Here is a 144,179-nt window from a genome sequence, read left to right on the forward strand (position 1 = left end):
ATTTTTAATAGAGACCAGGTTTCATTATGTTGCCCAGGCTGGTCTTGTACTCCTGACCTCATGATCCGCTTGTCTCGGCCTCCCAAAGTGCTGGGATTACAGGCGTGAGCCACTGTGCCTGGCCTGGTTGTTTTATATTGCCTGAAGAACTAAAGAAAAAACAAGTCTGACCAATTACAGCCAAATGTTAAGACATTTGCCATGAAACTTCCCTTATGCAAAACAAAACATAAAATCCTTAAATTTTTAGAACTTTGAGATCACTAAATTTTTGCTAGGGTATCCCTATCAGTAATCTTTAATGATGTGTCTCATTTTTCCCAGGTTGACAGGTTGAGATAGTCAACACTGTACTTGGTGATGGGCTGTTGCCCACATAACTTGTACAATGGTATTATGAAAAAATGCACAGGTGCTGGAGAACAGATGGAGGTCTCTGACAAACCAGCCAGGGGAGCAAAATTATAAGCTCTTGCTTTTGTTCAATTTGTACCGCTTTCTAGATATCCATCAGAACTTCCTCAAGTTCCTCTCAGAATTAATATCACCTTTCTTTAAATGATCCAATGAATATGCCAGTGTTATGCATAGAGATTAGCAAATACTAGACACTTTACAAATGTTTGTATCTGATACAATTGCATTTTGTACACTTTTAATAAGCCTCTTAAGACATTCTGCGTGATGTTAGCATTGGTGGAAGATTTGTCTCTGCTAGGAAGTTGTCAACTTGTTCAGGGTGGGACTTGATTTTGTTTTCACACAACTCCTCCATTCTACATTATTATGTCTCATATTCAGGCTGTCTTGCATGGGCTTATTTATGGCTTTTTCCTCCTCCACTAGACTATGAGTTCCAGGAGGACTAAACTGTGTCATCTTTATTTTTATGTTCCTCACAGTACCTAACACTGCTTGGTATATAATGAGTCTTTAAAAACTATGTGTTGAATTTGAACGTTATCTCCTCTGGGTAATTTTATTTTCAAAACATTCACTTTTGAATAGGACTTGTTTTATCGCAGCATTTTATTTTGCAGATTAAGGAAACTGAATTAAACTAGAAGACATGAAAAACTTTAAAGTGCTGCTTCAAACTTCATTAGAGATTTAACAGGAACAGTACAGTATAGTAGAATACATACTTGTCACTTGATACCTAGTCATTTTCAGATTGTATTTTCTCTGAGAGGGTCACACACCAACCTCATCAGGCTTTTTTTTTTTAAATCCATATTCATTGTGATAAGAACACGTAACATGAGATCTACCATATTAACACATTTTAAAACATACAATACATATTGTTAATTATCAGTACAAAGTTAGACAGCAGATTGCTAGAGCTTATTCATCTTGCTTATCTGAAACCTTATGCCTATTGATTAGTAATTCACCATTTCCTCCTTCCTTGGGGGCTTTTTAAAAAATGAGATAAAGAAGCCTTAAAGACTATATATATTTAAAAACCACAGATTCTTTATATGCAAATTTTGGCAGGAACAACTTAAATTTACATACAAGAGAAAAGAACCGCTAGGAAGCTAAGCCAGACATTTCAATCAGTCAGATAACTGAGCTTTTTGAATTCTCAAAGAGAACTGTTTATTCATTAATTGGTTGCATATGGCTGATATCTGAGGCAGGAAACTTATCAGGAAAAGGTGATACGAGAGTGCAGGAAGTTTTAAAAATTACGTGTTTCCTATTCTTTGACCCTCATTCCTAAAAAGTACCAATGTTGAGTTCTAGAAAGATTTAAAAAATTTCCCACTTGTTACATAAAATAGGCTCACATGTATAGAGTATGTTTTTTAAGAAATTTGGAACATGTGCTTTCAACAGATTCAGTCTACAGCACTCGATTTCTAGAGTGGCTCAATCAAGGCTGTCTTAATTTCATTTCAGAATTGAACATTGATTTGTTTGATTATTCTATGAAGACAATAATTTGACATCATTGGGATGATCAAAATTAGCCCTGAAAGTTGGGAAGTTTGGGACTGAAACTGAAATGGGAGAGTTCCCTGACCCCCCTCGCAGGATGTCAGGTGTGTCTCATCTGTTTGGCTGCTATGTGCTCAAACCACTTACAGGAGGAGGAGCACTTAGATGGGCAGTTGCAGGAGCCAGGGCAAGTGATTTTGGGCTCCAGCCCCACAGTAACCTCTAAGGGTGGGTGTTTGTGACTCTGGAAGCCCCAATATGGTGTCACAGTGCTTTTTTCACTCTGTCTTCTGCAGACAGCTTAGGTGTTAACCAGCTCAGTGCCCTCTTGGTACCTAGGTCCTTGTCCAGTGTCCAGGAAGAATCAGGTCACACGGACAAATTAAAGGATGATAAATGCAGGGGATTTTATTGCCAGATGGAGGTGACTGTCAGTGGGAAGGATGGGGAGCTGGAAAGGAGATGGAGTGGAAAAATGATCGTCCCCTGGAGTTCAGCCATCCCACGGCTCATCTCCTCTCTGACCACCCCCAGCCGAACTCCTCTTGACATTCAGACACTCCTTCTCCTCTCTCCTTCTGTGCCACACTGCTGTTCTGCTCCTCTGCTCTTCTGCTCGTAGAACCTGGGGTTTGGGGTTTATATGGGTACAGGATATGGGAGTGTGGTGGGCCAAAAGGCAACATTTGCTTGCGAATACAGGAATGCCTATTCACATTTAGGGGTGTGGGTTTCCAGGTTTGAGGGTGGGGCCTTTGCTGGGGAACCACCCTCTTCTATCCATTATTTCCCTGTCTCCTGTCTGTATCAAAACCTTGTTGTTCATTGTCTCTGTAATCCAAAAATCAGCTAGTTTTCCAAAGGTCAGAAAAGGCCCAGCATAGAACATCCTCAGCAATGGATTCATTTAATCTCTTATTGGAGATTTTTGGTGTTTGAATGTAACCAAAATGCAAGTTAGTTTCTCACTGCAAGTAGAGTCCAATTAACAAGACAGAGGTCTTGTGCAAAAAATATGAATTTATTCTGAAGCTAACTTGGAGGAAGGGGCACAAAGTGTCCTGCCTTTAAATGTGCCACTTCATCTTTGGAGCAGAAAGTGGATATTTTTATAAGGTAAGAGGGGAAATTGAGCCAGGGCAGGGGACCCCTCTACTAGCTTGGTGCCTTATCTACAGAACAGTTGAGTTGACACCTTCTATGGAAGAAATAATTTGTAAAAGTGGCCAACTCGGCATGCTTTTGACATGCCCTCCTGGTGCATGAAAGTCCCAAGACAATCCTGGAGAGTGGAAATTTGAAGGCAACCCCCTGGAGGTGAGAGTTCTGTGGTGGGTATGCTTTGGTCTGCAAAGCAACTGTCAACTCTCAAGGAGAGACCTGTCTTGGAGCAAAGAGTTAGAACTTGCATTGCAGGAAATGTCTGGTAAGGGAGATGAGAAAGAGTATATTTGCATTTTTAAAGGGCTAAGTAGGAAGTGGGGAACCAGAAAACAAGAAGAGAAGAGAAAGCAAATAATAATAATAATTAAACCACCTATTAGAAAAATGAGGGATACTCAGTTACATGAATAGGTTAAAATGTATGCAGTTTTCCCAAGAGCCATGAATAAAATTACAATTAGCAGCCAACAGTTAGCAGATATCTTCCCTGAAGAATTCATCTAGGGAAAATCTAGTTTTGAGATCCTATGGATATAGACCAACTCTGTCTTTGAAAAGGTACTTCTGTAATATCAAAGTTAGACCTCATTCTATTCTGCTGGTGGATCTGTCAAACATAATTTCTCATCTAAATTGAGAAACTTGAGAGCGAAGGGTGCCCTGTAAATAGACACACAAAAATCACAGTCATATCCCAATGCTGTCTCAAGGCATATATGGCCATCACACCAATAGAAATTCTCATATTATACATGGTTCTATTACCACCTGTGTGAACCCAAAGTATCTGAGACAGGTGTCCAACAATTTACAAAGTTTATTTTGCCAAGGTTAAGGAGGTGTCTGTGACACAGCCTCAGGAGATTCTGATGACATGTGCCCAAGGTGGTCATGGCATAGCTTGGTTTTATACATTGTAGGGAGACAAGAGACATCAATCAATATGTGAAGATGTACTTTGATTTGGTCCAAAAAGGCAGGACAACTTGAAGCTGGGTTGGAGGGGTTGCTTCCAGGTCATACGTAGATAAGAGACAAAGGTTGTATTCTTTTGGGCTTTGATTAGCCTTTCGCTAAAGACAAAATTTACATGTGAGAAAGGTGTAGAGTAATAGTCACTTATGTCTTAGTCTGGCTCAGTGAATCTGCATTTTTACATAAACAATAGGGCAGAGGAAGCAATGATACACATTTGTCTCAGGCGAGCACAGGGATGACTTTGAGTTCTGTCCTTTGTCCCGCACCTGTGAAGATAAGCTAACAATTGACATCACAAGGGTGAAGTCCAGCAGAACTGTTTCAGGGTAAAGATCTTGAGGCCACAAGGAATTTCCTTGTGGGTTAATTGTGAGGGAGGTATGTAGCTTTTCAAATCTTTGTACCTATCTTATTTAGAATAAAATGGGAGGCAGGTTTGCCTGATGCAATTCCCAGCTTGACTTTCCCTTTGGCTTAGTGATTTTGGGGCCCTGAGATTTATTGTCCTTTCATACCCGAATCCTTCTTTACTTCTTTTCTCTCTTCCTCCCTGCTTTCTTCTTCTTCTTCCTCTTCCTCCTTCTTCTCTTTTTCCTCTCTCTATCTCTCTCCTTTTGCTTCTTTCTTGTCTAGAGTCTAGACTAGATACCATACTGGGAAGTTTTCAAAAAAGAAACTGTCTTTTTTTTTATTTGAAGAAACAGTAGAATACTGTCTTTTACTTATTCCACATACAACTATGTTATAGGAATAAAGGAAAATATACAATTATTTTAAGTATTTTCCTTCCATTTCCACTTTCATTGCATCCCTGAACTCCTTCTCCCTTTTGCTCTGGGTCACAGTCATTTTTTTGTGTCTATAAGACCCTCAATATGCTGGGTATAGCAGAAGAGAGACTGCAAGAATCCGAGAGGTTCTGATCATCAACATAAGAAATGGCAAAAAAGGACTTAGAGTAGAGATTGGAAGAGTTTAGTCTGACAGGGGAAAGGGAAGTAAGAAGAAAGTGAGGAGTTCCATTAAATTTGCAAATAGAAAGGTTTAAGAGATGTGGGTAGTTACTTTTGAAAGTGAAACTTTGAGGGAGTTTGGAAAGTTTTACTCTCTGACATGCAAATTAATTCTAATACATCTTTAGGTGAACCGCAATAAGTGCCAGCAATATTCTCATTGTTTTATGAAGCTGGGGTTCTACATTTTTTTTGACTGTAAGAAGTAGCACTAGTTTTACTAGATATACCTACTAAGCACATATCAAATAACAGGCACTCAATTTGGAGAAGTAATGTTGAATAAAGCATATGTAACAGATGATGCTTGTGGAATGAATGAACAATGAATGCATAAATCAGTGATCTTACTTGAAAAGTCAGAAAGTTTTTCTCCTCTGAACAGTCTGAGGGCAAGTGGCATACCTCAGCCCTTTATCCCTAAATATTGTAATGTGTATTTTTGTCAGAGTAAAAAAATCACAGTTTTAATTACTCTTTTAAACAATTTGATGGCTTTCTAGAGCGAATATGGGGAGATTCAGAACTGGGTGGTTGCTATTGTTTTCCTGAGAGTTGTTTATTAATAATGTATTTTCTCATACAGATATAACCAGAACAATACACTGGGCATATGCCTATGTGCCCCTTCCTTACCTCTCCGGAAATCACAATTTGCAAGAGATCAAGCTCTCACGTTCATCATATTGTTTCAAATGTGCTAGTAGTATGAGCAGACCATGAAAATAGTTCACAAAAATTTTTTCCTCGTGTAACATTAATAATAATAGTGGTTCCCTTCAAATCTCAACTCCTTCTAGCAGAAATATGCTCTCATTAAGCTATTCTCCACAAGTTAATTACCTCCTGTATCCAGTTCCTCACAACTGCCACTCACTCCCATTAGCACCCCCTATTGTGTTCTCATGGGCCTGGGAATTCTCTTCTCTACCCTCTTCCCCTCTCCTATACATGGGTCACTAGGGTATTGCCTGAACATTGTTCTCCCTACATTTCTCATGTATTAACTTTAGTCACATTTTTGCAGTTTCTATTTTCCTACTTTCCAACATTGTGTTAATTATGCCTTCACTTTCTTTTTTATCTCAGTTCTGATTTTGACTCTTGTTCATTCTCTTTTATTTTTCCTTGCTTATGCAGTTTTCAAGAAGGGTGTTTAATATTAAATCTCTGAGGACACCAATGTATTGTTTACTGGCTCTTCTGAGAAGTTTTTCCAAATCTTAGAGGACTCCATTGGTGGTTCAGGAAAACAGGAGGAGGCCTGGAAGGATTGAAGTTTGTGTGAGCTTCCAAAGGTACCTTACGGGAGAATTTGCGAACTCATTACTGGCAGGTCAAATCTAAGCTGCAAGACTGACATTTCTTCTTTTTTCTTTAAAAAAAATTGGCCCACACAGTAACTTAAACAATTTTCAATTCGTTTCCAGCATTTAACATAGAGATTTTGGCTTCTCTTTAAAATATGTATCTGTAATCCTGCAGGGTAGCAATAAGTTGCAGCTGAGAAACTCCCGACCTCTTTAGATGGGGTATATAATTCGGAGTTTGCCACAGTCTCCATCAGACCCATTTAAATCATTTCTATTCCCTTCCTGACCCCTGTAGTCGTTGAGTTTTTCACATTTGTATTAAAGTCTTAGGAGCAGCCTGTTTCGAGAGGTGGAGAACAGGGCCCTATCAAGGCGATAATTGCCCTCCAAGGACACAAAGAACCCGGAGTATTTCCACTGCGCTCCTTTGCCTTGTTCCCTACTGTTTGGTGATATTTTGTTGAAAATGACTGACTGACTGAAATATCAAGAATCATGGTGATACCATAATTTTATAAACCTCTGAAAACTCAGCAGACTTAGTGTGGAATTTGCAATCCTTTCAGCCCTCGACATTAAGAGTTGTGAGGGAGGAAGCAGTGCTCTGGCTTAGGCACAGTATTCTCGCATGAGGCCAGGGCCAGACTCAAACACTTGGCTTTACAATCTGGATTAAAACTCTTCTTGAACTCTGGTTGCATTTGAGGAATGTCACAACTCCTTGTTAGGTGCCCTCTGCCTCCTCACTTCCCCCATTGTAGCTCCAGGATAATCTCATACTCCTCTATCCCGTGCACTTCACTTCACGCAGACCTCCAGGCTGCCTTCAGATTTTCAGCATCTATGTAAAATGCTTGGAAGCAGCCTGTTTGGGGAGGTGGAGAACAGGGTTATGTCAAGGTAAAATTTATCCTAGGCCGGGCGCGGTGGCTCACGCCTGTAATCCCAGCACTTTGGGAGGCCGAGGCGGGCGGATCACGAGGTCAGGAGATCGAGACCATCCTGGCTAACACGGTGAAACCCCGTCTCTACTAAAAATACAAAAAATTAGCCGGGCGAGGTGGCGGGCGCCTGTAGTCCCAGCTACTCGGGAGGCTGAGGCAGGAGAATGGCGTGAACCCCAGGGGGCGGAGCCTGCAGTGAGCCGAGATTGCGCCACTGCACTCCAGCCTGGGCGACAGCGAGACTCCGTCTCAAAAAAAAAAAAAAAAAAAAAAAAAAAAAAAAAAAATTTATCCTAAAAGGACATAGACCTCAGAGCAGGTTCTTCCAGGACATCAGTCTCTTCCCTCCCTCAGATACTGGCATTTGCTGTCTCTGCTTTCATTTTTTAGCTCATCTCTTGAATTGTTCTTCTCATCTTTTAGGTCTCAGCTTAAATGTGTGGTCCTCAAAAAGATATGCTCTGCTTATCTTATTCAAAATAGGCCCACTCGTTTACTCTTCATCAAATCACCTTATTTTCATCATAGCAGTTATCATGATCTTTTATTATATTCTTTGTTTTTCTTCCTCAGACAGGAATATAAACTGACGACAGTGACCTTGTCTGCCCACTTACTCATCTATTTCTACCACCTAAGCAGTGTCTGGCTCATAGCGGTCATTTGACAAAGATAATAGAATAAATAAATGAGGACTGGCTGGGCATGGTGGCTTACACCTATAATCCCATCATTTGGGGATGCTAAGATGGAAGTATTGCTTAAGGTCAGGAGTTTGAGACCAGCCTGGGAAACATAGTGAGATGCCGCTCTCTACAAAAATAAAATAATTAACTGAGCATGGTGGCATGTGCCTATAGTCCTAGCTACTTGGGAGAAATGCTTGAACCCAGGAGTTTAAGGGTGCAATGAGGTATGGTCATGCCACTGCAGTCCAGCCTGGGTGACAGAACAAGACCCTGCCTCTTAACAGCAACAACAACGACGACAACAAAAAGTGGACCACACGTTGAATCCCTTTTGTGCCTTTGATATTTCTGCTTCCAATAATATAGTTTCTAGAGACAAATGATACTATTGGAGTATATTAATTATTTTCACCATACATATAAATTAAGAGTGCCAAAGCATCAAAGAAGACTATAATTTACTCTAATCAAATACTGATATACTTTTCTTAAAATATGAATCAACAGTGCCATCTATTCCAATTTCTAGTAACCTTCTCCCTTGAATCCTTTTGGAGGTGTTAATAAGTTTAAAAACAGGAGAGTACACCCCTCATGCTAAAAAAAGACCCAAAAAACTAGGTATTGATGGAACATATCTCAAAATAATAAGAGCTATTTATGACAAACCCACAGCAAATATACTGAATGGGCAAAAGCTGGAAGCATTCTCTTTGAAAACTGGCACAACACAAGGATGCCCTCTGTCACCACTCCTATTCAACATAGTACTGGAAGTTCTGGCCAGGGCAGTCAGGCAAGAGAAAGAAATAAAGGTTATTCAAATAGGAAGAGAGGAAGTCAAATTGTCTCTGTTTGCAGATGACATGATTTTATATTTAGAAAACCCCATCATCTCAGCCCAAAATCTCCTTAAGCTGATAAGCAACTTCAGCAAAGTCTCAGGATACAAAATCAACCTACAGAAATCACAAGCATTCCTATACATCAATAATAGACAAACAGAGAGCCAAATCATGAGCAAACTCCCATTCACAATTGCTACAAAGAGAATAAAATACCAAGGAATACAACTTACAAGGGATGTGAAGGACCTCTTCAAGAAGAACTACAAACCACTGCTCAAGGAAATGAGGGAGGACACAAACAAATGTAAAAACATTCCATGCTCATGGATAGGAAGAAGCAATATTGTGAAAATGGCCATACTGCCCAAAGTAATTTATAGATTCAATGCCATCCCCATCAAGCTACCATTGACTTTCTTCACAGAATTGGAAAAAAAATACTTTAAATTTCATATGGAACCAAAAGAGAGCCTGTATAGCCAAGACAATCCTAAGCAAAAAGAACAAAGCTGGAGGCATCACACTACCTGACTTCAAACTATACTACAAGGCTACAGTAACAAAAAAACCGTGGTACTTGTACTAAAACATCTATATATATATTAATGGAACAGAACAGAGGCCTCAGAAATAACATCACACATCTACAACCACCTGATCTTTAATAAACCTGACAAAAAACAAGCAATGGGGAAAGGATTTCCTATTTAATAAATGGTGTTGGGAAAAACTGGCTAGCTATATGCAGAAAACTGAAACTGGACCCCTTCCTTACACCTTAAACAAAAATTAACTCAAGATGGATTAAAGACTCAAACATAAGACCTAAAACCATAAAAACCCTAGAAGAAAACCTAGGCAATATTCAGGACATAGGCATGGGCAAAGACTTCATGACTAAAACACCAAAAGCAATGGCAACAAAAGCAAAAATTGACAAATGGGATGTAATTAAACTAAAGAGCTTCTGCACAGCAAAACAAACTATCATCAGAGTGAACAGGCAACCTACAAAATGGGAGAAAATTTTTGCAATCTATCCATCTGATAAAGGTCTAATATCTAGAATCTACAAGGAATTTAAACAAATTTACAAGAAAAACAAACAACCCCATCAAAAAGTAGGTGAAGGATATGAACAGACACTTCTCAAAAGAAGACATTTATGTGCCCAACAAACATATGAACAAAAACTCATCATTACTGGTCATTAGAAAAATGCAAATCAAAACCACAAAGAGATACAATCTCACACCAGTTAGAATGGTGATCATTAAAAAGTCAGGAAACAACAGATGCTGGAGAGGATGTGGAGAAATAGGAATGCTTTTACACTGTTGGTGGGAGTATAAATTAGTTCAACCATTGTTGAAGACTGTGGTGATTCCTCAAGGATCTAAAATTAGAAATACCACTTGACCCAGCAATCCCATTACTGGGTATATACCCAAAGGATTATAAATCATTTTACTCTAAAGACACATGCACATGTATGTTTAGTTTATTGCAGCACTATTCACAGTAACAAAGACTTGGAACTAATCCAAATGCCCATCAATGTTAGACTGGATAAAGAAAATGTGGCACATATACACCATGGGATACTACGCAGCCATAAAAAGAATGAGTTCATGTCGTTTTCAGGGACATGGATGAAGCTGGAAACCATCATTCTCAGCAAACTAACACAGGAACAGAAAACCAAACACTGCATGTTCTCACTCGTAAGTGGGAGTTGAACAATGAGAATATATAGGGGCACAGAAAGGGGAACATCACACACTGGGACCTGTCAGAGGGTGGGGGCAAGGGGAGGGATAGCATTAGGAGAAATACCTAATGTAGATGATGGGTTGATGGGTGCAGCAAACTACCATGGCAGATGTACACCCATGTATCAAACCTGAACATTCTGCACATGTATCCTAGAGCTGAAAGTATAATTAAATAAAATAAAAAAAGAAAGAAGCTGGCTAAAACCCACAGAAACCAAGATGGTGATGAGAGTGACCTTTGGTCGTCCTCACTGCTACAGTCCTACCAATGCCATGACAGTTTACAAATGCCATTGCAATGTCAGGAAGTTACCCTATATGGTCTAAAAAGGGGAGGCATGAATAATCCACCCCTTGTTAGCATATAATCAAGAAATAACCATAAAAATGGGCAACCAACAGCTCTGTCTATGGAGTAGCCATTCTTTATTCCTTTACTTTCTTAATAAACTTGGTTTCACTTAAAATAAATAAATAAATAAATAAATAAATAAATAAATATTGCCATCTTCCAAAGTTTTTATCCCACTGAAAACACTTGAGAAAAAACTGTAAGAGTTTGGGATATTTTCATTTCAAAAATTTATCATTGGTTTTAAGTTTCTTCAAGGCATGTTTTCCCCTATTGTTTCTGCCTGAATTTGAATATTCCAGAATTCCTTAGAGAATTATATAGTTAGGAAAATCCATCAGTACTCTAAACTTAAAAACAAAGTTGAAAAAATAATATATGCTGGCCATATATCCATATAAATGTATATATTTCAACTTATCTGTGATTTTTATTTCTTTGCCTTAATACTAGACATTGGTATAATTAAAAAAACAGGAGAGTAAACTTTTTGGATAAGGTTATGTCAAGGAGATTTAATTTGAAGCATATTTATTTGAGACATAAGAGACTGTGTTCATCACATGAACTGTATGATTATGAAATAGGTTTTAATATCAAACAAATTATTTTAATGCAATGTACTCTTTGTGATGATAATAGCCTTATTTCCTTGTTGTCATAGGCATTTTTCACTCTATGATTCTCAGTTATTTGTTTATTTAAATAAACTAGCCAATTTGACTTTCAGAGATTGTAGTGGCTCTTGGAATTTACATCGTTATATTTCTCCAAGCATAAAATCTGAAGTCATTCAATACCTGCTGGAGGTGTAGACATAGTCCAAATTTAAGTATAAATCCTAGCATAAGGCAAAAGAAATGTGGGAATCCATGTATATTAGGTCATTCTTGCATTGCTATAAAGAAATACCTGAGACTGAGTAATTTTTAAGAAGAGATTTAATTGGCTCAAGGTTCTGCAGGCTGTACATGAAGCATAGTGCTGGCATCTGTTTCTGGGGAGGCCTCAGGAAGCTTACAATCATGATGGAAGGTGAAAGGGGAGCAGGCATCTCACATGGCAGTAGCAGGAGCAAGGGGTGGGGGAGATGCCACACACTTTTAAACAACCAGATCTTCTGTGAACTCAAAGCGACAACTCACTCATCACCAATGGGATAGTGACAAGCCATTCATGAGGGATCTGCCCCCATGATTCAAACATCTCCCACTGAGGCACCACCTTTCAATACTGAAGACTGCATTTCAACATGAGATTTGGAGAGGACACATATTCAAACCATATCGTCATGCCAGTTGCATATTCATTCAGTAGGCCCAGAGATTCCCAACCATAGTGATGAGCTTTGCTGCCCATGAGGCCATAGAGCACATCTGTAGTCAGTCAGGCTCTTACTGGCTGTTAGCCTTTTCTGACCCTCCATTTGTTGCTTTCCCCACCATTCTTCTAGATCTTGTCCTTTACTCTTGTTTATACTAATGTACAGCTTATTCTATCCCCCTTTGGACATGCACCATGTATATGAGAAAGATTGGTTCTAAACACATTGGTCCTTTCATTGTGTTTCCTGTGATTTTAGTCATGGCATCATGCTTTGGATTACTTTTACAAATAAGCCCGTATGAAAAATACAGATATCATTGCATTTATATGATTCACTTTGATTTTTGAGTCTCATTTAGAAATAGAGCATTGACATTTTTAGGTGTTCTTATTTTGATGATAGTTCTCTTGGTGAGTTACTCCATAGTTATCTCACCTCTTATTGAGATATCCTTCTCGTTTCTAATTTTCTTAGGCCCACAGAAATGTCATTAGTATCTTTATTTATACTCACAGCATTGTCCAGTACCAGTTCCACAGGGGATCTTATCTAAAATCTAGCCAAACACCAGTGATATCCTATCTCAAACTATCGATTTTCCCTCACTTCATTATGATTACCTTTGATTTCCAGTCTTAGCAAATCTCTATTCTCTGTGATAGTGCTGACTACCAAGCTGAGAGGGTTATTTCTGTGATTAAAATTTCATGGTTTCTTGCATCTGAATTCTTTGCTAGAGAGAACATTGAATATTCTCTGGAGGGAAAAAAAATAGAGCATAACAATTTTTTGTTGCAGAAATTTACCATTACAAATTCTAGGGAGTGCCCTTTCATTAGTTCTCTCCAGGAGAAATCAAATAATGGTAATAAGCTGCACAGCAAGGTTTTGACAATTTATGTTTATAATAATGAAATAATACATTTTGCATATACAGAATAATATTTTATCCAGATTTTTATTTCCAGGACCAAATAGAAAATAAAACATTTGAAACAATTAAAACAAGAATATTCTATGAAAAATTGAGTCCTACATTGTGCTATTTCTGGTCCCTCTATGGTTTATTGACCCTGCTAATATAATCATGTTTTTTTAGCCTTTAAAAAATAAGCCATTTTTTGTGCAATTAAGAATTTAGAGGGATATTATAAATTGAACTAATAATCCTCAATTTTCTGATCAAAGCAATAATAATTTCTTATAATCCTAATGTGTGGTTAATTCTATGTTATATACTCTAAAGAAATACATGGTCTTTGTTGCTGCAAGTTTCATAACTTTGACAAGAAAGCAAGTAAAAAGAGAAGTCATACACACACACACATATATATAAAATAAAGTTCTTATTTTATAGCATAAAAACAGCAAAATTAAAAATATTCTGTATGCTGGAATCCTATAGAGGCATTAATGGAGGGGTGTGAGATTTTGATTGGCCTTAGAGTATAGGAGTTAAGTTAATGGGTGGGTGAAGAAGGAAGAGCAGAGGACACAGTAGAGGAGAGGTTAGTATCCATCAAAAGATATGCCAGCTCCTTTCACCTAGGACTGCAGATCTTTGTCTAACCCTCAAATTTTGTTGGACAAACTCTTTGTGATATGTATAGAGTTCTCTTGAGCGCTGTAGGGTTTTAAGTTTCTTGTTTTTCTTAGAAATGGATGGGCTTGCTGAGGTGATTTATACCAAGTGAATTAGACCAAGTTCAGTGATGTTCAATTTTGCTCCATGTGTGGACACAGCCATAGCTCTGGAAGTTATTTAGATTTTGTGTCAATAATAGGAGGTTAACTGGTAAGGTCACTTTGTGATTCAGAATAGACAGACAAAATGTTCTGAACTGGATAATAAAATACAGCTGGACATGTGACCAAGATTGTTCTCGGGTACTGATATCTGAAACATTTTTTGTAATGTTGGAGAAAAGCAACAACATAATATGGTGAAATATGACACAGATAAGATTTAACATCTGATGTTGCCATTGTCTGCTTGTAGCACACATCTGACTTCAAGTAGCTGCAAACAAGAGGAGATTTTTGGAATTGAATAGAGATATTACAGATCCAGTGTCTTCTGGGTAGTCAGGAAACCAATATTTTAGGCTCTTGAATTTTGCTTTTTTTTTTTTAACCAAAATTTCAGGAGCTAAAGACCCTTCCTGGTATTGTAGTGCAGCTAAGAAAGAAAATAAAAAATAGGAAGAGAGAAAGAGGATAGAGCTAGAGATAGACAGAGATATAAAGACAGAGAGAAACAGGGAGAATAAGACCACAGGAAAGACAGAGACTGGATGATACATATGTATGGGCTGTCAGCTCCCTTCCTGAACCTAAACCTAATACTCAGTTCTATGAACTGAATTGAGTTCCCTCTCCCCTAAATTCATATGTTGAGGCCCTAACCCCCATTGTGATTATAGTTGGAGATAGGGCCTTTAAGGAGGTAATTGAGGTTAAATGAGGTCTCAAGTTGGAGCACAAATCCATTAGAACTGATGTCCTTTGTCTATAAGAAGAGGAAGAGACACCAGGAGTCTATTTCTCTGCACAAGCACAGAGGAAAGGCCACGTGAGGACACAGGGAGGAGGCAGCAGTCTGAAAGCCAAGAGGAAAGGCCCACCCCGAAACCGACCCTGCTGCTACCTTGCTCCTTGGACTTGTAGTCTCTAGAACTGTGAGAAAATAAATGTCTATTGTTTCAGCCATCCAGTTTGTGGTAAAGTATTTTGTCATGTCAGCCTAACCAGACTGATATACTCACTATGCCAGTAAAGGAACAGTGCAACTACCTCATCCTTGAATAGCCAAGCCATTTTCTCTGCCAAAAGGAGAATGAGGAGTACATCTTGGTTTGTGTCTAGGTGAGTTTGAGGGGACATCACACTGGAGTTGGCTCCAACTTTGCTAGCATAAAATAAATGTGTTAGATGATCCAGCAGCTCAGGAAGATCGTCAACTGCATCCCCATCTGAAATGAGTTACGGAGACTTTCCTTAACGTTAATTCTATTATGTGTCTAATATCAAAGACTGCAAGTCAGTTGGTGGTGGTTGGAATATATCAGTAGAGGTCCAAGCAGCAATACAGGATAGGTAGAAGCATTGCCTGTCGGGTGATGTGTAACTGTTTAGATTTGGCTGTGATCTAAGGGAAGCCCTCTAATCAGCCTGAAGCTTAACTGCTGGGAATGGGTGATGGGCAGGACGCTTGGAAGAGTGGGAAGGGCAGACTTCCCCTACTGCCAGGTCCTTGGATAAAATGCTCCATCAGCAGGATCCTTTGCTTTATCATCCCTCATTCCTGACCATATGATTTATTTGTGGCCAGCCTTCTAATCCTGCACTCAACTCCCCTACCACCCAGTCTACAGAAACTTGTAGTCTCATAGGAATTGAAGTGCCATGAAGTTCTTCCTCGATTTGACTATGTCCTCTCCATGCCTCAAAGAGCATAGCTTTTGAAATGAAAAGGCCAAGAAGAAACTCCTGTTTTCCTCTGTTATATTTCTCCCCTGAGAAAATAATTATGGAAAATCCAGCTGTTTTGACTATGGCAAGCAGAAGAAGAAAGGGATGGAGTTAACTCCAAGGAGGAAGAAAGAAAAAGGGATCATATTGGTAAATATCTAAAAATATTATTCTTTCATACTTGTTATGCCACCTGCTATACACATGCATGTAAATTGTTATAAGCTCCACTTTCTTGCTCCTTAAATAGGAATTTAGAGAACCAGTGTCCAATAGGTGCTACTACAGATATGTCACAGACTTAAACCATGGAGAAAGAAGTAATGTCATTAGATCAGTGGTTACATATTTTCAGGTGTTAGAGTCCTGTCTCATTTAATGAGAAAGAATGAGGGATGCTAGATGTTTTGCAATATTTAGGGCAGTCTGCACAAGAAAGAATTGTTCAGCATCCTGCATGACTTTTGTATCTTAATAATTAAAAATTTAAAAAAATTGTTCAAATAGACAAAAATTCTATTTGTGGTATACAGCATAGTGTTCAGATATATGCACATATTGTGAAATGGCTAAATCAAGCTAATTAACATGCATTATCTCACATACTTATCTTTTTTGTGGTTAGAACACAAAAATGACTCCAGTAATTTTCAAGTACAAAATATATTGTCATTAACTATAGTCACCGTAATGTACAATAGGTCTCTTGAATTTATTCCTCCCGTTTAAGTGAAAATTTGTGTCCTTTCACTAACATCTCCACCATTCCCCAAATCCCAGCCTCTGGTACACATCATTCTACTCTCTACTTCTATGAGTTTGGCTATTTTGTATTCCACATACAGGTGAGATCATGCGGTCTTTGTCTTTCAGTGCCTGGCTTGTTTCACTCAACATAATGTCCTTTACATTCATCCATGTTGTCACAAATGACAGGATTTACTTTTTTTTTTAAGGCTGGATAGTATTCCATTGTGAATATACGGCATTAAAAAAAATCTGTTTAATCATTGATGGCTACTTCAGTGGTTTCCATGTCTTTGCTATTGTGAATAATGCTACAATGAACATGGGAGTGCAGATATATCTTCAACATATCAATTCCAATTCTTTCATATATGTATACCAGAAGTGGGATTGCTGCATCACGTGGTAATTCTATTGTTAGTTTTTTGGGGGAACCTCCATACTGTTTTCCACAATGGTGGCACTAATTTACACTCTCACCGACAGGATACAAGAGTTGCTTTTTCTCCACATTTTTGTCAAAACTTCTCTTTAGTCTTTTTGATAATAGACGTTCTAACACGTGTTAAGTGATATCTCACTGTGGTTTTAATTTGCATTTCCCTGATTAGTGATGTTGAACATTTTTTTCATATATCTGTTGTCCATCTGCAAATCTTTTGACAAATGTCTATTTAGGACCTTTGCCCATTTTTAAATTGGTTTTTTGTTTTCTTGATATTGACTTACTGAATTCCTTATGTATTTTGGATATTAACCCTTTATCAGACGTACTGTTTGCAAATAGTTTCTCTCATTCAGTAGCTTGTGTCTTTACTCTGTTGATTATTTCCTTGGCTGCGCAGAAGCTTTTTAGTTTGATGTAATCCAATTTGACTATTTTTGCTTTTGTTGTCTGTGCTTTTGGGGCCGTATACAAAATTGTTGCCAAGACTAATGTCATAGAGCTTTCCCTCTATCTCTATATTTTCTTCTAGTAGTTTTACAGTTTCAGGTCTTAAGTCTTTAATTTATTTTGAGTTGACGTTTGTATATGCTGTGAGATAAGGCTCTAAATTGTCCCAAACTTTGGCTAAGGTATAAATGAGGCAGAGGTTTCGGGCAGAAGTTCAGTTAAGTAACAAACATCTGGCTGAAGTTTTTTTTGTTGCTACTTCCCTTGAGAAGCTCAGAGCATAGCCTTTGTTTGGTACCCTCCACACGCAGGTTAGCAGTTATCTAACAGCCTAACTCATATAACTTTTCATATCCAGAGTGAAAAAAATCACATTACGTAAAGTGATTTTGAAGTGTTTAGTCATTGCTTTCATGATATAGGTACAATTTATGAGAGTATGCACATGATTCATTTAGCCAAAATGGATTGCACAAATTGACTTTTACCAAAAACAACTTACAATAAAAGAATTGGTTAATGGAAGACTGTATGATACCTCAGCAGAAGAGTCTCCATTTATGGTGGAGGTACATACCACTTTATCCAAAGTTAAGTGAAATCAAGTAGCAGAAAATAAAAATTCATACTTTACACTGGAGAGTTTGTTTTTTAGATCTGCCCACAGGGCACAGGGGTGGTCCTTGGGGATGAAGTGACTCATGCTCCCAACCGTAACTAAAAGCTATTAATCTTTCTTCTTTTCCAGAAAACTGTTAACTATTTTAGAGAATTAAAGGACAATTCAACTTGTTGGATAATGCAATTTAATACAATAAAAGCTTCCCAGAAGCTTCCCACAGCTGTCACCCCAAGAGATCAAGAAAGCATGCTCCCTGCCGTATCGCAAAGAACCAAGCATCCTTTCCAGACTTCAGCAGCCCTGGGGAACTGAGAGCCCACCACCCTCCAGAGTCTACTGGGGTAAAAATCTGCTGCTTGGCATTCCTGCTATTCTCAGACCTATATTCATCCAACCACTCCCGAGTGTTTCTCATAATGCCCTGGGGCTCCTCTCCACTGATCTGGTTTCTTACTCCTCTTACACTTCCCTAAACCCTTTCACTGTGCTATTTGGTATTCCTGATCTATGATCAGGAAATTCTTACATAGTCTCAGCTTCTTCCACATATTTGCCTTAACCAGACCTCCTCCTGCAGCATTCTCAAGCAGAAGTTGCTCATTTACTCACCTCCAGGCCAGATCATGTGAACCATGCAGGCTATTAATGACTTGACCACTTGTCTCAAATGGTGTTCTCCCATCTACCTGACATTCTCACTTCCATGGGTGTGTCTTGTACCTTTTCTCATCCCCAACTGTTCCATTTTAAAATCCCCAATGCATTTCATTGAAAGGCCATAGCTGTCTATATTTCTTGTTGGCTTAAATAGCCTATTGGGATAATTGTTTTATTTTTATGCTGTAGCTCCTCAGCACCAGTCTTAACTCATGCAGCTTTCTCATAACTACTTCAGAATTGTACTCTTTATCCACAAAGACCTAATCCCTTCCCTTCTTTCCCCCTTATTCTTAGCAAATGATTTGGACTTTGATATTCATCTACTTGACATAGACATTTAGATGTCTCAGTCACTTCAAACACAGTATGTAGAAAAATACCTTTTGAACTCTTCTCCTCCATCAAAAGTGCCCCTCCTATCCCTTGAGCCCAGGAGTTCGAGGCTGGCTGCAGTGAGCTATGATCATGCTACTGCCCTCCAGCCAGGGTGACAGAGTGAGACCTTGTCTCTATAAATAGATAAATAAATAAATACCCCTCTTTCAGTGTTCTCTGTCTCTCTCTCACTCTTGCACACCTCTGATCTAGTCACTCAAAACTTTAAAACTGTAAACTTGAAATGTTCCTGTCTGCAGGCATCTCATTGCCCCTATTGGAAAGGCCATCTTCTTAGTAGTCATATGACTACATGGGCTGGCTCCTACCTATTTCTCTCCAGCCTCATCTTGTGCTACCTGCTCCTCACTCTGTGCGTGCATCTTTTTATTCCACTCATAGTCACCATCTTTCATTTCTTCTAATGCACTCAGCGTCTTTGCACGGGCAGTTTTCTCTGTTTACCACTATACCAGCAACTAGCTTACCCTTTTCATTCTTCCTGGCCCCGCTAAGATACCCTTTCCTCCAATGAAACCTCCACTGACCAAGCTCTCTACAAGACTAGGTTAAGTCCTCCTGTAATAGAATATAATAAAAAGTTGCATATCTCGATTAGAATGATTGATTATTACTATTTATTTCCTACCCTCAAAGTAAGCTTCATAGTACCAGGGTCTGGGACCATTGGATTCACCTATATAGGTTTTCAATAACATCCATGGAAAAAACAAACAGATGACTTTGAATCAGTCTGTTCACTGTATTTTACAAAGTGTAAGTGTGATGTCTTTATTGTGACTCACGGTGGTATGGTTTTCTCTCCTCATAGAAGATACAAATAAACGCAACCTCTCTATCATCTCAATTTAAAGCACTTTGCTCTTGGATCACTATCTCCTATCTTTCCAGCTCACTTCCTCTTTCTCTTCTATTCCAAAACTTTGTGCCAGTACCCCTGGAGCTGAGCATGACAGGAGAAAAACATAGAACAATACTGACTGTTCCCACTTTAAAGTCATTCCGTAAGCCTAAAAAGAGACCCTTAGTTCTGCCTAGCAGGAGGAGTGCCTTCCCCTTGGATGGTCACCGTCTCATTTTCCTGGAAGATTTTCCTACCCCCTCCTTTCTTATCCTTGGAATCCTTCCCTTGCGACCTTCCTTCACAACTGGCATTCTTCCTTCTCCACTAAGAACACTGAAGCATGCAGAAAGGGAGAAATTAGCATGGGAAAAGTAACATCGTGCTTGTGTGGTGTTGGGAATAACAGTAAATAAAGACAGTATAATGATATGAGAAAGGGGACAGAATTTCTGGAGCACTGTCTTTACATGGGTGAGCATAAAAGCACAATGTTATTTTTACCATCTTAATTTCTCTTAAAAATCTATAAAATAATATTCCGATACTATTATTTTCCAAAATGTGATTTTTAAAATGCAGTATGTCATAATTTATTTTGGCAAAGTCATATTGTTGAAAATATATACAGTGTATCTAATAGTATTTGCTATAAATATGTGGGGTTTTCTACTTGTTTATATTAACTAATATTTAATCCTATGTTATCTTTTTATACAGTGTACTTTTTTAGTGGTTTCTTGTTGTTTTCCTTCTTTTTGTGTTTTTTTCTTTTTGCTATCTAGACTACTTTGTTTTTAACCTCTATTAACTTAGTATATTCATTGTTTTCATTGTAGATATATGCTTGTAGGTAAATATAGTGTAACTATTATTTTTTAAAAATATTAGTGCCAATTAGCCACCCATGTATTATAATAAATTCAACCCCCTTTCTTTTCTTCCATCTCTTCACTCATTTCGTATCTGCTTTTTTGGTGAGGAAATCTCAAATTTTAGTTCATGTTATCATTTCATACTTTTTATATTATGTTTTCTTTTTCAAGATTTTTCTACTATATTTTGTAGTAAATTAGTATTTATTCAAACAATTTCTATTTCAGTAGTTTTATTTCGTAGAGACAGTTTCTTTATATGATGACTTTTCTATTATTAAAATCTTTGTTTTTTTATTCTTTTCTCATTTTGTTGAATTACTTCTTCAATTATCTTGCATTTAGCATATGGGTATGCTATACTCTGAACACTTGCACATTTAAAAATATATTTTCTTATTCTTATAGTTGAATGCAAATTTAGCATTGTGTAGAGTTCTTTTGTTATAACTGTTTTTTACAACACAATAACAACAAAAATAACATTGAAAAATTTCAGAATATATGACATTAAATACATTAGAAATTGATGTAATTAAGGACTGATTGCCAATTTCATGATAGAACCGTTACTAATAATTACAATTATATAATTACAATTAAAATGAAATTATCTAATCACTTACAACAGGCTAAACAAATAGAACACACCTGAAATTAATAGCAGACTATATTTATTCAGGCAACCATGTTTATATTTAAGAAAGATAGGCCAGATGTGGTGGCTCAGGCCTGTGATCTCTGCATTTTGGGAGGCCAACGCTGGGGGATTGCTTGAGCCCAGGAGTTTGAGGCCAGCCTGGGCAATATAGTAGGACCACATCTCTACAGTTTTTTTTTTTTTTTTAAATTAGTAAGGCATGATGGCACCTGCCTGAAGTCCCAGCTACTTGTGAGGTTGAGGCAGAAGTGAGTTGTGACTGTGTCACTGCACTCCAGCCTGAGCAACAGAACAAGACTCTGTCTCAAAAGAAAAAGAGAAAGTATATTTTATTGTGAATACCCTCCATAAAAGGAGAATTTTTTCAATGTATGAGTTGATAAGCCGTTCCTACAAAATTGTGCAAATTCAAAATAGGATTATAAGGATTAGAATGCTGTATGACATTGGTAATTATATCCTTGTTGGCTTATTTAGTAGTTTCTGATGGAAATATGGATGTACAAATAAATGACAGCTGTCAGTTCAGGTAAGACAGCTGAATATAAAAATTTATTTAAAAAGAGATTCTTAAATTTTATTGTTTTGAAAAGACAGCTGAAAACAGTATCAATAGTTTCTTAGAATGAGTCTTTAACAAATCAACATTCATTTGAAATAAAATCTGTGCTTATATTTAAGGCACTTACATAGGTTTGCATTTTAGTAGGGATGTAGAAAATACATGTTTTGGATTGAACAATGGTGAGGCTTCGTAAGGAGTAAAATAATTCCAAAATGTTCCAGACTTTACATTTTTTTTTTTTTTGAAACAGAGTTTCACTCCTGTTGCCCAAGCTGGAGTGCAATGGTGCAATCTCGGCTCACCGCAGCCTCTGCCTCCCGGATTCAAGCGATTCTCCTGCCTCAGCCTCTCAAATAGCTGGGATTACAAGCATGCGCCACCACGTCCGGCTAATTTTGTATTTTTAGTAGAGACAGGGTTTCTCCTTTTATATAACACTATGCATCTGAGATATGGCAGGCATTTTGTTTCCCAAAATATTTGTGAAAAAGGCAAATGTGTACCATGTAGGAAATGACATTGTTTGTTGAAAACTTATATCGAATTGTATATCATTGTATATGGCGGATTACATAAAACAATGTTGCAAAAATGAAGCTTGGCTGACTATTGGAATGGTTTGCTGAAATTGGCTTTCAGATTTGAATTTCATGTTTTCCTTGAAACTTCTATATCACACGTGAAGGGTTTGGAATTTTGCCATAAAAGTTCCAAAGTAAAAGTAATGTCATTCCCTTCTTTCTTTCCAAAAGTAGAAGCATTAAAGGGAAGCAAACACACTTAGGAGAGTAAGGAGAAGTTTTGCAAAATCAAAAACCAAAACCCAAACAACCCAAAAGGTAAACATAAAATTCTGATATTTCAAAGTTACAAGAATTATAAATAACAAAACAAAAATTTTAAAATTAAATATTTTGTGAGACTACTTATAAACAATGTTATGTAAAATAATAACACTCTTCCCAATCTCTACTCCACTGCCAGTCTTTATGTGTCAGCTTTTGACCAACAATGTTTCTATCACCACTCTTTCTTTCCTTTCCCCGTAGTTTATATCATTATAAAGACTGTAGTGGTAAATGAAAATGAACCAGGTAAATTTAAAAGGAAATATGAATATGGGGTAGATAGGAACAATCAGGGAATTAACATGGATGCAGTTTGTCTTTATCTTGGGTGAGTGAGATTTTAGAGATCAATGCCTGTTCATTTTTGCATTTATCATTTTAAGTAGTAAAATTACATTTCTGTCTCTCTCTCTTTTTTTTTTTTTTGATGGAGTCTTGCTCTGTCACCAGGCTGGAGTGCAGTGGCATGAACTCGGCTCACTGCAACCTCTGCCTCCCGGGTTCAAGCGATTCTCCTGCCTCAGCCTCCTGAGTAGCTAGGACTAGAGGTGCATGCCACCACACCAGCTAATTTTTGTATTTTTAGTAGAGGCAGGGTTTCACCATGTTGGCCAGGATGGTCTTGATCTCTTGACCTTGTGATCCACCTGCCTTGGCCTCTCAAAGTGCTGGGATTACAGGAGTGAACTACCGTGCCCGGCCCATTTTTTCTCTTTTTAACAGAATTAATTAACTACATTTGATTCACTGATCTAGTTTTGTAAACTGAGATGTGATACATAAAATATAACAAGGTAGATGTTAATTATATTAAAAATGGACCTCAGTTTTATAGAATTGTGTTCATCATAATGTTTGGTTTGTAGACGAATTATTTTCATTCATTAATGTAAAGAAAGTCCTCTTTTTGCTGGGCACGGTGGCTCACGCCCGTAATCCCAGCACTTTGGGAGGCTGAGGCAGGCGGATCACGAGGTCAGGAGATCGAGACCATCCTGGCTAACACGGTGAAACCCTGTCTCTACTAAAAATACAAAAAAAAAAAAAAAAAAATTTAGCCAGGCCTGGTGGTGGTGGGTGCCTGTAGTCCCAGCTACTCGGGAGGCTGAGTCAGGTGAATGGCATGAACCCGGGAGGCAGAGCTTGCAGTGAGCCAAGATCGTGCCACTGCACTCCAGCCTGGGCGACAGAGCAAGACTCTGTCTCAAAAAAAAAAAAAAAGAAAGTCCTCTTTTATTTTATGTACGCAGATAAGAGTGTGTATGTATGTATTTGTTAATATAAAGAGCAACCATGAACTCAAACCTTAATAATTAACTATACTGTGGCACACGCCTGTAATCCCAGCTAATTGGGAGACTGAGGCACAAAGAATCGTTTAAACTTGGGAGGCGGAGGTTGCAGTGAGGCCATCGTGGCACTGCACTCCAGCCTGGGTGACAAAGCGAGAATCTGTCTCAAAATAATAATAATAAAAATCTAGACCATTCTAGTTATTTGTATGAATATATTTATTCATCTTCATTCTATCATTCCAGCTACCATCTCCAAATAAACTCTGTCCTTAATTTTATGTCTATCATTTTCTTGTTCTGTTTTTGATAACAGCATTATTCAAATATAATTTTTATAGCAAACAATTTACATGTATATATATAATTTGTGTTGTATTAACATGGTTATACAACTATCACCACAATCAATTTTAGAGCATTTTTATCACCTCAAAAGTTAACGCTATATCCTTTGCAGTCATCCTCAATCTTCTCATCTACTGCAACCCCAGGCAACCACAAATTTACACCCTGTCTCAATGGATTTGCCTATTCTGTATATGGTATTTCATATAAATACAATCCTAAAAATATGTTGACTTTTGTAATCAGTTTCTTTCACTTAGCATAATATTTTCAAGCTTTGCATGTTGTGGCATGTCCCAGTATTTTATTCTAAATAATATATTCCATTGCATGAAAATACCATATTTGAGTTATCCATTCATTAGTTGTTGGGCATTTAGATTGTTTCCTTTTTTTTTTTTTTGACTATTATCAATAATGAAGGTATGAACATTCATGTACACCAGGAGTCCCCAACCCCCAGGGTACAGACTGGTACCAATTCATGACCTATTAGGAACCAGGGTGCACAGCAAGAGGTGAGTAGCAGGCAAATGAGCATTGCTGCCTGAGCTCCACCTCCTGTCAGATCAGTGGCAGCATTAGATTCTCACAGGAGCTCAAACCTTATTGTTAACTGCGCATGTGAGGGATCTAGGTTTCATCCTCCTAATGAGAGTCTAATGCCTGATGATTTGAGGTGAAACGGTTTCATCCTAAAACCATTCCCATCCCAGTCTGTGGAAAAATTGTTTTCCACGAAACCAGTCCCTGGTGCCAAAAAGATTAGGGAATGCTGATGTACACTTTATTTGGTGGACATATGTTTTTATTTCTCTAAGTTATATATTTAGGAGTGGAATTGCTGGTCATATGTAACTTTATGTGTAACATTCCTACCAACAATTTATGAGGTTTCAAATTTCCCCATATAGATGTCAATGCTTGTTATTATCTTTTTAATTATAGGCATTTTAGTGGTTGTGAAGTAGCTACTCATTGCGGTTTTGATTTCCCTGGTGACTAATAATGCTGAACATCTTTTCATGTACTTATTAGTCTTTTGTATCTTTTTTGGAGAAATGTCTCTTCAGATCTCTTACCCATTTTAAAATTGGATTCTTTGTCTTTTTATTATTGAATTACAGAGGTTCTTTGTATATCGAGACACAAGTCTCTAATAAGATATATGACTTACATATAATTTCTCCCGTTTGGTGGGATGTCTTTTCACTTTCTTGATGGTGTCCTTTGAAGCACAAATGATTTTAATTTTAATGAAGTCCAATTTATCTATTATTTCTTTGAAATTATCGCCAAATTCAAGGTCATGAAGATTTATGCTTATGTATCCTTCTAAGAGTTTTATCATTTTAGTTTTTACATTTAGGTCTTTGATTCACTTTGAATGAATTATTGTTTATGGTGTGAGGTAGGGGTCCAACTTCATTTATTTGGATGTGAATATCTAATTATCCTAGCATCATTTGTTGAAAAGATTATTGTTTCCCTATTTAATTGTTTGATGCCCATGTTAAAAAATGATTGATCATAAATGTGAAAGTTTTTTCCTGAATTCTCAATTTTCTTCCATTGATTTATATGCCTATTCTTGTTCTATTATCAGTCTTTATTCTCTTGCTCTTTCAAATTAGTTTATGTACAGTTTTTGTTTGCAGTGACACAATATTCTTTAGAGATTTTAAAAAAATTGTATAAAGGTATAACTATACATATTCTTTAGGGAGTGTTTTCAGTCAACATTTTCTAAGATTTATTAAGAGTTTAAATTAAGGCCAGGCATGGTGGCTCATGCCTGTAATCCCAGCACTTTGAAAGGCTGAGGTGGGCGGATAACTTGAGGTCAGGAGTTTGAGACCAGCCTGGTGAACATGGAGAAACCCCATCTCTACTAAAAATACAAAAAATTAGCCAGGTGTGGTGGTGGACACCTATAATCCCAGGTACTCGGGAGGCTGAGGCAAGTGAATTGCTTGAACCCAGAAGGTGGAGGTTGTGGTGAGCCAGAATCGCACCACTGCACTCCAGCCTGGGTGACAGAGTGAGACTCTGTTTAAAAAAAAGAAAAAAGAAAAAAAAGAGTTTAAATTAAGATTTATCCATGTTGTAGGTAGAAATAATTAAGTGATTCCACTATTGTTTAATATTTTGTTGTTAAATATACCACACTTTCTTTATCCATCACTCTTTTTATTGGCATGTGAGTCATTTCTTCTCTCCCCTCCTTGATTTTGTGCAGTTTTCCTATTAAAATTTGGTATGTATCTCCTAATCCACATGGTTGAAGTTTTCTCTGGGTATAGACTTGGGAGTGGAATTGCTCCTTCCCGTATATGTGAAAGTTTAATAGATACTTCCAAATTGTTTTCTTAATATCACTCTCCTAATAGAAATGTATTAGAAAGTCTATTGGTTTACCACCTTTTTGGAGTTAGTGTTGTGAGACTTTGTGACATTGTCAATTAATATTATGTATTGTTCTCATTATAACCCTGATTTGCATTTCCTTGATTCGTAATGAGATGGAGTACTTCTTTATGTGTTTGCTGCCCATAAGCATTCCCTCCTCTGTTAAAACCTTTCATGTTTTTTGCTTACTTTATACTGGGTTACTTAAGCTCTCCTTATTGATTTGTAAGATTTGTTTACATAACATGCTATGGACTCTTTATTAGTTATATGAGTTGTTAATATCTTATCCTCAATTTGTAGCTTGTTTTCATCCTTTTTTTGTTTTTAAATTTTTTTTAATTTTTAATTTTTTAGAGATGGGAGTCTCAATATGTTGCCCAGGCTGGAGTGCAGTGGCATGATCATAGCTCACTGCATCCTCAACTCCTGGGCTCAAGCAATCCTCTCCTTAGCCTCCTGAGTAGCTGGGACTACAGGCCTAAGCCACCACATCTGGCTGCTTTTTTACTCTAAATGTTTGTTTTGATGATGACAAGTTGTTTATTTAATGTAACAGTATTCATCACCTTTTTCAATGTAGAATACATTTTGTGTCTTTAGAAACCATTTCCTCTTTCTAACTTATTTATACTTTACAATAGAATTTTGAAAAATTTAACTTGACATTTGAATGCCACTCGAAGTTGAATTTAGTATGTAGACTGAAAAGAGGATCATGTTTATATTTTTCCCATCTTTAAAACCTGCAGTTATTAAATAGTTCCATTGTTTTCTCACAGCTTAATATGTCCCCTCTGTTATATATCTAATTTCCATATCTATGTGGCATGTTTTTACTCTGTTTGTCAATTTGCCTAACTTCATACTGTACCACACTGTTTTGCCTAACTTCATATGGTACCACACTGTTTTGATGACTATAGCTTCAGGATAAGACGATTTTTTTTTTCTTAGGTGAAATCTCAACTCCTCTTCTTCATTTTCAGCAGAATGTCTGCTCATAGACCTTTGCTTTTCCATATGCATTTAAGAATCAGCTTGTTAGTTTCCATTAAAACAAAAAACAAACAAACAGAAAACTTGTTGCAGTTTTGATTAAACTTGCTTTGAAACTCTGAGTTGTTTTGCAGTCCATTTGGAGGAAATTTAAATCTTTACTTTTGTGTGTTTCTATAATTGTCTTTGGTCAGTTCTAAGAAACTAGAAAGTTTTGGCCAGGTGTGCCTACTCCAAGGTCACAAAGATACCTTGCTTTTTCATCCAGAAGATTTATAAGCTTAAGATATCCATTTAAGTGTGATGTAGATGAAGTTAATTTTTATGTTTGATAAGAGGTAGGGGTCAAATTTTATTTTCTTATGGATTTCCAGTTGTTCCACTATCACTCTTTTTTCTTTTTTAATATCATGTAGGGTTTTTGAGTAAAAGTATGGGATGTTCAGAGATGCATTTTCTGGAGATGGAGCTGTATAGTGGAGAGTGAGTGGCCTTTAAGAGAATCTAGAGATTTGTAAACCAATTAGCAAAATTTATAAAATGCAGAAAATAGGTTTCATGGACTGAGCTATGGTAGTGGCAGTGGGAGAGATTTTTTTAAATTGAATATGATTAACAGGAGTCTATAGAACTTGAGCCTATTGACTAGGCTCCTTCTCTACTCTTCATTGCTTTTTTTTTTTTTTTTCAGGTCAGGGTCAATTTGGCATTTATTCCCTTCTTAGTTACTTCATCTGCACAAACACCCATCTTATGACTTTAAAAAATATCCCGTCTATGGGTTCTTCCTATTAATGATGGGAATGAAGTCAGTACAAAAACTAGTACCAACTATAGTTTTGCAGAATATTTTACATATTACAAGATGGCACATACATTAAGTGGTAGGTCAGGCAGAAATAACTAATCTCAATTTATAGATGAGTAGATTTAAGTGTTAATGAGGTTTATATAACTTTCATCTTAGTGATTTATCTAAAGAGGCAAATTACCTTTAATTCTTATTTTGTTTCATAGTTTGAAGGCAACTAAAAAGCAACAGGTCATAAAATGTGCATGTAGTTTGAGGGCCAAAGACCTAGATTTGAGGCCCAGCTCCATAGTCTACTACAAGACCTTGGGCTTTCATTTGATCTCTGTTAACCATGATTAGCTTATCTGTTAAATGGGTGTGATGAAATCCACATGCCTTGTGATAAGAATTAAGAAACAGTATATGTGAAAGTATTTTAAAATTGTATCAGTATGAGTTGTTATATTTCATGCCTTGTAGAGAATAAAAACCCTGATTTAGGAATGAGTTAGCCATATTTGCAAGGTTGTTGTGCTCTGCCGTTAACTACAGGTGTATCCACTTAATCAATCTGAGCCTCAATTCCTCCATCTTTAAAATGTTCACAGTAGGCCGGCGCAGTGGCTCACGCCTGTAATCCCAGCACTTTGGGAGGCCGAGGCGGGCAGATCACGAGGTCAGGAGATGGAGACCATCCCGGCTAACACTGTGAAACCCCATCTCTACTAAAAATACAAAAAATTAGCCAGGCGTGGTGGCGGGCACCTGTAGTCCCAGCTACCCGGGAGGCTGAGGCAGGAGAATGGCGTGAACCCGGTAGGCAGAGTTTGCAGTGAGCTGAGATCACACCACTGCACTCCAGCCTAGGCGATAGAGCGAGACTCCGTCTCAAAAAAAAAAAAAAAAAAAAGTCACAATAATACATCACAGACATTTTGTACACAGAGATTAGGAATATGAGAGGTAATGAGCACAGTGCTTGGTGCATAGCATGTATTCTGTATGTTTTAGGTGACATGTCCAATAAAAAACAATTTCTCCTTTAATTCTCAACTCTAGTTTTCAATTTTAACTTCTGGTTAACTTTGCACCTATTAGTGCTACTTATGCCTTGTTATTTACTAATTAGAGGTTGTTAGAGTTGTGTTCCTGGAAGCACCATTTACATAGACCACAAGCTGTTCTATTCCTCCTGGAGTTTGTGGCCTGTTTGTGCCTTGTGTTCTCGGTGTGATTTTTATCTATTAGCTCCTTCACTTTTTGGGTTGAGTTTCTGTTATTGACTCAGGTCTAGCTTCCCATTTAAAGTAAGTTTTTTACTCATGTATGTTCTAAAATTCATAAAAAATTTACTTGCTCATGAAAATGCACACAACCTAATCAGACTCACTAAATGCATTCCTAGTGGGAATGAATTCATTTCTGTTCACATAATTTATACTCATAGTTGGAACTTGGATGATTTTTTTTCACTTGGAGAAATTTTTTTTAATTCTAACTATAGCATGAAAATGGAAACTGCTTGTCAAGTGTCCTATTCGTGGTTTCTGTTTAGATTTTTGGTTTTATTCTCTGTGGACATTACCGGATACAACTTTACTCCATTCTCTGTCACTGTACAAGGGGATAGAATCAAAACTATTCAAATTTAGCACAACAAGGGATTTTTAAGCAACAGCATAAATAATGGGTTATCCATGAAAAGGATTTTTTTCTGCTTCTTTCAGACACACTGGTGGGTGACAGTCGAAATCATCCTGGAAATTGCCAGGATAAGAACTTGTGCTTTTCAGGGGAAGATAATTTTGTTTAAACTTTGCTTTACATTTCATCACACATATATTTCGATATGTACTTTTTATTTATATATATTGTATAAATGTCCTTTATAGATTATAACCTAATATTTTGACATCTGCTTTGAAGAATGATTAGTTTGAGATATGCGTATATGGAAAATTTATCTGCATTAAAAAAACAAAATAAAAACCTCTAAAAATAAATAAGGAAGAAAATCCTAATGGAAGAATGGGAAAAGACTTAATGAAATCCAAATTGCCAATCCTTATGTAAAATATGACCAATCCCTCTAGAAAAAAAGGAAATAGAAATTAAAACTTTTTTTCATGTTCAAATTGGCAGATTCAAATAATAATGGCAATTGTGGATGAGGGTACTTGGAAGCTCTCATATATTGTTAGTGGGAATATAAACTTTAAACCAGTGTGAATATGAACACTTCCTGGGGAGAAATTTGGGAATACTACTAAGAAAATTTTTTAAAGTGGCAATCTGGCTACTTTTTTAAAACGGCAACTTAGATTTCATTCAGGCTCTTCATACTGTTTGAATATAGGGATTTCAACAAGGCCAGACAGGTCAGGTCATTGAGTTTTTATCCTGCCTCATTCTGGGACGAGGCATATATATATATTTTTTTTGTTTGTTTCTTTTTTTGAGATGGAGTTTCACTCTTTGCTCTTGTTGCCCAGGCTGGAGTACAGTGGTGCAATCTCGGCTCACTGCAACCTCCGCCTCCTGGGTTCAAGTGATTCTCCTGCCTCAGCCTCCCAAGTAGTTGGGAATACAGGCGTCCACCACTATGCCTGGCTAATTTTTTGTAGTTTTAGTAGAGACGGGGTTTCACCATGTTGGCCAGGCTGGTCTTGAACTCCTGACCTCAGGTGATCCACCTGCCTCAGCCTCCCAAAGTGCTGGGATTACAGGCATGAGCTACCACGCCTGGCCTTACATATATATATATATATATTTTAAATAAACAATGACTCTAGGTACAGAACATCTGATTTGCAAACAGTTATGATTTTCTTTGTGAGTCAGTGCCTTGTTTACTGTCTAAAACTAGTAGCTATGCCTGTACTCTTGATGAAAATATTTTGAAAATTGGAGGCAAAGCACAAGAAGACAAATGACCCAGCAAAATATCTGATACACCCCAACTGCTGAATCACCTGCTAAGGTATTTCTAGGGGCTTGGAATTTTTTTGGGGGGGGGTAAAACAAATTTAGCTAATGTGTGTAAATGGCATTTGCCGCTTTTAACACTTGACTCATGCTTGTTTCATTGCTTCTTAAGGAAATAATCAAAAAATTTAAAGAATAATTTTGTGATAAAAATGGAATATATTACAGAAGACCTTTAACATATATTCAGTGCCTGAATTATTGGATTATTAATAAATATGTCATTCTGCACTACTAATGAGTGCCACAAATAATGTCTATTAAAGAAAACCTTAATAATATAAAGGTCACAAAATTAAATCTGGAAAAGATATTTTCTATAAACACAGACAAAAATAATTTATAATACTTTATTTCTTTTTCAAAGTACATATGAAACAGAGTAAAATTATATTTCAAATGCTTTCCATTTTCTTTTACAAAAGTAATCATAAACTGTATACTTCATAACAGCTTTGAGGTTTAATTGTTACATAATTCATCTGAACCTGACAAATATAGTCACACATTCTAAAGAAGACATTGTAAAAATACTGCATTGTGTAACATCTTTCAAACGTGGTTGCAAAAACATTTGTTCTAAGTAATACAATTGTATGCTGTCAAGTTTCACAAATGACTGTTTACCATGTACAAAAGCCAGAAACACGAATTTCAAAAGATTTTAAAATTTCTGTTCTATAATATGGAAATCAAAGATATTGATTTGAACAATGGCCAAGTATTAAATCACAAAATTCAGCTGAAAAATCACCTTATGAACAAAGACTAAAGGTACAAACAAATCAGATATAATGGATCCAAATAATTTGATGTTGTATGTGAAATGATGAATTTTAGTGGTTCCTGGCAGTTTAGAATAATTGGCAACATCTTGGACTCATCACATTTACAATGTGAGGCAGTTCTTTTCGACTTTGACTTCTTTTTCCTGAAATAAAGGTTTTGCTTCATTGTCCATAATTTCTCCATATTTTGCAGGTGAATCCAATCACTTCTTTCCGTTGGAAAGGTCAATAACAAGTTAATGTGAATGGCACCACTTGGGCTGGACTTTTTGTCTATAAAACAAACTATAAATGCAAATATTTTGTATATTAGAGTTGGTCTACCTGCTTCTTATTTATACAGTGATAAAATTTATGAAGTTATTCACACTGGAGATTACTATGTTCTTTAAGTGGAAAGCTTCAAGGGTATTTTTAAAGAAAAACAAAAATTATAATGAAACTCACAAAATGATCTATAAAAATATAAATAGAACAAATCATGCAATTTTTGTACAGAATAATTTAATGACCAGTTTGTACATAACCTAGGGATTATAGGTTGTTTTGGGTCCACCAACTTTATTCCATGGAAAAATCATAGCCGAATGTAATTCATATATTGATGCTCAGATTAGGACAATTAAAAAAAAACAATTTTGAAAGAGATGATGAAATAAACATCTGAAATGCATTAACCTTCCAACATTGAGATTTATTTCTCTTAACACTTTTGGCTTATATCTATAATATTCATTAATATCTAATAAATTATTTTTGAGGGAACAAAAACATGAAATTGAATAACTGAAATCCACCACACTGTGCAGTAAATAAGGGGATCTGTATACATATAACAGATTACTCTTACAGCAAAATTTCAGGAGAAAGTGGCTTATTTTTACCCTATGCCTGAAAAGATCAGGCATAACTTTGCTCTTTGGAGAGGGCTCTCATGGTACAGGTGAGTTTAGAAGAAATTATTGTCAGTTTGAGATAAAAATATTTCCATACAAATGTATCTATCAATAGCAAGTCATTTCTAGTGTCTCAGCATAGAATCATCCTAATAATTCCTCCTGGCAGGAATATGTTTAAATCATTTCAGGCATGAAAAATGCTACCCTTTCTCTTAAACGTTGTCTACTTATTTTTCAATCACCACTTCTAGTATTCAAAATGTTTGCATTCAGTAGACTGTTAAGTCACACTTCCACTTCAGCCTTTAATTTAGTGCTTGATTTTTCTAAGTCTCTGTAGCATGATGTTGTTGTGCCACCGAATCATACCCTGCTTTCTTATGATGAACAGGATGAAAGTGAAAATAACCTTTTACTTTGATGAGAAGACACTTGAACTGAGTATTAATTAACTGCCACTGTTCAAATACACATCTTTTTGGTTAACTGTTAATGGTAGATGACAACTAATTACTAATACATCTTTTATGAAATTACCGTTCACTTTAATTAACAGAATATTAAGTAATAAAACATAAAATTCTTACCTAAAAGGGTGTCACTGAATAATGTATTGGAAACAACTTTTAGTTTAATTAGCTGTTTCTCATATAAAATATAAACTCATTCTTTTCTTCGAAATAATGGGTCTTTACAGCAGGTTCAGATGAATCATATCCTGAGCCATGTCACTGAGTTAACGATTAAATGCTCTGTCATAGGTTTTTTGGGAACAATATTAAATCATATACATTTCTCTAAAAGTTAAAACACATGTCTTTTGATTTTGCATCTCAATATCATATTTCCATATGCTTTAACTTCTTTGCTCAACTGTCATTTAATTATTTTACTTTCATTCTTTGAATCATTTCTCATTGACACCAATACATTTTTAGCCTAAAGTTTATAAAAATTTAGATCAAGTAGTGTACCTCAAAACAACTAGAGTAGCTTCAAGAACAAGTGAAGAAAAGTCTGCATTTTCTTTTTATTTAGTAGAGGTCAAATGATGTTCTCAAATCCTGAACAACTCCAGGTGTTTTTTATTATCAGGCAATTAAATTACCTGGTAAGTATTACAACTAAGGTGGCAAAAAGAATCAGACGAAATTCTATAAAAATATACGTTCTTAAATAATTTCAAGTACTCTTTTTGAGGGGGTAAAGAAATTACCGCACGTTCAATGTTAAGATTTAGTGTTCCTTTATTTGTAATAGTCTTTGGCTCTTTTGGTAACTGATCCTCAAATAAGTTACATATTTTTTTATGGATAGTAAAAGTTGACCACAGGTTTGGAAGTTTGGCTTTTTCAATTTTCCAGTAATTAATCTTTAAATGAATTCTTTAGGAGATTGATAGCTCTTTATTGAGTTGCAAAATTTTAAAATAATAAACATTAGAGGAGAATAAACACAGTTGGGAATGTCAATTAAATATCACCACCAAATAGGTTCAAATATATTTGCTTTTATTTATCAAAAACCTGAGTCAGTATTGATCAGTTGTGATCTCCCTGCAGTAACTACAACGTGCACACACTTCCCAAAACTGCATAAGAAAGTGAGTGCTTGGCTCTGCTTTCCTGTCTTTATTCCCCTAGCACTAGTCCTCATGATATTTGTTGCTGAACTGTGAATATATTCAGTATGGAAATTTTTACATGTTAAATGAAGTATCAGAAACACAGGGTTGGCCTGACAAAAACAATTGTTGGGAAAAATATTATTAGGAAACCAGTGTGAAAAAAACAATGTTCTGAGTTTTATGAAAAGATATACTCCACAAACATGAGTGTTCTTTTCATATTCAATTCCCTCATCGCCCGATTGCCTGGTTAATCAGTTAAAAACAACAACAAATTCCTCCCCTAAAACTAAAAAGAATATCAATGTTATTATGCTAATGAATCAACCCTTACTCTTTTTTTTCCTAGACTGATATTTGGTAAGTCCCTGAAGAAGTCCCTGAAATTAGATGTTCATTATATACCTGAACTGCAGCTTCATAATGTGTCAGTACTGTCATTAAAATGTGATGTCCCACACAAATAAGGGGATTTGTAATATCAAATCTTATTTTAAATACTGAAACTGAAAATATTTCATCTTCAATTACAAGCAGAAAGATGGTAAGTTATGTGTATATGAATGTGTGGGCTGTGTAGAGTGAGGGTGTGTTGTATTAAAATTGTTAGGATTACATTTTAATAATATGAACTGTCATTTTTAACAATCATGCCTTATTAATCTGAGCATAAACCTACCTCCTGAATTACATGAAAGATGAGTTGTGGTGAATTTCCTCTCGCTGATCTCTTTCTCAGGATTAACACATATCCTTGCATGATGAGTTTATTCTAACTTCAAGGAAACATTTAAAAAATTCTTTTAAAACTTATTTTAATCTACAATTCCCATATTAGAGTCTTCTGATTGGCCAATGGTTCACATTTTTTCATCACAAGCATTGGCTTTTTCTCCTTAGGGAGTAAAGAAAAGCGAGTTTCTAAGAATCAACAAAAAGTCCTTAAAAATGTGTTTTTGGGTGAAAATAATTATACTCACTTAGGAAACGTAATTGCTAATTTACTTTAAGCTGCAGTTATATCTACTAATAAAACAACTGTCTCCAAAAATGTCATTCTATTAATAGTATAACTTTTTGTCTTCCTATTTGAAAAGTTTTATTTCCCAATAAAACAAATAATTTCAAAATGCAAGTGTCATCTTTCATTTTACCTATAGCAAATAATTCTTTTAGGCTCGACAAGGTAGCCAAATGTTTCCAAACAGCTTTCTTCTATTATTTTCAATGAGAAAATGTTAGCTAGGAGTACCTGTTTTCCTTAGGGTGGTATAAGCATTTTTGAAAAATCTGAGGCAGAACTGTGTTTGCCTTTAAAATGGTAATGTGCAAAATATTTACCTCTTAATTAACAGTAATGCCATCACTATAAGAGATGTCAACAAAATTTCAAGGCTTTTAAAACTTTTTTTTAATATTTAGAAATAATGGGATTTTACAAAAATAAAAATTTCATAACCGCTGATAAAATTTTCTCATCCAGGTAAATATGTTTTTATTTTCTTGCCTCTTTTTTTAAAAAAACCACCAATTTTGAAATAAGCTTGAAATATATACTATCTATACCACACATCTTAAAAGTAAGGTTGGGGTAATTCAGTATAGATACCTTCCAACAGGGCCTGAAAATGGGACAAAATATGTTGACCTGACTTAAAAGAAAGTTCTGTCTTGTAAAAACACTTGCATAGTTTTTACATGTAGTGGCCTGAACCTTGATCCTTATGAAGGCAAATGCCTTTCATGCAAGGACTGGAGGCCTGGGCCTTTAGAATTAATTTGTTTATTATTATTAAGCATTGAAGTTGTATTATTAATATTTATAGTATATTTCTATATGTTGCTGAAAATAAATCATCCTTTCTTTAAGAAAATACTGAATTCCAATGATGAGCTTCTGACTGGGTTTAAGAGTCACCATTACTGTGTACAATCTAAACGGTGATGAACACAGACAGTGTTGTTGTTCCTTTGGTGTCTGTTAGTATGGTCTATCAGAAATACAGGATCTATATGATAGCTTCAAGTCACAAAAAATACACGTCACAAAAAAATACATGTCACAGTACTTGAGAACCTTACAAACACTTAAAAATTAACTTCTGATTCTGTTCACTTAGAAATACTAATGCTACATTTGAGATGAAGATTATTAGAATTTTAAAAATATCAGTTGAACAGTGCAACAGATATTTGAGCTAATGTTACAGTAAAACAGTGTAAAATGGTAGCCACAATGGCTCAGCCTCCGTTTTTCAGCCAATAAGTATTACTTCTTAAATTTATATTCAAAATGATTCTTTAAATTTACAGCTTTGTCTATGTATTTTAAAGAACAAGCTTGAGAGACAAGTTTTGAGTTTAGCAGAGCCAAACCTCACCAAGAAAGTAATTTTCTGAGAATGAAAGAAAAGTATTATCAGATAAGTAACATTAATTTGATTGTGCAAGGATTTAATGTTGTGTAAGTTAAGTTCAAAATCTCCTTTTAAGTTTATACAGAACCACCTGCACAACTAGAAATGAACACAGTATAACAAAATCAAACCCATACATATATGACATGTGCTACTTTATACAATAGCAGCATAAACTATATTTAATTTTAGGTAAGTATGAACTGTTTAAAAAAACATTTCATATGCAAAGAATTACAACATAGTAAAACACTCTTTGTGCTAACAGGCATTTGATACGAAGGATAAAATGCCTTATGCAACTAAGGACTATATGTATTCAAGTAAAATGTATTGATGTTCAAAGTTAAAAAATCAACAATAAAAGCAAATAAAAAAGTGCACATCAAGTTTGTTCATTAGTACGGATATATTTCAAATGAGGAAACCAAACCTTCCACTTTTTTTCTGATTCAATGAGCACGTGATCCTAGATGCTTAATATCATGGTCTCATTTTGGAGGCATTATGGTGTGGAAGGTGGTTTAGGAGAAGGGCAGGATCCTTGACTATCAAAACTGGTCGCCCGGCCAGGTAACTGAAAGACAAAAATTTCATAATGTATGATCTAGTACAGAAATAGAACACAGTGGTTAGTTGTTGCTCCCTTTAAATAGTGAATATTCAACCATAATATGCGAATCTCTGAAGAAAGGAAATACATAACTCCCTTTGCCCTTCAGAACTTACCTTCTCTGCTACCATGAAGGGACATGGATGTCTCATAGAATGTAGGCAGAGCATGGTACACAGATGTACATGGAGCAGCCCTGTGTAGACAACTATTTATGACAGCAGAATAATTTCAAATTTTACAACAGGGTTTTAGCTCTTTTCTATAAAAAATAAATGGTTTACTTTAGTAAACCATTCATCTCGGCTCACTGCAACCTCTGCCTCCTGGGTTTAAGCGATTCTCTTGCCTCAGCCTCCCGAGTAGCTTGGATTACAGGCGCCCGCCACCACGCCCGGCTAATTTTTGTATTTTTAGTAGAGATCGGGTTTCACCATGTTGGCCAGGCTGGTTTACTTTAGTGAGGGAAGATTTCTAGGAAAGAGCAGTAAGAGGTTCTAAACACAAGAGACTGCATTCCACTTGCTTTAAGGCAGTTAATGAGATGAGAACTGCGTTTGGCAGATGGGAGCCCCAAGTGACAGAGATACTTTCTCACAATCCTTAAATGCCTGTATGTATTTACAAAGTTTAATTACAACAAAACAAATGATTATCTAGATAAAAGGAACCTGATTTTCTTTTTCTTTTTCTTTTTTTTTTTTTTTGAGATGGAGTCTCACTGTTGTTGCCCAGGCTGGAGTGTAGTGGTGAGATCTCAGCTCACTGCAACCTCCGCCTCCTGGGTTTAAGCAATTCTCCTGCCTCAGCCTCCCAAGTAGCTTGGATTACAGGCGCCTGCCACCAAGCCCGGCTAATTTTTGTATTTTTAGTAGAGACGGGGTTTCACCATGTTGGCCAGGCTGGTCTTGAACTCCTGACCTCAAGTGATCCACCCGCCTCAGCCTCCCAAAGTGCTGGGATTACAGTCGTGAGCCACCGCACCCGGTTGAGGAACCCGATTTTCTACATGATACTTTAGTCTTTGTTGTACCAATGGACACAACTCTCAAATAACTGTTCCCTTCTCATATTTATGCTTTCTGTGACAATAACATATATAATTATATACTTATTTTTCCTATAATGCACAATCCAGCTAGTTCTTAGGTCCCTAGTCCGTATATTCTGTTTGACTAGTGAATGTAGGAGCAGGGGTTAAAAGGAGCTATTTTGCTGGAGAATGTACATTTACACAATCTTGTTCTCAATAACTATCTGGGATCTTTTTCTGATGACTATATTGTAGCTTATCTTCCTGTATATTCAGTTACGACAAAAAAGTGTCTACACATTCTCAAACACAAACATGTGCCTATTACATAATTCCCCTTCATCAGAGAAAAGTAAAGCTGCTTACTAAGCACTAATAAATAATTAATATGCCTTGGGTCATAAAGCACCTTTCTCTCATTCCTTGAGAGTTCTTGCTCACATTATCTCACTTCTCCCTGCATCATCCCTGTGAAGCCGGTAGAGGCATGCAGTTCTATTTTTGTTAAATATGGAGAAGTGTAGTTGGAGACGTAGTGAACAGGCTGCTCAGAAGTAGACAGCCAGAGAAACAAAATTAGAATCCACCTCTCCATTCAGAGTGAGTTCCTGCCCAACATGGCTTTACTCTCCTTTTTAGATTTTTAGAATTAATGTTCACTTTTCATACTTAAGAAAAGATCAGAACCAGGAAAAGAATACTAATTATACAATAAGCAGTAAAGTGTACTTTAGACAACATCCACTGTTGAAACAAATAATAACTTTCCAAGCCGTGAGCTACTCAGAGAATACACGTCTATACTTATAAAGTTCTAGGGGAAAACACCAAGTGACTGGGTATCTGTGTGTGTGTGTGTGTGTGTGTGTGTGTGTGTGTTTGTAGATGCATTTGTGTGTGTGTGTGTCTGTCTTTTATGATTTATACTAAATTATGAAGTCAGATAAAGACTTGACGCATTCACATATAAACAGATATTGACGATGACAGTTCACCTGTGTGAGCATGCAATGCTCATTTGGTGTTCATCCTATTTCCCTTAACACGTCCTGAGTAACAAAGCCAAGGTCACTTTTTTTGTGACTAAACTGAGATTAGAACCTCGTCCCACTGATATTTAGTCAATGGGATACTGCACAGCCTCTCCCATTCAATCCAGTCCCTAGTGCCAGAACAAGAAGCACTAAGCACTTAATATTCATCATTTCTTTAGTTTTACTCTGAGTTTACCACTATTTCAGAGTCATAGCAGAAACACAGAGGGTAAAGTAACTTGCCCGAGGTTTCACAATAAGCAGTCACACAGCAGAGCCAGGCCTTGAACTCGACTAAACTGACACCCCAATATTTTAAAAACCTGTGGGCAGTTTTACTTCCTGACCAGAGCTGAGGGAGACATATCTTTCCCCTTACGCAGAAAAGTTATATTAGGTGACAGCACCTTTATTTAGGGATTGTGGAACACTTTAGGTAAGGTGGCTGTTTTTTACAGAAGAGAAGGACAAAAATGCAGTTTCCAGTTAGTAATAAACTTATTAGATTGCTCCAGCACTCACTGATGTAAGTTTTCAGGCTATGCAAAAAAAAAAAAAAAAAAAAAAAAAAAAAAAGAGACTTGCAAATGGCTTACTGTCCAAAAGAATATGAAGCCCAGAAAATGTAGTGTTTTTTAAAATCCAGGAAGGCACACAGAACTTTGAATATTAAATGTTAGACAATGTGGGACAAAAGCAAGAACAATCTTTTCTATTTTTTTTAACAAGGGTGAATACATAAAATATCAGATAAAGGTTAGCAAATAAATAATATTTAAGCAAAAGAGACAACAAAAAGAGCAGACGTAAGGAACTCACAAGCTTACCTCCAGCAATGGGTGCCAGTGCGTTATTGGTTTTCGATGATAGGCCAGCATTTCATTCCAGTGGTCTCGCCCAAGACCCTCAGCATCCAGTCCTGTTCTGCACACTCCTATGACCTCATTGTGTCCTACCCTATGATTTGTGGGATATTATATTTTCATTTCCAACATTCAAAGATAAAGGGGGTTTCACAAATCGTAGTAGAATTTTAAAAATATGATTAAAACATTAGATTCTGTAATTTTGCAGATTATGCTACTTCAGACCGAATGAAATCTCTTAAGTAAATCAACATTTACTAAACAGTATCAACATTCAAAAAATGAATGTGTATAAGAGGCACACACAAACCATTTCAGTGCTTTGTAGTTTAAGCACATTTCATCATAATAAAAATGGCATGAATGAGAAATACCAGTAGGTCTTTACCTATATGATGAGTGTCTTTCTTGGAAGCAGTCTTATTTAATACAAGTGATGTAAAACAAATCTTGTTCTTTCCACAAAGCTTAATGTTTTATAACGATGTTTAGATTTCTCACCAAGAAATACAGCAGTACCAATTTTCTTTAATTGACTCTAAATGATACCTCAGTGTGTTACCACTTGCATTACAATTAAATAGGGCAGGATTATGTTCAGTTGCATGGCATGTGATTTATTTTTGCATAACAGAAAACATACTGGACAACATTTGTATATTCTATTCAGGTCCTGCTTTCATAGCAATGAATCAAGATGATAATAATAACAGTTAATATTTTTGAGAGCTTATTATGTGCCAGTGTTCTAGGTAGTTTAAATGTACTGACCCAATTAATTCCCCCACCATGACCATGAATATCATTATTATCATTCTCTCATTTTATGAATAAACTAAATGCCCAGAAGATTAGGAGCTGGCCAGACTTTACACACTTAGTAAGAGGCAGAGACAGGAGCTGAATCAAAGGAGTTGTTGGCTCAAGAGCACTTGTGGTTAAGTTGCTTCTCAAGAATGGAATGTCATTGAAAGGAGTTTCAATTTTGACAGACATCTCCAAAGATACTTTTGAGATGATTTTAGAACAATTTCATTACTTTTTTTTCCATCATTGATGTAGATATGTATATGTAGTATTATTTTCTTTAATATGAAATTTCCCAAACAAGCATGTTTTTAGGTACAAAAATTTTGTCTTCCTGTGTATATCTTGTTAGCATCCATTTCCCTAAAATTGCCCCAGTGACAAATGCTCAGTTGTATCTACCTACACTTATTGCTGTGAGAAATCAATAGGGGTAATTGGCAAAGCAGAATAGGGCCCCTGATGAAAACATCTGCAACTTTTTTAGTTTGAAATTTCAATGGATTCAAGAGTTCGCTCTCTCTTTCTAAATAGTAGTCACAAGTTAAAATTTTTTAAAAATTATAAATTCATTTCTAGTAGACAGTGCTTGCAAATGTTATTTTTCAGTGTTTCCCCCCCTAGCTCTAAGCCAGAGGAGAGCACATTAATATCTCTCAGTTACAGGGTCCTGGTGATGATACTATAAAATGGACACTTAGCGTGTGTTTGTGCGTTTTAGAACAAAATAAATATACTAAGGTACTGTTTATGTGTTGATAATTTTGTAGGTTAAAAACACAAGTATTCATTTCCAAAGATTTTATAAATATAAAGGGCAAAATAATAAGAGGAAGTATATAGTAAGGCCCAAATAAGAGACATAAACCATTGATGGGACAAGAGTTCAGAGGAAGAAGAGGATTGGTCAGCAAAGCAAGACTTACAGAGGTGCTGACATAAGCCAGGCTGTGGGGTGTTGGTGGGACATGATACACAAAGCTGGAGGACAGTCCAGGCAACGGGGAGAGTGGGAGGGCAAAGGTAAGAGCTGCAGTGGGAAGGATCTTCAGAGCTGCATAGGGGAGGTTGCAATGTTTTCATGAAAGCAGGAGTGACTCAAAGAGTGTGATCTGGAAGAACTATCCATAAAGCAATGCTTTAAGATTGATGTGAAGGCATCAAAGCTGTATCCTTATGACTACTTATTCACTTTCCACTCTTACTCCTCGTTGTTCACAGTTCTGTATGATGCTTAAGTTTTACAAATGGGAAAAGTGATTCTCAAAGTGATTATGTAACATGTCCTCTCATGCAGCTAGTTAATGATAGAACTCGGGTAAGCATCATGATATTCATATTCCAGCCTAGTTGGTAAAACAAATTCTGTTGATTGTAATCTCTGTTGTTACTATAAAAAGACTCCACAATAGTGCTTTCTTGAATATGTTCTATACTACTTCTGGACCCATTCTTTCACCAGTCCCCGGTGAATTTTAATTTAAAGATGACTTCTTTTGGAAATGAAAATCCAGAACTATAACACAGAAAACAATGAATTTTCAAGGAATCATTATTCCCTCCTCCAATTTAAATTAAAACTGTTGTGGCAGTAAATGACCTGAAAAGCTGAGTTTGGCCTGCGCATGACTAGACATGGCTGCTCTTCAGTGAGAAGAGAGATACACATACCTATCGTAATCCATGACCGCAATGGAGAGGCTGACCTGGTCCACGTTCTCTGGAGGGATGTCAAAAATAATGGCCTCATTGTACACAGGGTTTAGAGTGTTTTTCTTTGTAGTTGTTTTCCTCTTTTTTAATCTTCGACCTTCACACATCAGGGACACTTTGACATAAGGATCTAGGAATAAGAAGATAACTTTATTAAAATAAAAGTAATAGTACAAAGCATAAATAAAACTGCAGTTTATTTTTACTAAATAAGACCTATAGTACTAAGGCCTATATTAAGACCTTTAGTATTACCAATTTTAAATTTGTCTCCAAAAAAAAGAGTAATTGTAGTAAGGTTAGTTTCTTTCAAAATGGTCTAGAGTAAGAAGATCAAAACTTGTGAAAGACTTAGCAACTCTGTACCTAGACAGATAGAGATGATCACAATAAGCAGAAATTAGAAAGCGAAAGCTATACTTGGAATTTTCTTCAATTACTGGAAAAGGACCTAAAATTAAAAATATCATTTGCTTGATAAGGAACTTGGATGGAAAAAAATGATACTTACAAGTGATTTATTGCATGCACAACAGTAAATGATAAAAGGGGGGATATTTGGTTTAAAGATGGCCACACAAAAAGAAGCCTCCTGATATGACATTGTCTACATCATGCCAATTACGGGGGAAAAATTTAGTTGGGCTACATTTTTACAGGCCAAAGGGATCAGATAATTGTTGACAAGTTCTGCTACAGCTGACTTGACATCTATCCTATTACCCTTACCATCTTAAATTGTAAAACTGCTATAGTATTATAGAACATTATATGATGGTTATACAAAATTTCCAACAAGCCTTACTTTTGCACCTTTTATTCAAAGCAGGCACGGTTTTGGGAGGTGATACTGACATTGGGTTGAGTACACTAGATAGTTAAACAATCAGTGTTTGCTATCAATTTTTTTTTCATTCTGACCATCCTCTAACTGTAGCACCAATATTTCTTTTTTCCTATTTCCATAGTATTACATTTTATTTCCATAGAATAAACCAAAATGATGGCAATATTAATTTATTTGAGCATGTGAATGCTTCTTAGACTCTTGAAATATGTATCTGTGTATTTCCAAAGTATTCCCATCAAGAAGCAAGGTATTCGTGGCTGGAAATAGGGTATGTAGAGGAAAACAAGATAACAGGGTCATGTTAATGTCTGTTTCCTATTTATTTTTAAATTTTTAAATAATATGAAGTATGTCCTAAGGAGAAGCTCATTTCTGTGATACAGCTTTGTGTTTGAGCCCACAGGCCTAGGCCTTCTAATGAACAGTGAGAATGAGAGGCATAGATTACCCTTTGTAATTCCCGTCACGTCTCTGACTACATTTCTCTGCTTGTGACAAGGATAATTTACTGGGTCTTTGGTTGATTCACAACCCTGTTGTGAGGATTAATGAGGAGGTGCTCTCAAAGCATGCGCTCCTCCGATGAAAAGTTTCATATAAATAAAATGTAATCTTGCACTTAATTATAACTTTGATGTTGTTTTCTTGTCTCAAAATTTGATCTCTTTTCATACATGGTAAAAAGGAGTAGAATAAACAATTTGCAGAGTACACTGTTTATCTTAAATTCTTCAACATTTACTGACCCAAGACTTTTTCACCAAAATTAATGTAGAATTTACTTGTTCTACTTTCACATACACACTATGTATCGCAAATTTTAAAAAATGAACATCATGACATAGCTCAAAAATCCATGATAGACAGATATACAATAAGTAGTGTCTCTCTCATTTGTCTTCATCCCTCTTCATCCCTTAGTTTTTGTATATCACTTCAGTATTTTTAATACAGATATTAGCAATATGAATACATATTCCAAATTTCCCCATTCTTACACAGAAGGGTGCATAATATTCATGTTAATTTTTTACCTCCTTTTTAAAATTCACTTGTACATCCTGGAGCTATTTCCACACCAGAACTTACAGTTCTCTTATGTTTTTTTTTGTGATGCAAATTTAGGTTTTGTTGTTGTTCTGCAAAACCACAAATTATAGATCTTCCCCAAATGTCATCCTTTATTTCCACCACTATTTCTTATTTCTGTTTACTACAACAAATACCTACCAGTCTCCCTACTGTTCCCTTATCATTTTTCTTCCACAGAGCTGTGCCAGTGTTTATGTATTAAATTCTAAGTAATTACCCAGAACTGCAGTGAATTAAATAAAGGGATGAAGAAGCATGATGTATCTTTATCTTTTTGTCAAAGTTAGCACAAGTAGAATTTCCTTCAAGAATTTCTTTCAGAATCTTCAAGAAGCATTAATTTATTTTATTATTTATTTCAGACCCTACAGATGCACAAATTTTTAGTTAGGTGGAAAAAATGCAAATGCAAATGGTAGTCGTGGAACATGGCTATTTCCCTGCAGATCAGGTGAGGGGAATAAATTCAGACTAAACATATCTTCACATGGCCTCACTCATCGCTTAAGCCTAAGAATCTTCCTTTATAAAAACTGACTAGCTGAAAGTAGGGGAGTAGATGGTAAATTATGTATTTTTGAGACAGTACTAAATTGGTAGTGGAAGAAACAGAAACAAGAACCCAAATTCAGATCTATTTGATAACACCTTTTAAAAATTTCATAATGATAACATATATAAAAGAGATGAATTGGAACATTTAAATTTGTAATCTTTTTTTTTCTTTTGTAGTACTCCCATTATAGGCAAATAATTCAGTAGTCATGTATCATTTTTAGATACATGAAATATTTCATTTGAGATTGTGCCCTTGGTCCTGTGGCCATTGTGTACATACCTGATGAGCCAGTAATATCCATCGCCTTCAGATTTCTGCACTTAATGACTGTCAATGTCATACGCCCAGCCGTCGGTAGGTAACAAAGGGAAAACATGATTTCACCCAGGTCTATACTTTCCTAGAAAGGCAATCGGCATGTTAGCAATTTCAAACATTGAAGGGTGAAAACCAAAAATAATCATTTTAGTAGAATACTGGAATGTCATTTTAAATTGTTTTATTGAGGATAATACAGATAACATTGCAAGAAAGCTATTCTGAATGCAGTAAGCAAAAAGAGTGTATCCCAGTTGCTTATTTGCTATCTCCACTTGTATTTACAACAAGAATCTCAAACAACATAGTCAAAACCAGACTACTGATTCCACCCATGCCCCATCATCTTCCAAAACTGATTCTTCTGTCAGTGTTTCCGCAATCAACAAACGGCATCATAATTCACCCAAAGGCTGAAGCCAAAAACCCAGTAGTGACTATTATTCTTTTATCCTCACCCTATGAGCAACCCATGGGCAAGTCCTGTCTACACTATCTACAAAATATATCCCAAATCAGTGACTTTCTTTTCAGCTCTACTACTGCCATTCAAGCCACCATCACCACTTGCCAGGATTACTTCACTAGCCTCTAAAACAAAATTCTCATTCCAGAAGTTAATCTTCACACAGCAAGGTGATCATTTATGAAATGCAAATCTCTTGCTTAAAACTGTTTAAGGGATCACAACTGTAGTGGAATAAAATCCAAACTCCTTACCCTGGCATGTAAGTGGAATAACTTCAAGTCCTGGTGTGCCTGGGACATTCCTGGTTTATACCTATTATTATGGTGTAATTATTAAAAACATCCCCGTCCACATTTGTTTTTTGAAACAGAGTCTCGCTCTGTTGCCCAGGCTGGAGTGCAGTGGTATGACCTCGGCTCACTGCAGCCTCCACCTCTGTTCAAGCAATTCTCCTGTCTCAGCCACCTGAGTAGCTGGGATTACAGGCATGCAACACCACACCTGGCTAATTTTTGTATTTTTAGTTTCGACTGTTGGCCAGTCTGCTCTCAAACTCTTGACCTCAAGTGATGTGCCCACCTCAGCCTTCCAATCTGTCCACATTTAAATATGTCTTTGTTTGGCTAATACATTAGAACGTCACACACATAAGGTTTATGTCATCTGGGCCCTACCTTTCTCTCTAACATTTTTTCATTCCTTTCCCCTCCAAGGTCTGATGCAGACACAAATGTCTTTCTGTGTGTGTGTGTGCATGTGTGTGTGTTACTCAAACAAATGAAGTTTGTTCCTGCTTTGGGGCCTCTGTGTGTTTTTTTTTCCCTTTGACTAGTACTTCTTTCTCTTAAATCTTTATATGGCTGACTTCTTACCATGCAGAACTCAACTCAAACAGCATCTCTGCAGTGGGGTCTTCTCCCATCATTCATTCTGAGACTGTACATCCTTCATATCCTATACTCACCTCACTCCCAGACCCTTCACATATTTTTGTAGTACTTATTGTCTGATATCATCTTTAAATTCTTTTTTGTTTGTTTCCCTGACTCCCAGATATAACACCCAGGAGAGCAGGGTTCTTGGCTGTCTTACTTTCTACAACGTACTGAAGTGCACGGTGCATAGCTGATACATACCAGTTCATATTTTTTGAAGAACTGAATACATTATTTAATTAATCTGGATAAAACTTGACCTGTTTTATTTCATTTTTATAAAGCAGAACTGTCCACAGTACCCTGATATAGATTTATATGTGGTCTTTGACTGCATAGATGGTGGACAAATGAAAATGAATGTGGACAATGGACAATTTAGGATGCTCCTTAAAGAGTTGTTTACAGGATTCAGTGAAGCCATGCCTGGTAAGAAATTTGTGGCAGGTTTACTTTTGGGGGAAATAACTCGCTGATTATGCACCCAGGTCCACAGAGCTGGGGTCTTAAACTTTTTTCATGATACACTATTAACATCTATTGGGCTTACTCATATAGCTCAGGTTCTGATTTACATGATTCTCATTTCTTTATTCATGGTCTAGAAGTCGTACAGACCAGTAATTCAGAGAAAAAACTAATTAAATTTGTGTTTGACCCCCAGTTTTCTACTTTCTAAAAGTGAGGTCCTGGGAAATTCAATTAAGTTTTTAATCTCCAAAATTTCATTTTCAAATTGAGAATAACGCTCACTTCACAAGGGTTGTAAGCATTAAAGGAGATAATGTAAATAAAGCATAAGGCACTTTATACAGGGTTTGGCATGTGATAAGGAATGATGTTTTGTTTACTACTGTATTGCTAGCACATACAGCAGTGTCTTAGATATATCAGGCATTCAGTAAGTACTGGATAAATGAAAAGCTTAATAATGGAAGTGATTAGTATTGCAAGACTATTAGTAAACAAAAACTATTTTGAAAGAAAGGTATATCCAACTGGATATCCTTTGGGCTAGTGGATTGCTGTAGACCAAAAATAGTGAGCAAGATCCCATAGAAGAGGGTTGAAGAAAAACAGAAAGAGCACAGCCTACTGCTGAAGAAGGAACACCCTTCTCTTCCTTCTAACATGTTTTTTTTTTTTTTTTTTGAGACAGGGACTCTCACTCTGTCACCCAGGCTGGAGGGCAGTAGTGCAACCATTGCTCATGGCAGGCTCAACCTCTCGGGCTCAGGTGATCCTCCCACCACAGCCTAGCTGGGATTATAGGCATGTACCACCAAGCCTGGTTAATTTTGGTATTTTTTGTAGAGACAGGGTTTCACCATGTTGGCCAGGCTGGTCTTGAACTCCTGGGCTTAAGCATCTACCTGCCTCGGTCTCCCAAAGTGCTGGGGTTACAGGCGGGTCCAATCTCACACACGCAATGTGGAGATGGGGAAATTAATAGCAGTAAGTTTAGTGAAGACAGCAAGTAAAAATAGCTACAAAGGTACAAAACTGCTAAAAAAAAGAAGCAAATATTCTAAAAAGAATAGCAAATTGGAATCTTTTTGTATTAGGGGTATTAAACAATAATAATGCCTCAGTAACTTAAACTCAACATTTTATTACAGACTTGAACAGTAAATAATATTTAAAGTAATGACCTTGAGTCATCAAGGTAAGGAAATATATCCTATATGTTCTGTTCAAGAAAATAGAGACATGTGCACTATCTTTCAGGATTATTTTTATCCAAAATGCTTAAAATGTTTAAAGTGGTATTATAATTTCAGCTTAAAATGAGTAAGGCTTTGAGTTTCTGAAAATTGCATGTAGTCTCATTTTTCTACAATTTTATATAAACATGAGTTTCCCATATCAACCTCTGAAAAATTCTTGTATTTTGGGGCAAATAACCATTTGAAAGCCTGTTATAAAGTCTAGGATGCAGTATTCCATAAAATTTATTTTGGGTAAGAAGATTTTTATTCCATTCTCATACACACTAATTTATTTCGCTGAACAATCACAATAATAATCTTCAGAGTTCCTACTTGGAAAAGGAGCATATGAAAAAAGGGTAACACTGAAGCTGGCTCAGAGGTTATAAATTTGATTTCTTCATGCTGGCTCCACCAGAATGTAGCTGGGTAGATAAAGACCATTTTTTGATGATTGGCTATAGTCAACCTCACAGACTGAGTCACAGTTATAAAGTTTTTTCCATGTAGTCTCTTTCCAAAATAAAAATAAAAGTCACTGGAAAGATAAATTGACATGCAAATATTTGCATTGCACATCCTGTTACAGGACTAATAGTAAAATCAAGCTGTAGCAATGGAGTGTAAGAGATGGAGAGAAGGCAGATTAAAGCCTCCATAACTAGAAGGTCTATTAACCAAGAGAAGTATTCCTGGAGGAAAGTAATCATTAGGTTGGGCTTAAAGAATTAACCAGATGGGACTTCACAGGGTGATGAGGAATAATGCTGTACGTGAGTACTATGATTATACTCAGAAATAAAATGGTCAGTACGCATTGAGAAATATGGAGTTTGGAAACATGTTAGAGGAGAGTTAGGCTTGATGTAGTTGTTTGATGTCTTCTATGGGCAAGGTGTTGGTGACATGAAAGGGTGGGAGCTTGGCAGAGTGGAAAGGGCGTAGGTTCCTGGGTCAAAAAAACTGGAGTTAAAAATACCAAATCTTCCACGTTCTATTCCCAAGCACATGGCAAAAATACTTGACCTCCCTGAGCTTGAGTTTAATTGCAAATAAAATGAAGACTATAATAAGTAACTCAAAAGGTAGATATCAAACATGTAAAGTGCCTGGTGTAAACAGGCACTCAAAAACAATAATGATGTTAATGAAAATAATATTTGAAAAAAAATTTCTTTATCTTGAGTAGGCTAGATTAGGATGAAAAAAGACATAAGAGAAAGAGGCCATTGAAGTAAAGTTGGTGTGGGAAGATGTTGGCTGAGGGAAAGTTTGAATTCAGTGATATATTAGGAAGTAAGAATCATTAACACGTATTGAAAAAAAAACTAAACAAATAATTGGTTGCTGTGGTGATAGCAGTCATTACATCAACTTAGCACCTTGAATGCAGCCTGTCTTCCACATTTCCTTGGTGGTAAGAAAACAGATGATTTTCTTCACACAGTTAAAAGTGAGATGTAGAACTAGATCAAATGAGCTTCTTCATCAAGTTACTAGTCCTTCATCCACCTGCCCACACAATAAGCTACAACAAAATACAGACCCAGAGTGGGTCTATTGGACTCAAACCACTGTAAAATGTATTTCTCCCTGACCTACACTTCTCATTCACCTGGAATTTAACCTTGAACAAGCTACTTAACCTCACTTGACCTCAGTTTCCTTGGTATAACATGAGGTGCTCAAAGAGATGAGCTAATTTATTTTCCAGCTCTAAAATTTTGTAATTTTAAGCACTGGTAAAAAATGAGAACTAAATAACATATATAGTTTAGGCATGTTGGAGAATGTCTGGTCAAGCCCTTTCAGGCTTTGTTTGCTATAGTCCTGGCGGAGCCTCCTTGAAAAGACCACAAACAATCGCTGATGTGAACAGATAAATTTATAGGTCAAGAACAAGTAGTCATAAAAAGTGGCTATCATTTAAACTTCCAGATAATATGCTAGAGGAGGAAGGATCCAATCCTCAAGGCTGAGCGTATCAGGCTTGATCTAGTTGGGGATTCATGAGGAAAGGCCATACGGGATAATAAATGTGCAATGTCATTTATACGATCTTCTGGCTCGCTAAAATTCTCAAGAGGATTATCTGATGTGTGGTGGACACGCAGGATATACAATATGAAGTCCCAACTATTTGACATGACACATGTGGCCCCTACTAATCTAGTCTCTACATTTTTTTTCTGCCTTCATCTTACAAATTTTTTATTATGCTCCCACAACCCAAAAACTCCACCCTCTATATATATATAAAATAAATAATTTGCAAGGTAGATAGCAAACATGTAAAGTGCCTGGTGTAAACATATATACATGTATGTACATATGTATGTGTATACACACACACACACATAATGTCTGGTCAATCTCTAAACTTTCATTCATTCATTAGCACGGTCATGTTTACTGAGTGCATAAAAAATGCCAAGCACTCTTCTAGTCATTGAAGAAACACTGACGACTAAGACACAATTTTTCTCCTCCTAGGGCTTATATGTGATTTTGGACAAGTTACTTAACCTTGAAGAACACCACACAATTAATTAGGGGACAAGCTTTAACGATAACACAGGTCTGCATAATGTTAAATTACGTTTTTTTTTGTTGTTGTTGTTGTTTTGTTTTTTTGAGACGGAGTCTCCCTCTGTTGCCCAGGCTGGAGTGCGGGCAAGATCTCAGCTCACTGCAACCTCTGCCTCCTGGGTTCAAGCAATTATCCTGCCTCAGCCTCCTGAGTAGCTGGGATTACAGGCACATGCCACCAAGCCTAGCAAATTTTTGTATTTTTAGTAGAGACGGGGTTTCGCCATGTTGGCCAGACTGGTCTTGAACTCCTGACTTCAGGTGATCTGCCCACCTTGGCCTCCCAAACTGCTAGGATTACAGGCGTGAGCCAACGCCTGGCTGCTTTTTATTTTATTTTATTTTTTTTTATCTTGTTTTGTAAATGTTTTCTAGAGAGATACTTGGATTTTAATTATGGGAAGAGCGATGAAAGATATTTGATTCTTTCCATGACGATCTAGGAGGGCATTAGAGGTGGGTGACAATGTAAATGATGAAAAATGAGTAAAGGCAAAGGGAATTAGAAACAGAGGGGTCAGCTTATAAGGAGGCTGTGAGGGGAGGCTTAGAGTGCTCAGTGATGACCAGAAGGTCAAACAGAAAGCACTGGCTCTGGCAATGCCAGAGTATGATTTGAATGGCAACACAGTGGCCTTATTCTAAATGGCCTCTCCTCAGGAGCACATAATCAAATCACCTCTGACTGTCTCTGCAGTCAGGATGAGATCCATTTTTATGGCTAATAACAATTATGTGGAGGGGTTGCAGTTATATTTAAAAGGGATAATATACAAAGACAATATATGTCAGAGTGCAGTTTGCAGCCTGACACACAGTAGGTGCCAGAAAACATACTACTTTTCTTTTTTGCTCAAAACCATGTTTCTGAGGTCAGTGATTATCATAAGGTGAATGTTCATACAAAAGCTTACTAAATGAGTAAATAAATAATAAGGTATCAGGCCAGGTCATGACTTCCGTTAGTTGCAGGAGAGGCATCTACTGTTTGAAGGAGTGAAAGCTACCAGCAACTAGAAAACAAGTGACGAAGACACTTTTTACGGGTGTTGTGGTTTGTGTGAATGAAATTTCCTAAAATTGTGCAAGTGCTTGCCCACGTAAGATGACCTTGAGAATACAATAAACCAGTCATAATAGTTTTGAGCCATTTAAAGATACATGCAAGGTTTGGAGAGCTACAGTTAGAGGATACTTATCTATTAGTTTTATTGGACCTTATTTCTCTATAGAGCTCTCTAGTCTTGTGTGATATGGGATTATGTTTGCTGTAATTCTATAGCACACTAAAATTTCAGAATCAAATGTATCCCTAAGGTCTGTAAATTGCTCTTTTTCCTTACATATCTGGTAATTTCCCCCAGCCAGACAGCACATGCAGTCTACTGACTCTAGATGGCAAATGGGAGGGAGGAAGAAGCAATTTGATGGAGTACAATCAGGAAATGTAATTAACATTGTAACCCTTTTCCAGTTTCTAGCCCACTTTCCCCTTTTCCTTCAAAGAAGCACAATTTTTGCACAACACGCCCTCCCTGCCTTTCCTCTTCCTCCCAGTGATTCTGATTCAATCAGGTTTCATTGTGTTCCATAGAGGTCAGGGAAGATACAGGAAAAGGAGGCTTCTATCACAAAACCTAGTGAGATTACTGGATTTTTTACATCATATTTTCATTATTCACTCTTTTCTGCCTTCTCTACTTGAAGATAAAGAAAATGCTCACCAGGTGCCTTTTAGCAGGACCTCCTTGTGTTTCTGCATGAAAGAAGGAATGAATTTTATACTAAGCACATAATCTTAAGCATTGTGCTTGGCCATGGCACTAAATCCAGGTGAAGCATAGCTGAGGTCAGGGCAGGAACGGGGCAAAGAACATGGCTGTGTTAGAGACAGGATAATTACAAAACCCCTCTGGGCATTAAGCGATTAACAGCAACCACCCAGAGCTACTATTGCCAGGACACTGTTTAAGAATGCCCACGTTTCTGCTCAATGGGAGATCCATTTTCAGTTCCCTTCCAAATGGGAAATAACTACTAGTTTGGTGCAAAAATAATTGTGGTTTTTGCCATTAAAAAAAAAAAAAAAAAAAAAAAAAAAAATTGCAAAAACCGCAATTACTTTTGCACCATCCTCATAGATGCCAGAATGGTTTAGCTCTTGTCCTATCCAACACAACCATGGACTTTAGCTATCAGGAGCCACAAAGTGACAGAGCTGAGGCCTTAAAACAATCCTTCCTTGATTTAACTAATCAAGTCTCAAAATTAGCTGTGTAATGAAGACAGTGAAGTAAGAGGGAATAGCCCAACATAGATACTGAGACAAGTGCAACTTGAGACACAAAAAAAGGATACAAATTTCATAACAACTCTTCTCTTCCTCATACTGGTTAAGAGATAATCATAAGCTTCTGGATGCAAAAAACCAGAGACTTATTCTCAAACTTCCATCATCATTTACAGATAGGGGCATGAAAACCTGTGTAATAAACTATATACAACTCTCCTTAGACTGTTTGATGCTTTTAAATATTTTTACAAAATTCTTAAAGGAGTCCCTGTAAGTATTGCTGTATATAGACACCCAGACTGGATGAACTTGGCTCCACTATTTTAGAGTCTATCTTAAATTGATTGACATTGTTCCACTTCTTGCTCTCAAAGTTTCTTCTCCACGTAATAGCCACAGATCTTATTGATTCTAAGGGAGTCTATGGCTCACTTCTCAACAAAAGCCATCAATAGCCTCAAATGTCACTCAGAATAAAACCCAAAGCTCTTTCCATGGCCTGAAGACTCTAGATGACCTGACTCTCGGCTATCTCTCTGATTTCATCTCCCATCACTCTCATCAGAGAGTTCTTATCTGAGCACTCTATCTAGGGTGGCCCCCACTCCACTACAACTGCCTAGTTCCTGCCCTGCCTCATGTTTCATATAGTACGTGCCTTCATTCATGTGCATATTGTATATTTCCTTCATTATTATCTGTCTTCTTTTCTAGAATGTTGGCCTTATAGAAAAGGAACACTTTATGTCCTAAGATGCTGGGAAGAGTGTCTGGTAAACAGGAGAATTAAATAAAAGTTTGCTGGGTTGATGGGTGTAAGATCCTTGCTCCTCCCTATATAAGTAGATTATACATTAGAACATTAGCAGTCTACTTGTTATGATAACAGTGTGTTTGGGCACAATTTTCTGTGTCCAGTTATCTACACTCTTCCGTAGACTGGTATTTGATAGGTGCCAGCTTCCTTTTACTTACCATGGGGTGTGAGATGATAGATATTGAAAAATCTAAAAGCACTGTAAAAGCATGAATAAAATGGGTATCCAGTCAGTAAGGTCTCTGGTTTACTGAATTAAATGTGCAGGACTTAATGCAATATGTATCATGGCATAGTCTTGTATAATATTGCCACATTTTGTTCATTTTTTAAGATTTAGGAAAAGAGTTAAGGCATCAGTATCTCTCATTCATTTTTTCAAAATATGAGGGTAATACATTTAAGAAATCTAAATATTAGGGCAAGAACTTTAGGACATGGAAGTAGCTGGGATATTAGCAGTCGAGTGGATAACAAGAAGGTGTTTTCTCTATGTGCAACATGCTAGCATGTCAGGGATAACTGACAATTAGAAACTTTAAATTTTACAAACATTTTACGTTTATTATCTAATTTTACTTTCAAAATATTCCTGTTGGGTTGATATTATTACAAATCTCTTTTTGTGGATGAAGAAATAATTTCAGAAATGTTAAGCAACTTATTCTAAGCGATACAGCTAAAGGTAACCATCCCAGGATTCTAATTAAAGGATACTCATTAGCATTTTAATTCCTGTACTTTCGTACTTTACTCTGTGGCTTTACCTAATAGAAATAGTGCTTACACAGGCACGGTGGCTCACGCCTGTAAACCCAGCACTTTGGGAGCCAAGGCGGGCAGACCATGAGGTCAGGAGATCAAGACCATCCTGGCTAACATGGTGAAACCCTGTCTCTACTAAAAACACAAAAAAATTAGCCGGGCGTGGTGGTGGGTGCCTGTAGTCCCAGGTACTCGGGAGGCTGAGGCAGGAGAACGGCGTGAAGCCAGGAGGTGGAGCTTGCAGTGAGCCGAGATCACGCCACTGCACTCCAGCCTGAGCGACAGAGCGAGACTCCGTCTCAAAACAAACAAACAAACAAAACAAAACATAAAAAGAAATAGTGCCTACAATTTTAGTGGCCAGAAAAACAAAATTGTTTTTGTGGTCTTAGATTTCAAAGCCAGCAGATAAGGTACTATATTTCTTTGAAAAAGTTTTTTAGAAATTAGAAAATCAGATACTTGATTTATAGCAAACTGCTTAATGCAGCCTGTTACAGAGGAGGAGAAGAATTATTCTGAACATTTGCATTTAAAAAGCATCTGCATATTCTTGTCACTATATGAGTGTGTTAATAACTAATAATAGTTATACTGGTTAAATGCAAGGAAGAAATAGAACAACTTTTAACAGTATCTTTGGAACCTCACTAAATTCCTAGAACTTACAATAGGCCCAGCTATGTTGCTGGAGCATTAGGGAGCTAAATAGCTTCTCTTTATCTCCTACAACCTTCAAGCATTAAAATACACCAGGACACAGCTGATAGAATAATAACCCAAATATGGATTTTTTGTTAATTCCATCCAAAAGAGAAAAATTGCCTGGACATTTTCTGAAATAACATTGACTCCAATTGATTTTTAAAACAAGGCAAAGAGAAGCATTGCTTAGTTCTCTATGCATATCAGTCACAGTTTTACAAGACAGATTTGACAGGATTATAAGTTTTAAAGGCCTTATGCATATGTTTTTGCCACAAGTATTATGTTACAAATTTCTGTAATTCAAATTATATTAGTTTCGGCAATTCCAATTCTGTAAGCCAATAGTTGGACTTCCGTGTTTCACAAGAAAATTCATTTCTTTTCCTTTCTCTTTAGTATATTTCAAATATGGTAAAACTCTAATATCATTCAGGGCGAACAGCTGAACTAGGAATGAAAGATTTAACACCTAGTTCTGGCTCTTCTACTAATCAGCTTTGTTAATTTTAATTATTTTCTTAACATCCTTGGGCTTCAGTTTTCTAAACTATAAAAAGAAAGGATTAAACTTGGACTCTTTACCAATTCTAAAATAATGATTATATGATCTAGACATGAGACTCTCAAAATCCTGCCCAGAATATGCCCATGAACTTTTAAGGTAGTATGAAAAGACTTCTGACCTATTACAAATCTTATGCACTTTCTCTGAGAACAAGATCTCAGGTCATGATTTAAGATATTGATTTTATTTATATACAATTATGTAATTTGGGTATTTGATTATTCAACCTGAAAGCAACAAATTGGAGCAGTAAAGAATGCAGGAAGCATGCAAACTTATAACAGAGATGAGATATTTTAAATATAAGAGAACATTGGACAGAAATGAAAATCTGCTAAGTTTATATAATTAATGGTCACAAAGATCACTACTGTTAATAAAAGAGTAATTTACATCAGAATACTCTAATTAAAAAGCAGAAACATCTGTGGCATTTTATAAGTATTTATATTTTAAATTTCTAAGGTAAGAAACTGGGAACATAAAAATATGTTTTGGAACCTATAAAATTAACACAGAGAGTTATTTTTTCCAGGCTACTCTTAATAAATGACCTATAATCTGTGTCTGAAATCTTAAGAGGCAGAAATTCTTACTTTTTCAATTGCAATGAAATGTGGAATTCCACTTTTTTTTTTTTTTTGAGATGGAGTCTCGCTCTGTCGCCAGGCTGGAGTGCAGTGGCGCGATCTTGGCTCACTGCAACCTCCACCTCCTGGGTTGAAGCAATTCTGCCTCAGCCTCCCAAATAGCTGGGACTAGTAGAGACGAGGTTTCACCATGTTGGCCAGGATGGTCTCAATCTCTTGACCTCGTGATCCACTCACCTCGGCCTCCCAAAGTGCTGGGATTACAGGCGTGAGCCACCGTGCTGGGCCCAGAATTCCACATTAAGGAGATCCTTTGAAGTTCTTTATGTAATAAAGTGTAGAGTGTTTTAGCAATGATCACGGCTCTTTCTAACTTTCTGTGGTTGAAGCCTTGTCTTATCATCAGCCTTTGAAGGACTAATTTGATTTCTCCTAAGGTAATGAGCACATAGATATACAGACACATACACAGCATGGTCCAGAAAGGTTATAGGAAATTAACCAGTTTGTAATTAGGAAACATTTTCTTTCTTTAGAGTATCAGTGAGGGGTCCAGCAGGAAACAGATGGCACACACAAATCAGAGTAATTCCAGAGGGCTTCGTGAAGGGCTATTCACAGAGATGTGAGCTGGGAGGAGGAACCACAAGAGACAGTTACCCTGGAGTGGTAACAGCAGAGGCTGTCATGACCACTAGGACTTAAACAGCAAGTGGGGACAGTTACCTGGATTCAGAAAGAAAGTGGTCAGAAAAAAGGCCTGCTTTGAGAAAAACTGTACCCTCAGATGAAGGGCATAGACAGCCTGAGGTTTTCTTGCAGGGGAAGAGAGCAATGGACAGAAATATATTTCCCAAGGTCATTCTTCCGCCCTTTCTGTCTTGCCTCAGGACAGAAAGTCTGAACCAAACCGACCAGCCTTTTGAGGCACCAAACAGGGTAGAGAACAGCACTCACTGAACCTAAAGACACACCTAGGAGATATACAGCATCTTCAGCTTCTGAGGTTTTATAAGATGCAGACTGGTGAGGGAACAGAGGGAACAAAGTGCCTAATGGAAAGGGAAGAGAGCCCTCTTCCCCTAGGAAGAAGCCCAAGGAGCCCCCTTCCTTGGGAGAAGTCTGACTCTCCCAAGGAAGAGAATATGAATCTGAGTTGAAAATAAAAAGATGAGTGAGGCTTCCCAGGCAGAAACAGGGACAATGGACATTTCAGGCAGAGGTATCAGTCAATAAGAAAGCTTGTGGGCCTGGAAACCTATTGCTTTGAGTGAGGTGAAATTGATGCAGAGAAGTCATACAGGAGAGTGGCGGAAATGAACAGGGAAAGTTAGAACTAACTGCCAGTTCATAAAGAATAGGTAGAGTCAGAAATCGGAAGGGATGGGAAGGATAGGCAGTGGAATAGGGTGTTCAGGAGGGTGATACCCAGAGTGGAAGTGGAGAGAAATGAAGATGCCAAAATCCTCAATGAATGTGTGAAAAATAATTGGGATACTGTCTCCAGGTAGGAGATGAGGTCCAGGCCAGACGGCATTATGAGTATACACATCATACATTATAAAAAGAAGCAATAGTATCAGGCCGGGCGCGGTGGCTCACACCTGTAATCCCAGCACTTTGGGAGGCTGAGGCGGGTGGATCATGAGGTCAGGAGATCGAGACCATCCTGGCTAACACAGTGAAACCCCATCTCTACTAAAAATACAAAAAATTAGCCGAGCGTGGTGGTGGGCGCCTGTAGTCACAGCTACTTGGGAGGCTGAGGCAGGAGAATGGCATGAACCTGGGAGGCGGAGGTTGCAACGAGCCGAGATCATGCCACTGCACTCCAGCTTGGGTGACAGACCGAAACTCTGTCTCAAAACAAACAAACAAACAAAAAGCAATAATATCTACTCACTGAATCACAGCACACAGTAACTAAAAAGAATTAAAGGAACTCTGAAAACTTTCTGACTTGAATAGAAAAATGTAACACTTAAAATTATCCCTTATGATACTACTACTATGATATAATTTTTAGCATCAAGGTCTTTATTCCTATTTAATATGATAGCTATCTAAACAATAACAAAAACCTACCATAAAATATATCCTATGGCATATATGGAACATTTACAAATATCTGACTGTGCTAATCACTTATGTTATTTAGTCCTAACAACAAACTATGGTTAGCCTTCTCATAATTCCCATTTTACAGATACTATAATTAACACTTAGAGAGATTTAGTAACTTGGTCAAGCCATACAGAGATAAGTGACACAGCAGGAGTATAAAGAAATGTGGGTTTGTTACAGAGACTTCAGTGCTTCATTAAGCACTTACAGGCTACATTGCCTCTAACTACAGACACAGAGAAAGAGATAGTCTCAAGGATATAGTGGGGAAGCTAGATGGGAGTTATAATCTTTACCAGTACAACCATGTAGGAATTTAAATGGGAAATTATGTAGATGTGATGAATTTAGGCAACAAATCATCCTTTTGCTTTTCAAACAACCCCAAATATTATGACTAAAATACGGTTGGGAGCTATTCCTTAAGTGGCTGATTGATACTCATTTTCAAATGACACCCTTCCAATGAGTCTATCACTGGAAGCACATATCGTACTGTGCTTACCCAGCAACTCTAGATTTATCTAAAAAGCATGGCATCAATGCTGAATTACATTTAAAACTGGTGGCACAAATTTAAGTTTCAGATTTTCATTAACTTTGACTTTTTTGTTTTGTAAAACAGAAGGCTGTAATCAATGTTACAGGAAGCTGCTCTTTAAACTGCTAATAAAAGGCTAATATAATAATTGTTGTGGGCTATTTTATAGCCGCTTACCTACAATCTTTCCCATGAAAGTAAAAGTAGTCAAAACACACTGATCAGACAACAAAACCTTGTTCTCTAAATGTGCATAGATGTGATCTAACCTGAAAATAACATAATAAATTATGATGATTTATTTAATATTATTCATGAGACAAAGCTCCTTTAAGTAGGCTGGCTGAGTTAGGCAGATGTTAAGGCCAAGAAAAATCATACTTTGGGAACTGAACTCTCATGGTCTTATGATAGTATATGAAGGACTCTACTATTTTTAAACTGAAGTTAAATTTAATTTTAAATTAACATAGATGCTTCCCATCAATTCTCGCAAAGTAAAAGACCTTACATACAGGTTCATGGAATTTACTTTCATCATTTGAGTTAATCTATCATCAGTTACTGGTGGCCCATAAGCAGACGTGTAATCTGTGACACACCAAGGCCAGGTTTATCGCAGAGATGAAACAGAAAACTAGGAATGTTCATAGAGGAGCAGATGTGGGTTCATTGTCCCAACCTGCAGGTCGATAGCTACAATACTGACTGTTACACCCCAGGAGACCTGGTAAGACAGACAGCCCCTGACCAGAAAGGTTTGCTCCCTACTGCCCCACTTTCCATCATACTCTTTTCCTTAAAATAAAACTGGAATTTTGCCACTCTTTAAAATGTTATTAGCTGACACATATTTCATAGTTAATGAACTTTAGAAGATAATTCATTGATAGCTAAATGGGAAAAATATATAGTATTATTCTGATCCTATGATTGATCCAGGATGATTGGGGGTAGAATTAAAAAGACACCTCTAGATTAAAAATAATTTTAAATATTAAAAAATTTTAGTAATGTGTAATAAAATATGTTATTTCAAACTGAAGCTCAGCAGGTGCATCCAATACTCTGAATTGCTGATACAATGAATACAACAGTTCCTTTGTACTTGTCCTGTCAAGGTGTACTCTTTCAAACAATACCTGACAGATGCTTAGTTAGAATATAATAGATTCATTTTATAACTGTAACCAGGTCAATGTGATATACACAAGCAACTTCCTTACTTGCAAGAATTTTAAAGTGTGTAGAACACAGTTGGTGCAAAAAAAAAAATTTCATTGAATAGGTAAGTAAATAAATACATATGCAAATGAAGGTAGTTATGTTAAAAAAAAAGGAAATCTTTTCCTTGTCTACCTATATTTTCAATGGCTTCTTGAGTATGCATAGGAAAACTACATTTAAATATTGAAAATACATTAGTCTTGGTCAGGTGTGGTGGCTCACGCCTGTAATCCCAACACTTTGGGAGACCGAGGCAGGCAGATCACTTGAGGTCAGGAGTTCGAGACCAGCCTGGCCAACACGGTGAAACCCCATCTCCACTAAAAATACAAAAATTAGCTGGGCATGGTAGCACATGCTGTAATACCAGCTAATTCAGGAGGCTGAGGCGGGAGAATTGCTAGAACCTGGGGAGGTGGAGGCTGCAGTGAGCCGAGACCACACCACTGAACTCCAGCCTGAGGGATAGAGTGAGATTCTGTCTCAAAAAAAAAAAAAATAGTCTTTATAGTGATTGACTAACAAAATTCAACATAATGTTATGCATAATAGCTTAAACATAAAATGTATATAAAGCCACATGCTGCAAATCATTCTTTTTCTATAGTCATTCATCCAGTTTCTACCATATATTCATTCTATCCAGTTGCCAATAGGTAACTTCTACTACTAAATTCCCGTGTGTCTTTACATAGACTTTTTTGTATATATAACTGAATATGAATATGTATTTCTCCTTTACATTTCAGAAATAGCAGCATAGGGTACACACTGTTTTTTAATATGATTATTCCCTATGCTGGAGATGTTTCTATGCTCGTATTAGAGGTGGTTGGCTTGCCAGATTTGTGATATATAGTAGGGTGATTGCTAAAGTGAAAACTAAATTTTTGCACAGAATGAAGATTCACCTTTATTGTTTCTTTTGTCAGTATCAAATTTCAAAACAATTGCTACTTCCTGAAAAATATTAATCCTTCATATATAATTTATTATTAATGAAATCATAAATACAAAATATATGCCTCTTGTTTCAACCTGATAACATTTTTCTTAATAAATTTAAAATGTTCCTGCTTGATTTCATGTATATATGGCTGCCATACCCTGAATATTAAAAAGAATTTGTCTACAAAAAGTAGCTAACATTAACAAAGTACACCTAAGCATATCCTTGTTTATTTGTAATCAATAGGGTACAACATCCCATTGTTTTTTCCTCTGGTAGTGGTAGATCTGTATTTATACATCTCTACACTTAATCTCATATGAAAATTTGCTATGTTAAATAACATTCAAAAAGCATTTATTCATTAACCACTAAGCACTCATACTATGTAAGGGATGCAAGAGATATACAAGATGATTTCTGCTTTCCAGAAGCTCAGAGTCTAGTGGCAGACATAAGACAAATACCTGCAGAATGTTTAAATAAGTGCAGCAGACAATGCTTCCATTAGCATATATTAGCTTCTTTCCATTCTCATTGCTACCAGCCTCAATAGGCTTTGTCCATCTCATCTTGTCTGTGGTGTTAGATTCCTACCTGAGCACTACATTTCACAATCTCCCACTCTGATCCATTGTACACGTGGGTTGCCATATGAGATAATGGCTTCAGTGATTTCACTCTTCTAATAAAAAACAAAACAAATAGAAACTCCTATGACATTAAATGTCCTCTTGATTATAGATTAAATATAACATTCTGGTTTGGGTTCCCTTTAGTCTCTTCATTTCATATTCACACTTTACTTTTCTGCCCTCTGAAAACATGCTACAGTCTTAATTTATTTCCTTTTCCTCATGCTGTTTTTTTCTTCAAGAATCATCCAACACTTTTCTTCAGAATTCTATCATCATGGAAAGGCAATGTGAAATATTTTCATATGGGATATAGTCTGTACCAAAATTGTGTGTGTAGACAAGACCACATTTGTGGAGGCTATCAGGAAACAATTATATAATAATTTACACTGAGGCATATACTTTATTTCTTTGTTATTTGTCTCCTTTGTTAAAGTCCTTGAGTAAAACTTGTATTTTACCAGTCTTTCTTTCAATTTTAGAACTAAACTTTGTTCACAGGAAGTTCTCAGTAAATATTTATGTAATCAAATTAAAGTTATTTGAATCAAATGCAGTAGAACAGAAAATTTTAGAGAATGAACTGTTCTAGGAAGATTTTTTTGGATAAGATCTTGCACAGGCCTTTGGACCTGTGGAAGAAAATATGACAGAGACCCTGTAATGAAAATTTGTAGGAATGAGACACTTAAGACCCTTAAAAACAACAATCACAAAAGCCGCTGGTCTGATTTTCCTAGAGTCTTATTTTCAACAATTATGAGATATAATTATATAATTAGCATGAAGAAGGAAAAAGAGAGCCATGACATTTACAACAATATGATAATAAAGCAAGTCTTAATGATTCTGAGAAGAATCATTAAAAATTAAAGATACACCAGCTAGTGCTTTTCAAACTGATAGCAAAATGGTATTCTTTTCCCCAGTAAATTTTGGTCTAAATTACATTGGAGATTTGCAATTATACAAAGGTACTCTTTAAAAATCTCATAAATGATTATTTCAAATAAAAACTTTAGTTATAAGAGTTCTTAAAATTATAAAGTTATAAGAATTATAAGAATATTTATATTTGTCATTATTGTCTCTTAATCTGATAGTCTTTTTTTTTTTTTTTTTGAGACAGAGTCTCACTCTGTTGCCCAGGCTGGTGTGTAGTGGTGCCATCTTGGTTCACTGTAGCCTCCACCTCCTAGTTCAAGTGATTCTCCTGCCTCAGCCTCCCAAATAGCTGGGACTACAGCTGCTTGCCACCATGCCCAGCTAATTTTTTATTTTTAGTAGAGACGGGGCTTCACTCACCATGTTAGCCAGGCTGGTCTCAAAATCCTGACCTCAGGTGATCCACCCCCCTCAGCCTCCCAGACTGCTGGGATTACAGGCATGAGCCACTGTGCCTGGCCAATAGTCTTTTAATCCAGTATTTATTTTATTTGTTACATAAACTCTTTTATGTCTGTGTCTGCATAGTTTGATTTGCCTCTGTAGGTTTCCGCAGGACTTAAACAAGTGAGAGCATATACTGCATTTCTTTTTATTTATTTCCTCTTATTCTCCATTTTTCTAGAAGACTCAATAATTTCTGCATGAAATTCTTAAAAATTAATGACGTGTGAATAGAAAAAGAAAGTTTCTTAATGAAATTTCCACATACATCATTTTTTTTTTATTTTTACTAATAAGAAGATGTAACATTGTTTAATGATTTTTCAAAGGCTGAACAGAAATTTTAATTAAATACTACTCTAACCATAATATTTGGCCACACAGTCTAGAAATTTAGGTTTCATTATTATGTTCCCAAACAAAAACCCAGAAGCAATATTCTGAATAATGTGTGGTTCAATGTTCTAGTTAAAGGAGAATGCCCTTTTATTAGAATAATCTAAGAATACATTTTATTTTCTGCCTACTTCTTTTTATATTCAGAATTCTGAAATGAGAATGTCTGCAGATGTGGCAGGTGGAATAAAGGTAGCCCCAAAGATAGGCATGTCCTAATTCCTGGAATCTGTGAATAATGTTACTTAAATGGCAAAAGGGGCTTTGTGGATGTGATTAAGATTATGGATTTTGAGATGGGGAGATTTTCCTAGATTACCCACTGGGGCCCAATATAAGGCAATGAATGCCTGTGGCCTCTAGAGTCAGGAAAATCCAAGAAAATGGGTCTCCCCAAGAGCCTCCAGAAAAGAATGCAGCCCTGTCAACCACATTCATTTTATTTAAGTTAGTAAAATCCATGTCAGATTTTTATTTTTATTTTTATTTTTTTTTGAGATGGAGTCTCGCTCTGTTGCCCAGGCTGGAGTGCAGTGGCTGCGATCTCAGCTCACTGCGACCTCCGCCTCCCGGGTTCAAGCAATTCTCCTGATTCAGCCTCCCAAGTAGCTGGGATTACAGGCATGTGACACCATGTCTGGTTAATTTTTTGTATTTTTAGTAGAGATGGGGTTTCACCATGCTGGCCAGGCTGGTCTTGAACTCTTGACCTCGTGATCCACCCACCTTGGCCTCCCAAAGTGTTGGGAATTACAGGCATGAGCCACCACACCTGGCCCCATGTTAGGTTTCTAACCAAACTGTAAAATGTTTGTGTAAGACTACATTTGTGGTAATTTCTAACCAAACTGTATTTCTAACCAAACTGTAAAAGATTTCTAACCAAACTGTAAAATGTTTGTGTAAGCTAAATTTGTGGTAATTTTTATAGCAGAAATAAAAACTAATATACAAGGCATATGGGAGAGTTGCAAATAAATTTAAGTAATTTATTAATATTTACCAAACAATGAATAAATATTATTAGCAATGAGAAACTAAAGTTTCCACAAGGAACTCCTACTTTTTTCTAAGTAGAACCAGTTTGGAAAACGTATGAATGTTTAAAAAAAAAAATCACAATCTCCTAGTCGATTATACTAATTTTTTAGATTTCATTGGCAGATTATTTACCTCTGAGCCTGAATATATGTACATAACATACTTTACTTTTTTATAGAAATGTGTTTGTTGCAACCCTAGTACTTAGAGCATGCCAAACATATATAGGTAAATATTTGTTGAATAAATAAAAAGTAATAATAAGACTGAGGAATCAAGAGAAATAATCTAACAATTAATTGCCATCTGCATTTGTAGAATTCTAGAAGGTGTTATTTTTAAAAACAATAAAAATTAGTATTCATCATGTTTTCCCCGTGGGAATATAGGTAATAAAATGAACACAAATGTGAAATCAAAAGAGCCCCACTGTGCATTTGAAATATAATCCCCTTTCAAAATTCCTTCTTTGTTCCTTAATAGATATTGCAATAGAGATTATGACACAAAAATCCAACAACCAAAAATGTTATAATGCTGGAATACAATATTGAACTGGCAGTATAAATTTTTAAATTAATTTATCCACATAATTTACAATGACAATATAATTATCCCACATACTGATTGTAATTAGTAAAACATTCATAAATGGAAAAACACAAGCTATTTTGAATAAAAAAATGCTTATATTTTAAATAATCCCTTGTCTCTGTTCAAAACTTCAACATTTTAAACTTGTAAGTTGCGATACAACTCAAACAAAAGACAGTAAATATGTAAAAACAACCTGATGGTAAAAAATTAAATGTCCCCATTTAAAAACTAATAAAGAAAACAATCTAACTTAAGAGATCACTTCTCTAATTCCACTTCTATAATTCTATACCGGACAAATAATCTTGAAAAAAAAAACAGATTTACAAAAAAAGAACATAATTTTTCATATAACAAAATTTATCCCTAACTTAAGTGTCTAACAGTAAGAAAATGGTTAAATGGATCATGTATTTCAACATCATGCACTAAAACAAATATAGAATGAAAGAAAATTGGCTTGAAAAAATTTAACTTAGTATGGTCTTAATATTTTAAAATATGCATAGCAAAAAGTTGGAAAGCAATATGCCAAAATATTAAATATAATTGGTAGCACTGTAGATTATTTTAATTTTATGCTATGTGTTTTTACTGTTTTTTAAATTTTCAGTACTAAAGTTGGTATTATTTTATAATCAGAAAAAGTATTTTGTAATGAAAAAGAAAAGTTTTAATGTAAACAATGATTACTTCTTGATCACTGATCATTTCATATATTGTAATTGTGTGTATTCCCTGAAAGCTTCTGAAATAATGGGTTGTTTCAGATCAAACCAAGGACTTTTCCAAATAGCATCAAAGTACATTTTAGGTTTGATCTGATGAATTATCTTAAATAATGAAGTCATTATTCTTAAAGAGTGAAATAATTTCTAAAATAATGAAAATAACAAAATTACCTTAAATAATGAAAGTCAATACTAACTGTGAGGAAACTTGGTGCTGCAGATAGGATATTTATATTACAGATGAATATTTTAAAGGAGAAATAGCCTACCAGTTCTGCTAATTTATAAGAGCTACGTTTTTTTATTCACACAATCACTAGGGTTACTAGTATATTCAGCATTAGGTGCCTGAATTATTATTAGTAGAAATGAAATTCTACCTTTGCAGGATCTTAGACATAAATTCCATAACTCTGCAAGGCTTATTCCGATAATTTGGGTAATAATTAGTCACATAGCATTGTAAGTCAAATAAAAAACAATATATTGGTGGAATTACTACTTACTGTGGTAGCACAGTGAATATCTTTCCATACTGTGGCTTCCCTGGAGAGATCAGAGACTTCAAACAAATTATCAAGAATCACTTCCCCAATCATGTCATGTCTAGAAAATCTGTCAAAATCATACACACTGAAATGTAGTTTTCGGTTGCTTAGTTGATCATATGCTACAGGAAATTGAAAAGTTTCATCAAATAGAGGATTTAAAGTCTTTCTGTGCACGCGGGTCTGAAATTTCTTTTTCCTATCTGGAAGAAGATACATCTTCACATAAGGGTCAGAAGTTCCTGTGAAGTCTTTAGCAGGGAGATCTAAAGCTTTGATAATTTTAACAACTAGAAGTTCATTTTCATAATCATACTGGAGGGTAAAGTTAAGTTTCCCACAGATTTTGACATCTTCGTTTTGGTTGCCCTCAGAGTCAACTGATTTCTGTTTGTAGAGTTCTGGCTTTATCCTCCCAATGCTGGTTGTTGTTTCTCCTCGTTGTAAAACAGGTTCTGTGCCCATGCTAAAATCAACACTGGAAACCTGCATTTGCCTCGGCAGGTGTCTTCGGAAGGAACTGTGGCTGAACACACACACATATACACAAAATCATTGAGGGAGATCATTTTGATGAGAATGTTATACAGTGACATATAAACTCTTCCCCACCCCCAGAATAGTGAAAAGATATCTATATCTACATAGATAGACACATACATATAATCAAAGAGGTACTTTTGAAAAAATAAAGAAGTACAATATTCAAAGAGAAGTCTCCTAAAATTCCAGAACATCTGAAACACTTAAATGTTCTTTTTGTTTGTTTGTTTTGTTTTGTTTTTTGTTTTTTGAGACAGGATCTTGTTCTGTCACCCTAGCTGGAGTACGGTAGTGCTATTATAGCTCACTGTAGCTTAAAACTCCTGAGCTCAAGCCATCCTCTGGCCTCCGCCTCCTGAGTAGCTGGGACTACAGGCATGTGCCACCACACCTGCCCAGTTAATTTTTAAATTTTTTGTAGAGACAGAGTCTTGCTATGTTGCCCAGGCTGGTCTTGAACTTCTGGGCTCACGCAATCCTCTCACCTCAGTCTCCCAAAGTGCCGAGATAACACAAGTGAGCCACAACACGTGGCTGGCCAATGTTAATTTTCATATGCTTTTGAAATTTTGTACTCTCAATCATAAGCACATAATTAAAAACAATTCTAAAGAAACATGATTAGCAAAAAAATTCAATATTCCACAGAAAATTGTGAATGTTATCAGTCATCTGGGTCTATCTAGATGTAAGTATTATACAGACAAAATCATTCAGATGGCTGGTTTCTTTTCACCTGGATATTTGAGTCTCATGAATTTCACATTTTAGTGACTATAGTATTAAAATTAAAAACATGTTATAGGTCCACATTTTCTTATAATGAGTTGTTTCTAATTCTTAATCTAACTAAATACATATTTACTTTTAAAAAGAATATATAGTTGTGGCAGCCAAAAATGAGTACATTTTCTTTTTTTCAACATGCTGTGGTCTTCAGAAACTCTAAGGATAAAAACAAACGTAGAATTTTAGAATTTGAGCCCAACAAAACAAGTTTTTAAAAATTCAGACTGAATTTCCTATAGTCACTATTACTACTCATCTAGTCAACATTTCCAGAATATTAAATATATAAGCTTACTAATGTCTTCTACATGTGACTTGCATTAAAGATCTGCTGCTTTTATACTTACTCCATGCTTTCTGGCACGAACTGTGCCAAACTACCCATCTCCTCAAAGCTTAGTCCCACGTCTTTTGTTATATTTCTTGTCAGTCTGTTCATCAGACTAATCATCAGTTCTTGGACTATAATTATTGTCTTGAATCTGATGGTTTCTCAGATAAATCCCAGCTACATAAACTTCTAGTCCCGTATCTCTAAATTTCTAAGGAAGATTTCTAAACAGATGTCTTCATTTCTCCCCAAATGCAACCAAACTCATCATTTTCTCCCTTTTGCTTGCAAATCGGTTCTTTATCCCACAATCTCTGACAATAGCACTAATATTTTTTATCAGTCACTCATGCTTCCAAGAATGAAGTATGCTTTGAATCATTCTCCCTTTACCCATAGGATTTACTCAGTTTTCTAAATCCTGTTGCTTTTCCTTTGAAACATCTCATATAGTTGTTCATTCCACTCCTTTTCCATTGCTGTGGAGTCCAGATCCTTATCTCCATATATTTTGCTTTCTCTAGTCACCTTCAGCTGGCTTTTTTTTTTCCTTCCAGCTCTGTCTTATACTTAATACCCAGTCAGTGCACCCTCAGAACACTCATTTCAAAATACTTTATTCACTTCTGTTGTCTATTGCAGCAGGTCTACACCTGTTACAGCACTAAGTAATATAGATGACATTGCATGATTAATATTTGATTCACTGATGCACACATGAAGCTCGATTTCTTTTTTTTCGAAATGGGTTCTCACTCTGTCACCCAGGCTGGAGTGCAGTGACACAATCTTGGCTTACTGCAACCTCAACCTCCCAGGTTGAGGCGATTCTCCTGCCTCAGGCTCCCAAGTAGCTGAGATTAGAGGCTCCCACCACCGCACCTGGCTAATTTTTGTATTTTTGGTAGAGATGGGGTTTCACCATGTTGGCCAGGCTGGTCTCAAACTCCTGACCTTAAGTGATTTGCCCACCTCCACCTCCCAAAGTGCTGGGATTACAGGCGTGAGAACATTGATTTCTTTTCTTTTTTTTTTTTTGAGACGGAGTCTCACTCTGCCGCCCAGGCTGGAGTGCAGTGGCGTGATCTCGGCTCACTGCGAGCTCCGCCTCCCAGGTTCATGCCATTCTCCTCCCTCAGTCTTCCGAGTAGCTGGGACTACAGGCGCCCCCTACCACGCCCGGCTAATTTTTTGGTATTTTTAGTAGAGACTGGGGTTTCACCATGTTAGCCAGGATGGTCTCGATCTCCTGATCTCAAAGAAGAGTTTACAAATTAGTGACCATCCATAAGTGAGATGCCTGGCCACAATACCATTTGAGAAGTAGTGACAGGAGCTGAGGATGTTGAACCTAGAAAGGAGAAGTTGAAGAATAGGGTAAAGATGGATTAAGGCTAGCTGTCTTCTAATGCCCGAAGGACTGTCATGACAGCATTTAGGAATTTATGGAAGGTGCAGGAAGATAAACTTTAGCTTAATATAAAGGAACGTTTAAAATAATCTAGAGCTATCCAACACAGTGAAGTAGTGAACTTCCTCAAGCTGGAAATGTAGAACAAAGGTTAGATGCTGAAGAAAAATATTTCTGCCTCACATAAGATTTTGGCAAGTCTAGCATCTCACTTGAGGCAGGAAACATTAAGTGTTCTCTAACCTTAAGTTTATTCTGTGATTCTCTTTCATTCTATAGTCCTTCAGTAATTTTACGGGCCTAAATGTTTACAACGCAGTATCAATATTATGTGCATTAATAGAATGGAATTTGTTAAAATCAGAATTATAATCTAAGGTGTTGCCAAGTTCATTCTCTTACGTTTAATTTGCTTATTTACTTTAACTGGACTGAACTGTTGAGCAGTAATTCAAAAAACACCATAAGAAGTGCTTAGGGCTGTATTGAAACTAATTCAACCTCTCTCTATGGTCCCCTTTCATACAGATAAGGAAGACAAACTGAAATGAGCTGTGAGAGTATCAGTAGCTCTGCTTGTTTCTACTGTACTATTCACAGACTTCTCAGACATTTGTTTAAAGGACCTATCGTTCAATACATATATTGCAAATTAAAGATTCAAACTAGTAAAGTGGTGGAAGGGTGTCACAGGTGAAAGTAAACTGCAGTGTTTTTGAAAGATCTCGTCCTCCACATTCTGCTCAGCTTCACCCAAAGAATGAGAAGCTTTAGTGTGCTGTCACAGAGAATTATATGGATAAAAGGAGAAAGTCTATGGAAAAATGATATTCTAATATCAGATTAGTGCTAAAGTATGCCAAGAATTAGAATATGAAAAAAATAATGTCAAATACAATTTGGAAGAAAATAAAAAATAATAATAAAAGATGGGAAAAAATACAGAAATATACACTAAAACATTTTCACAATAAAAAGTTAGGATGCCTTTGCTCTTCAGATGTTGCCAGTAAAAGCTAACATAGGAGTACTTACGATGTTGCAGGTATGGGTATAAATTCTTTATCAATTCAACTGAGCCTCATGTAACCCAATCAGGTACTTACTATTATGTTCCCAAATGAGGACACTGAGGCACAGAGAAGTGAGTAATGCATTCAAAGTCTTGCTGGTAAGCAGGTGCTAAAATTAAAATTTCACTGAGGCAGTCTGGGTCTAGTGGCCACACCCTTAACCACCATGCTATATATACTGTCATATTAATGGTTATCCTATTTGATTAAATTACTTCAAAAATCAATTATTCTACTAAATAACCATATAAAATATTAAAGTATCATTTTATATGCTTTTATATGTTTTCCACTTAAATATTATATATAACATAATTATGTAATCCACTAAGATCTCAAGTTTATTTGGTTAAGATAGCTTGATATGTTTTTAGAGGTGCTTTTAACTTATTTGACTTGTTACCAAAAATTGGAAGGGAGCACAAATGTTTAATTTGTAAATGAAATTATGATCAGACCATTGTGTACAAAATTCTTATCGAGTTTATAGTTATGATATATTTTATTGGAAATGACATATTTTGAAAATAACAACAAAGTAAAATTTGTAAGGCGATTTGTGGTATATCATATATTAAAAATGACTTTTAAAATTTGACTATAATTGAAAAACCGTTACTATATAGAGAAACATACTAGAACTACTTTATCTCAGGTGAGAGAATTGGCCCCTAATTGAAACTACACTGGCTTTATGACTCAATATTTTAGTTTCTGTATCTAAGTGAGTATACACATAAAAAAGTCTTTGCTAACTTAAATCTTGAAGTGATTTGTTTCTTCAGATATATGCCACTCTAATGCATTAGGCATGACATGAAATGTATTTTGACCTCGAATCTACCCCAGATATGAAAGATCAGGAGCTTAAATTAGGGTTAGCAAAGGTCAGAGGGAATTTATGAAAATAAAAAGAATATAAAAAGGAATATAAGTAGTATATATTACTGTGAAATGTTAAAAGGGTCTAGTATAATCTAGTTTGCATATTCAATATTCTTAAGATATTTAGGATATTTTATTGAATAGAAAATCTAACATTCTTGCTAAAATCACTTTCAGTTATGCAACAAGCTTTTGATTTTTGGGAGCAAAACCCCTAAGAAGTTAATTCTTTATTTTTTTATAGATTTATTCCATCATTTCACACTCCCTTGTGCTTTTCAATATTATAAAACTTCAATTTTCTATCCTCTGTGCCAAAATTAGTAATTTCTTCTTTATGACTCTGATTATATTTTTGCAGCTGTAAAGTCCCTTTATAAGAATAAAAAAGTAGTAACATTTTTGTTCTAGTAAGTCAGTGTCCTAATAATAGGGTAAATAGCACATATTCTAAGTCACAGTTTAGCTAGTCAGTTAAGACAAGCTTTAATTATTACAATGTTTAAACTATTGCCATGACAACACAGATATTTTTTTTCTTCTGGCTTTTTTTTTTTCTCTTTTAGAATGACAGTGATTAGTGGCTATATAGTCTCACACAAATATCCAACCAATCACAGTGCAAGTCATTTGACTGTTACTAACGCCATTCTTATCCTTGAAACCTAGTATTAGGTTGGTGCAAAAGTAATTGTATTTTTTGCTGTTGAAAGTAATGGTAAAAACCGCAATTACTTTTGCACCAACCTGCAGCTAAGGGTCTGACTGTTAGAAGGAAAACCAACAAACAGAAAGGACATCCACACCAAAACCCGATCTGTACGTCACCATCATCAAAGACCAAAGGTAGATAAAACCACAAAGATGGGGAAAAAACAGAGCAGAAAACCTGAAAATTCTAAAAATCAGAGCACCTCTCCCGCTCCAAAGGAATGCAGCTCCTCGCCAGCAGCAGAACAAAGCTGGATGGAGAAAGATTTGGATGAATTGAGAGAAGAAGGCTTCAGACGATCAAACTTCTCCTGGCTAAAGGAGGAAGTTCGAACCCATCCAAAAAAACTAAAAACCTTGAAAAAAGATTAGACGAATGGCTAACTAGAATAACCAGTGTATAGAAGTCCTTAAATGACCTGATGGAGCTGAAAACCACGGCACGAGAACTACGTGACAAATGCACAAGCTTCAGTAGCTGATTTGATCAAGTGGAAGAAAGGGTATCAGTGACTGAAGATCAAATTAATGAAATGAAGCGAGAAGAGAAGTTTAGAGAAAAAAGAGTAAAAAGAAATTAACAAAGCCTCCAAGAAATATGGGACTATGTGAAAAGACCAAATCTACATCTGATTGGTGTACCTGAAAGTGACGGAGAGAATGGAACCAAGTTGGAAAACACTCTGCTGGATATTATCCAGGAGAACTTCCCCAATCTAGCAAGGCAGGCCAACATTCAAATTCAGGAAATACTGAGAATGCCACAAAGATACTCCTTGAGAAGAGCAACTCCAAGACACATAATTGTCAGATTCACCAAAGTTGAAATGAAGGAAAAAATGCTAAGGGCAGCCAGAGAGAAAGGTTGGGTTACCCACAAAGGGAAGCCCATCAGACTAACAGTGGATCTCTCGGCAGAAACTCTACAAGCCAGAAGAGAGTGGGGGCCAATATTCAACATTCTTAAAGAAAAGTATTTTCAACTCAGAATTTCATATCCAGCCAAACTAAGCTTCATAAGTGAAGGAGAAATAAAATCCTTTACAGACAAGTAAATGCTGAGAGATTTTGTCACCACCAGGCCTGTCCTAAAAGAGCTCCTGAAGGAAGCACTAAACATGGAAAGGAACAACCGGTACCAGCCACTGCAAAAACATGCCAAATTGTGAAGACCTTCAAGGCTAGGAAGAAACTGCATCAACTAACGAGCAAAATAACCAGCTAACATCATAATGACAGGATCAAATTCACACATAACAATATTAATCTTAAATGTAAATGGGCTAAATGCTCCAATTAAAAGACACAGACTGGCTAATTGGATAAAGAGTCAAGACCCATGAGTGTGCTGTATTCAGGAAACCCATCTCACATGCAGAGACACACATAGGCTCAAAGTAAAGGGATGGAGGAAGATCTACCAAGCAAATGGAAAACAAAAAAAGGCAGGGGTTGCAATCCTAGTATCTGATAAAACAGACTTTAAACCAACAAAGATCAAAAGAGACAAAGAAGGCCATTACATAATGGTAAAGGGATCAATTCAACAAGAAGAGCTAACTATCCTAAATATATATGCACCCAATACAGGAGCACCCAGATTCATAAAGTAAGTCCTTAGAAACATACAAAGAGACTTAGACTCCCCCACAATAATAATTGGAGACTTTCACACCGCACTGTCAACATCAGACAGATCAAAGAGACAGAAAGTTAACAAGGATATCCAGGAATTGAACTCAGCTCTGCACCAAGCGGACCTAATAGACATCTACAGAACTCTCCACCCCAAATCAACAGAATATACATTCTTCTCAGCACCACATTGCACTTATTCCAGAAATGACCACATAGTTGGAAGCACTCCTCAGCAAATGTAAAAGAACAGAAATTATCACAAACTGTCTCTCAGACCACAGTGCAATCAAACTAGAACTCAGGATTAAGAAACTCACTCAAAAGCACTCAACTACATGGAATCTGAACAACCTGCTCCTGAATGACTACTGGGTGCATAATGAAATGAAGGCAGAAATAAAGAGGTTCTTTGAAACCAGTGAGAACAAAGCCACAACATACCAGAATCTCTGGGACACATTGAAAGCAGTGTGTAGAAGGAAATTTATAGCATTAAATGCCCACAAGAGAAAGCAGGGAAGATCTAAAATTGACACCCTAACATCACCATCTTATTCTTCAAATCTAGCACTGTCCAAGCACTCTACCAGAGAAAGAAAAACTTGCCCCATCTAACCTGGAACTCTGAGGGTAGCTAGATATAGTCAACATTAGTTGATGGCACTGGAATATAATGTATTAATATGGTCACTTTCAAATATTTACTACAAATAGATCCTTTCCTTCCAATAAAATCTGAGGCCAGAAGTTGACTATGTAAAGACGGAGCTGCTCTGGTTGACATGTGGTTAGAGTCCTGGAAACTCACTGGAATACGAGCAAATTCTTCCCGCCTATCAGAAGAAAGTGTTTAAAGACTTTTACAAAGAAAGAGATGACATGGAAAAAGTGTTGGACTAGAGTCTGCTACAGTTTGGTTCTAGCTTCCCTATGTAGTGAGGGCAAATTTAGGCACATCACTTAACTTGTTTGAACTTTATTTTTCTCATTTATAAAATGGTTCTTTTACAGTTTTTGAGATTAAATGATATATTATATATGACTTTCCCAATTATCACTTTTCATATTAACATTAGTTATTACTTTTATAATTCAGGATACAAGAAGCCAAAGTACATATGCCATAATGGTTTTGACAAGCTCAAATCTAGGCTTCCTGGGGATGCAGAGACAGCTCAAAGTCATTTCTATGTGAGCATGTCGTGGACCACCTCCCTGGTCTAAAAAGACCCCCTGACTTCACATCTCAGCATCTAATGGGAAACCTATATCCTCTTGCTTTAATTTGCAATGTCTTTACTATCTATTAAATTAACCTTAGATATTGCTTAAGAAATCACAGAAGAAAAGTAAAAATATCTTTAGCAGCTTTCTATTTAATAATTAAATGTTTAAAAGAAATTTATCTCTATTTTAATATTAAAATCTGCATCAGAAACTCTCATCATATATTCAGTTAGATCACCATTTCATAAAGAGGCTTGAATAGCAAGACGAAATCAAGTTTCTGGTAAACAAAGTTTTTATTCTGTTTCCTATTTTCTCCCGTTCAATTTGAAACAAAGACAAGAGTGATTCATTACACAAATATCTGAGCATATACCATGCAAAAAACTATAGGGAGAGTAAACTGTATAAAATGCCACAGTGGATTTTTTAAAATAATCCATTGACCTCTATATCCTTAATCCCTTTTTAGAATGTTTCTCACCTTATTACCTGGTAGAAATCTGGCTCTTCCCCAAGGACATCATTTCGTATGTGTTCCTCTCACATGGTGGCTGTTATTTCCCCATGGCCCTTATTCCACCAGCTTGCCAGTGAAGTAACAGTTTCCTCTTGACCCCCATTACCACTTCACACCATTCTCTTTTATTTGTTGTTGTTGAGACAGAGTCTCACTCTGTCACCCAGGCTGGAGTGCAGTGGTGTGATCTCAGCTTACAGCAACCTCCTCCTCCCTGGTTCAAGCAATTCCCTTGCCTCAGCTTCCCGAGTAGCTGGGATAACAGGAGTGTGCCACCACGCCCCGCTGATTTTTTTGTATTTTTAGTAGAGACGGGGTTTCATTATGTTGGCCAAACTGGCCTCCAAATCCTGACCTTAGGCAATCCACCCACCTCAGCCTCCCAAAGTGCTGGGATTACAAGTGTGAGCCACCACGCCCGGCCCACACCATTCTCTTTTAAGCTACCACACCCATCTCTGAAGCTCAAGTCAAGAAATCACACTTCCATTACCACTTACTGTTAGTGATCTATTGATATTGAAAACCCTTTCTATAAAGTCTTCATTATCTTAGTCTTCTGGTTCATGAACATTCTCTTTTACAACGTTTCTGCTCGAATTCCGACAATCTAAGTGTTTCTTCCAACCCTTTGGCCTCTAGGTTCAATGAACTCCTCTCTTCCAATGATGTTCTCTACTTAACCTCAGTCACTATCATGTAAATAGCCAGATTTTGTCATCATCAACAGCAAGCTCTTCACAACCACAATTTCAGGCATGCTTCCCTCTCATCAACACTTCCTACCTTTTCAGGTTCCTTTAAGATAGAAGAAATAATGGCATGCTCTTGTGCTGAGGATACTAATAAAATAGAGAGGGAGAAATAATAATGCAAGCATCAGAGAGGAGGATTCTTAGAAGTGACAGGAGGTAAAATGGGATCTAACCTGAAAGTGGAGGGATTCGTTATAGATAGGAGCATTGATAGTTAATGTACTATCCATCAGGAAGGCAAGTATATGGGATAGATCCTGGTAAGAGGGTTGATGATGTGGTGGGAGCCTGTGGAAGGTTTCTGCCATTTGCTTCAATTTTCTTAGTAAAATGGGAAGTAAGGTAATTAATTAAAACTGAGAAGAGGAAGAAGGTGATAGAAGTTTGAAAAAAGTGAGAAGGTATAAAATGGTGTGGTTTGAATGTCCCCTCTAAAACTCACATTGAAACTTAATCCCTGATGTGGCAGTATTGAGAGGCAGAGCCTGTACTGTAAGATATGACTAGGGCATAAGGGCTCTGCCTCATGAATGGATTAAATCCATTCATGAATCAATGGATTAATGAGTTAATAGATTTGTGGATGATCTCGGGAGTGGAGCTGCTGGCTTTATAAGAAGAGGAAGAGAGAGCTGAGCTAGCATATTAGCATACTCTGCCCCTTTGCCTTGAGATGGTCTGCACCACCTTGGGACTCTGCAGAGTCCTCACCGGCAAGAAGACCCTTGCCAGATGTGGCCCCTCAACAAGGGACTTCAAAGCTTTTCTAACTGTAAGAAATAAATTCATTTTCTTTATAAATGATCCAGCTTCTGGTATTCTGCTATGAGCAACAGAAAATGTATCAACACAATAGTCTTGTGACTCTCAAAAGATTGAGAGGGAAAACAGATTGCTGTGCAGCATTAGCTAGCTAAATGAGGAATGTGGTCATGAATTTCAAGTGGATCCATGAGAGTTGTTTATATTTTTTCCAGTCATACTCATTTGCACATGTGCAAGTGTAGAGATGACAGAGCAATGAATTCAGCTAGGGCTGTGGTTTTGCCCTGCAAATACAAAAATAAAAAGCAACAAGAGAATTGAGGGTGTACACAAGAGAGTGGCTCTGATTGACCATGGAATTGAAACTAAGAAGGAAAAAAAATAATATCAAAGATATAGGAATTATGACATAGTGACAGAATCAATGGATTGGAGGTTTTGGTGAGTTGGAAGGGTTGTCTGAGTTGGGATGTAAAGTTAAAAGAACTTGCTATTCACCCTACTTTCTCTTTGCTGCTCTGTTTCTCTAACATATTTGCAGCAAAACTCTTTGAAAGAGTTGAGGACAGTATATTCACTGTTCAAATTCTATTTAAACTTACTCTAATCAGCTTTTCATATACTGTACCACAATCGCTCTTGAAAATGTGAACAATGTCTCCCCAACATTGCTAAATTCAAACAGGTCCATTCACAATCCTCATCCCACCCGGGCTTAGCACACTCCTCTGACAGCTACTCTCTCCTGGGAGCTTACTTACTCTCCTCACTTGGCTTCCAGGTTCCGCCCTCCCAGCTTCCCTCCTACTTTACTAGCCTCTACTTCTCAGTCCACTTGGCTGTTCCTAACCTCTCAACGCTCAGAAATTTATCCTTTTTCTTCTTTTTCCCATCTACTCTCAACTATTTGATGATATCATCTCCTCGCTTAGGACATAATCTACATGCTGAGGATCCCAAATTTATATATGTATCACAGATTCACTTCAGAGTTCCAGAGTCATTACCTGGTTGCCCACTGAACTTGTCCACTTAGATTTCTAACAGAATCTTTAAATACCACAGGTCCGGATCTCCTCTTCTTGCCTCTCTAACTCACTCCATTCACAGTCTCATCTGTCTCAACTTGATTTTCCCAGACGCTCGGTCCAAAATCTTCAAGTCATTTTTGACTCTTCTTATTTCACTCACATGCCCCAGCTCATCTATCAGGATGGTCTGTTTCTTACACCCTCAAAATATATCCAGTCAGTTCTCATGAACATTATTAACTACCACTTCCCTGGTCTGAAACACCATCACCTCTGGCCTGGATTAGAGCTTCCTTAGTGGACTTTCTGCTTCTATCCATGTGCCTTCCTCAATGTCTATTTTCAATACAGCAGGCAGAATCATCTTTTAAAAACAGGTCATGCTACTCTTTTGACTTAAAACCCTCTAGTGGCTTCCCATATTACTCAGAGTAAAAGTCAAAAATAATGTAGCCCCCTCTACCTCTGCTTTTTCTCCTGGATTTCTCTTGGTGGGAACATGTAGCACGGGTTCTAGCTTCAGGGCCTTTGCAGTGCCTGCCTCCTCTACATAAAAAGCCCTCCCAGACTCCTCAAGGCCCACCTCTCTACCACTTTTGAGTCTTTGCACAATTTACCTTCTCAGCAAGATCTGTCCTGGCTACAATGTTTAAAATTACAACACTGCCTCCCATTCAGACTTTCCAATCCCTTTATTTTGTGCTATTATTTTCTGTAGGACTTATTACCTTGTAATACATCATATAACTTATAAGAATGTGTGTGTGTGGGGGGACTTTTGACAGTTTTGTGCCAAATGTGTATCAAATTTCAAGAAAAATGTCTATGACATAAGTGTTCAATAAATATTGTTGAATAAAGAAAATATTTTCTCTGAAAAATTTAGCCATGTGACTAAATAGCAATTGAATAATAATAATAAAAGCTAGAGAAACAACTGGTTTTCTTCTCAATTATTTAAAGAGATAGCTAAAATCCCTTCAGTAATTTACCTTTATTCTGTTCAAAGAATTTACAGGCAATTGGTTCTTTAATAAATTTAATGAAATAAATGTTCAGTTATTCTGAACTTAAAACCTTCAGATTATGAGAATAACATACTGCCTACTGTGCTAAGGAGGCAATTCAGTTATTCTCAAAATACTTACCTTGACTTCTCTCCATGTTTAAAAAAATATGACATAAACACCATAAAAAGAGATGATAAGCAATTGCTTTTGATCTAGCATATATTTAAATGAATGTATATGAAGTAATTAGCTTGGAAAATACTTCTTCATAGCTTCTGATCTACAGATAACGTTCTGAGAACATATTATATTACAAGAAAAGAAGTAAATATAGACTGAAGCCTTAAACATTAAAAAATTCTCAATAATAACTGGTCAAAATAATAAATCCAAGAACTTATTTTTTAGTATTACTTGATTCCTAGAAGGTCATGTGACCATAATTCTAGCTCTGGATCTCTATGCTCAGTGTGCAATTTTATACCTTCCCCTTACTTTGTAATATGTTTCTGACTCTCATGAGCTTACCTCCTGGTGAGCTCAGCTAGGTTTTGGAGAAAAATAGTGATAGCTCTACAACCAGGTTCATGTACCACTCTTGATGACACTTCATCTGTGTCTCCACATCTCCTCGACCTTACTGCAAATAGTGTATTGAAATTACCTGTTTTCAGATTTGTCTTTCACTCTCCAAGACTTTCTTCTAAATTGTGGTCTTTATTATGGCAGAGAGTATTATTCATCTTTTAATGTATTTCATCATAAACATTTACTAGGAACTAAGAAAATGTCTGCTGGAGTTTGTATGAAAATAATTTACCCTAAGATTCCTGTGACTAATAAAATCAAACTTCCCAAGCATTTATTCACATTATGTAGAAGACTAGGAGGCTGAGGTGAGAGGATTGCTTGAGGCCAGGAATTCAAGACCAGCTTAGGCAACACTTTGAGACCTCATCTCTAGAAAAAAAAATAAAAAATAATTAGCTGGGCCTGGTGGTGCGTGCCTGTAGTCCTGGCAACTTGGGAGGCTGAGGCAGGAGGATTGCTTGAACCTAGGAGCTCAAGGCTGCAGAGAGGTATGATCATGCCACTGCACTCCTGCCTGGGCAACAGAGTGAGACTCTGTATCAAAACAACAACAACAACAGCAAAAAAGAACCAAATCAGTGTTTGCGTATAAGACAATATTTATAACTACCAGAAAACAAACTTCAAATTTCAATCATTTTGTAAGGATGTGACTCTGGCCTTAGTTCAAAGAGTCATCTCTTTTCAGAAAAGAAGCAAGTGTGTACACCTAATACATTTCTTTCATGAAGGGAATTATTTAACCACCTCAATTTCCTGCAAAGCATGTTTTATGAACTTCTATTTCAGGGAGACAGATCTCAGGTCTTTCCATTGATCTGGGCAAGTGTTTCTCCTTGATACCCTAGCTAGCCATATATCTTTTAAACTCTCCCTTTTTATAATATCCCATTTTTCATTTCTTACAGTGTTTTAGCATAGATAATTTCAATTTTTGCTATCTTTTCAGAGAAATTTAATTTTTTAAAAACATTCTTACAGTAAAGTTAACTATGGAGTCTCATTTTATGTATTTTTACATAATTCTTAATTTTTCTTATAATAATGCACATTAAGCGTTCTTTTGGATACTATGCATGATGATTTTAAGCATTACGCTTCTAATCAACCATAGCTAATTGTAAATATTGTAAATTCATCAGCACATATAAGTCAGTGATTTCTTCCCATGTACATTTTCCTGTTTTTGTTTCATGTTCAATTTGTTCTGCTATTACAGTTCCTAATTATTTTCAATAGGTACTTAGAGTCCTAAAGGTGATAAATCTATATAATTCCTCATCCTCAACAAATTATTTTGCCAGTTACTATTCACCTCGTCTTTACGCCATTAATAAATTCAAAGAAAATTGGTTCTCATACTCATCTGTGAGAATACTATCATTAACCTCTTTCTAATAGGAACACAGTGTTATCTCACCACTCATCATCTCGTGTGGCTTTTAAAGATGATGTATTTAAAAAGGCAAAATGAAGTGGAGGATGATCAATCAATCAAAAGCATTCAATTGACACTTATGTGCCTACACAGTGGTGGAATAGGAGGGCATAAAAGTGGGTTACACACGCTTAGATGCTGAAAATTTAGCATCTAGTTTGGAAACAGCTGGAGCTCAATATTAAGATAGAAAATAATTGCTAGATTGTAATTACAGCTTTAAATAATAAAGGATAATAGTTAATAATTGGGCAGAGAAAGTGGACTCTCAGATGCATTTTTCTTAAAGATCTTGTAGTACATAAAAACGAGGTTGTTATTCCACACAAGGAAAGCAGCATGAACAAAAGCACAGAGGCAAAGAGAGTCAGATCTTTAGGAGGATGGTAAAAAGACCAAGTGCCCTTCTAGTGAGCAACCATGGAAGATCAGTAAGATAAACAAGATGAGGTCATTGAATTCATTTATTGATTCTTTCAATTCAGTAAGTTCACTTTGAGTTCCTACAGTGCTTTGTTAAGGCATCAAAACTTAAAGTATTAAAAAAAAAAACTTAAAAAAAAAGCAATATAGAAGTGAATACGGCTGATTTTCTGCCTAAGAAAGCAGCATAGAACTCTATATGTGGGGGTATATGGAACCAAAATGCTAATGGTAGCTTGGTATAATCATAGTATAACAGCTTTAATGACTTTTAAAAGATTTGGACTAGACATGGAATTACTGAAGTGCCACTTAATGTTTTTTTACAAGGGATCTTAGATTTTCCTTTACACATTTTCATGTTTCTTTTTGTTGTTGTTTTCTATTTCCTGATTTTTATTACACTTGAACATAATAAAAATTACAAAGTAGATGTCTTCTCCTACAGTCTGTCTTGTAAAGTGTTGCCAAGTGAATTATCCTAAAACATAACACTTACCCACAGAACTCCTCTGCTACAAATATTTTTTTTTGACAAGAGAGACTCTGAACATGTTGGCCATGATTTCAAGGTTTCACTATACTTCAATTTCAGCTGATTTTATCTTCCATTATTCCTTCACTTTACTCTATTTTTTGATCACAGTACCTTATCTGCTGTTTTCTTAGCAAAATTTCCTACTCCATGATTTTTCAAATAAAATATTTCCATCTAGAATGCACATCCTCTCCCAATTGCCACTTATCTGAATTTCCAGTTTCCTTCAACTCGGCTTAATGGCTCTTCTCCATGCCTTAGCTGGAAATAATGTCTCAATGTTCTGAATTCCACATTCTCCATCACATAGCTGGCACTTGTAATTCCTTATATTGGTATTACATGTATTGTCTCCACATTATATTATAAATTTACAGAAATTGTCACAGATCCTTAGAGTTTTTGGAGTAGAAAGAGTGAAAGATACGTTGACTATACCCAGGATTAAATATATGTTGAATAAGGTTATTGGATGAATAAACAATCAATCAAGATGACACTTGAAGAATATTAGTAATGAAGAAATACACAAATGCCAGCTGGGTTGTTTGGTTGCCTGGCAGGCTGATAGGGCAAAATGTCCACGTACTTGAAAAAGGAGATGATAACTTGAAAAATGTGGGAGTTTCCAGCAATGCTGCTAACTTCTAGGCCCATCAGGATGCTATTTAAATACAGAGACAAGTAAAACTTGAAAGACTATGATGTCTGAGCCAAATTATAAAGGAGTCCCAACAGACTGGAGCTGGGGCATACTAATAAGGTGAGGAAACAAAGTATTAAAGTTAAATTCAGTGTGTGTGTGTGTGTGTGCATCTGTGTGTGTTATGTGTGTGTGTGTGCGTGCCTGTGCATGTAGGTTTGATTTTGCTACATCTCAGTGAAAAGTTGGCATTTGAGCAGAATAATTTGATTTATAATAATGTACCCTTGATCTCTGTGTTCATGTGGACTACCTAATGAACTCAGCAATTTCCTCTTCCTCTCTCTATAAAGGTAATTTCTAGTATGATGAAGTAATTAATGTAGATAAGGGTTTTGAGAACTAGAAATAATCATGTTTTCTGCAAGGAATTCATCCCAAGGCTAAACAAGTTCAAATAATGACTCTAGTCATTCATGATATTCATATACAATTCCAGATTTTTAATTGAGTATGATGAACAGGAAGATGCTGTTATTCTCCAGCCTTCAAACTACCTGTCCTAAGCATACTTTGTAACCAACATATTTAATTGCAGGAAAACTACATCCCTTTGGCGTTTATGCTTAATATGTGTTCATCCATCTGGATAAATTTGAATTCTTACTCTTCCCAGCTGCATGACTTCAGGCAAATTTTTAAATCTCTCTGGGTTTCAGTTAACTCACATGTCATGGGGATAATTAATAATACTTACTTCATGCAGGTTGGTGAAGGATTATCAGGAAGGGTGCCTTGGCATAGTGACAAAATTGCAAGTGCTCAAAATTCTTTTCTTCTTCTTCTTTCCCCAACCACTCATATAAACAATGAAAGTCAGAGGCAGGTGAAATGATTGATATAAAAGTTCTAGCAAAACTCTGAATGTGTGTTGCAGTTTTTCCTCTTACAAAATATCAGATATATACAATCTAACTTTTATGATTTTAAGGTTGAAATTTTTATGTTTTTCTGATTTGTTCAATTTCACATAATTACTGAGAAATTCATAGCTAGCAAAAAGAAGTCTTTGCTCACGTGTTTTCATTCTCCTCTAGCTAGGGATAATCAAATAAGTGGTCTCTATACTCAACAGGTAATATTTTGGAGATAGTATTTTGTTTTTCTGAGGTTCCAAAAAAACATTGATTACCTGAATTTGTCTTCATTGAGTATCCACATATAATCTGTACATATCAACTAAAGAGTTGAATGATTCTGAATGCTAAGCTAATATACATTCACAGTGGTTAGTATTCTTAAAATGTTTTGCAGATTAATTGAAGATTTTTACCTTGAAATTTCTGAGTGTCTTAAGTCTTCGTGGCTATAAGATATCATATGTGGCCAAAGTTTTCCGGGATGGTAGTGATAATCAAGTAAATACATGAGGTAATTTTAAAGCAGTTTTCCCCTATAGGTATAGCGAGACCAATGTCTTGGAAAAAAGGAAGTTCCTCCCAAAGACATTTTTTCCCCTATTTGTAAAACATGTAAAAAAAAGTGGCTTATTGGACAATTATTTTATAGTTCAATAAATATATATAATTCAATAAATATATAGTTCAATAAATATAAAAATTAACATGGATATTTATTGAGTTACATTACATAAAGATCATAAATAAGAAAATTTAAAATGAGCCTAAATGTCATTGCTCAGGAAAACTTGTCAAAATAAACACAAAATATGAGGCATTCCTTAGTTATAAAATTTAAGTAGCCTAGAAAAGTGTAACATGAAAAAGACACTTCCATCCCTCCTCCTTATCTCAAAGTTCCTTATCTCAAAGGTAATAATTATTCTTACTTATCCCTCTGGAATACATTTAAGTAAGAAGTGGATTTATTTGTAGATATAATTCTCCCATTTACACAAAATACATATTGAATAGCCTTTCAATTCTAGTAACCAATATGACCCAGTTTTTCAATTTGATAGATTTCTAAACCCTTAAAAGTATTACCATGTTGGAAAACATGGATGCGTCTTCGGTTTAGAGAGATAAAAAGGTAAGATTAGGAAGTCAATCAGTTTGCAGGAAATAGCAGTTACCTCTCAATAAGAGACCATTGATTTTACCCTGCCCTAGAATAAAACTAGTTGCTACTTTTGGCAACCCGAGAAAAATTGCTAACATGCCATTTGTTTTAAGAACTGATGCCTCTACTTAGCAGAAAAAAATGCCTCTTTATAGGAATCATTTTTTCCTTTACAGTTAATACAATTAGAATATACTGCGGTTAATTATTTTCAACAAAGTTTTGTTGACTTTCCCAGGCTGAGTTAAAATGTATTTCCTTAAGGAAGTCCTCTTCCTCCTCCTTTTAATGTACACTCCTCCATATGCCCATGATATTTGGCCTCTTGTGGAACTTATACTTTGCCCAGTGTAAGAATCTGGTCTACATGAGCTCAAACACAAAATGAAGTTTCATGTTTTTGGTATATGTGTTAAACAGTTGCAGACTAAATATGAATCTGTTAGTTGTGATTGTGAAATTCTAGATGATTTCTGATTGTGTAGAGCCTCCACGATATGCATTTCAAATGGCTTTCTTAATATTTATTGGTCGAATCAAATTAAGTTGGAAGACTACAAGTAGCAGCTATCAACTAATGATATTTCAGTGGAAAGAGTTTAATAATAATCTGTAGTTACACGATTTTACTGAGACCTCACATTCTGCTAAGCCCCTTTCATGGTCCTGCTCCCTATTTGGCTTCTTTGTCCTTAGTTTCTCTCTCTCTGCCCCTATGTACTCTGTCCTACCCTTTCTCTCTTTATTTAATTATCTATTTCCTATGTCTTTCCCATTTCTCCTGTTTCTCTTTTCTCCCAACTAAAGTTTTTCTCTCTTATGAAATTTCACACACACACACACACACACACACACACACACACACGCACACACACCAGTTTTATATATTTAATCTTTCCTTACCGGGTTGATGACGTAGGCTCAGTAATTTGTCTTTGCACACGTGCATGTTTAATTAAATGTTCTTTTAAAGCAGTTTGGACTTCTGCTGGGATGTCAGGGGAAGTGTGGCTGATTTTTATTGCAGGCTCAATAGCTTTTACGGCTGGCTTTTCATTTTCCTTAATTTCTTTTTTCTCTTCAGTCTCAAAAACTTCAGTAGGAGCACTTGAAATGCTCTGTGGAAGCGTAGTGATGTTGGAAGTCACAGGTTTGCTTTTCCAGCATGGCCAACACAGCTTCCAGAAGACAAAAAGTGAGACAACCAACAAGGCCAGTCCACAAAAGCTGACAACGACAGCTAACAGGCTGACTGAAATATCTGGAAAAATTACAATGTAAAAATGATTAATTAATATTGTACATAAAAAAGCAGAAATGGAAAGAATATTTTACATCATAATTGTTATTATTTCCTGATTCAGAATTTCAAAAACTCAATTTTAAGTTATCTTTGTAGGAAGAAAAGGTTAATAATCATTCCTGGAAATTCTCAAAGGAGGTACTTGAAAAGTTCTACCCCAGTAAAAATTCTAATTATATACAGGAAAATTACGATGTATGCATATTATTTCCAAGTACACTATGATGGGTTCAAGATTTTGCAAACAAGGATTGAAAAACTGCAACCTGCCATGAAGCCATGAGGCAAGAAATTCTAAAACTGCACACAATAGGAAACTCTTGTTTGCTTCATCTTTGATCTAAAGATGCAAGCTTCTCATTCTCTAGGCAGAGAATCATATTAAATATTTCTGTAAACGGTTTTCAACAGTATAAATGAGAATAACACATTACTAATAGAGAATGAGACACTATTAGTTACATTTTTCAACCTCCATAGATTCTTTCTGATAATTTTGTATTATTTTTGTTTCTAATTTCTCTTAATTTCTTAAGTCCTAAATTAATTAATGAATTGTGCTATGGCCTGAATTTTTGTATCACTCCCAAAATTCATATGCTGACATCCTAATCCCCAAGGCCATGGTATTAGGAGGTGGGACTTCTAGGGAGGGCATTAGGTCATGAGGGAAGTCTTCATGAGTAGGATTAGTGTTCTTATAAAGTAGGCCAAGGGTGCTCTTTCGCCCTTCTACCATGTGAGGGCATAGCAAGAAGGTGTCATCTATGAACCAGGAAATGGGCCGATGGGACTAGCACAGGCATTCTCCATAGAACTTGACCCTGTACATTTTACAATATAGAGAAGCAGAAAATTTTTGTTTCCTGAAGATGTCAAGCTTTTTCCTCAAAGAAGGGAGAAATTGATGTATCATTTCTTAAGGATGGGGGTGGGTCAAGATTCCATCATAATTACAGTGTTGTAGCTCCTTGCATCCAGAGACAAGGCATGGGAGAAAGAGAATTCTGCTTAATAGAAAACAGTGCAAGAAGTTAGATTAAGTAGAATTTTATCCTGAAAAATAAAACGAAAATTATGCAAACAAGCTTATTGTATTTTATTTATGTTTTGCATTGCTTGCCATAGCAATTATGACTAATCATTAATAGTATTAAAAATGAAATCAAGTGCTTAATGTGTAGCTCTTCATGACATATTTTTCTCCCAATAACAAGCCTTGTTTAACAAAAGAAAAATAACCTATCAAAAGATTAAGTGAGGATCTAGGAGAATTTATAAAGTCATCAAAAAATTTTAAATGACTTTTTCATGTTTGTGATTCATTTAACTATGACATGAAGTACACTATGAGTTAGGATTTAATTCAAAGAAAAATGAGTAATCCCAGAAACATTTTAAATCAAGGTGTTGAAATGAAAATATGCATTTCAGAACTAACATTTTGACTAAGGAGAAGATAGAAGTGAAGGCAAGACTGGAAGAGGAAACACTAGTTAATAGATTACAAGAGCTATCCATGTGAGAGACTAGTGGTTCTGAACCAGGGTTGCTGAAATGGGAAAGAAAAGATTCCAGAGAACATCAAAGCTCTAGTGAAGGAGAGTGAAGATTAAAAAGGACAAGAATGTGACTCAGTTTTGCTCGTACTGAGTTTGAAGTACTTATGGTCATGCAAGTAGAAATTTTGAGTAGGCTATTGGTCATGCATAAATGCAACTTAAATAAATTGCAACTAATTTAACTTCCTTAAATAGTGGGATCTGAATCCATAGAAGATAAATGTTCCTCAACAGAATCCTGAGTACAACAATATTTAAAGAGAGTTTCAAGGCATAAGAAACCTGCACAGAAGAATGGAGAAAAGGAGAAAGAAAGATATGCAAAAAAATCAGGTCAATGGGTATTCACAGAAGCTGGGAGAATATTTTAAGAAATGATAGTGTAAATCATTAAAATAAGTTCAATTAAAACAAGAGTTGAGAAGTGACCATTAACTTTAACAAGTATATCTTTAGTGAATTCTATGAGACCAGTGAAGCAGATGTTGTGTTAACCAGATTACTGTGGATTAAGAAACGACTGGCGGCCAGGCGCGGTGGCTCCCGCCTGTAATCCCAGCACTTTGGGAGGCTGAGACGGGCGGATCACGAGGTCAGAAGATCGACACCATCCTGGCTAAAGCGATGAAACTCCGTCTCTACTAAAAATACAAAAAATTAGCCAGGCGTGGTGGCGGGTGCCTGTAGTCCCAGCTACTTGGGAGGCTGAGGCAGGAGAATGGCGTGAGCCCGGGACGTGGAGCTTGCAGTGAGCCGAGGTTGCGCCACTGCACTCCAGCCTGGGTGACAGAGTGAGACTCTGCTTCAGAAAAAAAAAAAAAAAAAGACTGGCAGTGTGGAAATGGACTCTGTGAGAGTAGATAATTCCTTCAGGAAATTATACCTAGGGAAGGAGGAGAGAGGGAGCAATAACTACAGCAGCACGTGGAGTTGATGAAGGTGTTTTCATTAGGATTTGCAATACTTCAGCATGCTTCAGAATGGTGAGAAGGAATCAGTGGACAAGAATGGATAGGCAATTAAGCGGAATAATTAACAGTGAAGTCCCATAAAAGGTGACAATGGATGAGATCTGAAGCAAAGATCAAAGAATTGGATTGCTTCTTTCTTTGTAAGAAAAAGAGAATAGTTCTGGATGCCAGTAAGGTTATAGGTCTCGAGGCAGGAAGTCAAGTGAATTCTTGTTTATAACTATATTTTTCTCTCCAAAGGAGGAGTTAGGGTTAACTGTCAATTATGTTGGAATATTTGGGAATAGTTTGGGATATTTGAAGAGCATGAGAAAAGTTTGAAATAAGAACTATAGAGAATAGGAGAAACTTGAATAGGAAAACATTAGATGCCTGGTCAGAATATACATTTCTTTCAAAATTGGAGACCAATAAAGTGATACTAGTCTGCCTGGTTTTAAAATCTTCTAAATATTCAGCAGCTTTGGTGTAGGGGCAAAGAGACAAATAAATGCATCCATGCATAAGGTTTTTGGTTTGTTTATTTTTCCAGAAGAATGTGATAGACCTCAAAGGAGAGAGTGTATTGGGCAGATAAAATGATGCATCATAAGTATGACGTCATACTTACTGAAAGAAAATTCAGAGATAAATAAAAAGTTAATAGACTGGAGTTTCTAAATGAGAAAGATGAACTCATAGGAGATTTTGGTTGGGGATCGAAATATTTGGATTTACAATGCTATGGTAGTATTGTTCACCATAATGACAAGGGTTTGAGTATGATCATAAAAGAAAAGAGGTAAGTTGAAGTAGAGAAGATCACCGGAGGAAGGTGGCCAATCACTGGGAGGCCAGGGAGATGAATCTGAATGTCCTGGCTTTTCTACACAGGCTTTCAAGTTACCCATTCCAACGGGCAAACTTGATGACTAGGCTCTCTAGCTCTAATTTTCACTGTCTCCGGATAATTAAAAAGAATCCATTACATAGCATTCATCCTATCATATCTGGAAAGATTAAGAGCTAATGAAATAAACAGAAATTAGATTAGGCTCTGAGATAATTAGGTTTAAAATTGCTCGAACTCTGGTTTGATTACATACACATGCATAAACATTATTCTGCCACTGTCTATATGTCTGTCGGTCTGTCTGACTATATATCTCTAACTAATTTTAGTCAGAAACATTTTACTCTTTTATCATGTTTTAATATCCCAAAATAAAGTGACATAGTTCAGAAAAACTGAGAAAAAGATCACTGTCATCAGAAAATACAGGGAACTTCTAAAATGCGAATTCGTCAGAAACTTTTAGCATAGCAGAACTTTGCTAAAGTCTGTATAACCAGGCCATAACATTTGCATGATCTTGTCCACTGAAACTTATAAATACTGCTAGGTCCAATTACCTACTACCCATGCAGCTAACATGATCATGCAGAAAAGCACAGGCCAAGTGTCCTGTTCTCAATTCCAATTTCTGCATGATCATGCAATTACTACTGCTTGAATTGATATTCTCCTCTGTGTCTATCTGTATCTTTTTAAAAATTTTAAAATTCTAGTTCATTTTTAATTTTTCAAAATGTACAAAATGTACAAAAATGTGATTTCCAATAATTAATCATAAATTAATATAATTTAGTTCATCGGTATTCCAAGCCCTTTGTTTCTTTCCTGCTTCCTGTTGTTGCCTGACCACAGTCCATATTTGCTTATGGCACCATTTCATAGAGAAAGAGGGGGAATAAAACTCAAATCAGCAACTCTTAGTCAAAGATGAAATTTTGGGATTATCTTTGAAGTTAATTTATTTATACTATTCATCTGATATTACCATTATAATAATTAGGGCATGCTTCTGATTTCTGTAACAAGGGACCAAATTAATAGTGACTGAAACAAGATAGTTTATTTCTCTCTCATGTGAAGTGAGACTGTCCCAGCATAAACAGGCCACGGCAGATTTATCAACTCTAAGGTGCCTGGAATTCTGGTTTGTTTTACATTTTTGCTCTACTATTCAAAGGTCTTTGCTTCTCTTTGAAGTCCAAGATGGCAAGCTACTACGTCCATATTTCAGGCAGCTGGATGGAAGAAGAAGATGGAAAAAGGGAAGGTGAGGGTATGTCATTTCATTTTAAAAGTACAAATTTGAAGTTGTGCACATCATTGCTAACTTCCCAAGGGTCAGGACTTAGTCATGTGGCTATACCAAACTGGAAAGAGACTGAAAAATGCTCTTTTAAAATTTTTTATGCTGCCATATTCTTAAGAAAAATAAGAGATCCTATTGCTGTGAAGTAGAAGCGGGAGATGAATACTGGGAAGCAACTAGTAGTCACTTTCTCATCTATAAATCTAATACATAATATCATCAATCAACAACAATCCTTGCACATTGCCTCTTATAATGTCCATTTTAAATTTATTGACCTTTGCCTTTCTCTTGAATTTCAATAAATGATAACAATTACATTAATTGTAATTATTTAATTTAATTTAATATTTAATCCATTATAAAATACATACTTTAAAACATTTTGCATTTTTGAAATCAGAATGTTATCTTAGTATTGACGGCTTGTTACAATAGCTAACAGCTAAGCAGTAATTGTGTCATAATTTTTGTTATTTGTGTATGCGCTAAAGCAAAAGCATCAGCATCAAAATTCATAGAATAAGTCCAAGTGGCTTATAAGAGAATATTGAAGAAAATAGTGAAGCACATCCTTCAACCTTATAAGTCAAATTTTTGGAAATGGGTGGTGAAGGTGGTGAGTCAGATGTATTTAGAAACACTGCCAACATCCCACATATTTGCACAGTTAGCTTTAGAGCACAGTACCCTTGGCCTGTATATCTTTTATGAATTATGTTAAGAAAAAATGCATCATTAACACTTTTTATGGCATAGAATATGATAATGTGTGGAAAAACAAGGACATCATTAATTCTGAATCAAAAAGCCACTCAGAAGAATCAGACTCAGAATTTTAGTTTTAAAATTACTTTAACCTATTTCTTTTATGTTTTCCTTCCTATATTTGTGTCAGAGTGATATAAGATTTCTTTAAAAGTCTAAGTTTTAAAAGAAGTATTTCTATACATATAAAATAAAAATTCCATGTGATTAAAAAGCATTGTGCCATAGTTTATTTGGCAACATTCTCTTTCCTTTCTTGGTGCCACATAAAATAATGGTGCATCTTATAATCAAAGGCATCTTCGATTTGATAAAACGTAGTACCAAATATGGTATTCAAATATCTAAATTTATTAAAAAGCTTTACATATGCTCATAATTGAGTAAATTATTTATAATTGGTGACTGTATATTACTCATATATTTACATTAACTTGAACATCACACATAGCATCACATACATTTAATTAATGGCTCTAGTACACTTAATGCTTGGCACAGTGGCTTTCACATAGTAAGCGCTCAATAAATATTGCTTGAATAAAAGCATGATGTTAAAACCACTTCTCAGGTACATTAACAGCTTATATTGTAAAATATTTGAAATTATAGGCTCTGAATATTGTTTTGTCCATTAGTCCTATAAATCCATGACTACTAAAACATCACTAAGGGAATAATATTAATAAATACTGAAGAGAAAACAATAGTCCTTGTTTAATTAAGACAATATTGTGGTATGGACAAATTGACATTTACAAGGTTTTAAAAATTGACTGTCATGTTATCTAGTCAACAATGGAATAATAAATTAGACAGTAGATCATAACATACATCAAGGTCCATCTAAGGAAAAAAAGTCATTAATATCGGTTCCTTTCTATTCCCCTTAGGATGATTCCCCCCTTCTGGCTCCAAGCCCATTACAGCACAATTCCATAAAGAAACAAACGTGTAAAGAGTTTTATTAATTTCTGGTAATAAACCCATAAGAGCTTCTACTTTTTTTCCCCAATAGTCTATGTGAGGCATGTTGATGCCAGCTCTTATAGCTTCAGTGACTACTTAGGATGTATTTAACATTATGAAGAAAAAGAAAATTACCCTATAAAATAATAAAAGAAGCCATCTCTTTAGTCAGGAATTCTGTTTGTAAACTTGGTCAGTGTTAGATATTCCACCAACAGAGGAAATTGGCATTGTGCCAGTTAGACAAAAGACCTATAATAATAACACTCCTTATCTGAAGGTTCAGTTTGATAGATTCATACTAATGATGCCCTGAGATTTTTGAGTGGGTGACTCTCAGCTCTTTTTCAGTCACATTTTGTCTCCAATGCCTCATAGTACTGAATTTTAATAGTATACACTGTTAATTACTTCACTTGACCAAAATATGGTAGGAAAATACAGCACACAAGATTTTAATGAATTATTTTTTCTAATTACAAATTAACAAAAACAATGTAACTGGTAATTTAATATCTGTTTTCACTACAGACTAATTTATAAACATATGAAAGGAACTATATTTAGGATTATATGCGTTCAAAGTCGTGCATTTCAAACACACTAAAAATCTTTTATGTGATTTTACAGTTGACACAAATCAATTATATTTGGCCAAGAATATGTAAACACCTACTCGTGTACACTGAAGTACACATGTGTGCATAGTCAAGTAAGAAAAATGAAAAACACTGCTTGTTATATTTGGATGATAGAAAATCTAATAGAAAGGTTTGAGATATGGGTCATAATTGCACACTAAGAAATTTTATTGGCCAGTAATTATAGCCAATAATGTAATAATATTAACAGCTTATCTTCACAGACATTTTTTCCAATGCCCTTCAGCGCCAAGGACGCCCCCAGAATCTCCTCTTCCTATTCCTACTCTTTGTTAAACCTAGGCTAAAATCTAAGAAGCCCTGGTTTCTTAGCCTATCTCCATCACTAACTAGTGATGATTTGAAGGGAGGTTAAATTTCTTTGCCTTAGTTTTCACATCTGCAAAGTGATGATTCCTACTTTCAACTGGAATGATTAACAGCAATTTGAATCATGAGATAGTTACTTTTCTCCTGCCACTTTCTACTTAGCACACTAACATGCTTTCCTTTTACTGCCATACATGAATATATTGAACAGAGATTCTAGAACTTGTAGACTCAGTGCTTTATGCAACACTTACAAATTTAGCCATGGAATTACAGATCCAGTTGAACACACTCTGAAGAAAATCAATGGATACCTATATCAAGTTCAGTTGCTTTTTCATGAGTATATTGCTGACTGAATTCTAGCTTTTTAATGTTGTAAGTGCTCTAATTTCTGCTATTATCATAAACTAGATATTTTGTATGTCTATATAGGATATTGTATTAGATACTGGTGACACAAAAATACAGATGTATACAATTTAGTTGCAGAAGAGATTTGGAGGTTATTAAGTAAGACTCATTATCTTACAAATAATAAAGTTGAAGCTTCTTGATAATAAATCCCTTGATTCATTCATTCATTTAAAAAATATTAATTGGGCCAGGTGCAGTAGCTCACGCCTGTAATCTCAGCACTTTGGGATGCAGAAGTGGGCGGATCACCTGAGGTCGGGAGTTGGAGACCAGCCCGGCCAACATGGAGAAAACCCCCGACTCTACTAAAAATACAAAATTAGCTGGGCGTGGTGGCACATGCCTGTAATCCCAGCTACTTGGGAGGCTGAGGCAGGAGAATCGCTTGAACTTGGGAGGCGGAGGTTGTGATGAGCTGAGATCCCGCCATTGCACTCCAGCCTGGGCAACAACAGTGAACCTCCATCTCAAAAAAATAAAATAAAAATAGTAAATAAATAAAGTAGCTAGTATGAACCACAGATTTTTCAAGGCACTGAAGATAAAACAATAAACAAGCCCCTGACCTCAAAGAGCTGACATGCTATTGACTTAATGTGTACAACGTTAGTGGAATAAAATGTAGATTGGGAAGAATATAATCACATGTTCAAAATAGAAATGATTTTCATTGGCATTGGAAATTACATTAAACATTTATGGTAATGATTGTCTTCTGCCAGAATTTTGTATTTAAAAAAGCTTGTAAATGAATGCAGATGCATCTCAAACAATTACCAATTTTTTCAAAAAGCCAGTATTACAGTAATGACTGTTTTTTTAAAAATGTGATTTGAGCTTGGTATACAAAATCATTCATAAGAATTAGATGTCAGAGACTCACAGTTCATAGAAAAAGGAAATACAGCTTTTAATTTGTCACAAAGGAAAAAGAAAAGGTTAAAGCAAAAAGAAATTCCTGCCAATACTGCTAACATACTGGGATTTAAGAAGAATAAATGTTTGCTGAGATCTTCTTGGCTTTGAAGATAGGTCTCCATTTGCATTTGAAGTAAATCAGACCAAGCACAAGGTGTATTGATGATCATGTGACAATGAGACTAGACATAGTAGAAGTTGGCCACTCTTCAGTGGAGTGACAATGTGGAGGAAGGAAAAATATCCTCTTATATATTCTTCTTCAAACAGGCCTATCATTCTGAATTCACTGTGGCTCCATTATTCTTTTATAGACCTACAAGTCTCAAGGAAAAAATTCTACTGATAATATGTTTGTGAATTGGAATTCTTTATACAATCACTAGGATGTGTAAAACCCTGTTATGGTGATTAAAAAATGATAACTCAATTAATTGGGTAGTCATTTGCTTTGTCCCTCTACTATGAAGTCCCTCTACTAATTTTAAACCTTTATCATAGACCCACTATGCCTTGATCTTAGAGGGAAATTATGATGTAATTCTTATAATTTTACTTAACTATCCCTTTTCTTGTCAGTTAAGTACTTTAATAAAATTATTTCCCATATACCTACTTTTATCCCTACCTCTAAGAAACTGAAGAACATATGTATGAATTTAGAAGAATTTGTCTAAATTTTTATTTTAGAATTTTTAGTCCCAAATTAAAATTGTGTAAACATGCAAAATTAGAACATTGATGAATGAAATGCTTATGAAAATCTTTAAATTAAGCTTAGAGCTATACAATTGTGATGTGAGCTCAAGTGACTGTGAGCTTAAGTGGGATTGATTAGCTGTGATTTATGACGTCTGCCTTTTAAGCAACATAGGTTCCTTGAAATTGATGAGCATTTGAGCAGCAATTAAGGAGTAATCAGAAATTAAGCTAAATCCAGTTTAAAAACGATTATATATATTCAGTCACAGTATGCCTGAAAAATAACTTTTGGGTCCAATATGTTGCTTTGTATTTTCCCTAAGCATTCTAATATTAAATCATATTGTGCATTGAGATTAATTTAGTGGGTGACATATCTATTTCGGGAGAAAGAGAGAATCCATGGTAAAAAGACTCAAAATATCTGATATTCTAAAAAGTGCACGTGGTGAACTTTCTAGAATATTAGTAATGCTGGCACATATAATGACTCCGATAAACTACGCCAAAAGAGTAAATGAACTTGTGTTGGCAACTTTAGTGTAAGTCTTCACCAATTTTATTAAAGTATGAGATCAGTCATGTTGTGATCATATTGTGACTGTGAGATCCTCAATGGCAACAATACTGCTGCTGCTTCTGCTACTGCTGATATGGTAAAAATAATGGTGATACTTGCACTTCACTGGCATTTGCAAAACCCGTAAGATAATATCTTACATATATACATGATTTGTAGCTCCCTTCATGTAGAATGATTTTAACTGGAATTACCTGAATTTCTCTCCCACTATCTCTATGTGAAGGAATTAAAAATATACACAATTTTGGAGCTTGTAATTATCACTGTAATGTTAGAACAACCAATACCATCTGGGCAGTGCTGATTAACTTTCAAAGTAAATAAGCACTGTGCCATTCAACATTGTTGATGTCTTCCTACCAAAAATGGCCTTCTCATTAAACGATGAGTAGAAGGATCACTGGAAGTGCTTTATTTAGGAACCTATAATAACAAGCATGAGAGCACAAGTTATAAGAAAATCTACTTTAAAGAACAGTGTGACGCTGGGTGGCTAAGAAATATAATTAAATATTTGGCAAACAATCTTTAAATCCACTTCATAGATATCTATTAACTTTGAGTGTCTATTTGCAGATTAAAGTATTTTACTTCTAACTGTTGCTTGGATTCGCAAATGAAAAACGTATAGCAATCTTGTCTTTATATGTCATACACAACTTAGTAGAATATCTTTCCTAGTAATAGCCAATAAATATGTGTGTTCCTATATTATAAATCGAATACCCCACTTGTATATATTATGTAGTCTATTTTGCCTCTTAAGGGGAGGAAAATATTCTTGCAATTGTTTTAGACTAATTTTTCTCACTTTTTATTCCCAAGGGGAAAAGTTCAAAAGGAATTCAGACTACAACTACTTCTTGCAGTGATTAGGAAAAACTGAGAACTATTTCTATAATTCATATACTATAGTTTATCTGAAGCTGATACAGTTGTGCATTTTGGACAGATTTCAGAGCTGGGATTTGGTTTCTAACTTCCACATATTTTCCTCATTACCAGCCAGTCTGAGACCCGGGAAACCACTATTTGGTGTGTGATCACAAAAGGGCAGGAAAGAGGAAAATCAGTAGTTTTATTTACAGCATCAACTGTTCAATTACCAAAGCACAATCTTCAAACTTAAATACTCTCATTTCGTCCAGTGTAGCCCCTTCTCTGAGTGTTACCTTTAGCAAGTGGGTCACTAAAGACGTTTCAGAAAAGCTTATCTAATATCACCACAGAGGACTCTGAGGTCACACTATTCTGGTCTTTACCTCATACTTAGCAACGATACGCACGACACAGAATACAACATGCTCACACAGTGCCTTCCACTGAGTTTCATACACTCCTAGGAATTTAACACCTACTGAACGAATGGAAATGATTCTCAGTTGTGTTTATACACTGAGAAAATTTTAAAGTTTCCCTATCCAGGGTCCAAGCAGCGGCATATCTTCAAGCTCTGCCAAGTGCAGACAGAGCCCCCTTGGCTCACGTTGCCGTGGATCAGAGAATACCAAACCCTGCAGCTACCCATGTGAACGATGGAATGTAAAAGCTAAACTAAACCCATTCCCACTCCCCGCTTGGCTTTGACGCAGGGGTGGTGGTGGAGAGGATTCACTAAGTGTGCCCCGCTTTGCTCCCTCCCAGCACGCAGGGCTCCATGTTGTCCTGAGCTTGGCTGTCCAGCTCTTGTTGCCCTGACTACCTTCAACTCTTAAAATCCCGCCAGGAGATCAAAATGACAGGAAAAGCAAAGGGAAAGAACCTAGAGAAGGAATGGCAACCTTCCAGTCGAAAATCCCCAAAGCAGTGTTTTTTGACTCCTAGTGCAACAAGTGACCCTCTCAAGCGGCTCTTGAAACCACGCAGCCCGCAACTCGGGGATCCACCTCGCGTGCGCCCGAGGAGCACAGCAGGCTGGACACACCAACCTTTTCCCCAACCGTGACCCAAACAGTGGCTTGGATTCGATCCTTTCCACCCCCAAGCCTTGAGGAAAATCCACTTGAGACTTTTTTCCATCTCCAGATTTCCGACGGTCGATATCCTCCTGCATCCAGCCCATTTCCTAGTTTCCTGAAGGGTAGGGAGGACGTCTGTGAGTTGGATGTCTGAGAGCGTGCGTGTGCTAGGGATTTTAAACGTCTCCCCTCTCTTCCACTTCTTCGATATGTGCTCTGAGCTTTAGGTGTCGCCTCACAAATGGGATCAATAATCCTTGTTTTACCAACTTTGTCATGAAACCCTAGAAAATCATATATATTAAAAGGGCTTTAGAAATTGTCAGGTGCCCGACAGGTTGCAGCCGCGGGTTACCTCGGAGGCCAAGGCAGCCACCTCTGCAAGGGAGTTCTGCGTCCAAGCATGGCTTGTCCGTCCCGCCTGGCCCCCATCAACAAGGCCGGGACCAGCGGCCGGTGGAACGAGCGAGAGCAGCCCTAGTCCCACAGGTGAGCCGCCCCCACAAGCAGCCAAGCCGCGAGCCGTCCCGGCGCCGTCACCGCCCGCACTCACTTCTCCACTCCGGGAGGGAGATGGGAGGCGTGGGAGAACGCGGAGAGGCGCGGCGAGGCTGGGAGCGGGAGACGGCGCCGGGAGGCGGGAAGCGGACCAGAGAATGGGAGAAGCCCGGCAGGTGGACAGGAGGAAACAAAACCCAAACGCCCCACCCTCGAAGTCGTCAGGAGCTGAGCGAAGGAAGGAGCGAGGTAGGAAAGCGTGGCGCCCCAAATATGCCGCGGGAGCGGCGCGGGAGGCGCAGAACCCCGGAGCTTGCAGCCTAGCGCGCGGGGTCCCAGCGGAGCGCGAGGACGCGAGCGGAGCCCTCCCGGTTACCTGTGCTGCTTCCGCCCTGGCTGCCCCTGTCCCGAGGGAAGATGCCCGAGCACTTCTCCCACTCCACCTGGCCGGCGAAGCACAGCTCGGTGACGATGTGCAGAGCCTTCTGGCACAGACTGTTCACTCCGTCCTCCTTGTGGAAACTCATCGTTTGGCTTTTCTTTCGTTTTCTCTTTTTTTCCCAGTTAGCCGTCTTTTCCTCTTCCCGTACCTCTAACCCCTCTGGCGCCCTAAGCCATAGTCCGCCCGCGGTGACTTTGGCTGGAGATTGCGCCGCTGAGAGCCGGCAACTCTTAGGAGCCCCACGTTGGCCCCATGGCGGGAGCGGAGGGCGTAGGGGAAGGAGAGGCGCGCGAGGAGGCTGCGGCTGCCGCGAGGTTTGCGCCAACTCTCCCGCCGCGCGAGCGAGCCGAGGCGCGCTGGAACTAGAGACCCGGCATGGAGTGCTGAGGGGAGGGGGGAGCCGTAAAAAAGCCAAAGCAAGCCCTCGACTCGCAAGCACGCCCCCCTCCTCTCCCCAGCGCACTGGTGTTTCTGGCGGGTGCCTGGCGGCGACGCGTCCAATCGCAGCCCGGCGCGGGCGCTAGGTGACAGGCGGCGGAGCGCGCAGACCCGGCTCCCCGCGTCCTCTGAAGAAGGGACTCGCGAGGGAGGGAGGGAGGGAGGGCGGGCGGCCCGGCGCCCCTGCCGAGGCCGGGGATGCTCATCGTTGCCCAGAGTTGGCCCGAGGAGCCCTCTCCGTTTTCCCAATACTTTTCCCTGCATCAGTGCAGCCATCCCCGCCGCCTTTGTCTCTCCAACTTTTCCACGGATGTATTCTACTTTCTGTGCTATCTGCTTCTGCCCTTCTGGAAAAGTCATCCCAATCGAAGAAAAACTGAAAAAGTTAATTAGAAAAAAGAATGCGTGAATAAGCAAACCCTCTTAGGTAGATCACAAAATAAAATGTTATTTGTACTAATAATCAGATAAGATTCTGTCGATTAATCCGTAATTGGCGATTGAGAATGCACAACTTGACTCCCTCCATCTCCTTTCTTAGCGACTTAAAACAAGACATGGGTGTTAAAGGGAACAGGATTAAGTTCAAATCTGTCACACATCTCAGCCTAACCTTGAAGTTGTTTTCAGGTCTTGGCGATCCTCCTACTTCAGCCTCCCTAGTAGCTAGGACTCCAGGGACTCCAGGCGCTATTTTTTTTTTTTAAACTTATTGTAAAGACAAGGATCTCACTATGGTGCCCTGGCTGGTCTCGAACTCCTGGGCTCAATCAATCCTACCGCCTTAGCTTCCCAAAATGCTGGCACTAGCCACCACGGCCGGCCTGCTTTCGGGTCTTTGCCTGAGTCTGTAAAATGGGAGATTTGGACTCGGATGTCTTAAGCTCACCTGTTTTTATAATTCTTTAATGCAAATGGGTGCAAATCAGTAGAACTAAAGCGACAAAATAATAAACATGGGCTTCAGGATATAATATGTTTATATGGTTTTTAAACTGTTTTCGGGCAGAGTTTGATCCCATATCATAACCTGAGGATTGATTTAACCCTCTTGTGATGAGGGATTCTTTATTTTTGAAGTGGGATACATTGAACTTGTTAGCGTGTCTATGCTAGTAGAATAAGTAGTCTTTTTTAAAAACAGCTAATCAGTTCATGGTAAATTATTTGCTTTGCACAGGACTATGGTAAACCTAGTATAAATATTAGGCATAGCACTCCAGTAGGGAAGCATTCATTAGTTGAATCATTTTGACCTGATCCATAGGACGATTGGTTTAACTAGGACTATTTTTACCACGAATTAAGACAAACTAAAATCTGCAGGCTTCATTTGGTTTTTGTCTTTATGCACACTGACTTGGGTGGTTTTTAAGTCAAATTGTCTAAAGAAATAATTTCACTGTCAATCAAAAAATATTAAACATCTACTGTATGCACAAAACTAAATAACACACTTTAATAAGGCCCTTTCCAATTGCCTTTTGCCCCCCATTCTGCTACAGTCTACACAGACAGACCGGTAGAAAACAGCCTGCAATGCAATGCTGTACTTTCATATTTACCATATGAACTAATTGCTGTGTAGGAGGACCAAATGAGTAATTATCTTTATACTACTTACAGATTCTAATTGCTTAAGTGGAGTAATGCAGAAGGTCTCCCTAATGACCCTCTTGTGTTTGATTTCAGTGTTAAACATTAGGTAAACAAATTCTGAAAATAACTTTCCTGGTATTTGTTTATGCTGTTCCTGGCCTGTTGCTACTCTTACTGCTGTGTTTTCACAACAAGCAGAGTTAATTTCACTTGGATATTCGTTTTTCTGAATTCATTTCTCTGAAAAAAATTTTCTTTCATCTAAAATGAATATCACAGGTTTTGATTTTTTTCTTTGTTCTTTGGACCATCTCGCAGCTCATTAGCAGGTGAATCAAAACAGTTTTGTTTGTCACTAACTAAAAGCTCAGGTAAGAATTTTGGGCAAAGTAAAAACTGCATTGAAGGTCATCTTTTTCAATGCTGAAGGATAAGATGACAAGAATTTCAATTTTCAGTCTTTAAATTTTTTTTCCAACTATTTCAGCTACCAAGAACCTAAAAAGTAAATCAAGCAATACAGATTTGCATTTACTTCCCCACTCACACTCTGAAGGAATTGGTGAAATAGTAAAAGGAGAGGAGTGCAGGTTAGACTGATATTTACTGAGCATTGTTGGCTGTGCTGAGTACTATAGTAGCCATTGTTAGTCAAAAAAATACTAGCTGTAATGATCTCTGTCACAGCTTCCTTCTGGATGACCTCTACGTTATGTAGAGGAGGGATTGGTTTGGAAATAAGGAGCCCAGGAAAAACCCGTGTGAACTAAGCATACCTGTTAAGTGACAATTTTAAACATTCAAAACTCTGATTTCCCTACTTGCTCAATCCTCTTTCAATTCCTTCTTGCCCTTTCTCGTTCATATCGTGGGGGAGGGAGAGTTAGCTTGTTAGGCAGAGATCTCTCTACGGTAAGGGGAACTTGGGAATCACTCTAACACTATAATTTTAAATATTATTTGACCTCCAAAACAGGAACTAAGAGAGTAGGTAAATGAAGAAATCTCAGAGCAGCTGAATGAAGATCACAGAAAATTATTAAATTTGAACTTACTTCAAGTGTTACTACTTTCCTTTTCTGTATTCTATTGGCAGCTCAGATTCATAACAGACCAGTTGTAACTTTCTGTATACACTTGGGGCTGGTCCCGTATTCCTCAATTCAGAAAATGGAATTGCCACTCACTGCCAACTGGTGATCATGATGACCAAACTTCTGGCTTGCACAGAAGAAATGAGAAGTCCAGTTCTGACTCCAGATCCTTTTCTTTTCTTTTCTTTTCTTTTCTTTTTTTTTTTTTTTTTTTTTTTTTGAGACGGAGTTTCGCTCTTGTTGCCTAGGCTGGAGTACAATGGTGCGATCTCGGCTCACTGCAACCTCTGCTTCCCCGGTTCAAGCCATTCTTCTGCCTCAGCCTCCAGAGTAGTTGGGATTACAGGCGCCCGCCACCATGCCCGTCTAATTTTTTTGTATTTTCAGTAGAGGTGGGGTTTCACCATGTTGGCCAGGCTGGTCCTAAACTCCTGACCTCAGGTGATCAGGCCACCTCGGCCTCCCAAAGTGCTAGGATTACAGGCATGAGCCACTGTCCCCGACCCTCCAGATCCTTTTAATACAACCCAATTCATCACTCTGGAAGATTTGGTGTCTTCTCTTTTTCCATTATGTTCAATTTGTTCATTTTTCCTGATGGATACCCAGTGAGCATTTCAATCTGAGACTCAATGTTGAGTTCTTCAATTCCAAGAATTCTATTGATTTATTCCTTCAGTAATGTTCTAACTTCCATTTTTTTTCTGTGCAGTCCCTTACTAGAACTACTTTTTTGTTGGATTTTTGACTGCTAGGACTGAATCGCCAATTTTCACTTCTCTTCTATTTTCCAATTTTGTCACCTTACTCCTTGTGCTTTAATTTTGGGGAGATTTCCTTTGACCTTGTTCTCTGAGCTTTCTATTAAACTACTATGATTTCATCTTTTATAGTTCTAAGATCTGTATACTTTTTGGCTTAGTGATTCTTTTTTCTTATTTCATGAATGAAAATCTTTTCTTATTTGTCTGACCATATTAATTATGTATATTTAACACGCTTTCACCCTCGTTTTAGTCTTGTCATCTTTTTCTCTGAATAACTCTTTTTTTGTTGTTGTTGTTCTGTTCTTTATGTTGGAGGATTTTTTTCTCAGGTGTCTGCTGATCCCTGGATCTCCATTTAAAAACACTGTAATATGGATTTGCAGGACCAAGTGCATCGGTAAGACACAGAAACAATGAGCATCACTGAAGGGCAATTCAGAACTGAGTTGTACTTTTAATTGGAACACCCCAAATATCCGTTATCAACAGCTTTATTCTCTGGAGTGATTCAATTCTTTTCAGAGAGGGACTATCTAGTCTCTCACCAGGGATGTAAGGTAGTAATTAAAATCTGCCTGCTTTTACTTAATCCTCCTTCTTCAGTCTGTCGCCCGACTCTGTCCTCTTTTGGGTCTGGTGTCCAGCATCTAGAGCCTTTCAAGGTTAATATTTCTGGGCAAAACAAAGCATAAAACAAACCTCTTTTATTTGCAATTTGGCGAAGGGTAATAATTAAAGATGTGTGGGTGGAGACTTGAGCTTCAAGACATCTTAAGAATTACATTGACCCCCAACCCCTGCCTTTTTAGCCTCTTGTCTTACCCCCACCTTCTGCAGAATGAATATGAGGTGTTTCCATCTCTGTTTTTTTTTCTGGGTCTCTCTGGGGTGAATCACTAGCTTCTCATTGCTGTCTGCCTCTAGAGGTTTAAGCTCTCTCTGCTTAGCAAGTCAGTGACTGCTTCTTCACCAGCTTCCATCTTCTAAACCTATTAACATCTTTTGTCTTTTTTTTCTTTTTAGTCTTTTTGTTCTTTTGGGTTTATAGCCTTTTATAGCTTTACTCTCATTGCAGTGTCATTTCAGGAGCAGGAACACAAGCACACAAATTCTTAATTTATCATATTTAGCTGTTTAAAAAGGCAATTCTCATTGTGCCACTATTTAAAACTTTCCAGTGGCTTCCAACTGTGCTTTAGATTTATTGAATACCTTCAGTGTGGTCTGTAAAGCCTTACCTGACCTGACTTCTGTCTATCTTCTTTATTGTTTTCTGAGTTGACTGTGTACTTTCTTTTCATCCTCAATTTCTCCTTTGCAGCACAAATCATAATTAAAGTCAAATAATTTGTTGTAAGCTCTGGAAGGAAGGAAACATTTATTGCTTTATCACTGCTCTTTTTCTAGTGCTTCACACTGTGCCAGCAGTAATAGCTATTCGATAAACCTTTGTTGATGAGTAGATTGTTACTTCTTAACCCTATCTCTTTCTCTGTAGTTATCATCAGTAATAAGAGCCATTAGTTACTTATTTCAGAAATATATAGTATATTAGTCTGCTCTCACACTGCTAATAAAGGCATACCTGAGACTGGGTAATTTACAAAGGAAAGAGGTTTAATTGACTCACAGTTCCACATGGTTGGGGAGGCCTCCCAGTCATGGCGGAAGGCGAACGAAGAGCAAAGTCATATCTTAAGTGGTGGCAGGCAAGAGAGGTTGTGCAGGGCAACTGCCATTTATAAAACTATCAGATCTCATGAGACTTACTCGCTACCATGAGAACAGTATGGGGGAAACCACCCCCCATGATTCAATTATCTTCACCTGGCCCTACCCTTGACACATGGGGATTATTACAACTCAAGGTGAGATTTGGGTGAGAACAGAGCCAACCATATCACCAGGGTATGTAATAGAAACTAGTAAACCATTCTATTCCCAGGAAGGAAGAAGGACCACAAGGAAGAGCAAGTGGCAGTATATCCTTTCAGAAGGAAAAAGATGGCCATTTATATCTCAGGAACAGTCACCCACCCTTGATACCTGTTTTGTGTCATGTCTGTGTTATATGTTGTACATCTATGCTTAATAATCATAATCATAATCATTATTTGATATATAAGCTATAAAACTAAGTAGTTTTCAAGCTAATTGTTATAGTATTAATATCTTATATATGAGCTCATTTAGAATAGTGACAGACACAGTTATAAGCTTTTTACATACATTTGCTATTTAATTTTCACAATAAACTTGTGTAATAGATATTTTTATTCATATTGTACAGTTGAAAAAACCACTTCAGAGAGTTTAAGTAGCCTCTCTTAGGGTATACAGCCATTGATAATAGAGTCTGGTTTCCAACTAAGACCTTAAGTTGCAGAATTTAGGTTCTTAGCTATTGTTGTATGCTGCTGCTTCTCATCTATCCTCATAAGGTGTCTACAGAGCAGGCAGAAAGGTATTAAAGGATCATTCAGCCAGGAAGGTGAATTGATAAAGGCGTGAAATGATAAAAGTATGGCCTTTATCTATTTCTCCATTCACATTAGCAACCAATCCATGACCCTACTAGTTATACCATTTAAGAACCTAGCATGAACCTTGTCCTATTCTTTTTCTCTCCCATATAAGTAAATAAGCATATGGATGGACACATGTATAGATGTTACACTGTTGTTGTCTGTTTTCCAAAATGGTGCAGTTCTTACCCAACTGTAACTAATGAAAATCCCTTCAGTTTGACTGATGTAGTTTTAATGAAATATTTTTTCTTGCTTTTTTGAGGTATAATTGACAAATAAAAAAAGTACACATTCAATGTGTGTAATGTGATGATTTGATATAGCTATACGTGGTAGATGATTACCACAATCAATTTAAATAATATATCCATCATTACTCATAGTTACCATTTTGTGTGTGTAGGGTAAGTTAGTGAAGACACTACAGATCTCCAGGAATACCTGGGAGATATTGTGGGTTTGGTTCCAGATCACCTCAATAAAGTAAATATCATAATAAAGCGACAAAATGTCATCAAAAAGTCACAGCATATTTTTGGTTTCCCAGTGCTTATACAATTTATCTTTACACATACTGTAGTCTATTAAGTGTGCAATAGTACAATGTCTAAAAAGCAATATATATGCCTTAATTAAAAAATACTTTATTGCTAAAAAATGCTAATGATCATCTGAGCCTTCAGCGAGTTGTAGTCTTTTTTGCTGGTAGAGGGTCTTGCGTCGATGTTGATGGCTGCTGACTGATCGAGGGTGGTTGCTGAAGGTTGGGGTGGCTGTGGCAATTTCTTACAATAAGACTGCAATAAAGTTTGCTTCACCAGTCAACTCTTCCTTTCACAAAAGATTTTTCTGTGCTTTTTGATATCATTTTACCCACAGAAGAATTTTGTCCAAAATTGGAACCAATCCTCTTAAATCCTGTTGCTGCTTTGTCAACTAAATTTATGGAATATTCCAAATACTTTGTTGTCATTTTAACAGTGTTTCCTGCATGTTCATCAGGAATAGATTCCATCTCAAGAAACCACTTTCTTTGCTCATTTATAAGAAGCAACTCTTCCTGCGTTCAGGTTTTATCATGAGATTGCAGTAATTCACATCTTCAGGCTCACCTCTAATTTTAGTTCTCTTGTTATTTGCACCACAGCTGCAGTTACTTCCTCCACAGAAGTCTTGAACCCCTCAAAGTCATCCATGAGGGTTGGAATCAATTTCTTCCAAACTCCTGTTCATGTTTATGTTTTGGCTGCCTGCATGAATCATGAATCTTCTTAATGGCATCTGGAAGGGTCAATCTTTTCCAAACGGCTTTACATTTACTTTGCCCAGAACCATCAGAGGAATCACTATCTACAGCAGCTATGCCCTTATCAAGAGTGTTTCTTAAATACTCATGTCCTTTGCAGCAACAAATATGCAGCCAGAGGCCATTATCCTAAGTGAGTTCATGCAGGGACAGAAGACCAAATACTGCATGTTCTTGCTTGTAAGTGGGAACTAAACATTGGGTACTCATGGACATAAAGATGGCAACAATAGGCACTCGAGACTACTGGGGGTGGGGGAAGGAGGACAGAAAGGATTGAAAAATGAATTGTTGGGTACTATGCTGAGTACCTGGGTGATGGGATCATTTGGACCCCAAACCTTAGCATCATGCAATATACCCAGGTTACAAACCTGCATATGTACCCCCTGCATCTAAAATAAAAGTTTAAAAAAAAAAAGAACTGTGAGAGCCATGTACAGGAAATGTATCAAAATGGAATAAGAACAAAAGCTTAATGAATCAACATTTATAAAAACCCCCACAACAACAACAACAAAAAGTATTTCTGAAATAAAAGACTTGAAAATCAAAATTACTCCTTGGTACATGGACGGCAGTCATGAAAACAACATTAATCGCTTTGTATATCTCCATCAGAGCCCTTGGATTTCTAGGTGCATTGTCAATGAACAGTAATATTTTGAAAGGAATCTTTTTTCTGTGCATTAAGTCTCAACAGTGGGCTTAAAATATTCAGGAAATCATGCTATAAACAGATGTGCTGTCATCCAGCCTTTCTTGTTCCATTTAGGGAGCCCAGGCAGAGCAGATCTAGTATCATTCTTAAGGGTCCTAAGAGTTTTGAAATGGCAAATGAGCGTTGGCTTTCACTTAAAGCCACCAGCTGCACTAGCCCCTAATAAGAGAGTCAGCCTGTCCTCTGAAGCCAGGCACTGACTTCTCCTGTCTCCTATGAAAGTCCTAGATGGCATCTTCTTCTAATAGAAGGCTGTTTCATCTATATTGAAAATCTGTTGTTTAGTGTAGCCACCTTCATCCCTGATCTTAGCTAGATCTTCTAGATAACTTGCTGCAGCTTCTTGCTTCACCTTGCACTTTTATGTTGTGGAGATGGCTTTTCCCTTAAACCTAATGAACCAGTCTCTGCCAGCTTACAACGTTTCTTCTGCAGCTCCCTCACCTCTCTCAGCCTTCATGGACCTGGAGTGAGTTAGGGCATTGCCCTGGATTAGAGGTTTGATCTTCTATCCAGACCAGTAAAACTTTCTTCATATCAGCAACAGGCTGTTTTCACTTTCTTATCATTTGTATGTTCACTGGAGTAGCGCTTTTAATTTCTTTCAATAACTTTTTATTTGTATTCATAACTTGGTTAACTGATGCAAGAGGCCTAGCTTTCAGACTCTCTTGGCTGTAGACATGCCTTCTTCACTAAGCATAGTCATTTCTAGCATTTTATTTAAAGTGAGAGATGCGGCCAGGTGCGGTGGCTCAAGCCTGTAATCTCAGCACTTTGGGAGGCCGAGGTGGGCGGATCCCTTGAGCTCAGGAGTTCATGAGAAGTCTGGACAACGTGGTGAAACCCCATCTCCACCAAAAATACAAACATTAGCCGGGAATGGTGATGCACTCCTGTAATTCCAGCTACTTGGGTGGCTGAGGCAGGAGAATCTCTTGAACCCAGGAGGCGGAAACTGCAGTGAACTGAGATTGCGCCACTGCACTCCAGCCTGGGTGATAGAGTGAGACCCTGTCTCAAAAAATAAATATATTTTAAAAATAATAATAATAAAAAATAAAATAAAGTGAGAGATGTGTGGCTCTTCCTTTCACTTAAACACTTGAAGGCCATTTTCTAGTTAGTAGTTGGCCTAATTTTAGTATTGTATCTCAGGGAATAAAGAGGCCCAGTGAGAGGGAGAGAGATAGGAGAACGGCCGGTTGGTGGAGCAGTCAGAACACACAAAATATTTATCAGTTATGTTGCTGTCTTTTATGGGTGTGGTTTATTTTACTTCAAAACAATTAATATAGTAATATCAAAGATCACTGTGTTAGGCCATTCATTGTTGCATAGCTATAAAGAAATACCTAAGACTAGATAATTTATAAGAATAGAGATTTAATTGGCTCACAGTTCTGCAGGCTGTAGATGAAGTATAATGCCAGCATGTGCTTCTGGGGATGGCTTAGGGAAATTTTATGCTGGAAGCTGAAGTGGGAACTTGCACGTCACATGGTGAAAACAGGAGCAAGAGAGAGGGGATTGGGGATAGAGGTGCCACACCCTTAAACAACCAGATCTCATATGAACTTAGAGAGAGAGCTCACTTATCACTAAGAGGATGGTCCAAGCCATTTATGGGGGATCTGTCCTCATGATCCAAACCCCTTTCATCAGGCCCCAACTCCAACACTGGGGATTACATTTCAGCATGAAATTTGGTCAGGACAAATATCCAAACTGTATCAATCACTGATCACATATCATCGTAAAACACATAGTTATGTTTTAAGTTTCATAATTTTCAAATATTTTGTGTGTTCTGACTGCTCCACCAACCGGCTGTTCTCCTATCTCTCTCCCTCTCATCGGGCCTCTTTATTCCCTGAGATACAATACTAATTTTAATAATAATGAAAATGTTTGAATATTGCAAAAATTATGAAAATGTGACAGACATGAAGTAAGCACATGCAGTTGGAAAAATGGTGCCAATACACTTGCTCAAGGCAGGGTTGCCACAAACCTTCAACTTGTAAGCAGCACAATATCTGTGAAGTGCAATAAAATGAAGCACGATAAAACGAGCTATGCCTGTCTTCTCAGCATATTTCAAGTAAACAATATGGTATTGTTAATGATAGTCACTATGCTGTACATTAAATCTCCAGTGTGTACAGCATGATGAGTAATTATTTTTAATGACTAGAAACATTTCAAGATGATGATATGCCATAATTTATTCAACTATTTCCCTACTGATGCAGATTTTTTAACTTTAGCTATTTATTACAATGGGCCATGTTGCAGTGAATGTACTTGTAATATTTACTTAAATACTGATAATTTTATTTACTTTATCTATATTTCCAAGGAAGAGAATTCTGCTATATGAAATTACATTTAAATTCACATTTCTACCAGAAACATATAAGATTATCCTCTTTTGCACACCCTGCTTACAAAAATAGATGTTAGTACTTTTAAATTCCTGCCATTATTTTGAGTGTATTATTTTCAAAGACTGCCCTGTGTTTATATGTAAACACTTATGCAAATTTTTATTTATATAATGTATATGCCTATCAGTGAAATTAAAATTAAAATGTAAAATATATTTATTTGTAATTAAAAAAAGGAATGTGAGATTAACCATTGCTTCTTTTCTAAACTTGTGATCTCAAACCTTAGCATGTGTAAGAATCATTTGGAACGGTTGTTAAAACATAATTTGCTAGGCCCCACTCCTGGAGTTTCTAATTCATTTGTTTTGAGGTAGGGACTGATAATTTGCATTTCTAAAAATTTCCCGTGTGATACAGATAATGCTGGTCCCGGGACCACACTTTGAGAACCACCCTTTTATATGGGCTCTTTAGACCAAAAAGTATCCTTAAGAATTTACATAGTATACTTACTTACTTCTGGTGTAATATCTGGTCAATTGAAAACAAGCAATCTAAAATAATAAAAGATTGAGGGCATTAATTGAAATTAGGTAAAAAAAAAAACCACATAGTTATGTTTTAAGTTTCATAATTTGCCAGCTGTGTAATGGATAACTTACTCAAACTCTTTGAACTTAGCTTTTCTTTTTTTACTGTTAGAATAATATCATGTTTTACTTTCATCAAAGGATTGCCCTGATGCTCAAAAGAGGCAGTGAATGGGAAAGTACTCAAAAACATTATGCAAATATAAATTATAATCATCACTCTGTGGATTAGGATTATTTGATCTATAAAGCAGTTATAGCTCAGCCTTTTTACTCTGTGTCAAAGTTTTTTCTCAAATTGGTATCTTATTCATAAGTAAAATAATTGGGCCCCCTAAAAGTTTTAAGAAGTAGCAAAATACCTTTCTCAAGAGGCAACAAGTGATGAATTACCTCACATAGCACATCATTAACCTCCCTAAAATTCCTATTTACACCACATTCTTCCTCAATTCTCACTCACAGAGGAAGTTCCAATCATTCTGAATCATGTTAGAATATTCTATTATCTCTACAGCAGTGGCCTCTCTCTGAAATTATCTTGCTGGTTTATTTATGTGTTTACCATTTATCTTTTCCATATGAGATTACAAACTCCTTGACAGCCAGATCTGACTTTTTCGCCACTGCATCCCAGAACTGAGAATAATTATGGGCACAGAGCAGGAATGAAATGGCAGTTTAGTTTCTTAGTGATCATGTGAAGCCCTATAATAGCTCTTAAGTAGGATTTATCTGGGACTCACACGTTTGAATTAAGAGCTTAGAATGTACTGTGTCAATTTTTAAACACCAAAATCACATAAACATTACTGGTTATTTTGAGAAGTTCAATAAAGAGGATATATTGATTAAAATGATTTGTAAATCACTAGGATTACAATTCATTCATTAAACAAAGTTATATAGTTAATACATGATGATATAAATAGTATGTAAGTTCTCAGGAAATTTTTATTCTCAGCTTCTCTCTTGGCAGAAAGCTGGCCTAGAAAATTTCAATTTAATTTGTTGAGTAAGTTTTCTGCAGAAGAATTTGTAATATTTTTTATTGTAAACATTAAAGAGTAAGTGCTAGAATATGGAATATGACTATAAAGTAAAATATATTGCTTTTCTGCATAGTTACTTTTATGGACTCACCAACAATTTAAAAATGCTGCATTTAGGCAAATTTTTTTTGGAGTGATTCTTTTGGTATTAACTTCAAAGCCAATTCACATGCTACAAAACACAAACAAAAACAAACAAAAAGCAGCCAGATTGGAAAGGAAGAAGTAAAACTATCTCTATTTGCAGAGAACATCATCTTATATACAAAAAATCCTAAGGAATCCATATTAAAACTACAACAACTAATAAATGAATTTAACAAAGTTGCAGGATTTGAGATCAATATAAAAATATTGTTGCTGTACAATAGTAGTAAGCAATCCAAAATGAAATTAAGAAAGCAATTTCATTTATAAGAGCATTAAAATAAAAATACTTAAGAATAAAGTTAACAAAAGAAATGTAAGATTTGAGCCTTGAAAACTACAAATATTGCTGAAATAAATTTTAAAAGATCTTAATAAATGAAAGATATGTTCATGAATCAAAGACTTACTATTGTTAAGAAGGCAAAATCCCAAAGTTGATATACAGATTTAATGCCATCTATATGAAAATCCTAGCTGCTTTTTTTGCAAAAATTAATGAAATGATCTTAAAATTTAGATGGAACTGTAAAGCACACAGAATAACTCAAACAATCTATAAAAAAAAGAAGAAATTTGAAGGACTCATACTTCCAATCAAATTTACTATAAAGCTCTAAAGTAATGCAGACAGTGAGGTGTTAGGATAAGGATAGATATACAGATCAATGAAATGATAGTCCTGAAAAAAAAAACCTTATATTTATGGGCAATTGACTTTTCAATAAGGTTACAAACACAATTCAGTGGAGGAAAAATCGTTTCTTCAACAAATGGTGCTGAGACAACTGGTATACACATGCAAAAGGATGAAAGTGTACCTCTTCCTCACACCATATATAAAAATTAATTCAAAAGAGATAACAGACCTAAATGTAAGAACTGAAATTATAAACCTTTTTGAGAAAAACAGGAACAAATTTTCATGACTTTCAGTTAGACAATAATTTCTTAGGTACGACACTGAAAGCACAATAGACAAAATTTTAAAAAATAGGTAATTTGAACTTAATGAAAATTAAACCTTTTTTACTTCAAAAATGCATCAAGAGTGCAAAAAGCTAACCAACAGGCTTGGAGACAATATTGCCAAACACTTATATAATGAGGGACTTTTATCTAGAAAATATAAAGAATGCTTACAAGTCAATGACAAAAAGACAGATAACTCAATTTAAAAAAAATGGGTAAACACTTGAATAGATATTTCCCCAAAGAAGATATACAAATGGTCACTAAGCACATTAAGATAGTCACCATCATTAGCCATTAGAGAAATGCAAATTAAAACCATAGTAACATATTACTTCTTATCAACTAAGATAGCTATTATTAAAAGACAGATATAACACATGTCAGTGATAGAGTGTAGAACACTTATGCATCTCTGGTAGAAATAAAAATGGTACAATGACATTGGAAAACCAGGTAGAACTTCCTATGAGTTATCTACTAATTCACTTCTTAGTATTTAGCCAGGAGAATTGGAAACATATTTTCACACACAAAAAATTGTACATTAACATTCATAGCAGTATTATTCCTATTTTGCAAAAAGTGGTAATATCCATCAGCTGATTAATGGATAAACAAAATATAATATATTCTGTACTATAGAATATTATTTGGCAATAAAAAATAATAAATTACCGATACAAGCTACAACATAGATGAATCCAGAAAATATTGTGTTAAGTGAAAGAAGCCAGTCACAAAAGACTACATACTGTGAGGCACCATTTATACAAAGTCTCCAGGGTACCTAAATTCTTAGAGATGAAAAGTAGATTAGTGGCTTTCAGGATCTGGGGAAGGGGGCAGGAAGAACTGGGGAATGGGCAGTGGCTATTAAGGGAAAGGTTTTTTTTTTTTTGGTGATGAAATGTTTCAAAGTTAGTAGTGATGTTTACACAACTCTGTGGATACACTAAAAACCACTGAATTATACACTTTCAAAGATTGAAATTAAATGTGAATATCTCAATAAGCTATTATCTTTAAAAAAACAACAAATGCTTATTTATCACTACACGGCATTTAATTTTGAATGCCTTATATATTTAAAATTAATTCTAAAAATTAATTCTAAAATAAAAATGTTTAGACCATTTTTAATGTAAAAATTGAAACCACAACACAGGATAAGAATATAGTGAAAAACATCATAAAAAATGAACTGAGGTCATTCATGTGGAAACTGAGGTCATGCTGAGCCAGGGCCTGGCCTGGGAACCCAGCGGCAGCCCCTCAGCTTCACCCACCACCTACTGACCATGGACCCCTGCAAAGTGAACGAGCTTCCGGCCTTCATGAAAATATGTAAGCAGGATCCGAGCGTTCTGCGCATGAGAAAATGTGCTTCCTGAGGGAGTGGGTGGAAAGCATGCAGGGTAAAGTGCCATCTGCTACTCAGAAAGCTCAATCAGAAGAAAATATCAAGGAAGAAAAAACAGAGAGTAAGAAGGCTGAGGAGATTTAAAGACAGACAAACCATCAAGTGAGGAAAGTGATCTAGGAACTGATAATGAAGGTGTGATTGAACCAGACACTGATGCCCCTCAAGAAATGGGAAATGAAAATGCAGAGATAGCAGAGGAGATGATGGATCAGGTAAATGATAAGAAAGTGGATGCCACTGAAGCCCTAACTGATGACGAACTGCAGAAAGCCATCGACCCATTCACAGTTTCCATCAAGCTGAATCCTCCCTTGGCCGTTCTGTATACCAAGAGGGCCAGTGTCTTTGTCAAATTACAGAAGCCAAATCCTGCCATTTGAGACTGTGACAGAGCCATTGAAATAAATCCTGATTCAGTTCAGCCTTACAAGTCATGAGGGAAACCACACAGGCTTCTTAGGCCATTGGAATGAAGCAACCCATGATCTTGCTTGGCCTTGCCTTTAAATTGGATTATAATGAAGATGCTAGAGCAATGCTGAAAGAAGTTCAACCTAGGATGCAGAAAATTGCAGAACATCAGAAAAAGTGTGAGAGAAAACATGAAGAGCGAGAGATCAAAGAAAGAACGGAAAGAGTTAAGAAGGCTCCAGAAGAGCATGAGAGAGCCCAAATAGAGGAAGAACCCAGAGGACAGTCAGGAGTTCAGTATGGCTCTTTTCCTGGTGGCTTTCCTGGGGGAATGCCTGATAATTTTCATGGAGGAATGCTGGGAATGGGAGGGGCCATATCTGGAGTGGCAGGAATGCCTGGACTTAATGAAATTCTTAGTGATCCAGAGGTTCTTGCAGCCAAGCAGGATCCAAAAGTTATAGTGGCCTTCCAGCATGTAGTCCAGAACCCAGCAAACATGTCAAAATACCAGAGCAACCCAAAGGTTATGAATCTTATCAGTAAATTATCAGCCAAATTTGGATGTCAAGCATAATAATGCCCTCCTGATAAATAAAGCCCTTGCTGAAGGAAAAGCAACCTAGATCACCTAGGATTCTTGGGATGGGTGTCACAATAATACGAACCAGTGTACTTCTGACCTTTTCATCAAGAGAACTGGGTCGCTTTGAAGATAATCACTACCCCTCAACCCCAAATGCAGCTGAAGCATTTTACAGTGGTTTGCCATTAGGGTATTCATTGAGATAATGTTTTCCTACTAGGAATTACAAACTTTAAACATTTTTTAAACTTTAAAAATATTTAAAACAAACAAAAAAATGAACTTAGAAAAATGTGTGTGGCATATATGCCAAAAAGGTAACAATAATATCTCAATAATAAAAGAGTTCATAAATTAATTAAAACCAAAGTCAAATTTTAATAATGAAGTAGGCAACAGGAATTTTTGAAAAATTTAGCCATGACAAATTAACACATAAAATAACCTCATTAATAGTCAAGTAACTGCAGAATTTAACAATATAATCAGCTTTAAAAAACAATTATAAGAGCCAGTGTAGGCAAGATAACTGGCTAGTTGTGTACACTGTTGGTAAGAAAATAAGTAGATGTTATATTTCTCTAAATTACTTAATAGTATTACATTTTTGCATGCTTTACTTAGAAGTATACTTCTAACAGTTTATCCTAAAGGAAATATCATGAGTGGATTAACTGATTTAGCAAGAAAAATATTTATCAGAACATTGCTTATAATACTAAAAACGTTAGAACAATTTACATTTCCAAAATGGGGGATTTATTAGATCATGTGTGGCATATTGGCAAAATTGAACACCATTCAGTTATTCAATAAAGAGCTATTGGTGAGAGGAATCTGAGATGATGGAAATAGGAAACACCAGGAGTCTGTCTCCCCACCTAGACAACAATTGCATTAGCAAAATGGGTATGATGTAAATATTTTGGAACTCTGGAGTCTATTGAAGGCTTGTAACTTCCAGGGATGGTTTGGATGGTAAATTGCAGTTAATTTAGGTCGATTTTAGCTCTTACCACCGTAGAATCTGTCTCCCATCCCCAACCCCATGGCAGGCAGCTTGCATGTGTTCCCGGAACAACCTGCCCACAGTTTGCAGGAGCCACGGTGGGCAAAAAATATCCTGTCTTCCAAATATCAGGTTCTGTGTTCTCATTACCAGTTGCTATTTCTGACCACAGAGGTGCAGGTAGAAACTGGGTGGGGCGGGATACGGAGGCATTGTTGTTGCCTCTCCCGCAGTTGTTGCAAGCCCTCCCTCTACGACTGAAAGGACTTCCAGGTGATTTAAAGGGCCAGTGATTCCTGCCACACCTATTTTTCTCCTTTTCCCCTCTTGGAAGCCAGACATTAAAGACTAGGACCTTAAAAAGCAATTGCATACATGGGGAAAATTAGAAAGTTACCATGCATGTGTAAGGAAAGGTGTGGGCTCAGAAAAGACTTGAGAAGACCTGAAGTTTACACCACAGGCTGATATTTGGCACAGAGACAGCCTACAACAACAGCAACAAAAGCTATAATAAAACTGCAAGCCCTGGGAAAGGGAGAGGATTTGATTTCCAGAGTTAACCATATTATTAGATTCAAATGTCTAGTTTTCAACAAAAATATCAAAAGACTTACGAAGAAATTGGCAAGTATGACCCATTCAAAAGAAAAAAATAAATCAACAGAAATAGACCTGATGGTAGATCTACTAAACAAAGATCCTAAAACAACTGCTTTAAAGATGCTGAAGGAACTAAAGGAAGATGTGGAGAAAGTCAAGAAAATGATGTGTGGAAAAAAATGGAAATACCAATAAAGAGATGGAAAATGTAAAAGGAAACCAAAGAGAATTTCTGGACCTGAAATTATAATAATTGAAATGAAAAAAAAATCACTACAAGGATTCAGAGAGATTTGAACAGAAAGAAGAAAGAATCAATAAAGTTGAAGATAGGACAATGGAAACTATTGAGTCTGAGGACCAGAAAAAAAAAAGATTGAAGGAAAGTGAAAAGAGCCTATAGGACATGTGGGACAGCATCAACCAACATATTCATTGAGAGAGTCCCAGAAGGAGAAGAGACAGAAAGAGAAAGAGTTAATTTTTGAAAGAATAATAGCTGAAATATTCCCAAATGTGATGAAAGACATTAAAATAATTATTTAAGAAGCTCAATGAATTCCAAGTAAAATGAACTAAAAAAGACTCACACTGAGGCACATTATAGTAAAATTTTTTAGAGACAAAAACTAAGAGACTCTTGAAAGCAGCAAGAGAGAAGGAACTTGTCACATATAACAAATCCTCAACAAGACTATCAGCTGATTTCTCAGAAAATTTGGAGGCCAAAAGTCAATATAGTCAAAGTGCTAAAAGAAAAACAATACTGTCAACCAAGGATTCTATATCTAAAACTTTCTTTCAAAAGTGAGGGAGAAATTAAAATGGTCTCATAAAACAAAAGCCAAGGGAATTCTTTACCAATAGGCTTTCCCTGCAAAAAATACTCAAGGGAGTCCTGCAAACACTGGTCAGTAACTCAAAGCTGTATGAAGAAATAAAAATCTCAATAAAAATAAGAATGTGAGAAATTAGTATTATTGAAGCTTTCCTTTATAACTCCAAATTTTGTTTGCTATGTGATTTAAGAGACTAATAATTATTAGTATATGTTTTGGAACACATAATGTATACAAATGTCATTCTGTGAATGACATGAAAAAGGGTGGAGGCAGAACTGTTAAAAGAGTAGAGTTTTTGTATGTTACTTAAGTTAACCTGGTATAAATGCCAATTAAAGTATTATAACTTTAGGGTATTAAACATAATCCTCATAACCACAAACAAAATATCTATAGAATATATACAAAAGGAAATGAGAAATGAATTTTAACATTCCACTACAAAAATTAAACTAAACCTAGAAGACAGTAATACAGGAAATGAAATACCAAAAAATTATAAGCCATATAGAAAACAAATAGTAAAATGACAAGTCCATCCTTATAAGTAATTACTTTAAATGTAAATGAATTAAACTTGCCAATCAAATGACAGCCATTGGATGAGTGGATTGAAAAAACATGGTCGAAGTATATGCTGTCCACAAGAGACTCATTTTAGATCAAAGATACAAATAGATTGAAAGTGGACAAAAGGAAAAAGATATTTCATGCAAATAGTAATCAAAAGAAAGCAGGGGTAGTTATAGCAGACAAAATAGACTTTAAGTCAAAATAAACTTTAATCTTCTTAAAGACAAGAAGGAAACTTTATATTCATAAAAGGTTTAATACAGGTAGGAAGATACAACAATTACAAACATTTAGACACCTAATGGGACTAAGAAATAAAGAGAGAAGACTCAAACTACTAAAATCAGAATGGAAAGTGGGCATATAACTACTGATTCTACAGAAGTAAAAAGGATTATGAGAGTGCAATGACAAATTATATGCCAACAATTGGATAATTTCAATGAAGTGGGCAAATTCCTAGAAACATGAAACAACACTAAATCATGAAGAAATAGAAAACATGAATAGATCTATTACTAATAATGAGATTGAATCAGTAATCAAAAAATCTTCCAACAAAGAAAAACCTTAGACCTGATGGATTCACTGGTGAATTCTGCCAAACATTTAAAGAAAAATGAGCACTAATCTGTTCAAACCTTTTTAAAAAAAAATGAAGAGGAGGAATTGAAGAGGAGGGAACATTTCCTGTCTTATTCTATAAGGTCAGCATGAACCTGATACCAAAGCCAGACAAAGACACTACAGGAAAAGAAAATTACAGGACAATGTCCCTGTAAATAATGATGCAGAAATCTTCAGCAAAATATTAGCAAATGGAACTCAGCAGTATATCAAAATGATTATACACTATGATCAAATGCAACGTATTTCTGAATGCAATGATGTTTAATATATAAAAATTGCTCAATGTAATATATCACATTAACAGAATGAGAGAAAAACCTACATAATTATCTCAACTGATGCAGAAAAATTATCCCACAAAATTTAACATTCTTTTGTAACTGAAACATTCAACAAACTAAGAATAGAAGGAAAGTACCTCAATATAATACAAGCCATATATAAAAAGCCTACAGTGAACATTACACTCTACTGTGAAAGATTGAAAGCTTTTCCTCTAAGATCAGAAACAAGGCAAGGAAGACTGCTTTCACCACTTCTATTCAATATAGGACTGGAAGTCCTATTTAGGGCAATTATGCCAGAAAAAGAAATAAAAGGCACCTAAGTTAGAAAGAAAGGAGTAAAATTATCTCTGTTCACAGTTGATATGCTTTTATGTGTAGAAAACCCTAGATTCCACAAAAAAACCTGTTAGAATCAATAAATGAATTCAGCAAAATAGCAGTATGCAAAGTTGACACATAAAAATCAGTTGAATTTTTATACACTAACAGTAAACAATCTGAAAAGAAAATTACAAAAATAATTCCATTACAATGACTTCAAAGAAAAGAAAGTACTTAGGTATTAACTGGGCAGCTGAAAAATTTGTACAATGAAAATGATAAAACATTGCTGAAATTAAAGAATACACAAATACGTGGAAAAATGTTCCACATTCTGAGATTAGAAGACTTAATACTGTTAATATGTCAACACTACCCAAAGCAAGCTACATATTCAATGCAATTCCTATCAAAATCTCAATGATTTCTTTTTGTAGAAAGAGAAAGCCCATTTAAAAATTCACATGGAATCTCCAGGGACCCTGAATAGCCCAAAATATGTTGAATAAAAGGGAACAAAGCTGAAGCACTTACACTTCTCATAAGGACAGATATGTAGACCAATGAAATAGAATAAAGAACCCAGAAAAATAGGTGGGCACGATGGCTCACGCCTGTAAACTCAGCACTTTGGGAAGCTGAGGCAGGCAGATCACCTGAGGTCAGGAGTTCGAGACCAGCCTGGCCAACATGGTGAAACCCCATCTCTACTAAAAATACAAAAATTATCCAGGTGTGGTGGTGGGTGCCTGTAATCCCAGCTACTCAGGAGGCTGAGGCAGGAGAATCATTTGAACCTGGGAGGCAAAGGTTGCAGTGAGCTGGGATCATGCCACTGCACTCCAGCCTGGATGACAGGGTGAGATTGTGTCAAAACAAACAAACAAACAAAAAAACCAGAAAAAAAAATTTTCCCACATATGGTCAAATGATTTTGATGTGGTGCCCACACCATTCAATGGGGGAAAAATAGTTTTGGTCCTAGAAAAATCAGATATCGACGTGCAAAGAAATGAAGTTAGACTCTTACCTAGCACCGTCATTCAAAAATTAACTCAAAATGAACCGAAGACCTAAATAAATGTAAGACCTAAAACTATAAAACCCTTAGAAGGCAATATAATGCAAAAGTTTCATAACATTAAACTTGGCAAAAATTTATTGGATATGACGTCAATGTCACAGACAATAAAAGAAAAAGAGAGAAGTTGAACATTATTAAAATTTAAACAATTTTATGTGTTAAAAGAACAGAGTAAAAAGGCAACACACAGAATGGGAGAAAACATTTGCAATTTGTTCTCTGCAATTGAACACTGATATGATTGGATTATTTTAATTTTTATCCTTTAGCTTATATACCTATATCACCCAAATTTTATATGACAACCATGTGTTACTATTATAATATGAAAGAACTACTTAGATAATAATAATTTCAAATAAATCTAAAGTTTAGAAAGGGATTTTTTAAAAGATTGCAATAATTTTTGGAACAGGTAGTCTTAGTCTGTTAGGGCTATTTATACCATAAAATGGATTAACTTATAAACCACATAAATTATTTCTCACAGTTCTGGAGGCTGAGAAGCTCGAGATAAAAGTGCCAGGAGATGAGTGGTGAGTATCCACTTCTTAGTTCACAGAGAGCAGTTTTCATCTTGTGTCTTCACATAGGAGAAGGGCCAGATATGCTCCCTTAGCCTTCTTTTATCAGACCAAATTACCTCCCACATCCTAATACTATCATCTTTGAGGTTAGGATTTCAAAATATGAATTTTGGAGGGACACATACATTCAGACAATAGCAAAAGTATTATAGTTTAATAATTATGAGCTTGGGTCTGGAGTTAGTATAGGTTCAAACCCCAACCCTGCCACGTCTTCCAACATTTGAAGCAATAACTATGCCAAAAGTTCAGTATCTTCTATTAATTTAGAATCATAACACTTTATGGTATATGGATTAATGATGTAATATATGTAAAGCTCAGATTCCAATGCTTAATATTTTGCAGAAATTCAATAAATGGTGGTAACCTCCCTTTAAACTTTCATAGAGTTCATATTTCTCTATTTTGATCCTGAGAACATTTGTGCATATCTTTCTTAAGTGCTTTGCTTTGAACTTCATTATACTAGATCAAAATAAATATAGAAAAATGTAATCTCATTTAAATTAGATGCAAGGAACAATATAAAAATATTAAATGAAAATTGTTTCTCCATGTGAGCTTGTATTTCATTATCATTCAAATTATTTAACAAAACAAATTTTTAAGGTTTAAGTGATTTTAGATTTTTTTCAGCTGGCTGATTGTTTCAAATTGAAACAATTGCCAGTCTGGTGTTCAAAATACAGTAACATATCAATGTCTGATAATTAAATTAAAGAGTCTGTGCTTCCTTGTATTCACATGCATAAATAGCACTTAGTAAACTTAATAGTAAATGAGGGAGTAATATAATTTTCCTATGAATTTAAAGCAAGAACATGCTTCTGAACTGTTTTCAAGTATCCAGAGTACATAGGGTAAATATTACTTTTAAGTGAACACCTTAATATTATGTACTTACACTTTCTGTGATACACACAGATAATTGAAAACTGTCAATGAACTCAGAGCACTTTGTCCAGTAAATCTAGTGGTTTCAGCTGATTTAGTTGTAGTCACTTTATTCTTTTGCTATGTTAAGTTGCCTAGAAAGAGGAATGTGGGATTGCTGGCAAGATGGCTGAATAGGAAGAGCTCTGGTCTGCAACTCCCAGTGACATCGACGCAGGAGGTGGGTGATTTCTACATTTCCAACTGAGGTACCCAGTTCATCTCATTGGGACTGGTTGAGCCGAAGCAGGGTGGGGTGTCACCTCACCAGGGAAGCGCAAGGGATTGGGGAACTCCCTCTCCTAGCCAAGGGGAGCCATTAGGGACCGTGCTGTGTACTCTGGCCCAGATACTGCGTTTTTCCCATTGTCTTTGCAACCCACAGACCAGGAGATTCCCTCCAGTGCCTACACCACCGGGGCCCTGGATTTCCAGCACAAAATTGGGCAGCCCTTTGGGCAGACACCTTTGGGCAGACACCGAGCTAGCTGCAGTTCTTTTTTCATACCACAGTGGCGCCCAGTGAGACAGAGCCATTCCCTGGAAAGGGGGCTGAAGCCAGGGAGCCAAGTGGACTGGCTTGCTGGGTCCCACTCCCACGAAGCCCAGCAAGCTAAGATCTACTGGCTTGAAATTCTCGCTGCCAGCACTGCAGTCTGAGCTCCATTGGGGATATTCAAGCTTGGTGGGGGGAGGGGCATCCACCATTGCTGAGGCTTGGGTAGGTGGTTTTACCCTCACAGTGTAAATAAAACCACTGGAAGTTTGAACTGGTCCCAGCCCACCTCAGCTCAGCAAGGCTGCTGCGGCCAGACTGAATCTCTAGATTCCCTCCTCTCTGGGCAGGGCAGCTCTGAAAAAAAGGCAGCAGCCCCAGTCAGGAACTTATAGATGAAACCCCCACCTCCCTGGGATAGAGCACCTAGGGGAAGGGGCACTTGTGAGGACAGCTTCAGCAGACTTAAACGTCCCTGCCTGGCAGTTATGAAGAGAGCAGCAGATCTCCCCGCACAGTGTTTGAGCTCTGATAAGGGACAGACTGCCTTCTTAAGTGAGTCCCTGACCCCCATGTATACTGACTGGTAGACACCTCCTAGTAGGGGCCAACAGACACCTCATACAGGAGAGCTCTGGCTGGCATCTGACAGGTGCTCCTCTGCAAGAAATCTTCCAGAGGAAGGAACAGGCAGCAATATTTGCGGTTCTGCAGCCTCTGCTGGTGATACCCAGGAAAACAGGGTCTGGAGTGAGCTTCTAGCAAACTCCAGCAGACCTGCAGCAGAGGGGCCTGTTAGAAGGAAAACTAACAAACAGAAAGGAATAGTATCAACATTAACAAAAAGGAGGTCCACTCAGAGACCCCATCCAAAGGTCACTGACTTCAAAGACCAAAGGTAGTTAAATCCAGGAAGATGTGGAGAAACCAGAACAAAAAGGCTGAAAATTCCAAAAACCAGAATGCTTCTTCTCCTCCAAAGGATCACAATTCCTTGCCAGCAAGGGAGCAAAACTGGACAGAGACTGAGTTTGACAAATTGACAGAAGTAGGCCTCAGAGGGTGGGTAATAACAAATTTCTCCAAGATAAAGGAGCATGTTCTAACCCAATGCAAGGAAGCTAAGAACCTTGAAAAAAGGTTAGACAAATTGCTAACTAGAATAACCAGTTTAGAGAAGAACATAAATGACCTGATGGAGCTGAAAAATACAGTATGAGAACTTCATGAAGCATACACAAGTATCAACAGCCAAATCGATGAAGCAGAAGAAAGGATATCAGAGATTGAAGACCAACTCAATGAAATAAAGTGAGAAGACAAGATTAGAGAAGAAAAAGTGAAAAGAATCAAACAAAGCCTCCAAGAAATATGGGATTATGTGAAAATACCAAATCGACGTTTGATTGCTGTACCTGAAAGTGACAGGGAGAATGGAACCAAGTTGGAAAACACTCTTCAGGATATTATCCAGGAGAACTTCCTCAACCTAGCAAGGCAGGCCAACACTCAAATTCAGGAAATACAGAGAACACCACAAAGATACTCCTCAAGAAGAACAACCCAAAGACACATAATCGTCAGATTCACCAAGGTTGAAATGAAGGAAAAAATGCTAAGTGCGGCCAGAGAGAAAAGTCAGGTTACTCACAAAGGAAAGCCCATCAGATTAACAGTGGATCTCTCAGCAGAAACCTTACAAGCCAGAAGAGAGTGGGGAACAAAATTCAACATTCTTAAAGAAGAATTTTCAACCCAGAATTTCATATTCAGCCAAACTAAGCTCCATAAGTGAAGGAAAAATAAAATCCTTTACAGACAAGGAAATGCTGAAGGATTTTGTCACCACCAGGCCTGCCTTACAAGAGGTCCTGAAGGAAGCATTAAACATGGAAAGGAACAACCAGAACCAGCCACTGCAAAAACATACCAAATTGTAAAGACCATCGTCTCTCTGAAGAAACTGCATCAACTAATGGGCAAAATAACCGGCTAGCATCATAATGGCAGGAACAAGTTCATACATAACAATATTAACCTTAAATGTAAATGAGCTAAATGCCCCAATTAAAAGACACAGAATGGCAAATTGGATAGAGTCAAGACCCATCAGTGTTCTGTATTCAGGAGACCCATCTCATGTGCAAAGACACATATAGGCTCAAAATAAAGGGATGGAGGAATATTTACCAAGCAAATGGAAAGCAAAAAAAAAAAAAAAAAAAAGCAGGGGTTGAGGGGTTGCAATCCTAGTCTCTGATGAAACAGACTTTAAACCAACAAAGATCAAAATAGACAAAGGAAGGCATTACTTAATGGTAAAAGGATCAATGCAACAAGAAGAGCTAACTATCTTAAATATATATGCACCCAATACAGGAGCACTCAGATCCATAAAGCAAGTTCTTAGAGACCTACAAAGAGACTTAGACACCAACACAATAATAGTGGGAGACTTTAACACCCCACTGTCGATAAGAGACAGATCAAGGAGACAGAAAATCCATAAGGATATACAGGATTGAACTCAGCTCTGGACCAAGAAGACCTAATAGATATCTAGAGAACTCTCCACCCCAAATCAACAGATTATATATTCTTCTCAGCACCACATCACATGTATTCCAAAATTGACCACATAATTGGAAGTAAAACACTCCTCAGCAAATGCAAAACAATGGAAATCATAACAAACAGTCTCTCAGACCACAGTGCAATCAAATTAGAACTCAGGAATAAGAAACTCACTCAAAACCGCACAACTACAGGGAAACTGAACAACCTGCTCTGGAATGACTACTGGGTAAATAACAAAATTAAGACAGAAATAAAGATGTTCTTTGAAACCAATGAGAACCTTTGTTCTCTGGGACACATTTAAAGCAGTGTGTAGAGGGAAATTTGTAGCATTAAATGCCCACAAGAGAAAGCAGGAAAGATCTAAAATTGACACCCTAACACCACAATTAAAAGAACTAGAGAAGCAAGAGCAAACAATTTCAAAAGCTAGCAGAAGACAAGAAATAACTAAGACCAGAGCAGAACTGAAGGAGATAGAGACATGAAGAAAACCTTCAAAAAATCAGTGAATCCAGGAGCTGGTTTTTGGAAAAGATCAACAAAATAGATAGACTGCTAGCCAGAATAAAAAAAGAAGAAAAGGGAGAAGAATCAAACAGACACAATAAAAATGACGAAGGGGATATCACCACCAATCTTAAAGAAATAGAAACTACCATCAGAGAATACTATAAACACCTCTATGCAAATGAACTAAAAAATCTAGATGAAATGGATAAATTCCTGGACACATGCACCCTCCCAAGACTAAACCAGGAAGAAGTCAAATTCCTAAATAGACCGATAACAAGTTCTGAAATTGAGGCAGTAATTAATAGCCTACCAACCAAAAAGAGTCCAGGACCAGAAGGATACACAGCCAAATTCTACCAGAGGTACAAAGAGGAGCTGGTACCATTCTATCTGAAACTATTCCAAACAATAGAAAAAGAGGGAATCCTCCCTAACTCATTTTATGAGGCTAGCATCATCCTGATACCAAAACCTGGCAGAGACACAAGAAGGAAGGCAAATTTCAGGCCAATATCCCTGATGAACATCCATACGAAAATCCTCAATAAAATACTGGCAAACCGAATCCAGCAGCACATCAAAAAGCTTATCCACCGCTATCAAGTTGGCTTCATCCCTGGGATGCAAGGCTGGCTTAACATATGCAAATCAATAAATGTAATCCATCACATAAACAAAACCAATGACAAAAACCACATGATTATCTCAATAGAGGCAGAAACGGCCTTCGACAAGATTCAACAGCCCTTCATGCTAAAAACTCTCAATAAACTAGGTATAGATGGAATGTACCTCAAAATAATAAGAGCTATTTATGTCAAACCCACAGCCAATAACATATTGAATGGGCAAAAGCTGGAAGCATTTCCTTTGAAACCTGGCAAAAGACAAGGATGCCCTGTCTCAACACTCTTATTCAACATAGTATTGGAAGTTCTGGCCAGGGCAATCAGGCAAGAGAAAGAAATAAATGGTATTCAATTTGGAAAAGAGGAAGTCAAATTGTCTCTGTTTGCAGATGACATGATTGTATATTTAGAAAACCCCACTGTCTCAGCCCAAAATCTCCTTAAGCTGATAAGCAACTTCAGCAAAGTCTCAGGATACAAAATCAGTGTGCCAAAATCACAAGCATTCCTATACACCAATAATAGAGAGCCAAATCATGAGTGAACTCCCATTCACAATTGCTACAAAGAGAATAAAATACCTAGGAATACAACTTACAAGGGATGTGAAGGACCTCTTTGAGAACTACAAACCCCACTGCTCAAGGACATAAGGGAGGACACAAACAAATGGAAAAACATTCCATGCTCATGGATAGGAAGAAACAATATCATGAAAATGGCCATATTGCCCAAAGTAATTTATAGATTCAATGCTATCCTCATTAAGCTACCATTGACTTTCTTCACAGAATTAGAAAAAAACTACTTTAAATTTCATATGGAACCCGAAAAGAGCCCATATAGCCAAGACAATCCAAAGCAAAAATAGCAAAGCTGGAGGCATCATGCTACCTGCCTTCAAACTATACTACAAGGCTACAGTAACCAAAACAGCATGGTACTGGTACCAAAACAGATATATAGAGTAATGGAACAGAACACCGGCCTCAAAAATAATGCCACACATCTACAACCATCTGATCTTTGACAAACCTGACAAAAACAAGCAATGGGGAAAGCATTCCCTATTTAATAAATGGTGTTGGGAAATCTGGCTAGCCATATGCAGAAAGCTGAAACTAGACCCCTTCCTTACACCTTATACAAAAATTAACTCAAGGTGGATTAAAGACTTAAATGTAAGACCTAAAACCATAAAAAACCTAGAAGAAAAGCTAGGCAATACCATTCAGGACATAGGCATGGGCAAAGACTTCATGACTAAAACACCAAAAGCAACAGCAACAAAAGCCAAAATTGACAAATGGGATCTAATTAAACTAAAGAGCTTCTGCACAGCAAAGGAAACTATCAGCAGAGTGAACAGGCAACCTACAGAATGGGAGAAAAATTTTGCAATATATCGATCTGACAAAGGGCTAATATCCAGAATCTATGAAGAACTTAAACAAATTTACAAGAAAAAAACAACCCCATCAAAAAGTGGGTGAAGGATATGAACAGGCACTTCTCAAAAGAAAATATTTATGCAGCCAACAAATATATGAAAAAAAACTCGTCATCACTGGTCATTAGAGAAATGCAAATCAAAACCACAGCGAGATACCATCTCACACCAGTTAGAATGGCGATCATTAAAAAGTCAGGAAATAACAGATGCTGGAGAGGATGTGGAGAAATAGGAATTCTTTTATACTGTTGGTGGGAGTGTAAATTAGTTCAACTGCTGTTGAAGACAGTGTGGTGATTCCCCAAGGATCTGGAACCAGAAAGACCATTTGACTCAGCAGTCCCATTACTGGGTATATACCAAAGGATTATAAATAATTCTCCTATAAAGACACATGCACACATATGTTTATTGCAGCACTACTCACAACAGCAAAGACTTGGAACCAACCCAAATGCCCATCAATGATAGACTGGATAAAGAAAATTTGGCACATATACACCATGCAATACTATGCAGCTGTAAAAAAATATAGGTTCATGCCCTTTGCAGGGACATGGATGAAGCTGGAAACCATCATTCTCAGCAAACTAACACAAGAAGAGAAAACCAAACACCGTATGTTGTCACTCATAAGTGGGGGTTGAACGATGAGAACACATGGACACCGTGGGAGGGGGGCACATCACACACCAGGGCCTGTTGGGGTGTAGGGGGCTGGGAGAGGGATAGCATTAGGAGAAATACCTAATGTAGATGACAGGTTGATGGGTTCAGCAAACCACCATGGCATGTGTATACCTATGTAACAAACCTGCACGTTCTGCACATGTACCACAGAACTCAAAGTATAATAAAAAATTTAAAAAAAAGAAAGAGGAATGCAGTACGTGGCCACTGCTTAGAGAGAAAGAAAACCACCACTTTTGTATAAGCTAAAACTTATCACCTTGGTTTTGTTGACATAAATATCAACCAAGCTGATCTGTTTTAAATGTGAATAAATCATGATATATCTGCTCGTTACTTTGTGTAATCCCTGTATATTTGAAAAAATTATGTTCATAAGGATTATTCTTTGAGATGAATACTTCTGAGCTGTAGGTAACTATCCTGAGATTCCTTTCTGCTTTAGATAATGAGAATGAGATCAGGGATGCCTCCTTACTTCTTATTTTAAATAAGTGGTTGACATTCATTTGTTATATTGAGAATTTGTTAATACTTACAAGAATCATGTTTGCTATTCATTAATTAATTCAATATATATTTATTGAGACCAAGTAGACAGTGTTCTAAATGCTGGAGATATAACATTGAACCAAATAGACAAAGAATGTAAATAGTACAGTTACTTTGGAATGCAGTTTGGAAGTTCCTCAAATGTTTACCACAGTGTTATCATATTACCAGAAATTCCCCTCCTAGGTATCAACTCAAAAGAATGGAAAACGTGTTCACACAAAAGCCTGTACACGCTAATAATCACAGCATCATTATTCCTAGTGGCCAAAAAGTAGTGACATCTATTGATTGATGAATGGATAAACAAATATCGTATATCCTTACCCTAGAATATTATTCAGCAATAAAATTGAGTACATATTGATATATTTTACAATATGAACGAACTTTGTAAATGTTAAGTGAAAGGTGCCAGTGACAAAAGACCACACATTGTATGATTTTATTCATGTGAAATATCCAGAATATGTAAATCTGTAGAGACAGAAAGTAGATGAGTGGCTTTCAGAGTCTTGCGGGAGAGCAAACCAAGGAGATGAGGAGCAACCACTAATGGATTTGGGGCTTCCTTTATGGGGTGATGAAAGTTTTTAAAAATTATGTAAAGGTGATGTTTGCACAATGTGTGATTATACTTAAAATCCACCAACTTTATCTTTAAAAGGTTGAATGTTATGGTATGTGAATTACATCTTAATAAAGCTGATATATGAAAAAATCCAAAAAATTTAATTGAATATCCTTTTCGTGCTAAGGAAGGTCTCAGGAACTGGGGATACTGTAACTGTCAAAAAGTAGCAATCTTTGCTTTCACAGAGCTAACCATTTTTCAGTAAGTGTTTATTGAAACTGAAAGACTGCTCTATGTTTGAGCAAAAGCTTATCCAAGATGAAATTATTACTGGTTATTATAATTGGAGGACCATTATATAGAAGTGGGAGGATCTTGCTTGTGTAATGTTATATAAAGAGTTTAAAATAAACAGGATAGGTTGGAGCATGACAAAAGAAGAGCACTTCATTTTGGATGAAGCCTAAAATAATCTGGGAGCTTTTTGAAGTATGCTTTTCCATATTTTTACATCAGAATTTCATGGAAGATGGCTGTGACCTATGGAAAGTTTTGGGAATTAATTTAGCACTTAATGTCACTTCGTGCCTGTTCTCATATTGGAATATCAATGTACCTGCTGATGACATTTTCCAAAGTTTTTGTTTTGGGATAAAATGACCTACAGTGATTTTCATAAAATATAACTTGTTTGTGGAAACAGACGTAAACATTAATGCTAAATTAGATGGAACATCTAAATGATTTAAACAGAGTAAGTTAACTTATTATAGCTATAATAAGTTATAGCAATAAATTAAATATCACATAACAAAGAAGACATAGACCTTATGAAGATGTTGAGGTTGATTTATGGTTCGCCCGTAAGTTATTTTCACTTCCAAATGTAGGGGTCTGCATTGGTTAGTTTTCTGTGTCAACTTGGCCAGCACGTAGTACCCAGTTATTAAATTACACACAAATCTAGTATTGCTGTGAAGGTATTTTTGTATATGTGGTTAGGAAATTATCATCAGTAATTTGGAGCTAACTCATCCAATCAGTTGAAAGGCCAGAAGGGCAAAACAACTTTCTCTGAGGAATAATAAATTCTACCTATGGGATGAAACTTCAGCTTCTGCCCCAGAATTTCCAGCTTGCCAGCCTTCCCTACAGATTTCAAACTAGCTAATCTCTACAATTCCATAAGCCAATTCCTTGAAATAAACATATTTATCATATCTATCTTTCTGCCTAGATCTATTCTAATTCCAGGAGACCCAAAATGTTATTGTGTTCTACCAGTCAGAGTAGTGGCTTATGGAGGTCAAGTTAGGGGCTTATGGAGTCAGAGTAGGAGATTATGGGGGTCAGGTTATCAATGGAATTTTAGCTCAAGCCTGTGTCCGTGTTGAGCAGGTCCACAGACCAATCCTGTGGTTGTTTCTCCAGTTCCACAATGTGTAATTGGGATAGATGTACCCAGCAACTGGTAGACTCCCCATATTATTTCCCTGACCTCTGGGGTGAGGGTTATTGTGGTAAGAAAGGCCAAATGGAAACCTCTAGAACTGCTTCTACCTAATAGTAAACAAAAGACAATATTGCAATCCTGGAGGAATTGCAGAAATTTGTGTTACCATCAAGGACTTGAAAGATGCAGGGTTGGTGATTCCTACCATAACCCCATTTACCTATTTGTGCAGAAAAAAAATTGATCTTGTGTGTGTGTGTGTGTGTGTATAAATATATGTATATGTGTATGTGTGTGTTTATAATGTACATATGTTTATCATTAATGTATAGAATTAAAAATAGAGACACAGAGAGGTTATGCAGCTTGCCTGAGGTTACCCAACTGGGAATTGTGGGGCTGGAATAAAAAGATAGTTTATTGAGACTCTAAAACCTGTGAAGTTTACACTGCATGAACAGGAGTTTTGTCCTCTAAGAGTGATAGGTATCTGCAGCCGTTCCTTGGAAGTCTGCTCTTTTTCGGTGAGAAAGTCTAGGAGTCATTGTCAGTCTATTCAGGGAGTGACTGTTGCTTCATCATTACACTGATGCCCTTCCAAATGTTCTAGAATTAAGGTTACCCTTCTGTCCCAAGTGGCTACTCTTAAGCTGTTAATAGAGTCAAAACTAGATTTTAATTCATATTTATATTCTTATTTGTTATCAGGAGGAAGAAAGGTCCTTGTGCTTATAATGAAATTATACTGAGAAACCCAAGCAGGCTGTGACAAAGGAAATACTGCTTCCATGTCAGAAATAATAGGAAATGAATCTGATGCACATCAAGTTTTGACTTTTTAGGCAAAGACTCTGAGGTTGGGGCAAACTTGGTAATTTACAATAAGTAGTTACTGAATGTTAGGGCTTGACAAGATGCATTTATACATTACCTAGTTTTCTACTTTTTATTTAATCATTAAATAAAAATTTAGCCCACACAATAAATATATTAAAATTCATGCATTTATTTATACTATTTTGGAGTCCCCCAGAAGAACAGAGATTAGAATTTTGCCTAATGAAATGAGTTCAGATATATAAAAATAAGGATATCTATCTATCTATCTATCTATCTATCTATCTATCTATCTATCTATCTATCTATCTAATTTACATGGAACATCCTAACAGCTGAGTCAGCAGTATACATTCCTGGTCATGCATCAGCGTTGCCTGCAGGGCTTTGTAAAATACCCATATCTGAATCATACCAAAGACCATGATTAAGAATCTCCCAAGGGAGTGCCCCAAAACTTGGATTTTCACAAAGTGATAAAGGTGGCATCAATTCATGGCTGGGACTGAAAACTATAAAAGTTGGGAAAAAAGACTTTAAGATTGCATCAGTTAGTTGAGTCAATTGATTTTCTAGCCTGCTCACTCTTTAGGAGCCCAATCCCTCATCCTACACATACATTCCTAATCATTTTTTATTGGATTCACCTTTGTCTACACTTTTATTTTGGACTTGCTGTTTCACTTCATTCTCCTTCACTGATGGGAACATTTTCTTTAATTCTGGCTTCTTGCTATTTGTAAGGATTTTGTAAAGCTCTGGCATATATTTGTTCTGATTTGGTTAATCTATTTTTTAAAACAAATATTTTTTATTTATATATGAGCATATAAATTTAATGGGTCAGACCAGATTATTTTCGTGAGTTAATTTGTTAGATTCCTGGTTGGAAAGGAACAAACAGCATTTTTGAGAACAAATACAAATGGCTTATGTTCCATCAGCTGAGTCCTGGAAGAACATCAAAAATCAGTTGTGCAGAGCCACTAAATTGAAGAAGAGCACCCATTCTGAATGCTTTTATTTTAAACATGTATATAATTATTTTTGAATTGTATTTTTATTATGTGTAAATAATGACATTTAGACATGAACAACATGTTTCCCATGCTTCTTTTTTTTTGCAATGGGAATGTTAGTAAATAGGAATGTCATTAAGACATAATCATGTTTATAGTTTTAGTCAGATTTGGCTAGCACTAGAAAACAAAATAGAATATAATTTTAAAAAATAACTGTAAATAAAATTCTCTTTTTGAGCTTATTTATCATTTGAATTGAAATAAGATGTAGAGGAAAAAGAATTTTATGGTAAACTAGTCTGTGTTGCGTGACACTACTATTCTTCAGGTGGGTTTCTCATGTCCTCTGGAGGAGTGGTATGATTTTTTAGGAAAACCTTGAAATGTTAGGCTATAATCACTTATAACCTAAAATTTTAAGATGGCCAATCTTGGCCTAGCCAGAAAAAAACTTGTGCTCATGAAGATATTAAACAAAATGGTAAATTTCTTTAAATTTTTTGCAATGATTATTTATATGATACTATATTCTTAATTTCAATAAAATATACTAGAAAACATCAGATCCATTTGAAAAAGAACTGCTTGAGGATATTACTACTTTTAAATTCTACTGTATACATTTTCAGAAAACATTGTTAAAAGGGTAAGCATGGAAAATAGCTTGATAACATTATTGAGATCCAATAGTTTAGCAAAGTTTATTGATCACCTAGATCCTAAAGGTAATATGTTTCTAAGTAAGTTATGAATGGAATTAAAATAACTATTTTCATTTGTAGCTCATGGAGTCTGTCTTTTAGTTTGTTAAACTTTTTTTTTGTATGAAACAGTTAAAAAACACAATTCGGGAGGGACAACCTAAAAGATAGCAGAGTAGGGAGCTCTCTCTACTGAAACAAACATTAAGATGAAAAATAGCTAACTGAAACAACTTTTCAGAACGCTGGAATCTAACAAAAACTAATCTAATAGGAAACTTGTAGGAACCAGAGAAGTGCCTAATGAAAGAAAACACTGCTAAATTTCAGCATTTAAGGAAATCTCTGTGAAGTCACTGGCTGAATGCTGTGGTAACGGAACAGAGATTTCAGTGACTACACACAGCAAGGAATAAATTTTTGAAAAAATAGCTTTAAGAAGTCACTAAACAATTGGATAACAGCAGCCCTCAACAGGCAACAACAATAAAGTTTGGGGAGGGAGAATATGATTTCCAGATTTTCCATGTTATAATTTTCAAAGTTTTGATTTTTCAGCAAAAAACTAAAAGGCATACAGAGAAACAAGAAAGTATGCCCCTCACAGGAAAAAAATGTTGATTGACAGAAGCTATCACTGAGAAAACCCAGACATTGGACTTACTAAACAAAAACTTTAAATCAACTGTATGCTCAAAGAGCTAAAAGAAACTATGGACAATGACTAAAGGAAACCATAAGAATTATGTCTCATCAAATATGGAATATTAATAAAGACATAGAAGTTATTAAAAAGGAAACAAATAGAAATTCTGGAGCTAAACAGTAAAGTAGCTAAAATGAAAGATTCACTAGAGGAGATAAGCAGCATATTTGAGCAGGCAGAAGAAAGAATCAATAAACTCCAAGAAAGGACAATTGAACTTATCCACTCTGAGGAGCAGAAAGGAAAAATAATGAATTAAAATTAATAAAGCCTAAGGAATCTTTTGGGCACTCTCAAGTGTAACGTAACATTCTGGGATTCTCAGAAGTTGAAGAAAGAGATAAAGAAGAAGAAAGAATATATAAAGAAATTATGGTTGAAAACTATAAATTTGATGAAAGTCTGAATTTACAAATCCAAGAATCTTAATGAACTCTAAGTAGAATCAACTCAAATATAGTCATATTGAGACACATTATAATCAATCTTTGAAGCAGCGAAGTGAAGTGACTCATCACCTACAAGTGATTCTCAGTTAAGATTAATATTTGTTCTCCTATTTGAAATTATAGAGGCCGGAAGACAGTGGGGCCACATATTTAAGGTGTTGAAAGAAAAAAGACTCTCAATCAATCATTTTATATTTGACAAAACTGTTCTTCAAAAATGAAAGAGAAATTAATATATTCATGGATAGACAAAAGCTGAGAGAGTTTATTGCTATAGGCCCACCTACAAGAAATATTAAAGGATACCAGATAATAAATCAGAAGCATACACAGAGATAAATAACTAGTAACGATAACTACATACATAAATGTAAAACAGTGTTGTTTTGGTTTGTAACAATTCTTTTATCATATATGATTTGAAACATAAATGTATAAAACAATGATTATGAATATTTAATACAGACACACAAGGCATACAAATGTAACTTTTGACTATAAAAGCATAAAGGGGGTGATGGAGCTAGATAGGAATAGAGTTTTTTTTAATGCTACTGAAGCTAGGTTGGTATCAATTTAAACTAGCTATAAGTTTGTGATTTTAATTGTAATAGAGAAATTACTAAGAAAATTACCGAGACTATATAGAAAAGAAAATGATGAGGAATTAAAATGATTCACTGGAAATAATCAAACACAAAAAGAAAGCAGTCTTGGAGAATTTGAGAAACCTTAGAAAACACAAAGCATAATGGCAGAAGTAAGTCCTTAATTTTCACTTATCATGAATCACTTTGAATGTAAATGGATTAAGCTTGCCAATTCAAGGCAGATTTTAGCAGAATAGATTTTAAAAAACATAACCTAGCTATATGCTGTCTACAAGATATTCATGTTAAATCCTTACCCAGTCTCAGATATTTTGTAATAGCAGCACAAATGAACTAAGACAAATTGGGACTGAGAAATGGGGTGTTGCTATAACAAATATCTATAAATGTGGGAGCAGCTTTTGAACTCAGTAATGGGTCGAGGCTGGAAGAATTTGGAGGTCCACACTACAAAAAGCCTAGATTTTTGCCCAATATGGAGTGTTAAGGGCAATTCTAGTGAGGGCTCAGAAGAAGAGATCTGTACAGAGAGCCTGAATCTTCTTAGAGATTATTTAAGTGGTCATAATCAGAATGCTTGTAGAAATATGAACAGTTAAAGGCCATTCTGATGATGTCATAGACAAAAAATGAGGAGTACTTTATTGGAAACTGGAGGAAAGGCAATCGTTATTACCCACAATGTGGTAAAGAACTTGGCTGAATCATGTTCATGTTCTAGTACTTTGTAGAAAGCAGCTCTTAAGAGCAATTAACTGGGATTTCTGGTGGAAGAAATCTCTAAGCAAAGGTTCAGGGTGCTGCATTGCTCTTCTTAACTGTTTATAGTCAAATGTGGGAAGAGAGAAACACATTAAAAATGGAATTTATGATTAAAAGGGAACCAGAACTTAAAGATTTGGAAAATTCTCAGCCTGGCCAGGTTGAAAACACATGTTTGAGAGAGAAAAGCAAGGGTGTAGCCAAGTGACCATTTGACAAGGAAATTAGTATTGATGGAAGAGAGCCAGATATTATCCATAAAGACAATGGAGCAATGACCCTGCAAGGCATTTCAGAGATTATTGGTGTCTCTCTGCACTTCCCATCAGAGGCCCAGGATGTCAAAGCCTAGGAGACAGAACTGTGTCCAAAAAGGGGTCCTGGGTGCCCACGGGGGTGAAGTTGCCATAGAGAGTCCCCACTAAGGCAGTACTCAGTAGAGCCATGGGCTTGGGGCTACCACAGAGAACCTCTAGTGGGGTGATATCTAGTGGAGCCGTAGGCATGGGGCCGCTCCCAAGATCCCAGAACTGTGGAGCCACCAGCATGCAACTTCAACTCATGAGAGCTGTGTCATGGGCTGTACTCAGCAAAGCCAAAAAGATGGGGTCACCAAGAGCCTTGCTGATCCAACTCCAACTCTAGTATGTCCAGAAGGTGGAACATGAAATCAAAGAAGATTGTTCTCAAGCCTTAAGATTTGCCCTATTGGATTTTGGACTTGGAACCTGTATCACTTTCTTTTTTTTTATTATTATTATACTTTAAGTTTTAGGGTACATGTGCACAATGTGCAGGTTTGTTACATATGTATACATGTGCCATGTTGGTGTACTGCACCCATTAACTCGTCATTTAGCATTAGGCACACCTCCTAATGCTATCCCTCCCCGCTCCCCCCACCCCACAACAGTCCCCGGAGTGTGATGTTCCCCTTCCTGTGTCCATGTGGAACCTGTATCACTTTCTTCTTTCCTATTTCTCTACTTTGTCATGGGAATGCTTATTCTATGTCTATTCCACCATTGTATTTTGAAATTATATAATTTGCTTGATTTTATAATCACATTGCTAGAGGGGAATTTGCGTCAGCATGAAACACACCTTTGAGTCCCACCCATATTGGATTTAGATGATATTTAGATAAGACTCTGGACTTTAGACTTTCGTGTTCATGTGGGAACAAGTTAAGAATATTGGGGCTATTGGAATGGAATGAATGTATTTACATCTGAAAATAATTTTTGGAGCCAGAGACAGAATGCTATGGTATGTACCCCCCTAAATTTGTATGTTGACACTTAATCACCAACATGATAATATTGAGAGGTGAGATCTTCAAGAGGTGATTAAGTCGTAAGGGCAGAGCCTTCATGGGTGGTATTTATAAAGGGGCCTGAGGAGGCAAGTTGATTTCTCTCATCTCCACTCCTATGTGAGGACATGGCACACATTCTTTCTGGAAGAAGCAGAGTTCAAGGTATCATCTTAGAAGCAGAAATGGAGCCCTCACCAGACACGGAATGTGCTGGCACATTGATCTTGGACTTCCAAGCCTCCAGAACTATGAGAAATAAGTTTCTATTATTTATAAATCACCCAGTCTAAGATACTTTGTTGTTGTAGCACAATTAGACTGAAACCCAAAGACACAAATATGTTGAAAATTTAAAAAGATGCAAATTTCAATCAGAGAGAGCTGGGGCAGGTATAATAATATCAGAAACATACCATTTAAGTAAAAAATTGTTAAAAGAGATAAGAATGATATTATATATTTAATTCAGCAAGAAGTTATAATAATTATAGGCATCTACTGATCAAACAACAGAGCCCTAATATATATATATATAGCAAACACTGACAGAATTGAAAGGTGAAAGAGACAGTTCTACAGTGATAGTTGGAGATTTTAATACCCTACTTTCAACAATAGATAGAACATCTAGACTGAAGATTAATAAAGAAGTGGAGGACTTGAAGAACACTGCAAAACAACTAGATCTAACAAACATATGTAAAACATTCTACTCAACAACAGCAAAATATACATGATTCTGAACTGCACATAACGTTCTCTACAATAGATTATAAAATAATTCACATATCATGTCTTAATAAATTTAACAAGGTTGAAATTATATGAAGTATCTTTACCGACCACTTGGAATGAAGCTGGAAATTAATGGCAGAAGAAAAACTGGAAAATTCACAAATACATGGAAATCAAATAACACACTCTTAAACAACTAATGGGTCAGAGAAATAGTCATGAACGAAATGAGAAATTATTCGGTGATGAATGAAAACAAAGTCATAACATACAAAAACTTACAGAATGCAGTGAAAGCAATGCTTAATAGAAAAATGTATAGATTTAAATGAATAAATTATAAAATTATAAAGATCACAAACCAATATTCTAATTTTGTACATAGGGACTTAGAAAAGGAAGAGAAGACTAGACCCCAGATTAATGGAATGAAGCAAAATTAGAATGGAGATACACAAACAGATAATAGAAAAACAACAGAGAGAATCGATGATATCAAAACTTAGTTTTGGGAAAATATCAACAAAATTGACAAAACCTTAGCTAGACTGACTAAGGAAAAAAGCAACAACAGAGAATGTGCAAGTAACTACCATCAGAAATGAAAATATGGATATTACTGCTGACCTTTACAGATATTAAAAGGATTATAAGGCGATACTGAAAAAATTGCACAGAAACAAATTATATGTTATAGACATAAATTAGAACAAATTCCTAGAAACACACGAATTATCAAAATGGACTGAAAAAGCATTTAAAAATCTAAGCAGACGCCTAGCAAGTAAAGAGATTGAATTAGTAATCCAAATTCTGCCTACAAAAATATCTTGGGTCTGATGCCTTTACTGGTGAATTCTACTAAACACTTAAAGAATAATTAACATCAATTCTTCTCAAACTCTTCCAAAAAATATAAGCTGAAAGGATAATTTCTAGTGCATTCTATCGGACAGCATTACCTTATTATCAAAGCCAAAATAAGACACCACAATAAAAGAAGACAATAGACCAATATCTCTTATTAATAAATATGCAAAAATCATCAACAGTATACTAGCAAATCAAATCCAACAGCATATGAAAAGGATTATACATCATGACCAAGAGAGATTATCCTAGGAATGTAAGGATGGTTCAACATAAGAAAGTCAATATGATAAATCACATTACTAGAATGAAGGGGAAGAATTCCATGATCAAATCAATTGACTGAAATAAAGCATTTGACAAAATTCAACCCTCTTTCATGATTAAAATACTCAGCAAACTTAAATAGATGGGAACTTCCTCAATATGAAAAGGACATTTATTAAAAACCCATAACCAATATCATACTAAATGGTGCAGGAATGGAAGCTTTCTCCCTAAGACTGAAAATAAGACAAGTATACCTATTCAATGTTGATATTCAACTTTGTACTGGAAGTTAAGTCAGGGCAACTAGTAAGAAAAAGAAATACAAATTAGAAAAGAAGAGGTAAAATAAATGACATAATCTATATATAGAAACCCCCCCCAAAACTAATAGGGCTAATGAATGAATTCATCAAAATTACAGGGTACAAAATCAACACATAGAAATTAGTTGTGTTTTTATAGAAAAGCAATAAACAATCTGAAAAAGAAAGTAATAAATTTATTCCTTTTACAATATTATCCAAAAGAATAAAATACCCACAGGTGAATTTAACCAATGAGGTGAAAGAAGTTAAAGAAGACCCAAACAAATTGAAAGACATCTTGTTTGTGTGGATTTGAAGACTTAATATTGTCAAGATGGTAATACTATTTAAAGTGATCTACAGATTCAATACAATTTCTATCAAAATTCAAACATCCATTCTTTTTGCAGCAAATGGAAACATCAATTTATGAATTCACATGGAATTGCAAGGATCTTTGAATAGTGAAACCATAATGAAAAAGAAAAATAAAATTCAAGGATTCACACTTTCTGATTTCAAAACTTACTACAAAGCTAAACTTAATCAAAACTGTGGTACTATTATAAATATAGACATTTAGACAGTAGAATTAAGAGCCCAGAAGTCAACTCATACATCTATATCCATTTGATTTTTGACAAGGGTGCCAAGTGCATTCAATAGGAGAAATAATAGTCACTTCAACAAATGATGCTGACACAGCTGAATAGCCACATGCAAAAGGGAAAAAAATTGATACTTACTTCATACTATATACAAAAAGCGACTCCAAATGATCAATGACCTAAATAGAAGGGTTAAACTGTACAACTATTATAAGAAAATGTAGGAGTAAATCTTCATGACAGGGAATTTGGCAGTGGATTCTTCAATATGAGCCCAAAGTATGAGCAACAAATGAAAAAGATAAATTGGACTATGTAAGAATTTTAAAACTTTTGTCCATCTAATGACATTACCAGGAAAACAAAAACACAGCCTACACAATGGGAGAAAATATTTGTAAATCACATATCTGAAAAAGATCTATTATCTGGGATATTTAAAGAACACATACCTTAACAACAAAATGGCACACAACCCAATTTAAAATTAGGCAAAGAATACATATAAATATTATATATCTTTACAATTTTTAATAAATAAATAAAAGGTAAATAAAAAAAGGCAAAGGATTTGAAGACAGATTTCTGTAGGGCAGATATGAAATCATCAACAAGCACATTATGAGATACTCAATATCATGTGCATTAGGGAAGTGCAAAACGACAATGAGATACTGCTTCACATCCACTAGAATGGCTATAATTTAAACAATGGAAAATAACAAAAAGAACATGGAGAAATTAGAGCTCTTGTATATTGCTGGAGGGAATGTAAAATGGTGCATCCACTGTGGAAAACAGTTTTGTGGTTTGTCAAAAAGTTAACATAGAATTAGCCTAAGATTCAGCACGTCTACTTCTGGGTATATATCCTAAAGAATTAAAAACATGTACTCATACAAATACTTGTACAGGAATATTCATGGAAGCATTATTCATAATAGCTAAAAGGTACAAACAACCTTAATGTCCTTCAGTGGATGAATAGATAAACAAACGTGGTGTATAAAATAGAATGTTACTCAGCATTACTGATACATGCTGAAATATGGATAAACTTTGAAAACATTATGCTATGTGAAAGAAGCCAGAAACAAAAGGTCACATATTGTATGGTTCCCTTTATATGAAATAATCGGCACATGAAAAGACATAAAGTTAGAAAACAGATTGGTGATTGCCAGGGACCTGTGGGGCAGGGAGGGGAAATAGAGAGTGACTGCTTAATGAGTACAGGTTTATCTTTTGGAGTGATGAAAATGTCTTGGAACTAGATAGAGGAAGATGGTGGTTGTACAACATTGTGAAATGTTAAATGTCCTGAATCATACACTTTAAAATGGTTAATTTTGGCCAGGTGTGGTGGCTCACGCTTGTAATTCCAGAACTTTGGGGGGCCCAGGCAGAGATCGCTTGAGCTCAGGAGTGTGAGGCTAGCCTGGGCAGTGTGGCAAAACCCCATCTCTACAAAAAATACAAAAAAAATAGCCAGATATGGCAGTGCACACCTGTAGTTCCAGCTATTCAGAAGGCTGAGGTGGGAGGATCACTTGAGCCTGGGAGGTTGAGGCTGCAGTGAGCCGAGATCCTGCCACTGCACTCCAGCCTGGGTGACAGAGTGAAACCCTACCTCAAAAAAGAAAAAGGTTAATTGCATATTACATGAATCCTACCTCAATGAGAAAATCTATAAAGAAGCCATAATATTCTGGTAACATTTATAAACAGGTGGGGTGAAATGGAAAGTTGTATTATTCACTGACCAGTTAGGACACAGAAACCACAGAGTAATTTTAACAGGGGAGGTTGAAGCGTTAATTGTAATGGATTACCTACTAATGGAAAAAGAAAATTTTGAAGAATACAGGAAGAGCAGAAATAGGGAGGAGCCCCTGCCTTTATAGCTGAGGCAAAGCGACCCAGGAAGCGGCATAGATGGAAGAACCTACTTGTCAGGACTGAGATCCAGACCTTGTTGGGGAGGATGGCAGTGGTCTGAAGGGTGGTGGAAGTGTTTGCTGAGTTCCCACATTGTGGAACTTACTGGTAATACTCGGCAAGGGTCATGCATTGGGAAGCTCCCTTCCACCACCACCCACGGTGGTGTGTTTGAAAGGTGCCTTCTGGGGGAAGCTGCTCATAGAGAAGTGCTGCTGACTGCTGAACACTGCAGAAGTTTACATTAACTAACAAACTGCAGAAGTTACACTGCACTAACAAACTTAAGATTATGCCGCTGACAAGACATTTTTGCAAGGTTTTCCTCCATTATTGTATAGCAGGATTAAAAGGGGGGTTTTCAGCTGAGAGACAAATAAACTGATAATTGGCACAAAATTATTCTAATAAAGTAAGTTTAGATAAAACAGTTTACACAAGTATCTCTAGCTGCTATAGTAGCTTCCTATATTAATTCATGTGATTACTGAATTGTCACCTTGGTTTGTGAATTACCTTGAATCATCTGGAAGTTGAAAAAATACATTCCTTAGAAGAAAAAAGTTATTAACAGTCGTTTTTTAAAAATAGGCATATCAAACTA

The 144,179-nt window shown here is 36.5% G+C and overlaps 1 protein-coding gene and 1 pseudogene across 2 annotated transcripts, besides 1 other annotated feature; one reads left to right on the forward strand and one right to left on the reverse strand.

Annotated features, from left to right (window-relative positions):
* Positions 1-35,401: 35,401 nt before the first annotated feature.
* On the reverse strand, positions 35,402-100,983 carry SYT10 (synaptotagmin 10). Of its 2 annotated transcripts, NM_198992.4 has the most exons (7): positions 100,536-100,983; positions 87,302-87,659; positions 67,953-68,520; positions 46,335-46,455; positions 43,513-43,684; positions 40,996-41,125; positions 35,402-38,065 (listed from the first exon to the last, which is right to left on the reverse strand). In NM_198992.4, the coding sequence occupies exons 1-7, from the start codon at positions 100,684-100,686 to the stop codon at positions 37,994-37,996; spliced, it is 1,572 nt and encodes a 523-aa protein (NP_945343.1). In that variant the 5' UTR covers positions 100,687-100,983; the 3' UTR covers positions 35,402-37,993. The 2 variants fall into 2 exon arrangements, with proteins under 2 accessions (NP_945343.1, XP_011518946.1); XM_011520644.4 differs by lacking the exons at positions 87,302-87,659; positions 100,536-100,983 and adding an exon at positions 69,403-69,482.
* Positions 99,894-100,710: an enhancer, noted in NCBI's record as "H3K4me1 hESC enhancer chr12:33591665-33592481 (GRCh37/hg19 assembly coordinates)". NCBI's record gives its function as "activates a minimal SCP1, AML or CMV promoter by ChIP-STARR-seq in naive H9 embryonic stem cells {active_cell/tissue: H9 hESC(naive)}" and the evidence as "EXISTENCE:reporter gene assay evidence [ECO:0000049][PMID:30033119]".
* ST13P9 (ST13, Hsp70 interacting protein pseudogene 9) lies at positions 115,438-116,819 on the forward strand (annotated as a pseudogene).
* Positions 116,820-144,179: the final 27,360 nt, after the last annotated feature.

This window comes from Homo sapiens, chromosome 12 (assembly GCF_000001405.40).
Source record: "Homo sapiens chromosome 12, GRCh38.p14 Primary Assembly".
NCBI classification, from domain to species: domain Eukaryota; kingdom Metazoa; phylum Chordata; class Mammalia; order Primates; family Hominidae; genus Homo; species Homo sapiens.

What these genes read in the sequence shown, in the direction of transcription:
- SYT10 (NM_198992.4), bottom strand. Translation starts at nt 100,686, where the DNA reads ATGAGTTTCCACAAGGAGGACGGAGTGAACAGTCTGTGCCAGAAGGCT. An exon ending in GCGGTCATGGATTACGATAG is followed by an intron (nt 41,126 to 43,512) that starts GTATGTGTATCT and finishes CACAAATCATAG; the next exon opens with GGTAGGACACAATGAGGTCA. An exon ending in ACTGGCACCCATTGCTGGAG is followed by an intron (nt 38,066 to 40,995) that starts GTAAGCTTGTGA and finishes TTTGTCTTTCAG; the next exon opens with TTACCTGGCCGGGCGACCAG.